General features: G+C 44.7%; 4 protein-coding genes across 6 annotated transcripts; 2 read left to right on the top strand and 2 right to left on the bottom strand.

Moving 5' to 3' along the window:
• Positions 1-42,492: 42,492 nt before the first annotated feature.
• On the bottom strand, positions 42,493-80,109 carry LOC135508387 (consortin-like). 3 transcript variants are annotated; one of them, XM_064928530.1, is made up of 12 exons: positions 79,988-80,109; positions 75,785-75,875; positions 73,053-73,382; positions 70,434-70,714; positions 65,271-65,301; positions 63,791-63,877; positions 63,452-63,554; positions 58,740-58,761; positions 58,576-58,636; positions 53,568-54,187; positions 45,596-45,746; positions 42,493-45,421 (listed from the first exon to the last, which is right to left on the bottom strand). In XM_064928530.1, exons 1-12 carry the CDS (start codon positions 80,039-80,041, stop codon positions 45,213-45,215), a joined length of 2,040 nt encoding a protein of 679 aa, XP_064784602.1. In that variant the 5' UTR covers positions 80,042-80,109; the 3' UTR covers positions 42,493-45,212. The 3 variants fall into 3 exon arrangements, with proteins under 3 accessions (XP_064784602.1, XP_064784603.1, XP_064784604.1); XM_064928531.1 differs by having other exon boundaries at positions 53,568-54,172; XM_064928532.1 differs by having other exon boundaries at positions 53,568-54,064.
• Positions 80,110-80,431: 322 nt separating this feature from the next.
• On the bottom strand, positions 80,432-88,924 carry tfb2m (transcription factor B2, mitochondrial). Its single transcript, XM_064928529.1, has 10 exons — positions 88,780-88,924; positions 87,791-88,080; positions 86,633-86,822; positions 85,864-85,955; positions 85,614-85,767; positions 83,061-83,209; positions 82,880-82,969; positions 82,620-82,679; positions 82,208-82,356; positions 80,432-82,013 (listed from the first exon to the last, which is right to left on the bottom strand). The coding sequence occupies exons 2-10, from the start codon at positions 88,043-88,045 to the stop codon at positions 81,824-81,826; spliced, it is 1,329 nt and encodes a 442-aa protein (XP_064784601.1). The 5' UTR covers positions 88,046-88,080; positions 88,780-88,924; the 3' UTR covers positions 80,432-81,823.
• A 175-nt stretch (positions 88,925-89,099) lies between these two features.
• Positions 89,100-97,781, top strand: LOC135508385 (saccharopine dehydrogenase-like oxidoreductase). The gene is made up of 12 exons (XM_064928528.1): positions 89,100-89,569; positions 91,190-91,302; positions 93,865-93,945; positions 94,208-94,337; positions 94,432-94,481; positions 94,622-94,752; positions 94,852-94,969; positions 96,002-96,121; positions 96,207-96,263; positions 96,436-96,547; positions 96,691-96,772; positions 96,857-97,781. Exons 1-12 carry the CDS (start codon positions 89,371-89,373, stop codon positions 96,945-96,947), a joined length of 1,284 nt encoding a protein of 427 aa, XP_064784600.1. The 5' UTR covers positions 89,100-89,370; the 3' UTR covers positions 96,948-97,781.
• Positions 97,782-113,342: 15,561 nt separating this feature from the next.
• Positions 113,343-143,366, top strand: LOC135508384 (protein ELYS-like). Its single transcript, XM_064928527.1, is given in 38 exon segments — positions 113,343-113,599; positions 115,699-115,824; positions 116,142-116,395; positions 116,492-116,672; positions 116,806-117,013; positions 117,103-117,219; positions 119,086-119,170; positions 119,532-119,682; positions 122,950-123,082; positions 123,258-123,394; positions 123,397-123,438; positions 123,574-123,635; positions 125,333-125,461; positions 125,604-125,694; positions 125,940-126,029; positions 126,294-126,434; positions 126,953-127,057; positions 127,257-127,353; positions 129,505-129,628; positions 129,808-129,864; positions 130,188-130,334; positions 131,463-131,653; positions 131,780-131,924; positions 132,073-132,204; positions 132,405-132,552; positions 132,665-132,815; positions 132,950-133,042; positions 133,256-133,412; positions 133,660-133,793; positions 133,795-133,873; positions 134,008-134,812; positions 135,257-135,362; positions 135,454-135,575; positions 137,068-137,336; positions 137,506-139,606; positions 139,721-139,821; positions 140,132-140,211; positions 142,320-143,366. Coding segments are annotated over 37 exon segments (7,482 nt in total). The 5' UTR covers positions 113,343-113,599; positions 115,699-115,703; the 3' UTR covers positions 142,516-143,366.
• Positions 143,367-144,179: the final 813 nt, after the last annotated feature.

The raw sequence follows: 144,179 nt of genomic DNA, 5'->3' as shown, positions 1-144,179 counted from the left end.
ATACAGACATACCCAAGACGACTCAAAGCTGATACAGACATACCCAAGACGACTCAAAGCTGATACAGACATACCCAAGACGACTCAAAGCTGATACAGACATACCCAGATGACTCAAAGCTGATACAGACATACCCAAGACGACTCAAAGCTGATACAGACATACCCAAGATGACTCAAAGCTGATACAGACATACCCAAGGCGACTCAAAGCTGATACAGACATACCCAAGATGACTCAAAGCTGTAATCGCCGCTAAAGGTGCTTCTATAAAGTATTAACTGAGGGGTGTGAATACTTATGTAAATGAGATATTTCTGTATTTCATGTTTTATAGGGTGGCAGGTAGCCTAACGGTTAAGAGTGTTGGGCCAGTAACTAAAAGGTTGTTGCTTAGAATCCCTGAGCCGACTAGGTGCAAAATCTGTCGATGTACCCTTGAGCAAGGCACATAACCCTAATTGATCCTGTTATTCACTCTGGATAAGAGAGTCTGGAAAAATGTAATCCATTTTGAATTCAGGCTGTAACAACAAAATGTGTAATAAGTCCAGGGGTATGAATACTTTCTGAGGGCACTGTAGATATGCAGTGTAGATATGCACTGTGGATATTCAGTGTAGATATTCACTTTTTCCACATTTTGTTGTGTTACAGCCTGAATTTAAAATGGATTCAATTGAGATTTTCTTGGGTCACTGGCCTACACACAAAACCCCATAATGTGAAAGCGGAATTATGTTTTTCAAAATGTTTACAAATTCATTCAAAATGAAAAGCTGAAATGTTTATAGTCAATAATAACCCCTTTGTTATGGCAAGCCTACATAAATTCAGGAGTAAAAATGTGCTTAATAAATTGCAGGGACTTACTGTGTGTGCAATACCAGTGTTTAACATGATTTTTGAATGACTACCTCATCTCTGTACCTCACACATATCTGTAAGGTCCTTCATACAGGCGTCCTTCCTAACTCAGTGGCCGGAGAGGAAGGAAACTGCTCAGGGATTTCAACACAAGGCCAATGGTGACTTTAAAACAGTTACAGAGTTTAATGGCTGTGATAGGAGAAAACCGAGAATGGGTCAACAACATTGTAGTTAGCCCACAATACTAACTTATTTGACAGAGTGAAAAGAAGGAAGCCTGTACAGAATAAAAAAATACTCCAAAACATGCATCCTGTTTGCAACACGACACTAAAGTAATACTTCAAAAAAATGTGGTAAAGCAGTTCACTTTCTAGCATATTTTCTAGCATAGTGATGGCTACATCATGTTATGGGTATGCTTGTCATCATTAAGGACAGGTAAATCCTAGAGGAAAAACTGGTTCAGTCTGCTATCCACGAGACACTGGGAGATGGATTCCCCTTTCAGCAAGGCAATAACATAAAACACAAGGCCAAATCTACAATGGAGTTGCTTACCAAGAAGACAGTGAATGTTCTTGAGTGGCCGAGTAACAGTTTTGACTTAAATCTACTTTAACATTTATGGCAAGACCTGAAAATTGTTGGCAAGCAATGATCAACAACCAATTTCACAGAGCGTGAAGAATTTTGAAAAGAATAATGGGCAAATGTTGCACAATCCAGGTGTGTCAAGCTCTTAGAGACGTACCCAGAACGAGTCACAGCTGAAATCACTGCCAAAGGGGCTACAAAGTGTTCACTCAGGGGAGTGAATGCTTATGTAAATGTGTTATTTCTGTATTTCATTTGAAATACATTTGCAAAAATGTCTAAAAGCATGTTTTCACTTTGTCATAAGGGAGTATTGTGTGTAGATGGGTGAGAAAAAAACCCATATTTAATCTATTTTGAATTCAGGCTGTAACACAACACAATGTGGAATAGGTCAAGGGGTATAAATACTGTATACATCAGGTAGAGTCCTCCACAAACCTCACATAGATATACACTACCGGTCAAAGGTTTTAAAACACCTACTCGTTCAATGGTTTTTCTTTATTTGTACTATTTTCTACATTGTAGAATAATAGTGAAGACATCAAAACTATGAAATAACACATATGGAATCATGTAGTAACCAAAAAAAGCGTGAAACAAATCGAAATATATTTTATATTTGAGATTCTTCAAATTGCCACCCTTTGCCTTGATGACAGCATTGCGTCATACCCAAGAAGACTCGAGGCTGTAACCGTTTCAACAAAGTACTGACTAAAGGGTCTGAATACTTGTGTAAATGTGATATTTCATTATTTATTTCTTTTTAACCTGTTTTTGCTTTATCATTATGGGGAATCGTGTGTAGATTGATGAGGGGGAATAAAAAATAAAAACATTTTTTAGAATAAGGCCATAACATAACAACATTTGGAGAGAGAGAGGGTGAGGAGACAGAGAGAGAGAGAGAGAGAGAGAGAGGGAGAGAAAGAGACAGAGGGAGAAGAGAGAGAGAGAGAGAGGGAGAGAGAGAAAGAGACAGAGGGAGAAGAGAGAGAGAGAGAGAGAGAGAGAGAGAGAGAGAGAGAGAGAGAGGGAATTCTCATGACCTGAGAATGAGTCATGAGGGAGAGGGTCTTTCAGCATTTGCTTAGCAACAGTCAACAAAGCTTGCCGTTTCACCTCTGCCACCTTACAGACTCACTGAACATCAAAATAGATGCTCTGACCCACCCTTCCCTCCTTCCTAACTCTCTCTCTGTCTACCTGTTCTTCCTCTCCTCTTTCCCTGGCTTACTGTTCTCCATCTGTTCTCCTTTTCTCTTCCCATTTTTCATTTCAGGGGGGGTACACTCCTCGCCCCTGACCCAGCCTCCCTAAAAGTTTTATGAGAGTCCTCGGTCTGCCAGAAGAGAAAGGGGGAGGAGAGAAGTATGAGCGATAACGTGAGAGAGAGCGAGAGAGACAGAGAAAGAGGCAGGGAGAGACAGAGATACAGTAGTGACACTGTGTCAGCGTTCTAAGAGAGGGATTGGGGAGGTTTAAGGGTATCAGGTAGTGACACTGCAGCTGAACTAGTCACAGCAAAGTCACCACCACATGCTTTCATCTTTTCATTCTACCTCTCCTCCTCAACCTCTTCTCCCTTTCATGTCCTCAGTCATTAGCACCAGTAGGTGTGTGTGTCTGTGCTCCCTCACCAACACAGAGCACCTGAGCATCATACAGTGTAGCTGTAAATAACACATTCTATACTGCCACCATACAGCACCACCATCCTATAGTATTGTATTCTCTACTGTATCGGTATACCTCCACCCATCCCTGACCCTCGACCCTTAACCTCTTCCATTGTACCCCTTAGTAGCAGACTGTCATGTTTATTGTGTACATGAGCAAGACACGCACGCACACACACACACCTCTGAGGAGTAGCCTGTCATGTTAACAACGTGAGGAAAAATACCTATTATTACACTACTAGATACGTAACAAACTCTGGTCATGTCTTCATCAACTATCTAACACTAACCACTGGTCATGTCTTCATCAGCTGTCTGACGCTAACGCTAACCGCTGGTCATGTCTTCATCAGCTGTCTGACGCTAACGCTAACCACTGGTCATGTCTTCATCAGCTATCTGATGCTAACCACTGGTCATGTCTTCATCAGCTATCTGACGCTAACCACTGGGCATGTCTTCATCAGCTGTCTGACGCTAACCACTGGTCATGTCTTCATCAGCTGTCTGACGCTAACCACTGGTCACGTCTTCATCAGCTGTCTGACGCTAACCACTGGTCACGTCTTCATCAGCTGTCTGACGCTAACCACTGGTCATGTCTTCATCAGCTATCTGACGCTAACCACTGGGCATGTCTTCATCAGCTGTCTGACAGTAACCACTGGTCATGTCTTCATCAGCTGTCTGACACTAACCGCTGGTCATGTCTTCATCAGCTGTCTGACACTAACCACTGATCATGTCTTCATCAGCTGTCTGATGCTAACGCTAACTAACAGCTGGTTGTGATTTCATCAGCAGTCTGATTCTAACGCTAACAGCTGGTTGTGACTTCATCAGCTGTCTGATGCTAACGCTAACCTCTGGCTGTGACTTCATCAGCTGTCTGATGCTAACGCTAACCGCTGGTTGTGACTTCATCAGCAGTCTGATGCTAACGCTAACCGCTGGTCGTGACTTCATCAGCAGTCTGATGCTAACGCTAACCGCTGGTCGTGTCTTCATCAGCTGTCTGATGCTAATGCTAACCGCTGGTCATGTCTTCATCAGCTGTCTGATGCTAACGCTAACCGCTGGTCGTGTCTTCATCAGCCGTCGAATGCTAACGTAAACCGCTGGTCGTGTCTTCGTCAGCTGTCTGATGCTAACGCTAACCGCTGGTCGTGTCTTCATCAGCTGTCTGATGCTAACGTTAACTGCTAACACTAAGGCTGACAACTAGAAGAGCAACAGTATTAGAAACAAGTTAGGTTAGTAAACCTCAAGATGTATCAATATTACTCGACTTCTGATTCAAACAAAAAAAAGTTTGTTTTGAGGACAAGCTTGTGAACATTAAGTAGAGTTTAGAAAAACATCCTAACATCTCAGAGAAGCAGACATCCCTGGTGTTAGTGAACTGACGAGTAGGCTACACTACACTACACACTACTCTACACTACAATACTACACATCTCTACACTACACTACTCTACACAATACTACACTACACACTATACAGCAATACCCTACACACTACAATACTCTACACTATACTACACTACACACTACACTACACTATACTACAATACTCTACACTTCACACTATACTAGATCATTTTTTTATTACATGTTTTATTTCACCTAATTTTAACCAGTAGGCTAGTTGAGAACACGTTCTCATTTACAACTGCGACCTGGCCAAGATAAAGCAAAGCAGTGCGAGACAAACAACAACACAGAGTTACACATGGAATAAACAAGCGTACAGTCAATAACACAATAGAAAAAAAATAAGACTATATACAGTGTGTGCAAATGGTGTGAGGAGGTAAGGCAATAAATAGGCCATAGTAGCGAAGTAATTACAATATAGCAAATTACCACTGGAGTAATAGATGAGCAGATGGTGATGTGCAAGTATAAATACTGGTGTGCAAAAGAGCAGAAAAGTAAATAAAAACAATATGGGAATGACGTAGGTAGATTGGGTGGGCTATGTACAAGGCTGGCTTATCAGCACAGGAGAGTTGAGCTTAGTTCAGTGTGTGTGTGTTGGAGGCAGCTTATGGTAGAGAAATGAACATTATATTCTCTGGTAACAGCTCTGGTGGACATTCCTGCAGTCAGCATGCCAACTGCATGCTCCCTTATAACTTGAGACACCTGTGGTATTGTGTTGTGTTGAAACAACCGCACATTTTAGAGTGCCCTTTTATTATCCCTAGCACAAGGTGCATCTGTGTAATGATCTTTGTAAATCTTTGTACATTTTTAGGGCCTTGTTCTGACACTGCCTGGTATAGAGGTACTGGATGTCAGGGAGCTCGGCCCCTTGTGTACTAGGCTGTACTCATTATCCTCTGTAGTGCCTTGCAGTCGAATGCCAAGCAGTTGCCGTACCAAGTGGTGATGCAGCCACTCAAGACGCTCTCAATGGTGCAGCTGTAGAACATTTTGAGGATCTGAGAGCCCATGTCAAATCTTTGGAAACGCTAATGTTGTAAATGAGATAGAGTGGGAGGAGATAGGGAAGATAGGGGGGTTGGAAATGGAGGGAGGAGAGAGGGAAGATAGAGGGGTTGGAAATGGAGGGAGGAGAGAGGAAAGATACAGGGGTTGGAAATGGAGGGAGGAGAGAGGATTTGAAATGGAAGGACGAGCGAGGGAGGGAGGGATGGTAGGCAAAGAGGAACTTTTCCCTCTTGACTATCACACACACACACGACTATCACTTCAGTTTAGCGCTAATGAGTCAGATCAAAAGGAGGGAGGACCAGGGGAGGAGAAGAGGAGGGAGAGAAGAGGGGATTTGAAAGATGAAGATAGAGGGGAAGGAGGGATGGGGCAGGAAGGTAATTGGAATAAGAAGAGTGTAAAAAAGTCTCTCAGTTTAAAAAGGCAGAGTGAACTGCAATAGATTTGACTGTCTCTAGAGGAAGAGAGGAGAGAGGGAATGAGTGAGGGGGAATGAGAGACAGAGAGGAGAGTAGACAGGGAATGAGAGAGAGAGAGAATGAGAGAGGAGAGGAGAGAGGGAATGAGTGAGGGGGAATGAGAGACAGAGAGGAGAGTAGAAAGGGAATGAGAGAGAAAGAGAGAGAATGAGAGAGGAGAGTAGAGAGGGAATGAGAGAGAGAGAGAGAGAGAGACAAGTTACTGTTTACATTTTCAGTCTCTCTATACCCAAATAAACCAAAGCCTCATTTAACAATTCCACACGTTGACCTTTACAGCTGGGCTCACGGTGTGAGTGTCTAGAGGCTCTCATAGTGGCACACAGCTTTCTATGGATGTCTTAGAGGCTGTCTGGATAACTCACACACACATACGCCCCAACTTGTGTGACATACATTAATGTGAAATGGGTCTAATTAGAACAGATTATGACAGTGCTCGAGCCAGACAGACAGATAGATGGACAGACAGACGGGCGGACAGACAGACAAACAGAGGAGAGGGAAATGAAGAGAGGGATTTGTCAGGTTTTCACAGACTTGTTTTCACTCGTGTGTGTGTGTGTGTGTGTGTGTAACCCCAAGAGATGAAAGCAGGACAGTAGAAACCCTTAATGGTGTTCTTTGGGGGTTTGAAGCCTCAAGCCTTTCTTTTACTTGTATTTGTCCTTCCCTCAGCCTGCTCCTCCCTCCCTCCGAATGGTACACGAATAGCTTGTGTTCTCTCACCTAAGAATATTTGTCCTTGACTTGGAAGGACTAAACAGCAGTTTTTTCATCTGTCTGTGTGTGTGTCTGTCATAGGAGGTTGGTGACACATTGATTGGTGAGGACTGTCTCGTGGTAATGACTGGAGCGAAATTGTAACAACTACAACACACAACTCCATCAAACGCATGGTTTCCAGATGTTTGATATAATTCCATTTGCTCTGTTCTGGCTTCAGCAGCCTCCTGCGCTGTGTGTGTGTTAGATAGATACAGAGACAGAAACACAGACACAGCCCAAAGCAGAGACTCAGCATATCACCCCTATCAATCACAGTGGCCAGAGTGCGCACGCACACACACACACACACACACACACACACACACACACACACACACACACACACACACACACACACACACACACACAGGAGGAGAGAGAGGGGGTTGTGAAGTGACCTTCAGAGAGGAAGAGAGAGAGAGAGAGAGAGAGAGAGAGAGAGAGAGAGAGAGAGAGAGAGAGAGAGAGAAGAGAGAGAGAGAGAGGAAGAGAGAGAGAGAAGAGAGAGAGAGAGAGAGAGAGAGAGAGAGAGAGAGAGGAAGAGAGAGAGAGAGAGAGAGAGAGAGAGAGAGAGAGAGAGAGAGAGAGAGAGAGAGAGAGATTGATACACACACTGCACTGACCAGGCCCTAGAGACAAGTTGTAGAGTCACGTCCCAGTGTAACTAGTCAGTGTGTAGCCACTGTTTCAAGACTATAGGATGAGCGTGATTGCCCAGAGGACTGAGTAATCTCTCTCTCTCTCACACACACACATATCCCTCCCCCTTACACTGCATCCCAAGCAGCCCCTTAACCCCTAATACAGATGAGAAAAGTGCTGACAAGAAAAGTCCAGCCTGGCTGAGGGAGAGATCAATACACACAAACACACACACACTCGATAGAGGGAAGCGTATATACCGGATAAGAGATATTCAATACAGACATATAGCCAATCCATACCACTGCTATCAGCTCTACCAATCCTACACAACCATTTCATTAATACCCCCAATTAAAGAGGGGGGAGAGTAGGAGAGAGAGAGACATTTTCCTTAAGATATGAAAAGCAAATAGAGGAAAACTGCTTCCTGAATGTCTTTGATGGACAGATCTCCAGGGAAATACTGGTGTTGGACCAATGAGAGAACAGGAAGTTGGACTGAATATCTGAACACTTCACCGGAGTGGTGGAGAGAGAGAGGAGGAGAGAGGAGGAGAGAGGAGGAAAGAGGGAGGGTTGTGAAGTGACCTTGAGAGAGAGAGAGAGAGAGAGAGAGAGAGAGAGAGAGAGAGAGAGAGAGAGAGAGACCACTCAGGATGACAAATTGTTTGAGGAAAACAGGAATTAGACATGAAGAGGAGACAAGGAGGGTTTATTCTTCTCGATATCCAGGGTCCCTCCCTGATGGAGAGAGATACTGACCACTCAGGATGACAAATTGTTTGACGCCACCGAAAACAGCGGACATGTGCAGATTCTACAACAGTACACAGGGACTGTGTGTGTGTGTGTGTGTGTGTGTGTGTGTGTGTGTGTGTGTGTGTGTGTGTGTGTGTGTGTGTGTGTGTGTGTGTGTGTGTGTGTAATTAGACATGGAGAGGAGACAAGGAAACAACACAATTACCTTCTAAATTACCAGGGTTTATTCTTCTCGCCGTTCCTGCCCTCCTCCCCATATCCAGGGTCCCTCCCTGATGGGGATCATTAAGCCTACAGCTTTGTCTGTCAGACTACCGTGTACTGTATCACTACCTTGTTACTCACAGAGATCCTGTTCAACTCTAGAGTTCTAACATGTTCACTGAGTGTACAAAACATTAAGGACACCTTCCTAATATTGAGTTCCACCCCCCCCCACACCCCTTTTTTCCCTCAGGACCACCATTGTACCGGTACCAGGGTGTTGTCCAGGATCACGCCAAGGTTCTTAGCGCTCTGGGAGGAGGACACAATGGAGACATAAGAAAGCGAAGGTAACTGAACTAAATTACTATCGCCCCGTAGCACTCACCTCTGTCATCATGAAGTGCTTTGAGAGACTATCACCTCCACCTTACGTGCCACCCTAGACCCTCTTCAATTTGCTTACCGCCCCAATAGATCCACAGACAACGCAATCACCACCACACTACACACTGCCCTGTCCCCTCTGGACAAGAGGCATACCTATGTAAGAATGCTGTTCATTGACTATAGCTCAGCATTCAACACCATAGTACCCTCTAAGCTCATCATTAAGCTGGAGGCCCGTGCTCAGCCCCCTTCTGTACAACCTGTTCACCCATGACTGCATGGTCAAGCACGCCTCCAACTCAATCATCATGTTTTCAGACGACACAACAGTAGTGGGCTTGACTACCAACAACAACGAGCCAGGCTACAGGGAGGAGGTGAGGGCTCTGGGAATGTGGTACCAGGAAAATAACCTCTCACTCAACGTCAACAAAACTAAGGAGATGATCGTGGACTTCAGGAAACAGCAGAGGGTGCACCCCCCTATCCACAGAGGGACAGCAGTGGAGAAGGTGGAAAGCTTCAAGTTTGTCTGCGTACACATCACTGACGTTCTGAAATGGTCCACCCACACAGACAGTGTGGTGAAGAAGGCGCAATAGCGCCTCTTCAACCTAAGGGGACTGAAGAAATTTGGCTTAAAACTTAAAACCCTCACAAACATTTACAGATCAACAACTGAGAGCATCCTGTCAGGCTGTATCTCCGCCCGGTACAGCAACTGCACCACCTTCAACCACAAGGCTCTCCAGAGGGGGGTGTGGTCTGCACAACGCATCACCGGGGACAATCTACCTGCCCTCCAGGACACCTACAGCATCTGATGCCAAAAAGGAAGGTTAAAAAGGTCATCAAGGACAACAACCACCAGAGCCACTGCCTGTTCACCCCAATATCATCCAGAAGGCGAGGTCAGTACAGGTGCATCAAAGCTGGGACTGAGAGCCTGAAAAACAGCTTCTATCTCAAGGCCATCAGACTGTTAAACAGCCATCACTAGCACATCAGAGGCTGCTGCTACATAGACTAGGAATCACTGGCCACTTTTAGAAATGGATCACTAGCCACTGTAATGTTCCATATCCAGCATTACTCATCTCATATGTATAAACTCCACTCCACACTATTCTACAGTGTCTTAGTCACTTTTAAATTGTGTTTACATGTCGCATCACCCATTTCATATGTATATACTGTATTGTATTCTATACTACACCACTGATTGTTAAACAGCCATCTCCAGCACATCAGAGGCTGCAGCCTATAGACAGGTTAGGAATCACTGGCCACATTAAGGAAATGAAACACTAGCCACTGTAATAATGTCTCCGTATCTTGCATCTCATATGTATGAACTGCACTCCACACTACAGTGTCTTAGTCACTTTAATTGTGTGTAAATATAGCATCACCCATCTCATGTGTACATACTGTACTCTATACTATTCCACTGTATCTTAGTCCAATGCTGCTCTGACATATGTGTTATATTCTTAATCCATTCATTACTTAGATGTATGTGTATTTTGGGTATACAGAGAGGGAAAGGGGGAAAAGGGATTTTGTACGTTTGCCCACTGACAAAGAAATGATCAGTCTATAATTGTAATGGTAGGTTTATTTGAACAATGAGAGACAGAATAACAACAAAAATTCAGAAAAACGCATGTCAAAAATGTTATAAATTGATTTGCATTTTAATGAGGGAAATAAGAATTTGACCCCCTCTCAATCACCTGTCTCCCAGGTGTCTTTAATACAGGTAACGAGCTGAGATTAGGAGCACACTCTTAAAGGGAGTGCTCCTAATCTCAGTTTGTTACCTGTATAAAAGACACCTGTCCGCAGAAGCAATCAATCAATCAGATTCCAAACTCCACCATGGCCAAGACCAAAGAGCTCTCCAAGGATGTCAGGGACAAGATTGTAGACCTACACAAGGCTGGAATGGGCTACAAGACCATCGCCAAGCAGCTTGGTGAGAAGGTGACAACAGTTGGTGTGATTATTCGCAAATGGAAGAAACACAAAAGAACTGTCATTCTCCCTCGGCCTGGGGCTCCATGCAAGATCTCACCTTGTGGAGTTGCAAAGATCATGAGAATGGTGAGGAATCAGCCCAGAACTACACCGGAGGATCTTGTCAATGATCTCAAGGCAGCTGGGACCATAGTCACCAAGAAAACAATTGGTAACACACTACGCCGTGAAGGACTGAAATCCTGCAGTGCCCGCAAGGTCCCCCTGCTCAAGAAAGCACATATACATGCCCGTCTGAAGTTTTCCAATGAACATCTGAATGATTCAGTCAAAGCTAGAAGCACAAGCTTCTAACTTAAGTCTTTGTCTTGCCCATTCACACTCTGAATAGCACACATACACAATCCATGTCTCAAGGCTTTAAAATCCTTCTTTAACCTGTCTCCCCTTCATCTACACTGATTGAAGTGGATTTACAGTTTTTCTCAATTGCTAAAACACTAAAACCCATTTGGCTGAACAAAGTTCTCAGTTGCCTGGACTCATTTAGCTAAGTATGCAGTCTGTTGTCAATACCTTAAACCATTTCACATGGTAAAACACAGTCTGTTGTCCATACCTTAAACCATTTCACATGGTAAAACACAGTCTGTTGTCAAAACCTTAAACCATTTCACATGGTAAAACACAGTCTGTTGTCAATACCTTAAACCATTTCACATGGTAAAACACAGTCTGTTGTCAATACCTTAAACCATTTCACATGGTAAAACACAGTCTGTTGTCAATACCTTAAACTATTTCACATGGTAAAACACAGTCTGTTGTCAATACCTTAAACCATTTCACATGGTAAAACACAGTCTGTTGTCAATACCTTAAACCATTTCACATGGTAAAACACAGTCTGTTGTCAATACCTTAAACCATTTCACATGATAAAACACAGTCTGTTGTCCATACCTTAAACCATTTCACATGGTAAAACACAGTCTGTTGTCCATACCTTAAACCATTTCACATGGTAAAACACAGTCTGTTGTCAATAGCTAAAACCATTTCACATGGTAAAACACAGTCTGTTGTCCATACCTTAAACCATTTCACATGATAAAACACAGTCTGTTGTCCATACCTTAAACCATTTCACATGGTAAAACACAGTCTGTTGTCAATACCTTAAACCATTTCACATGGTAAAACACAGTCTGTTGTCAATACCTTAAACCATTTCACATGGTAAAACACAGTCTGTTGTCCATACCTTAAACCATTTCACATGGTAAAACACAGTCTGTTGTCAATACCTTAAACCATTTCACATGATAAAACACAGTCTGTTGTCCATACCTTAAACCATTTCACATGGTAAAACACAGTCTGTTGTCAATACCTTAAACCATTTCACATAGTAAAACACAGTCTGTTGTCAATACCTTAAACCATTTCACATGGTAAAACACAGTCTGTTGTCAATACCTTAAACCATTTCACATGATAAAACACAGTCTGTTGTCAATACCTTAAACCATTTCACATGGTAAAACACAGTCTGTTGTCAATAGCTAAAACCATTTCACATGGTAAAACACAGTCTGTTGTCAATACCTTAAACCATTTCACATGGTAAAACACAGTCTGTTGTCAATAGCTAAAACCATTTCACATGGTAAAACACCATTTACAGATCTCAGTCAGACTTTCCAGCAAAATTCTAAACACATTCTCATTCTCAAAACACATTCTGCACTCTAATGCACATGTCATCCATACTGCTAACCGCAAGTGGCAACAATCAAATACAAATAGAGAACACATGTCATTGATTGAACACAACCACTCAAAATTGATTTAACCTGTTTCAAATGATGCGACACAACCAATATAAGCCAGTTTAGAGAGCAAACAGGTTGTTGAAGGTGGGAAGGAGAAAGTCTGAGAATGGATAGAAGAAACATGGTGAGAGGACGAGGAGGAGGGCCATAAAGAGGAAGAGGAGGACGAAGAGGAAGACAAAGAGTGGAAATATCTGATGAAATGTTCTTCTCCATGGACTGCAAGCAGTGTCCACCATAGTAAGGACACTCAGAGAAGAGAACTTCTCTGAGTGCAAGCACTTCTCTGAGTGCAACCCAATTTGAGCCGATTTTCTGTGTCCACCATAGTAAGGACACTCAGAGAAGAGAACAGGTTCAGTATACTATTGTATTTTTGTAATTGCAAATGTACTGTACTACACTATATGCAGCTGTTTCAATAGACTTTTGTAAAGTTAATCACTGTATGTATTGTACTGCATGAATATGTTTTGTAACTGCACAACTACTTTTTGTAGAATTGCAAGGCTGCCACATGCAGGTGGAAGGACCGTTATATTCACTCAGGAGCAAGAGGCCGTTATAGTTGGCATGGTCCTTCAAGATAATGCAATACGACTCAGAGAAATCCAGGAACGAGTGATACAAGACAACACACACTTCCAGGGAATCGACAGTGTGAGCATTTCCACAATTGACCGTGTCCTCCATCGTAACAGGATGCGAATGAAACAAGTATACAGAGTACATACAGAGTACCTTTTGAGTGCAACTCACCAAGGGTGAAAGAACTGCGAGCTCAGTTTGTGCAAGTAAGTGTACATTCAGAAACATTTACTGTAATCCAGATTGTCTACAGTACTAACACATACTATGTGAATGACATTACTTTTCAGTACATACAATGTATGTGAATCAGAAGCCTAATTGTACTCTACAGTATAGCACTGTCTCTGTACGACTTACAAAACCCTACATACAGTATATTGTATTTCTACACAGACCATATTTGACTTGGAATCCTTGGACAGACCCCATGAGCTCATCTTTGTTGATGAAGCAGGCTTCAATCTAACACAGAGGAGAAGGAGAAGCCGAAACATGATTGGACAGCGGGCCATTGTTGAAGTCCCTGATCAACGAGGTGGCAATGTCACAATCTGTGCTGCTATCAGCAACCATGGTGTTCTACATCACCATGTTACACTCGGGTCATATAACACTCAGAACCTTCTAAGATTTATTGCCAATCTAAGAGATATTTTATTTGAGCAGCAGGTTCAAGAGCAGCAGGGTCAAGAGCTAAATGAGAATCCCATTCCCACCTATGTGATAGTCTGGGACAATGTCAGTTTCCACCGAGCTGCTCAGGTAAGGGAATGGTTTAACATCAATGGGCAGTTTATGAACTTGTACCTCCCTCCATACTCGCCTTTCCTGAATCCGATTGAGGAGTTTTTCTCCTCTTGGAGATGGAAAGTGTATGATAGACAACCCTACACCAGAGTAAATCTGCTGCAAGCCATGGATTTAGCCTGTGGTGATATAGGTGAGGAATCATGTCAGGGCTGGACACGGCACACAAGAGGCTTCTTCCCCCGTTGCCTCAGGAGGGACAATATTGCTTGTGATGTCGACAAAGTGCTCTGGCCTGACCCAGCCCAAAGACAAGAAGAAGCACATTGATCACATGTTTACTCCTTTGATTTTTGTCCCTTTTAGTATTGTATACTGTAGTACAGTGCATTGTAGGCTGTATACTGGACAATGGACACATTGTATGGACCTGAACATTGTGCTTTCCATTTATTAACAGTACTGACTGATCAATAGATTTTGACTATTTGCAGATTCATATCAACAAAGAACAAGAATTACAGTATCACAGAGACAAAGGACAAGTTTGTGAGATGCAGGGTACAGTACTGTAAAAATAGGGGTACAAGGAGGAGGAAGAACAAAAAACAAAATTGCAAAGAGCAATTTTGAGCTACTATGATAGAATGTTTTCGTTCATCAAAAGACAATGACGGAAAAATATGAATATTTTTTTAGATTAAAAATGTACTTCTCCCTGGGAATTGTATGTTTTGAGCAATGTGTTTTCTATTTTTCTGTGTATTGTTTACTGACTGCTTGAGAGTGTATATCATTTTGATCAATTTGTTTATGATTTGAGAGCAGTGTTTGATTTTGAACACAGGTATAACTGTTTTGAGGTGAATGTTTCATTTTGCAAGAGGAGTCAGAGGTTATGTAAATAGTGCTTGAAGATGAGGTTTTGTGTTGAATGTTTTCAGGAAATGGAGCAAGGTTTCAGAAATTGTGTTTTAGCAATTGAGAAAAACTGTAACAGGTAACTTCAATAAGGGATCATAGCTTTCACCTGGTCAGTCTGTCTCAAGGGAAGAGCAGATGCTGTTAGTGTTTCGTACAGTTTGTAATTCTATAGCTACTTCTCTTTCTTCCCGGGACAGTCTTTAGGTGGCATAGTGTTTCTCTGTTCTATCTGCTATGGATCTCCTTACTAAACCATTCATCTCTCTGAGGACACACAGAGACACACAGAGAGAGAGAGAGATTTGTATCTGTGACATGATAGAGATATTTTATATGGAAAGGGAAACCTTTCAGCTTCAATACAATATATGACATTTAGCAGACACTTATTTATGCACCTTGGAGTTTGAATATCAACAGCTAAAAACATTTCTCCCAATTTCATTGGATCCTCTTTTGGTTGCCATTTGCGGAAGTTGTTCAAACTTGTCCATTGATGTAAGAAATTGTTTAAGTTTAGAAGACTTGAGAAAATCCTGCCTTGAGTCTACTAGAGGGTACTGTAGTCAGTGTAGTAGTGTGTTCCATGTGTTCTGATGTGAGGTCACGTGATGGGAAAGTCCATTAAAGTCTATAGTTTCTTTCTCCTGTCTACCCAGGTTCATTCCTCCTGTCAAACTCAGAGGTGATTGTTTTGGCCACACTCTATCCCGGTCTTCTATCCCCCTCACCTGGCATTCCCATTCCCATTCCCATCTCCGACCTCTGAGACACGGGGAAAGAGACACACATCTGTAGATTCACTCCGGGAGAAACAGGAGAGGGAGGGGAAATCCTAGAGAGGGAGGGTAGGAGAATAGGCCCTCTGTCAGCCATCAGGCCTATCTGTCTCAGACGGAAGGTTAGTCATCTGTTACCTTTCTTTAACCAGGTTTACTCAGAACAGTTACCAAGAAAACAGATTGTGAAAGTAAATGTGTTGCCAGCTCTAGACAACCGGTTGTAGCTCAGTCGGTAGGCATAGCACTTGTAATGCCAGGGTAGAGGGCCTGATTCCCACCACCAACCATACAGAAACAATGTGCACGCATGACTGGAAGTGGCTTTGGATAAGAGTGTCTGCTAAATGGCATATATTTTAATATTTTAGTATCAACAGGTATATTCGGATCCTACCCCGGAGGTCTGGAGTAGTGATGCTTTTCTGTTCTACCTAATAATTCATTGCACCCACCAGGTGTCCCAGGTCTGAATTAGTCCCGGATGAGAAGGATGAAAACCAGAAGTGTTTGTGCCCTCCAGGACCAGAGTTGGGTCGGCCTGTGCCCTCCAGGACCAGAGTTGGGTCGGCCTGTGCCCTCCAGCACCAGAGTTGGGTCTGCCTGTGCCCTCCAGGACCAGAGTTGGGTCGGCCTGTGCCCTCCAGGACCAGAGTTGGGTCGGCCTGTGCCCTCCAGGACCAGAGATCTAAAAGGAGGTTAAAGCTCCATTAAAAACATGCACACTGTGGAACTTAAAAGTACAAGCATAAACACGTAAACAGTTCACCACACAAACCAACTAGCCTTCATTAGCATTGCTGATCAGCCGTGGGTCGTTAGCGAGGCTGGTGAGAGGAAGCTCAGAAGTGTGGACGACCATATAAGGCAAGTGAACGCAGCCAGGCGCCATAGGCACCACAGCAACGAAGAAGCATTTTCTCAGTTGGCGTCTTTCCAAACGTCTGAGGAGAACGTGGCTGGCTGGCTGGCTGGCTGGCTGGCTGGCTGGCTGGCAGGCTGGCAGGCAGGCAGGCAGGCAGGCAGGCAGGCAGGCAGGCCCATAGTGGGAACGTGCCCCTCAGATTGGTCCTGTTTCAAGATTATATATTTATATATATTTTTTTTCTCTGTAATAATATAATTTAATGAAGTTGTCTTTAGCTAGCCCAGATAGGTTCCCAACCTCATAACTAGCTACCAGGAAGCCATTTTAGGCTGTCAATTAAGTTAGAGTCGCTAGCTTGTCTAACTATCTCAAGCTGGGAGTACATTATATACCATTTTGGCCACAATTTAGCTGTCCAGAACAACTTTTGAGATTGGAGACAGAATCCCAATGTCGTTGCCTTACCCTCCCCCCTGTTGCCCTCAGAACAGCCTCAATTCATCAGAGCATGGCATTTACACGGTGTGGAAAGCATTTCACAGGGATGCTGGCCCATGTTGACAATCAATGCTTCCCACAGTTGTGTCAAGTTGGCTGGATGTTCTTTTGGGTGGTGGACCATTTTTGATACACATGAGAAACTGTTGAGCATGAAAAACACAGCAGCATTGCAGTTCTTGGCACAAACTGGTGTCACCTACTACCATACCCTGTTCAAAGGCACTAAAATCCTGTGTCTTGACCATTCACCCTCTGAATGGCATACATACACAATCCATGTCTCAATTGTCTCAAGGCTTAAAAACCTTTAACCTGTCTCTTCCCCTTCATCTACACTGACTGAAGTGGATGAACCAAGCGGCATCAATAAGGGATCATAGCTTTCACCTGGATTCCCCTGGTCCGTCTATAACATGGAAAGAACAGGTGTCCTTAATGTGTTGTACACTCAGTGTAGTTTCTTTAAAAAAAGAGCCACCAGTCCGGAAGATACAGACAAGAGGCCTAGATATGCAGAAAAAATGTTTTTTAGGGGCTCCTGAGTGGCGCAGCAGTCTGCATCTCAGTGCAAGAGGCGTCACTACAGTCCCTGGTTTGATTCCTGGCTGTATCACATCCAGCCGTGATTGGGAGTCCCATAGGGCGGCGCACATTTGGCTGACTTGCCTAGTTCGATTGCAGGAAAAAAATAAATTCTCCACATACTTTGTTCCTCCTCAGATGTTGGGGGGAATGACGCCCCTGCACACACAGCACACTATACTGTTCATGTGTGAAATAAGAAATGGAGAGTAGGAGAGAGAAGATAGGATACAGAGGAGAGGGAGAAGACAGGAGAGGGAGAGTAGGAGAGAGAAGACAGGATACAGAGGAGAGGGAGAAGAGGAGAGAGAAGATAGGATACAGAGGAGAGGGAGAAGACAGGAGAGGGAGAGTAGGAGAGAGAAGACAGGATACAGAGGAGAGGGAGAAGAGGAGAGAGAAGATAGGATACAGAGGAGAGGGAGAAGACAGGAGAGGGAGAGTAGGAGAGAGAAGACAGGATACAGAGGAGAGAGAGAAGACAGGAGAGGGAGAGTAGGAGAGAGAAGACAGGATACAGAGGAGAGGGAGAAGACAGGAGAGGGAGAGGAGGAGAGAGAAGACAGGATACAGAGGAGAGAGAGAGTAGGATAGAGAAGACAGGATGGAGAGGAGAAGGGAGAAGATGTGAGACAGAGGAGAGGGAGTGTAGAAGACAAGAGACAGAGGAGAGGGAGGGTAGGAAAGATGAGGGGGAGTAGAAGAAAGGGAGAGTATGAGGGAGAGAGAAGAGTGATATGATAGAAGAGAAAAGGAAAAAGAAGAGAGGGGAGGGGAGGATAAGAAGATATAAAAGGAGGGAAGATGGTTGGTAGATAATTAATTACAATTTAACTGCCAAATTCAGCCCTCCCAGTTCACAGCAGTGTGTTGTGGGTAACAGAGCAATGATACGCTACGGCTCTAATTATCTCATTACTGAAGAGAACTGACACACACACAGAGGGAGCTAGAGATATTGACAAAGAGAGGTAGCAAAAGTAAGAGAGGCAGAAAGATAGAAGAGGTATGTCGTCCATGGGTGTGTGTGTGTGTGCGTGCGTGCGTGCGTGCGTGTGTGCGTGCGAGAGAGAGAAATGGTTCCCAAACCAGAGGGAGGTGATGCAGCATAACAATAAGGCATGCTGAGGGGAAGTTCATGGGGAAGCAGTGAAACGTTGCACGGCGAGATATAATCTGTCCCTGATTATTGCACCACTGCAGAGAGATGCATCACTCAGACACACACACACCAAATAAGGCTCTCTGCAACTGTGAGTGGAATGTTAATGGCCCATTTTACAGCCGTACCCCACTAGCCACTCATCCAAGCCTTCTACCACCAGCCAGACCTGGGAGGTAACACCAGATCCACTACAGCATTATTTGTCCAAGTCCCCAGGACATCGGGAGATCCTTCAACACCTTCAACACTGGCCTCTAGGGGCAACAGTGAGTGCTATTACCATCAAGTAGGCTTGAACTCTGGCTCTGAGGATCGTTGGTTTAATCCCAGTGCGGTTTTAACCCTATCCCAGAACTTAACCCTGACCTTAAACCAGTCAGACTTAATACCTAAGCTTAACTGTTCAAACTAAACTTACTCCCCTCCTCCCTTCTCCTCCCCTAATTCCCCCTCCCTCCAGTCCATTTATTAATCTACTCTTCCCATTCCAGCAGGAGGGACAGACAGAGAAAAGGCAAAAGAAAGGGGGAGAGAGAGGAAAAGGGAGCGAGAGAGAAAGAATATGAGAGTGAGAGAAAGTTGGGGAGAGAGAGAGAGAGAATATGAGAGTGAGAGAAAGATGGGGAGAGAGAGAGATAGGTCGAGAGAGAGATGGGTAGAGAGAGATGGGCATAGAGATGGTAGAGAGAGTGAGAGAGATGGGTAGAGAGGTGGGTAGAGATGGGTAGAGAGAGATGGGTAGAGATGGGTAGAGAGAGATGGGTAGAGAGGTGAGTAGAGAGATGGGTAGAGAGATGGTTAGAGAAAGAGATGGGTAGAGATGGGTAGAGAGATGGGTAGAGAGGTGGGCAGAGAGAGAGATGGGTAGAGAGGTGGGTAGAGAGAGAAAGATGGGTAGAGAGGTGGGTAGAGAGAGAGAGATGGGTAGAGAGAGAGATGGGTAGAGAGAGAGACGGGTAGAGATGGGTAGAGAGATGTTAGAGAGGTGGTAGAGAGAGAGATGGGTAGAGAGAGAGATGGGTAGAGAGAGAGATGGGTAGAGATGGGTAGAGAGATATTAGAGAGATGGGTAGAGAGGTGGGTAGAGAGATGGGTAGAGAGATGTTAGAGAGGTGGGTAGAGAGGTGGGTAGAGAGGTGGGTAGAGATGGGTAGAGAGATGGGTAAAGAGAGAGAGATGGGTAGAGATGGGTAGAGAGATGGGTAGAGAGAGAGATGGGTAGAGAGAGAGACGGGTAGAGATGGGTAGAGAGATGTTAGAGAGGTGGGTAGAGAGAGAGATGGGTAGAGAGAGAGATGGGTAGAGAGAGAGATGGGTAGAGATGGGTAGAGAGATATTAGAGAGATGGGTAGAGAGGTGGGTAGAGAGATGGGTAGAGAGAGAGATGGGTAGAGAGATGGTAGAGAGGTGGGTAGAGATGGGTAGAGAGATGGGTAGAGAGAGAGAGATGGGTAGAGAGATGGGTAGAGAGAGATGGGTAGAGATATGGGTAGAGATGGGTAGAGAGAGAGATGGGTAGAGAGAGAGATGGGTAGAGAGGTGGGTAGAGAGAGAGATGGGTAGAGAGAGAGATGGGTAGAGATAGAGATGGGTAGAGATGGGTAGAGAGATATTAGAGAGATGGGTAGAGAGGTGGGTAGAGAGATGGGTAGAGAGAGAGATGGGTAGAGAGATGTTAGAGAGGTGGGTAGAAATGGGTAGAGAGGTGGGTAGAGATGGGTAGAGAGATGGGTAGAGAGAGAGAGATGGGTAGAGATGGGTAGAGAGAGAGATGGGTAGAGAGAGATGGGTAGAGATGGGTAGAGATATGGGTATAGATGGGTAGAGAGAGAGATGGGTAGAGAGATGGGTAGAGAGAGAGATGGGTAAGAGAGGTGGGTAGAGAGAGATGGGTAGAGATGGTTAGAGAGATGGGTAGAGAGAGATGGGTAGAGAGAGAGATGGGTAGAGAGAGAGATGGGTAGAGAGATGGGTAGAGAGATGGGTAGAGAGAGAGGTGGGTCGAGAGAGAGATGGGTAGAGAGAGATGGGTAGAGAGAGAGAAAGATGGGTAGAGAGAGAGAAATAGAGAATATGAGAGTGAGAGAAATATGGGTAGAGAGAGATGGGTAGAGAGAGATGGGTAGAGAGAGAGATGGGTAGAGAGAGAGGTGGGTAGAGAGAGAGGTGGGTAGAGAGAGAGGTGGGTAGAGAGAGAGATGGGTAGAGAGAGATGGGTAGAGAGAGAGATGGGTAGAGAGAGAGAGATGGGTAGAGAGATGGGTAGAGAGAGAGAAAGATGGGTAGAGAGAGAGAAATAGAGAATATGAGAGTGAGAGAAAAATGGGTAGAGAGAGAGATGGGTAGAGAGATGGGTAGAGAGAGAGATGGGTAGAGAGAGAGATGGGTAGAGAGAGAGGTGGGTAGAGAGAGAGATGGGTAGAGAGAGAGAGATGGGTAGAGAGAGAGAGATGGGTAGAGAGAGATGGGTAGAGAGAGATATGGGTAGAAAGATGGGTAGAGAGATGGGTAGAGAGAGATGGGTAGAGATGGGTAGAGAGATGGGTAGAGAAGTGGGTAGAGAGAGATGGGTAGAGAGAGATGGGTAGAGATGTGGGTAGAGATGGGTAGAGAGAGATGGGCAGAGAGATGGTAGAGAGAGTGAGAGAGATGGGTAGAGAGAGAGAGGAAGATGGGTAGAGAGAGAGAAAGATGGGTAGAGAGAGAGAGAAAGAGAGAGAATATGAGAGTGAGAGAAAGAGATAGAAAGTGGGCTAATACATGAGGCCACAGTGCCCCCTCTCTGTGGTATAGAGAATGTCAGGCTGCATTACAATACGGGCACAGGATAAAGCTGTGTGAACACTCTACATCCACACTATATATACACAGCAGTATGTGGACAGCCTTTCAAATGAGGGGATTCATTTATTTCAGCCACACCCATTGCTGACAGGTGTATAAAATCGAGCACACTGCCATGCAATCTCCACAGACAAACATAGGTAGTAGAATGGCCTTACTGAAGAGCTCAGTGACTTTCAACGTGGCACCGTCATAGGATGCCACCTTTCCAACATGTCAGTTAGTTACATTTCTGCCCTGCTAGAGCTGCCCTGGTCAACTGTAAGTCGGGAGCTTCATGAAATGGGTTTCCATGGCTGATCAGCCACACACAAGCCTAAGATTACCATTGGCAATGCCAATCATCGGCTGGAGTGGTGTAAAGCTTGCTGCCATTGGTAATCCAACGTACAAATCTGGGTTTGGTGGATGCCAGGAGAACGCTAACTGCCCGAATGCATAGTGCCAACTGTATGGTCTGGGGCTTTGTTTCACGGTTCGGGCTAGGCCCCTTAGTTCCAGTGAAGCGAAACCTTAACTCTACAGCATACAATTACATTCTTGATGAGTCTGTGCTTCCAACTTTGTGGCAACAGTTTGGTGAAGGCCCTTTCCTGTTTCAGCATGACAATGCCCCCGGGCACAAAATGAGGTCCATACAGAAATGGTTTGTCGAGATCGGTGTAGAAGAACTTGACTGGCCTGCACAGAGTCCTGACCTCAACCCCATCGAACACCTTTGGGATGAATTAGAATGCAGACTGTGAGCCAGGCCTAATCGCCCAATATCAGTGCTCGACCTCACTAATGCTCTTGTGGCTGAATGGAATCAAGTCCCTGCAGCAATGCTCCAACATTTAGTGGAAAGCCTTCCCAGAAGGCTGTTGTAGCTGTAAAGGAGGGGACCAACTTCATATTAATGCCCATGATTTTGGAATGAGATGTGCAAAACTGTCATCAAGGCAAAGGGTGGCAACTTTGAAGAATCTCCAATATAACATATATTTAGATTATTTTAACACTTTTTTGGTTACTACTTGATTCCATATGTGTTATTTCATAGTTTTGATGTCTTCACTATTATTCTACAATGTAGAAAATAGCAAAAAATAAAGAAAAACCTTTGAATAAGTAGGTGTCCAAACTTTTGACTGGTAGTGTATATATGTATATATTTTGGCAGCTTTCTGACTGTGTGTCAGAGTATGTATCTGTGTCTTCCCTAGTACCCGTGGTTTCACCATGAACAAGACAGGTCGAGGGAGACAATGCTTGCGAATGGATTTAGAATTTTGACAAGTGTTAGTTGGGACATCGAGTGCGCATCGTCTCAATGCTCATTTTGGTCAAAACACTTGCAGACTAGTGTAATCACTATCGAACACAACAGCAAGTAGCCCCTGGATACATAGAACCACCATATTCTGCATTGTGAATTCACGTGACGTTTTTAGAATTGTTCTTATCGTTTTAACAGAAAAACGGAAAGAAAGGGCTTTTTAAACGTTAAGAACAATTTTCCATTTGTCACATCCCTATTTCAAACAATCTATGCAAGTGACGTCATGCCTATACTGTGTTGTTGAGTGGGAGTGATGAGTGTGTTAATACGAGGGGACAGGGTATTATGGTGTGGACGCCATTGTCTCAGATCAGATCAGCGCGACAACTGTGTGTCCCGTTAGAATGACACCATCTGATGTAAGACAATGTTGTGGGCCATGGCTCTTCACTCCTCCATCTTGTCTTACATCAATGTGACAACACATCTTTCTGTGTACGTCTGTCTGCCTTTCTCTCTCCGTCTCTGTCTCTCTCTCTCCCACTCTCCCCCTTCCCCTTTCTCTGTCCATGAATTCTGAACTAAAGTTGGACTGCTTTGCATTATGTAGATGTGGTGTACCACAGAAGTACCACAGAGCCTCTTTGTCGCTCTCTGACACACCAGTCATGAAGACTGTGTTTGCTATTAAAAAAGTGATGGTTATCAGAATAGTAGAGCAAAGAGTTATGAGATATTAGAATCCTCTTCTTTTAACCTGTATATTATGAACCTAGCCTAGTGTTAGCTTCAGCTACACGGTGACATCATAATGTGTTCATGTTATATTCAGCTACTATCCGGTTAAGTTTCCTTCCCTATACCGAAATGCTACCTAGGACCTGGGATCAAATGAAAGGAGGCCAGGGAGCCAACTTGCAGCCTGGGGGCCAGCGCTGGTCCCTAGGATGATGCTGAGCGGTCCCTCAGCTGGTCATCTGATTGGCACTGATTTAATCAGATCTACAGTGTTAGTTAAATTTAAACCAAAGAGGAAGGACCTAAGCTTGCCTGTTCCTGGCACTGAAAACACCGTGCTGGTCCCTGAGAATTATAGTGTTATTCCATGGAGCTGAAACAGTGTAGTATTCCATCCGTCACCTATCATTCCCAGGTGCTGTTTTCTTCCGCTGTCAGCTCCACGTTCCCATAATGGGATTATCAGGAATACTGCCCTAGAGAGGGATGGTGTGCGTGTGCGTGCGTGCACACGTTTGTGTGTGTCTATACCAGTATATCATTTTGGTGGTCTGCTGTATGGCCATTGACGTCTGTGACCCCAGGGGTAATATGTGATTGTTTTTACTCTGTCGGCACTGGCCCTTCCTCTGGCAGCCATATAGGTACACACACAGGCTCAACACACACACACAATATTATTCCTGAATGACCAAAGGTAATATTTAGCCTGGGGGAAGAGAGAGATGAAAAGTGAAAGAGGAAGTGAGTTATGATGAGGAGGTTCTCAGACCTGATGCCAACATATGTCACACAGCTGGTCAGAAGGGAAAAGGCCAAATTGCCAGACACCACACACTAGTCTAGGTGGTATCTCGCTCCTTTCTCTCACTCTGCATCCCTCTATTTCTCCTGGGCAAGGTGGATACAGACCTGCCCTTTTCATAGTGTCCCTCTGTCTGTCGCTTTCTCTCCTCTCTCTCCTTCCCTCTCTCCATCCATCACATATAGGGTCAGTCAGTACCAGATTTACAACATACATGGATACTCCTCCTCTGCAGTACCAGATTTACAACTTGATGGATACAGTGACAGATATTTACATTTCAGTAATTTAGCATAAGCTCTTATCCAGAGCAACTTACAGAGTGAGTACATACATTGTCTTACTGGTCCCCTGTGGGAATCAAACCCACAACCCTGTAGGATTCAAACCCTAACCCTGTAGGAATCAAACCCTAACCCTGTAGGAATCAAACCCTAACCCTGTAGGAATCAAACCCACAACCCTGTAGGAATCAAACCCTAACCCTGTAGGAATCAAACCCTAACCCTGTAGGAATCAAACCCTTACCCTGTAGGAATCCAACCTAAACCTGTAGGAATCAAACCCTAACCCTGTAGGAATCAAACCCTAACCCTGTAGGAATCAAACCCTAACCCTGTAGGAATCAAACCCTAACCCTGTAGGAATCAAACCCACAACCCTGTAGGAATCAAATCCTAACCCTGTAGGAATCAAACCCTAACCCTGTAGGAATCAAACCCTAATCCTGTAGGAATCAAACCCTAACCCTGTAGGAATCAAACCCACAACCCTGTAGGAATCAAACCCACAACCCTGTAGGAATCAAACCCTAACCCTGTAGGAATCAAACCCTAACCCTGTGGGAATCAAACCCTAACCCTGTAGGAATCAAACCCTAACCCTGTGGGAATCAAACCCTGGCATTGCAAGCTCCATACTCTACTACCTGAGCTCCATGCTCTACCACCTGAGCTCCATACTCAACCACCTGAGCTCCATGCTCTACCACCTGAGCTCCATGCTCTACCACCTGAGCTCCATGCTCTACCACCTGAGCTCCATGCTACCACCTGAGCTCCATGCTCTACCACCAGAGCTCCATGCTCTACCACCTGAGCTCCATGCTCTACCACCTGAGCTCCATGCTCTACCACCTGAGCTCCATACTCTACCACCTGAGCTCCATACTCAACCACCAGAGCTCCATGCTCTACCACCTGAGCTCCATGCACTACCACCTGAGCTCCATGCTCTACCACCTGAGGTGTGCATGTTTGTAGGTGTGCGTGTGTGTAGAGTCAGTATAAATGTATGTGCAGACCTGCCCTTTCAAACAATTGATGTGTGAGTGAGCTAATGATGAAGTGAATGTGCACATTTGATTTTTAATAAAAGTCCGTGTAGCCATTAAGTTAGCTATATAGTTAGCTTTTTAGTAGTCTTAAGGCTTGCAGATAGAAGCTGTTCAAGAGCCTGTTGGTGTCAGACTTAATGCACTGGTACTACTTGCCATGCGGGAACAGAGAGAACAGCCTATGGCTTGAGTGGCTGGAGTCAAAAAGACCTTCCAGAATAATCTATTCTAACCGTGCTCATGAATGCATGACGATAACTCTCTCACACATACAGTGCATTTGGAAAGTATTCAGACCCTTTGACTTTTTCCACGTTTTGCTACATTACAGCCTTATTCTAAAATTGATTCAATATTTTTCCCCCTCAATCTACACATAATACCCCATTATGACAAAGCAAAAACAGGTTTTTAGAAATGTTTGCAAATTATTGTTTTTTAATCACATTTACATAAATATTCAGAACCTTTATCTCAGGACTTTGTTAAAACGCCTTTGACAGTGATTACAGCCTCGAGTCTTCTTGGGTATGAAGCTACAAGCTTGAGACACCTGTATTTGGGGAGTTTCTTCCATTCCTCTGCAGATCCTCTGTCAGGTTGGATGAGGAGCGTCGCTGCACAGCTATTTTCAGTTCTCCAGAGATGTTTGATCGGGCTCTGGCTAGGCCACTCAAGGACATTCAGAGACTTGTCCCAAAGCTACTCCTGTGTTGTCGTGGCTGTGTGCTTAGGATTGTTGTCCTGTTGGAAGGTGAACCTCCACCCCAGTCTGAGGTACTGAGCGCTCTGGAGCAGGTTTTCATCAAGGATCTCTCTGGTTGTCCTTCTGGAAGGTTCTCCCAACTCGACAGAGGAACTCTGTAGCTCTGTCAGAGTGACAATCTGGTTCTTGTTCACCTCCCTGAACAAGGCCCTTCTCCCCGATTGCTCAGTTTGGCTGGGCGGGCAGCTCTAGGAAGAGTCCGTGGTTCCAAACTTCTTCCATTTCAGAATGATGGAGGCCCGTGTTCTTGGGGACCTTCAATGCTGCAGACATGTTTTGGTACCCTTCCCCAGATCTGTGCCTCGACACAATCCTGTCTCGGAGCGCTACGAACAATTCCTTCGACCTCATGGATTGGTTTTTGCTCTGACATGCACTGTCAACTGTGGGACCTTATATAGACAGGTGTGTGACTTTTCAAAACATGTCCAATCACTCAAATTTACCACAGGTGGACTCCAATCGAATTGTAGAAACATCTCAAGGATGATCAAATCAAATTGTATTGGTCACATTAACATGGTTAGCAGATGTTAATGCAAGTGTAGCGAAAAGCTTGTGCTTCTAGTTCCGACAATGCTGTAATATCTAACATGTAATATCTAACAATTTCACAACAACTACCTAATACACAAATCTAAAGGGATGGAATAAGAATATATTACATTTAAATATATGGATGATCGATGACCGAGCGGCATAGGCTAAGATGCAGTAGATAGTATAGAATATAGTATTTACATACGAGATGAGTAATGCAAGATATGTAAACATTATTAAAGTGGCATTGTTAAAGTGACTAGTGATCCATTTATTAAAGTGGCCAATGATTTCAAGTCTGTATGTAGACAGCAGCCTCTCCGTGTTGGTGATGGCTATTAAACAGTCTGATGGCCTTGAGATAGAAGCTGTTTTTCAGTCTCTCGGTCTCAGCTTTGATGCACCTGTATGGAAAACAGGATGCATCTGAGCTCAATTTCAGGTTTCATGGCAAAGGGTCTGAATACTTATGCAAATAAGGTATTTCTATTTTAGTTTTTAATACATTTGCAAACATTTCTAAATACCAGTTTTCACTTTGTCATCATAGGGTATTGGGTGTAGCTTGATGAGGGAAAAAAATACTTCCATTTCAGAATACGGCTATAACGTAACAACGTAACGTAACTGCCTCTGCCACTCCCTCTCTCCAGGGTGATAACCAATCCTCCCTCTGCCACTCCCTCTCTCCAGGGTGATAACCAATCCTCCCTCTGCCACTCCCTCTCTCCAGGGTGATAACCAATCCTCCCTCTGCCACTCCCTCTCTCCAGGGTGATAACCAATCCTCCCTCTGCCACTCCCTCTCTCCAGGGTGATAACCAATCCTCCCTCTGCCACTCCCTCTCTCCAGGGTGATAACCAATCCTCCCTCTGCCACTCCCTCTCTCCAAGTGATAACCAATCCTCCCTCTGCCACTCCCTCTCTCCAGGGTGATAACCAATCCTCCCTCTGCCACTCCCTCTCTCCAAGTGATAACCAATCCTCCCTCTGCCACTCCCTCTCTCCAGGGTGATAACCAATCCTCCCTCTGCCACTCCCTCTCTCCAAGTGATAACCAATCCTCCCTCTGCCACTCCCTCTCTCCAGGGTGATAACCAATCCTCCCTCTGCCACTCCCTCTCTCCAGGGTGATAACCAATCCTCCCTCTGCCACTCCCTCTCTCTCCAGGGTGATAACCAATCCTCCCTCTGCCACTCCCTCTCTCTCCAGGGTGATAACCAATCCTCCCTCTGCCACTCCCTCTCTCCAGGGTGATAACCAATCCTCCCTCTGCCACTCCCTCTCTCCAGGGTGATAACCAATCCTCCATCTGCCACTCCCTCTCTCCAGGGTGATAACCAATCCTCCCTCTGCCACTCCCTCTCTCCAGGGTGATAACCAATCCTCCATCTGCCACTCCCTCTCTCCAGGGTGATAACCAATCCTCCATCTGCCACTCCCTCTCTCCAGGGTGATAACCAATCCTCACTCTGCCACTCCCTCTCTCCAGGGTGATAACCAATCCTCCATCTGCCACTCCCTCTCTCCAGGGTGATAACCAATCCTCCCTCTGCCACTCCCTCTCTCCAGGGTGATAACCAATCCTCCATCTGCCACTCCCTCTCTCCAGGGTGATAACCAATCCTCACTCTGCCACTCCCTCTCTCCAGGGTGATAACCAATCCTCACTCTGCCACTCCCTCTCTCCAGGGTGATAACCAATCCTCCCTCTGCCACTCCCTCTCTCCAGGGTGATAACCAATCCTCCCTCTGCCACTCCCTCTCTCCAGGGTGATAACCAATCCTCCCTCTGCCACTCCCTCTCTCCAGGGTGATAACCAATCCTCCCTCTGCCACTCCCTCTCTCCAGGGTGATAACCAATCCTCCCTCTGCCACTCCCTCTCTCCAGGGTGATAACCAATCCTCCCTCTGCCACTCCCTCTCTCCAGGGTGATAACCAATCCTCCCTCTGCCACTCCCTCTCTCCAAGTGATAACCAATCCTCCCTCTGCCACTCCCTCTCTCCAGGGTGATAACCAATCCTCCCTCTGCCACTCCCTCTCTCCAAGTGATAACCAATCCTCCCTCTGCCACTCCCTCTCTCCAGGGTGATAACCAATCCTCCCTCTGCCACTCCCTCTCTCCAGGGTGACAACCAATCCTCCCTCTGCCACTCCCTCTCTCCAGGGTGATAACCAATCCTCCCTCTGCCACTCCCTCTCTCCAGGGTGATAACCAATCCTCCCTCTGCCACTCCCTCTCTCCAGGGTGATAACCAATCATCCCTCTGCCACTCCCTCTCTCCAGGGTGATAACCAATCCTCCATCTGCCACTCCCTCTCTCCAGGGTGATAACCAATCCTCCCTCTGCCACTCCCTCTCTCCAGGGTGATAACCAATCCTCCATCTGCCACTCCCTCTCTCCAGGGTGATAACCAATCCTCACTCTGCCACTCCCTCTCTCCAGGGTGATAACCAATCCTCCATCTGCCACTCCCTCTCTCCAGGGTGATAACCAATCCTCCCTCTGCCACTCCCTCTCTCCAGGGTGATAACCAATCCTCGCTCTGCCACTCCCTCTCTCCAGGGTGATAACCAATCCTCCATCTGCCACTCCCTCTCTCCAGGGTGATAACCAATCCTCACTCTGCCACTCCCTCTCTCCAGGGTGATAACCAATCCTCACTCTGCAACTTTAATGAAACAAGTTGATACTCCTCCCTCTCTCTCTCTCTTTCCCTCCATCAGAATGTAGCAGGTCCCATCAGATGATCTCTGTTTAAATCAGGATTTTCCTGTTTTCACATCTCCACACACACACACACACACACACACACACACACATAGCCCAGTGCATAATGCACACACACACACATAACCCAGTGCATAATGCACACACACACACATAACCCAGTGCATAATGCACACACACACACATAACCCAGTGCATAATGCGCACACACACACACATAACCCAGTGTATAATGCACACACCGCTTCCATCCCATCCTAATTGGACATTCCTCCACACCAGTCGAGGATCATTTTGGCTTAATAACGAATAAATAAATACAATTACACATCCCACTCCTCCCTAAGGAGAGCCAAGTTATCCAAGGGACTAGCTGTTTGCACTGTGTATGTGTGTTTGTGCACGAGGCAGTGTGAATCCTGTCTGATATTAAACTAATCGTTTGGGGAAGAGACTTCACAAAGTGGAGAAACAGCCCACTCACCAATTTCTAACAGAGATTGATGACAGCTTTGCACAGTCTTGGCATTCTCTCAACCAGCTTCATGAGGTAGTCACCTGGAATGCATTTCATTAAACAGGTGTGCCTTGTTAAAAGTTCATGTGTGTAATTTCTTTCCTTCTTAATGCGTTTGAGCCAATCAGTTGTGTTGTGAAAAGGTAGGGATGGTATACAGAAGCCATATTTGGAAAAAGACCACGTCCATTTTATGGCAAGAACAGCTCAAATAAACAAAGAGAAATGACAGTCCATCATTACTTTAAGACATGGTCAGTCAAATCGGGACGAAGTGGTACTCGCTAAGCAAGCAACGTGACGTCCTTTACAGTGGTACCGTGACCCGGATGTACAGTTGCGCTCAGCTCAACGCTGGGGTCGCTGTTGAGTAGGTTTGAGGGTTGAATGTAGCACATGGGGATATGTGAGAAGTACACCTCAGTCTGAAGTATTCCCACTTGAGCCAGCAAACAGCTAGTTGTTTGAGTTGCGCCCACTGGTAAGATAGTTCAGGAGGACAATCACGTGTGCTGGCAAGGCAGAGGTCCTGAGTTAGGTGTGGGCCGAATCGGGAGGAAATGGTACTCACTAAGCAAGCAGCGCCCTTTACACATGTACAGTACATGTGTATGGCTTTTTCTTTGCAACTCTGCCTAGAAGGCCAGCATCCCGGAGACGCCTCTTCACTGTTGACGTTGAGACTGGTGTTTTGCGGGTACTATTTAATGAAGCTGCCAGTTGGGACAGAGTTGGCAAGTGGCCACATAGGATCCACAGTAGTACACTGAAGGGAATAGGGCTCTGGTCTCCTGTAGTACACTAAAGGGAATAGGGCTCTGATCCACAGTAGTACACTAAAGGGAATAGGGCTCTGGTCTCCTGTAGTACACTAAAGGGAAAAGGGCTCTGGTCCACAGTAGTACACTAAAGGGAATAGGGCTCTGATCCACAGTAGTACACTAAAGGGAATAGGGTATCATTTGATCCACAGGTTTTGCTTCTAATCTGAAGAGGAATACTGGCCAGTCACTGTAGTACAGTAAAGGGAAAACATAGGCTCTGGTCTCCTGTAAACACACTAAAGGGAATAGGGCTCTGATCCACAGTAGTACACTAAAGGGAATAGGGCTCTGATCCACAGTAGTACACTAAAGGGAATAGGGCTCTGGTCTCCTGTAGTACACTAAAGGGAAAAGGGCTCTGGTCCACAGTAGTACATAAAGGGAATACAGCCTGAACAGTAGTACACTAAAGGGAATAGATGGCTCTGATCCACATTAGTACACTAAATGGAATAGGGCTCTGGTCTCCTGTAGTACACTAAAGGCACAACACAGTGCTCTGGCTCTGTAGTACACTAAGCGGAAAGAGATTGGTCTCCTGTCCATCCATTTGTCTGTGGTTAAAATACTTTCCAGGTGCTTTGGTCTCTGTAGTACATCTTTGGGAAAAGGGCTCTGGTCCACAGTAGTACACTAAAGGGAATAGGGCCTCCTGATCCACACAGTACACAAAGGGAATAGGGCTCACATCCACAGTAGTACACTAAAGGGAAAATGGCTCTGGTCTCCTGTAGTACACTAAAGGGGAAAAGTTCTGCTGGTTACAGTAAAGCTACTGAGTGGTGTCATTTGAGAGACAGGTTTTCCTTCTGAATCTGAAAGGAAAAGCAGTACCAGTACAGTTGAAGTATGCCCCCAAAACATAGGTTGATTGGCATGACTAAACAAGTCATGATTATTGGTATGATGTATCACCGATACCCAGTATACTGAGAACTGTGTGGTGTAGCATTTTCACTCACAGCCTGAACAGAGAGATGAGAATGTGACATTGATGGATGTGCTCTCAAAACAAACATTACAGTTATATGGACACAGACAGACATACATACAAACAGACACACACAGTGCTGGCAGTGGCCTGCTTCCTCTCAGCATGAAAGAGATTGAGTATTTCCTATCCATCCATTTGTCTGTGGTTAAAATACTTTCCAGGTGCTTTTGTCTCTCGTCCTCTGATCATCTTTGAGACACAGACACACACTTACACCCATTCAAACACAGACACACAGACACACAGTCAGACACAAACACACAGTCAAACACAGACACACAGACACCCCAGTCAGACACAGACACACAGTCAGACACAAACACACAATCAGACACAGACACACAACACCCCAGTCAGACACAGACATTATACTCAGACACAAACACACAGTCAGACAAAACTCTGAGTGGTGACATTAACACACAGTCAGACACAGACAAATATAACAGACAACAGTACCAGTACAGTACAAAAACACAGTCAGACACAGAACTCATAATAAGTCAGATTATTGGTAATGTACACACAGTCAGACACAGACACTGGAGACACCCCTGTCAGTCAAACACACAGCTCACACAGAGCACAGTCAGACACAAAGACACAGTCAAACACAGACACACAGTCAGACACAAACACACAGTTATACACACAGACAGACAGACACACAGACAGACCCTTTAACACAGACACACAGTCAGACACAGACACACAGTCAAAAACAGACACACAGGGAATGCTGGGATTTAAAGTCAAACCACAGACACACAGTCAGACACAAAACACAGTCAAACACAAACACACAGTCAGACACAGACACACAGACACCCCAGTCAGACACAGACACACAGTCAGACACAAACACACAGTCAAACACAGACACACAGACACCCCAGTCAGACACAGACACACAGTCAGACACAAACACACAATCAGACACAGACACACAGACACCCCAATCAGTCAAACACACACACACACAGACACCCCAGTCAGACAAACACACAGTCAAACACAGACACCCCAATCAGTCAAACACACACACACACAGACACCCCAGTCAGACACAAACACACAATCAGACACAGACACCCCAGTCAGTCAAACAAACACACAGACACACAGACACTCCAGTCAGTCAAACACATTCAAACTGTTATATTTACCCCCATCAGTCTTCAGATATTTAATTATTTTTTTCTGTGAATATCAATATTACTGTACACAGGTTGACTACTGCTGTTATTGACCTGGCCGTGCCAATGTGTAGCTAGTTATTGAGTCTATGTGATCTCTGTTCTGATCTCTCTCGGCAAATCAAGGTGAGGACACTTCAAGAAGCATCCTTCCCTCATCATTTTAAGATTGTGCCTTTTATCTACTCTGGATTTCTCCATCTTCTGAGTCTTTACCCAGAATGTGTGTCTCCTCTCATCTAAATCGCTATTTTTCTTTCCCCCACGTCTCATGACTTTCATCTCTCTCTCTCTCTCTCTCGCTCAGCTGATTGATAGGGTGATGACGTTTTTCTAGAGAGTCTGTATTCTGCCACAGTATCAATACATTCATGAATATATTGAATGGAGTTCAAACGTTTAAAATCAATATAGAATTAAAGTAGCTGCTCTCTCTTATTCCTCTCTTTCTCTGGATCTTTCATATGAATGTACATTATCATTTTAGATGGAATACTGGTACTGTACGTGCTGAATGAAAGATGGAAGTCTGCTTTGATGAAAGTGTGTGTGTGTGTGTGTGTGTGTGTGTGTGTACGCACGGTAATTCATTTCCCCAGTACGCTGTATAGTGGTGGTTCAATGTGAGGTAGAAATTGGTGGGTTCCTTTTCTCAGGGCTGCCCCGTCGTGGCTGAATGATTTTCTCATTTCCAGGCTTAGAGGCTAATACAGTTTAGCGGTGCTTTCTCCTGCTTCTGTACTCTGATCTGACAGGTCTGTCTGTCAGATTTAAGATGCTACATTCAGAAAAAAAAGGTGCTATCTAGAACTTAAAAGGGTTCTTCGGCTGTCCCCATAAGATAACCCTTTGAATAACCCTTTTGGGTTCCATAAAGGGTTCTACCTGGAACTAAAAATGGTTCTCCTATGGGAGACAGCCAAAGAACCCTTTTGGAACCATTCTTTCCAATGAAGCAATAAGACCCAAAGAGGTGGCTAATATATCACACCTAATGGCTGTTCGTATGCGCAGAGTGCTTGGATACAGCCCTTAGCGTGGTATATTTGACCATATACCACAAACCCCCGAGATGCCTTATTGCTATTATAAACTGGTTACCAATGTAATTATACTGACCACAAATATAAACGCAACATGTAAAGTGTTGCTCCCATGTTTCATGAGCTGAAATAAAAGATCCCAGAAATGTTCCATATGCACTTATTTCTCTCATATTTTGTGCACAAATTTGTTTACATCCCTGTGAGTGAGCATTTCTCCTTTGCCAACATAATCTAGCCGCCTGACAGGTGTGGCATATCAAGAAGCTGATTAAACAGCATGATCACAAGTTTTGAGGGAGCGTGCAATTGGCGTGCTGTTTACAGGTATGTCCACCAGGGCTGTTACCAGAGTATTGAATGTTCATTTCTCTACCATAAGCCTCCTCCAACGTCATTTTAGAGAATTTGGCAGTACATCCAACCAGCCTCACAACCGCAGACCACGTGTGACCACGCCAGCCAAGGATCTCCACATCCACCTTCTTCATCTGTGGGATCGTCTGAGACCAGCCACCTGGGCAGCTGATGAAACTGAGGAGTATTTCTGTCTGTAATAAAGCCCTTTTGTGGAGAAAAACTCATTTGTATTGCCATGGCTGCGCCCCTGCCCAGTCATGTGAAATCCATAGATTAGGACCTAATGAATATATTTCCAAAAAATCTAATCAAATGTTATTTGTCACATGCACCGAATAAAACAGGTAGACCTTACAGTGAAATGCTTATTTACAATGACCTATTTGCATTACTACGGCATTGATCGCACAACACACACGCACAGCTGTGTCTTACTATACTTGTGAGGACTTTTTGGGGACCAACAATTGATTTCCATTCAAAATCTTATTTTCCTTAACCCCTAACCCTTACCTTAACCTTAAACCTAACCCGAATTCTAACCTTAAACCTAACCTAGCCTAAAATAGCATTTTTACAAGTGAGGACTGGCAAAATGTCCTCACTTCCCTGCATTTTGGTTTGTTGACTTTTCTTGTGAGAACTTCTGGTACTCACAAGTATAGTAAATGTGTAAACACACTGTTCACAGAGCTGCACTCTGATCTCATCTGACCCACCAGATGCTTTAAAATCTAGATCATAAAAAATCCCCACCATTATAAGGAATCAGCTGGCTATTGAGTCCATATATGGAGTTAAAACATCCTAAAACAAACCCATTCACACAACACCATGAGCATAGCACGATAGCATGTGTGTGTGTGACAGATGTTGCCGTTACGTGTGTATCCTCACATCCAGAGGTTGAGACCCCCTGACTGCAGTAGGAGAGAGGAGGATGGAGAGGAATGCTGACTAGGCGCTCAACAATCCCTGTTCTCATCTCTGCTTTGCATTGGAGATTTTCTGTGAACATTGCATCTTTCCCCTTTTATCTAAAGTAGGCATTTGTATGCTTCATGACTGACTGCATACAGCCAGTCATTTGCTCTCTACAGGAGTAGTCTAGTAAACTTACTGTCTGTTGGCTGTGTGCAGGCTTTTGTTCTGGCCCAAACACACCTGATTAAAATACATTTACATTTACATTTAAGTCATTTAGCAGACGCTCTTATCCAGAGCGACTTACAAATTGGTGAATTCACCTTCTGACATCCAGTGGAACAGCCACTTTACAATAGTGCATCTAAAATGATCAACTAATCCATCTCTTCATCCTGGACCATGATTGGCTGAATCAGGTGTGTTAGAACATATTTACAACTAAATGTTAAATGTAACTATGATCAATATGACTCAATGTTAGAATTGAGTTCCAGAATAAACTATATATCACAGGAACGCCTCCTGGCAGAGACGATGCCTGGCCTAACAACAACAACACACACAGAAGAAGATGGCGCCGACAGACATGGTAGCTCTGCTTCTAGCTCCTAAGCAACTTTGAAGTATTTTGTTTTTTGTGTGTGTTATTTCTCACATTATCAGCCCAGAATGTTTTTTCTGTTATTACATACAGCCGGGAAGAACTTTTGGATATCAGAGCAGCGGTAACTCACCAGCTTTACAACCAGAAATACAACTTTCCCGAATTGGATCCTTTGTTCGTACCTCCAAGGGAAATTTAACTTATCCCAGTGGCTGCTCCAAGACACCGCAGGCAGAGAAGAGGTATTCGGTTGGACTTCTAGTCTGACTTGGGAGGCGTGCACACCATCCACTGCTCCCAAGTATATTACTCGCTAATGTTCAGTCCCTGACAATAATGTAGACGAGCTCAGGGCGAGGATCTCCTTCCAGAGAGACATCAAGGACGGTATCATACTCTGTTTCACGGAATCATGGCTCTCTCCACAGCCCTCAAGGAACTGCACTGTACTTTGTGCAAACTGGAAACCACGTATCCTGCTGAAGCCACATTTATTGTAGCTGGGGATTTTAACAAAGCATATTTGAGGAAAACGCTATAGAAGTTCTATCACATTGACAGTAGTACTCACGCATCAAAAACTCTTGACCATTGTTACTTCCCCTTCTGGGATCACTACAAGACCCACCCCCGCCCTCCCTTTCGGCAAATCAGATCACGACTCCATCCTGCTCCTCCCTTCCTATAGCCAGAAACTCAATCAGGAAGTACCCGTGCTAAGATCTTTTCAACACTGGTCTGACCAATCGGAATCCACACTTCAAGATAGTTTTGATCACGCGGACTGGGATATGTTCCAGGTTGCCTCTGAGAATAACATTGATGTAAACATGGACACGGTGACTGAGTTAATCAGGAAGAGTATAGGGTATGTTGTTCCCACTGTGACTATAAAAACCTAACCGTGGATAGATGGCAGCATATGCACAAAACTGAAAGTGAGTACGACCGCATTTAACCACGGCAATGTGACTGGGAATATGGTTGAATATAAAGAATGTAGTTATTCCGTCCGTAAGGCAATCAACTGGCAAAACATCAGTACAGAGACAAAGTGAAGTCGTAATTCAACGGCTCAGACACAGAACGTATGTAGCAGGGTCTACAGACAATCATGGATTACAAAGGAAAAAACAGCTTCTATCTCAAGGCTATTAGACTGTTAAAAAACCATCACTAGCTGGCTACCACCCGGTTACACAAACCTGCACCTTAGAGGCTGCTGCCCTATGTACATAGACATGGAATCACTGATCACTTTAGTAATGGAACACTAGTCACTTTAATAATGTTTACATACTGCTTCACTCATTTCATATGTAAATACCGTATTCTAGTCAAAGTTTTTATTTCATTATTATACATTTAGATGTGTGTTTGTTGTTGTGAATCGTTAGATATTACTGCACTGTTTGAGCTTGGTACACAAGCATTTCGCTACACCCGCAATAACATCTGCTAAATATGTGTATGTGACCAATAAAATGTGATTTGATACACACATGTAACCACTGATAACACACAGCTAAACACTCCCATTGAACTGTCAGACATACCAATCACTCTACGATCAAGGATAAAAATCCCTGTTTCCCACCACCTTACACAAACACTCTCTCTATCCTTCCCCCTCTTATCTATGTGACTGGAAGAACTGCGAATGGTTTGTTGACCTGTGGCTAGCAAGCCCATGCTGGGCTGGGCTGGGCTGGGCTGGGCTGGGCTGGGCTGGGCGTGTGTGTGTGTCCTCCACCCCCTAGCTCTCATTAAGAACAAACAGTGGAGAGATCACCTAGGCAGCATTTGCTTCCTGCTTTAATGTGGCTTTAAGTCCTTTGATTTGCCCCTCTAGCTAGTTCATACCCTCACACACCCCAGCGTGGGCTTGGAAGCCACAGGTCAACAAACATACATCACTGGGGCCAAGCTTCCTAACATCCAGGACCAATATACTAGACGGTGTCAATTTACTTGTGTTCATTTTCGATTTTTTATTTTATTTTTAACTTTAGTTTATTTAGTAAATATTTTCTTAACTCTATTCATTGAACTGCTCTGTTGGTTAAGGGCTTGTAAGTAAGCATTTCACTGTAAGGTCTATACCTGTTGTATTTGGCACATGTGACTAATAGCATTTGATTTTATGTAGGACAGAGGAGTGGTGGGGTCTGATGCTATGTGTAATGCACTGCAGATAGGCCTAACCTAGTCAACATAAATAATTGATAGAAAACAGCCAATGGGGAGGAAGAGCAAAGGGGGGAGAAAGAGTAGGGAGTCAAGCAGCACAGGTGTTTAATAGGAAACCCTAGGTACACGGTGCATGTAGATCTCTCTGTGTAGAAGCTTAGACAGACAGGTAGTAGGTTGAGTGTGTGCAAAGTGTGCTTTACGTTGCATTTAGAATGACATATTCAATCTGACACACAGCTGAAGTACATCTGCTGCCACACACACGCAGAGTCCCAAACAAACACACACACACACTGCCGCCTCACTACAAATAACAGCACCTATACCCAAAGCTTGCTACAAATCAGTCCACAAACATGATCGCCCGCTTACCGATAGAAGATGGGAAGAACATATCTCAGAGTCAAGCTTTTGTTTCGTTCCCAAACACTGCCACCTGTTTTCTGCTGTGTGTGTGTTATTGTGAGCACAATAACCACTGTGTTCTCAGATCAGTGGGCTCATCATTCCGGACAAACACACACACAATGGTTACAAGCAGATCTCAGAGTACACTGTGTGTGTGTAACTGAAAGCTGGGGTAAAGTCTCATACACCAGGCCCAAGACAAATGCAGTAGCGTTGTTACATTGTGGGAGATAACAAGTCTATCTAGGAAGACGAGGTAACGGCACCATGTTCTAAACAGATGAGTGTTCAGATGGATGCTGACGACACCACACATTCATAACACCACAAGCACATCAACAACAACACACACAGTCAGTCCATCTTCGCTCTCCCCTCAACCACTCTAAATCTCCCTTGGCTGGCTGTTCCTCTCCCTCTGTAGATTCAGGGTAGGCTGCCTAGAGCAAGGTGAAACAGAGGTGTTCTGTCGACACCATTCTCCTCAGCTAAACTTGTCCTGGTGTGTCACAACACAATGCCACAGATGTCTCAGGAGCGTGCAATTGGCATGCTGACTGCAGGAATGTCCACAACAGCTGTTGCTTAAAGAATTGAATGTCCATTTCTCTACCATAAACCACCTCCGTCATTTTAGAGAATTTGGCGGTATATGCAACCGTCCTCACAACCGCGGAAGTGTAATTATGTCAGCCCAGGACCTCAACATCCGGATTCTTCACCTGCGTGATCATCTGAGACCAGCCACCCAGACAGCTGATGAAACTGTGGGTTTGCATAATTGAAGAACATCTGTACAAACTGTCAGAAACCATCTCAGGGAAGCTCACCTGTGTGCTCATCGTCCTCATCCTGCATGCTCATCGTAAAGGGTCTTTACCTGACTGCAATTAGGCGTTCTAGCCGACTTCAGTGGGAAAATGTTCACCTTCGATGGCCAATGGCACGCTGGAGAAGTGTGTTCTTCATAGATGAATCCCGGTTTCAACTGTGCTGTGCAGATGGCAGTTGTGTGGGCGAATGTTTTGATGATGTCAACATTGTGAACAGAGTGCCTCATGGTGGTGGTGGGGTTATGGTATGGGCAGGCAATAGCTTTTTAATCGATGGCAATTTGAATGCACAGCGATACTGTGCCGAGATCCTGAGGCCCATTGTTGTGCCATTCATCCACCGCAATCAACTCATGTTTCAGCATGATAATACACGGCCCCATGTCGCAAGGATCTGTACACAAGTCCCAGTAGTTCCATGGCCTGCATACTCACCAGACATGTCACCATAGAGCATGTTTGGAATGATCTGGGCCAGTTCCTGCCAATATTCAGCAACTTCCCACAGCCATTGAAGAGGAGCGGGACAACATTCCACAGGCCACAATCAACATGCTGATCAACTCTATGTGAAGGTGATGTCACGCTACATGAGAGAAATGGTGGTCACATCAGATACTGATTGGTTATCAATGACCAACAGATGCATATCTGTATTCCCAGTCATGTGAAATCCATAGATTAGAACCCAATGAATTTATTTAAATTGACTTTCCTTATATGAACTGTAACAGTACAATCTTAGAAATTGTTGCATGTTGCATTTATATTTTTGTTCAGCGTTGAATACAGTCAGTTGCCCTTTGTGCCTGCTCCCATACCCTATAATTCAGAATTTCTTTGTGATTGTAATTTGTAAACAGGTAGACCGGAGAAGCAACGTCCCTGATTGGCAGATGAGTTGCAACCCTGATTTGAAGCACCTGTTGCTCATGGGTTACTCACCTTTGTTCCTTACAAATGCTGTTTTGGATGAAAAAGATTTGTACCTACACACTGAAGAAGGCTGCTAAGCCGAGACGTCTGTGATCCCTGAGGTAGTGAAAATAAAACATTGAAACATTAAGAACGCTTTATGCGACAACTTTTAATTTATCTGAATTCGCGGGTTTTGCACCAAACTTCTGGGATAGGTAGGCTTGCCCGATTTTCTAGCGCAGAAAAAAAGACAGCACACCAACTCCATCTAGCGTTCAGTTTGAGTACAGTGGTTATGTGCCAGTTTTTGAATTGTTGACTGTTGTCGATGATTCTCCACTCCGTTTCGGTGGGAAACAATCAATTGAGCAGGTACGGCTATGTTGTAGTGATCTATTCAAGCAATTAGCTATCAATTGGCTAGCTATACAAACTTACCTGATAACCTGATCAATTTGCAAGTTTAACGCAGAGGTTGCGCGTAGGCACAGGTCGGGGTTCAGTTTACCCTCTTCAAATCCTATTGTGCAAAACTGACTTTAGATCAGTGTCTAGTAGTAGCCAACGACAAGGTCAACCTCGTCCTACAACTCTTACGGTGAGAAGCAGCCGTGAGAGATTCTTTGGCGCATTTGTTGGACACGCAGCCTTCTTTGGCCTCGAATACACCGACACTAGAATTACATTAATTTCCAACGAAACGCTGCGTTAGCAGTGCGCTAAATAGCACGCAGCATCATCTGGATATGTATACAACAAAATCTCAACACACACCTTCTGCTATCATTTCTGTCAAGCCGTTTACGCATACAGTTTGACCGCATACGTTCGATAAATCCAAGGTATGCACTGCAACTGACTGCAAGGCAAACGCAGCGTTTCATTGGAAATGTATGTAATTGTGGTGCACCAAAATGCTGGAATGCTATCGGTGTGTTCGACGCGTTAGTAGGTTTGCATTTTTCTTAAACTCAGTCTTAAATTATATCAAACAATGCTTGTCAGTTCGGGGGTTTAAACTTGCAACCTTCCGGTTACTAGTCCAACGCTCTAACCACTAGGCTACCCGATCTGCTGTCGACATCAGGATACGGTTTGGGAGAGCACTAGTTGGCTCCAAGTGGTTAGTAACTTTGGCTGCATGCTGACAGTGCATTCAGACACATCCAGTGGCTATCTACACTACAACCTTCATTTTACCAGGTTCCCCTGAAGAAATTGTAATGACAGTCCACCACACACACACTTTTTTTTTTAGGATAGAAAAACAGGCAAAACCCTAGAGGAAAACTAGGTTCAGTCTGCTTTCCAGACATTGGGATGCAAATTCACCTTTCACCGGGACAATTACCTAAAATATCATGGCTGTCTAGCAATGATCAACAACCAACTTGACAGAGCTTGAATATTTTTTTTAAATTATGGGCGAATATTCTACAATCATGGTGTGCAAAGCTCTTAGAGACCCAGCTGTAATCACTACCAAAGTTGATTTTAACATGCATTAACTCAGAGGGTTGAATACTTATCGAAGCAAGATAAATTAGTGTTTATTTTCCATTAATATTGTATAATAATCTATTATAATTCCACTTTGTAAGAACAAAAAGTTAAGGGGTGTGAATTCTTTCTGAAGGCACTGTGTGAGGGAGGCTCTCCAATGTGGTTCAAGGCCCCTAGCGACCTAAAGGTATCATTCAGAAGTGTTTCTTTAAAGAGCTTCTCTTTGTATTTGGTGATAGTCTTTATCAGACTATTGTGATGAACAACTTTCTAACAATTTACAAACTTAATAGCTAGAATAACAGAGTACAATTGTGTCAGATCAGTCCCCACAGTGAGGTTTATTAACCAATCAGAGAGAAACAGGTGTTTAAAAGGTACTCACCACAGTCATCCCTCTCAATGGTGATTCGTTTTGCAAAGCCCGGTGCACTGGGTATGTAGAGATTTCACTTAAGGACCAATGGAATGGTTTAAAATTAGAAAACGCCACCCACCCGGGGCACAAGGCCATGCAAAACAAACTTGACCAATGGATGAGTTTCATTTTGCCCGGTGCCCCGGGTGGGTAGAGATTTCTTAGTGCCAATGGAATGGTTAAAATGAACAAACTACACCCATCCGGGGTACCAGGCCATGCAAAACAAACTTGCCCATTGTTTTCTTCACAGAATGCAAAGAAAGATTTGATGCTGTGTTCATAACTAAGTGGGAAGGTGGTATTCAAATCAAATCCAATTTTATTGGTCACATGCAGATGTTATGGCGGGTGTAGCAAAATGCTTACCATATACGACCTTGGCCCTCCAACTTGTAATTACTAGTGAGAAACTATCATCTCTGAGAGCCGACTTGTCCCACATGCTGAATGTCACCTACTAAGGAAATTATCTCGATAACAGCATTTTCGGCAGTTAAATGCAACAAAACATTTGTAAAAAGCAATCTATTAATATGATTTTTAAACTATAATTTGTTTACAAGCATGATAGCTATACTTTTAGTTTGTTTGACCCAGCTTGTTTGCCTTAAGCAAATCAGCGTTTCTCAACAAGTTCAAAGCAAGTGAAAGCATCAAACTCACAATTACAAATTCACAACTGGTAATTTCCACCTTCCCACTAGGTTCTGAACGCAGCATTGGCCACAATGACACACATTAGCTAATCACCTTCACATGTCATCATACACAGAGATGAAAAGTTGAAAATGGAGACTGTCCCGCTTCTGTTCTGACTTTTCCAACTGGCATTCTTTAACTGGTGAGCCTTGGAAAGAGACTCCTCTTTTTCAAAAGATAGTCTTCAAGAACAAAACAAGGGAAAATAACAACCAACGATAACCACATCAAGCCAAAACTTGAAAAACAACAGAAGGTCGTTTTTTTCTCTCCCCACGTGCAGATATGATATAAATACTTCAGATCCAAACAGTAAGACAGTCATCTAGACCAGCCAGACACGTGCAAATCATTTTAAAACCAAGGCTGCATCTCAATACTCTACTGTGGCATCCTCGCCTCGTCTCTTCTCCTTCATCTTCCCCCCTCTGAAAGAACATTGAAAGACAAAAGCAAGTTGCATATCTATTTTGTCCATTTGAAAACAGTTCTGAATATTTGCAGTTTGTTTCACCCGTCTTGTGTTTTCAGATAAGAGGAGATGAAAGAGAGGAGACAAGAAGAGGACAACACTTTAGACTGTTGGGATGCAGCCTAAGAGTCACTGCCCAGCCGACTACATCATTATTACATTATCATAGGAGCCATTGGGACACGTCTACTGAACGCCAGACGAAACTAAAACATACCGCCGACTGACACAAACAGTAAAACAGATTAAATAGACTGATAAAAAGCCTGAAATAAAAGAAATAACAATGAGCACAAAAATTATAATAAGTAAAAATCCATTGATCCATTGGATCCAAATCCATTGATCCAAATCCAAAGTCCATTGATCGCAGGAGGTAATGCACTTGGTGTAATACTGATCATGCCCATAATTATTTCACAATAAAGATAAATATACACATGCCTGAGCAAAGACGATTCTCAGCTAAACAGATATTCCTCTTCTAGTACCGACCTGACCCTTAGGGCGCTAAACATTCTTGAACACGATTACAGACGTATTGCTTTCTTGTCCATGTTGCATATATGGTCATTGAGGGCCAACGCTACAATCTGTACCCCAAAACAACCCAATAATCCCAGACACCCTCAAACAGAAGTTGGCCCTTACTACTGATACAGAGTCAGACATTTCCTCCCCCTTCTGGTTGAGGATAAGGTTAAGATTTGATCTCAGATCTGTGGTTAGGAGCAACTTCTAACTTCAGCCCAAAGAAACACCCTGACACACTCCGTAAGAATCTTCAACAGTGAGGAACATAAAGAAAAGTCTAATCTGTTTCATTAAAACAAAATGTTCATTAATATAATATTTTTTAAGACATTATTTCATGTTTCTGACCAGAGCACAATTGTTCACATTCAAAGTGCAGTTGAGATACAAAATGGAGTCCATAAACAAAGAATTGGTTTCTTAAAAAGGCTGACCGGCCGCTTCTTGTTTACATGTGAGCGGTGTTGTCCATGCCTGAAGGATCCAGACGTCTCCATATGGTAGTGAGCGGATCCGAGCTAATTGGTAATGAGTCTAGCCCAGTCTATCCCTTCCTCTGGGCTGACACAGAATCACTCTATGTCCAGTAGTGTATAGTTAAAATCTATAGGTAGTCCAGTATATTACAGGTCCTATGTCAGTCCTACTAGGCAGCGCTGCAGATGTCTTAGGCTGCTGTTAGTGTGGTTGCAGGCTACTAGTACCACATACACCTTCCATCACTCGCTCTCCCATCACACACATTAACTGGCCAGCCAGTGAAGACAGAAAGAGAGAGAGGAAAATGGGAGGACATGGAGAGAAATCCTGTCCAAGTTGGAGAAAGGAGAGTATCCACCTTGTAAAATAAGGGGTTCTCCTTCCTCTACTTCTCCCTCATCTATCTTCTCTCCTCCTTGGGGTCAACTAAAACCCAGGGGTCAGCCAGTGTCGGAGCTGATCCATTCCACGATGCAGCTGTGCGAGGTAGAAGTCCGCGTTCCGAGAAAAGTCGTTGCAGACGGTGGAGTGGGTGTTGCCCAGAGCACAGTAGAGGGCAGTGCCTCCCAGGCTGATCACCACGGTGACCAGGCAGAGCAGGAAGAGGAGCAGGCACGAGTCTCCGCCCACCTGGTCTGGAGGAGGGAAGAGCAACATGTTTAGATGTCTATTAACTGAGCTTTATTGAACCGTTTCTTGTCTGGAGAAGGGAGAAGACGGGGAGAGGGTGAAATAGTAAGAATGCAGACACACATAGACTTGATTATAGCCATTGTTGGGCATATGTACACTGACTCAAACACCCTCACCCTGGTCAAAGCCGTCATCAGGTACTTTGAAGCGGACCCTGCGCTTAGCAGGATGTTTGTGCGGGACCGAGGAGGGAGCAACACACACATTCTCCACACACACACTCCTCCTCCTCTTCAGGATGGACACCAGGCTAGGGGCAGGGGTCATCTGGAGGTCAGAGGGTCAGTGCTAGGTCAACTGGTTAGCATACACAAACACCATAAATATTCTGTACACAATAGACACATACAGCTGACATATATGGATACACACATAAAACACAATAAGTTTTGTAGTGATTCATATGTTGATGATGTAAAGAATATTTGCTGGTCTGTGGTGTGTAATGAGGAGCAAACAGACGCTGCACTTGAAGCATTTATGAAACTACTTATTCCAGTTACTAATAAGCACACATTCATTAATAAAATTACTGTAAATCCCCTTGGATTGATGAGGAATTGAACAATTGTACAGTTGAGAGGGATGAGACAAAAGGTGGCAATTAAGTCTGGCAGCCCAACTGATTGGCAAACGTACTGCAAATTAAGAAATCATGTGACTAAACTACATAAAAATAAACTACACTATGAAACAAAGATACATTTTATAAAGAATACTAGTAAAATGCATTGGGGCACCTTAAATTACATTTTGGGGAAAAAAGCCAACTCGGCTCCTTCATTCATTGAATCAGATGGCTCATTCACCACATAGCCCACTGATATTGCAAACTACTTTCATTACTTTTTCATTGGCAAGATAAGAACACTTAGGGATGACATGGCAGCAACAAATGCTGACACTACACATCCAAGTATATCAGACCAAATTATGAAGTACAAGAATTGTACTTTTTAATTCCGTAAAGTCCGTGTGAAAGAGGTGAAAAAAATGATTGTTGTCTATCAACAATGACAAGCCACCGGGGTCTGACAATCTGGATGGAAAATGACTGAAGATAATAGCAGATGATATTGCCACTCCTATTGGCCACATCTTCAATTTAAGCCTAAAAGTCATTCCACTACATAAAGTCCGCTTTACTGGCTCAAATAACCAATCAGACTGTTACCAACCCTTAGTAAACTTCTGGGGAAAATTGTGTTTGACAAGATACAATGCTATTTTACAGTAAACAAATTGACAACAAACTTTCAGCATGCTTATAGGGAAGGACACCCAACAAGCACAGCACTTACACAAATGATTGATGATTGGCTGAGAGAAAATGATGATAAAATGATTGTGGGGGCTGTTTTTACTAAGGACATGCCACTGACTGAGTAAAGCCAGAGTTTCTATGTATGTGGATGACTCAACACTAGACACGTCAGCTACTACAGCGACTGAAATGACTGCAACCCTTAAAGAGCTGCAGTTAGTTTCAGAGTGGGCGGCAAGGAATAAGTTAGCCCTAATTATATCTAAAACTAAAACACTCACTAAACCTTAACCCTCAACTAAATCTTGTAATAAATAATGTGGAAGTTGAACAAGTTGAGGTGACTAAACTGCATGGAGTGACCCTGGATTGTAAACTGTCATGGTCAAAACATACTGATACGACAGTAGCTAAGATGGGGAGAAGTCTGTCCATGATAAGGCGCTGCTCTACCTTGTTGACAGCACTATCAACAAGGCAGGTCCTACAAGCCCTAGTTTCTACCTTCTTGACAGCACTGTCAACAAGGCAGGTCCTACAGGCCCTAGTTTCTACCTTCTTGACAGCACTGTCAACAAGGCAGGCCCTAGTTTCTACCTTCTTAACAGCACTGTCAACATGGCAGGTCCTACAGGCCCTAGTTTTGTTGCACCTGGACTACTGTTCAGTCGTGTGGTCAGGTGCCACAAAAAAAAGACTTAGGAAAATTGTAATTGGCTCAGAACAGGGCAGCATGGCTGGCCCTTGGATGTACACAGAGAGCTAATATTAAAAATATGAATGTCAATCTCTCCTGGCTGAAAGTGGAGGAGAGATTGACTTCATCACTACTTGTGTTTGTGAGAGGTATTGCCATGTTGGTGTACTGGATTACTTCTCCTGTCTTATCCGGTGTCCTGTGTGAATTTAAGTATGCTCTCTGATGCTCTCTTTCTTTCTCTTTCTCGGAGGACCTGAGCCCTAGGACCATGCCTCAGGAATACCTGGCATGATGACTCCTTGCTGTCCCCAGTCCACCTGGCCGTGCTGCTGCTCCAGTTTCAACTGTTCTGCCTGCGGCTATGGAACCCTGACCTGTTCACCGGACGTGCTACCTGTCCCAGACCTGCTGTTTTCAACTCTCTAGAGACAGCAGGAGCGGTAGAGATTAGAGGTCGACCGATTAATCGGAATGGCCAATTATTTATTAGTAATTTGGGACGCCGATATATATATATATTTTTTTACATAAAAAAAAATGTATACCTTTATTTAACTAGGCAAGTCAGAACACATTCTTATTTTCAATGACGGCCTAGGAACGGTGGGTTAACTGCCTTGTTCAGGCAGAACGACAGATTTTCACCTTGTCAGCTCGGGGGACCCAATCTTGCAACCTTACAGTTAACTAGTCCAACGCAATAATGACCTGCCTCTCTCTTGTTGCACTCCACAAGGAGTCTGCCTGTTACGCGAATGCAGTAAGCCAAGGTAAGTTGCTAGCTAGCATTAAAATTATCTTATAAAAAACAATCAATCATAATCACTAGTTAACTACACATGGTTGATGATATTACTAGATATTATCTAGCGTGTCCTGCGTTGCATATAATCTGACTGAGCGGTGGTAGGCAGAAGCAGGCGCGTAAACATTCATTCAAACAGCACTTTCGTACGTTTTGCCAGCAGCTCGTCGTTGTGCGTCAAGCATTACGCTGTTTATGACTTCAAACCTATCAACTCCCGAGATGAGGCTGGTGTAACCAAAGTGAAATGGCTAGCTAGTTAGCGCGTGCTAACTAGAGGGACGGAAGCTATACTGTTTCACTGGCAATACTAAAGTGCCTATAAGAACATCCAATAGTCAAAGGTTAATGAAATACAAATGGTATAGAGGGAAATAGTCATATAATTCCTATAATAACTACAACCTAAAACGTCTTACCTGGGAATATTGAAGACTCATGTTAAAAGGAACCACCAGATTTCATATGTTCTCATGTTCTGAGCAAGGAACTGAAACATTAGCTTTCTTACATAGCACATATTGCACCTTTACTTTCTTCTCCAACACTTTGTTTTTGCATTATTTAAACCAAATTGAACATGTTTCATTATTTACTTGAGGCTAAATTTATTTTATTGATGTATTATATTAAGTTAAAATAAGTGTTCATTCAGTATTGTTGTAATTGTCATTATTACAAATAAAAGTTTTTATTTTTATTTTCTATAAATCGGTCGATTAATCGGTATCGGCTTTTTTGGTCCTCCAATAATCGGTATCGGTGTTGAAAAATCATAATCGGTCGACCTCTAGTAGAGATACTCCTAATGATCGGCTATGAAAAGCCAACTTACATTTACTCCTAAGGTGCTGACTTGCTGCACCCTCGACAACTACTGTGATTATTATTATTTGACCATGCTGGTCATTTATGAACATTTGAACATTTTGGCCATGTTCTGTTATAATCTCCACCCGGCACAGCCAGAAGAGGACTGGCCACCCCTCATAGCCTGGTTCCTCTCTAGGTTTCTTCCTAGGTTTTGGCCTTTCTAGGGAGTTTTTCCTAGCCACCGTGCTTCTACACCTGCATTGCTTGCTGTTTGTGGTTTTAGGCTGGGTTTCTGTACAGCACTTTGAGATATCAGTTGATGTAAGAAGGGCTATATAAATAAATTTGATTTAAAATTAGATTTGACTGCACCGAGCTGTTTGTCTAAACTACTGGCACACAGCTCGGACACCCATGCATACCCCACAAGACATGCCACAAGAGGTCTCTTCACAGTCCAAGTCCAGAACAGACTATGGGAGGCGCTCAGAACTACATAGAGCCATGACTACATGGAACTCTATTCAACATCAAGTAACTGACTCAAGCAGTAAAATCAAATTTAAAATAACATAAAATACACCTTATGGAACAGCGGGGACTGTGAAGCAACACAAACATTGGCACAGACACATGCATACACACCGACACACACGATAACATACACACTATACATACACATGGATTTAGTACTGTAGATATGTGGTAGTGGTGTAGTAGGGGCCTGAGGGCACACAGTGTGTTGTGAAATCTGTGAATGTATTGTAATGTTTTAAAATTGTATAAACTGCCTTAATTTTGCTGGACGCCAGGAAGAGTAATGGGGATCCATAATAAATACAAATACATACATACAGTACACACACAAGGGGGCAGTGTTGTGTATGCGTACGACAAAGAGCAGACAAGGTATCCCCACTAGGTGTCAGCGTACACTGCTGCTATGTCAACCTCTTAATTTTGACTCGGATACTCAGTCAGGCGCTGGTGACCGCTGGTTTCACCTTGTGAAGTGACATCACCTTGTGACATGACCGACCGCTGATCTACTACAGGGTCACAACATTCAGTTGATCTCATTCCCCCCTCGGATAAGATAAACCATGTAGTTCATCTGAAACATTCTTATGCTGCCTGGGATTCCTGCATAGCCCTAAAATCTGGCTGTAGTTTTGACACCGCCAGATCAACAGTCAGGGCAATAGCACACATAATACTATCATCCACACTGAACAAAAATATAAACGCAACATGTAAAGTGTTGACCCCACGATAAAATATCCCAGAAGTTCTCCAAACACACAAAAAGCTAATTTCTCAGATTTTGTGCACAAATTTGTTTACATCCCTGTTAGTGAACATTACTCCTTTGCCAAGATAATCCATCCAGCTGACAGGTGTGGCATATCAAGAAGCTGAATGAATTGCATGGTCATTACACAGGTGCACCTTGTGCTGGGGGTTGATATAAATAGTGAAGAGAACAGGTCCCCCCCCCCTCAACCCCAGTGGAACACCTTCATGAACTTCCAAGAAATTCTGACTTAACAAACCACTGTTCATTTCCCAGGACAAATTATCTAGCAAGCTCGCTCAATATCCATATGTGTTCCGACATGCCCCCAAATTAATATAGTTGGTTCACAGTTGCTTTTGATATTTTAACCTGCGTGTCCTGACCACATTTGAATATGCAAAAATCATAGAGCGCACGCGGCCGATATTGTACTGAGTGTACAAAACATTAGGAACAGGGCCTCCCGGGTGGCGCAGTGGTCTAAGGCACTGCATCACAGTGCTAGCTGTGCCACCAGAGACCCTGGGTTCGCGTCCAGGCTCTGCCATGAACCCAGTTGTGCGTGGGGCAACGCACAATTGGCCTAGCGTCGTCCGGGTTAGGGAGAGCTTGGCCTTGTCTCATCGCACACTAGCAACAACGAAATTGGGGAGAAAAGGTGGTCAAATTCAAAAAATAAACATTAGGAACACCTTCCTAATATTGAGTTGCACCCTCTTTTGCCCTCAGAACAGCCTCAAATAGTTGGGGACTCTGCAAGGTGTCCAAAGCGTTCAACAGGGATGCTGGCCCATGTTGACTTAAGTTGGCTGGATGTCCTTTGGGTGGTAGACCATTCTTGAAACACACAGGTGTGAAAAACCCAGCAGCGTTGTAGTTCTTGACACACTCAAACTGGTGCTCCTTGCACCAACTACCATACCCCGTTCAAAGACACGTAAATATTTTGTCCTGCTGGTTCACCCTCTGAATGGCACACAACACCTGTCTCAAGGCTTAAACATCTTTCTTTAACCTGTTTCCTCCCCTTCATCTACACTGATTGAAGTGTATTTAACAGGTGACATCAATAAGGGATCATAGCTTTCACCTGGATTCACCTGGTCAGTCTATGAAAGGGCAGGTGTTCCTAATGTTTTCTACACTCAGTGTATATTTTGTGCACAAAGAAAATCTATTACTGGTCAACATCGAAATATTACTCACAGCGTTGATTAAAGCTCAGAACGCCTATATTATTGACCTAATCGCACCTACCTCCATGTTACAGGCTTTGGTTTTTCCATGTATGTTTTTTCAGGTTGGACGTATAGCTCGTTAGCACATAGACGCACCAAGTGGTGTCACCTCGATAGTCAGTATGTGTTACACCTGTGCTGGTTGCCGTCTCTTTAGTCAGTATGTGTTACACCTGTGCTGGTTGCCGTCTCGTTAGTCAGTATGTGTTACACCTGTGCTGGTTGCCGTCTCGTTAGTCAGTATGTGTTACACCTGTGCTGGTTGCCATCTCGTTAGTCAGTATGTGTTACACCTGTGCTGGTTGCCGTCTCGTTAGTCAGTATGTGTTACACCTGTGCTGGTTGCCGTCTCGTTAGTCAGTATGTGTTACACCTGTGCTGGTTGCCGTCTCGTTAGTCAGTATGTGTTACACCTGTGCTGGCCCAGTGCTCCAGTTGTCTTGATAGATGCGGAGGGTTAACACCTTTAGTTGGCGCCTTAGTTTGAGTTTTAGACAAATAATCCTTTATCTGATCTTCCTGATTTCACTTAGCGAATTTTTAAAAAGTTTTCTGTCATTAAGTTTCTATTTTTTATATTTTTTAATCTTGGGCAAATGTAGTTGGTGCTCCTGGTAGGTGTGTTACGTTCCAGTTGTTGTTGTTGCTAGTCAACTTTCTGGGGACACCCCCATGAGTGTCTTTCAGAACCCCTCCTAAAACCACACTGTTTTTTTTTGGTTGTCAGTGACTGTTAGTTCTCCTTCTGTTTAAGCAACATTGCATGTTTTTTTGCTGGGCTACTTGACTCTTTTTTACAAACAAGTGGAATCGTGAACAATGGATTGTTCGTTATGTTTGCCTGCGTCTCCTGGATTTTCCTTCTGAGCAGCACATTCAAACGGTTCACTCTCACAACACAGGCTGGTGGCGACACCGTCCTGCGACTCCTGCTGTGTCTAGACATTGGTGAGGCAGGGGAAAACCAGAGGGAGGAAGCAAGCAGAGAGAAGTTAAGTGGATCCATGACAGAATCCGTACAAGTTAGGAACTGTTTCAATGTGATCATCTTCCCTGTACGCCTACATTAAAATGTCATACGTTTTCATCAATGCTACGTGTCAGTGTGAATAACTCATCATATCCCCCCCATTTCAGGGGTATAACATTACAATGGGGCGGCAGTGTAGCCTAGTGGTTAGAGCATTGGACTAGTAGCCGAAAGGTTGCAAGATCGAATCCCCCAGCTGACAAGGTACAAATCTGACGTTCTGCCCCTGAACAAGGAAGTTAACCCACTGTTCCTAGGCAGTCATTATAAATAAGAATTTGTTATTAACTGACTTACCTAGTTAAATAAAGATACAAATAAAATGGTATAGCTAATAGGATGTGTTTGAATGAACCTACAGCAGCCAAGGTGATAATGGCTGGGGTCATTTTTATTGTTCTCCAAAACGGGGTTTAATTGTATAGAAAGGCAGTAAATGAGCGTCACTCGGAGAACCTAAAACTGTCTGCGTGCTAATTACTGACTCTTACCCTCTGTCTCCTCACACAGGAAGACACCTCATCCATAACACTCTTCACTCTGATATACTACCTCACAACAGGATGGGAGAGAGAGAGAGGGGGGGGGGGGTAGCCAGATGGTCAGAAAACTCACATCTGTGTGTAAAAGTTTAAAAGTTTCTCTTAGTGTAACAGCCAGACCTGGTTTATGGACCACTCCTCTGAGTAGCCATATTTCACTCCAACACACTGCCTAGAGAAACACTCATTTCCAACAAAATGGCTATATAATGCCATTAGGCTCTGGCTGCGTAGAGAAGTGATGAGTTGGCATTAAGACAGGTCACGTCAGACTTCTCAAACACACAATCATGCACAGAACAATAAAATCCCTTTGTTCAGATAATCAGCAACAGTGTGTGTCACTGGACAACGGTCCCAGAGTCCCAGGGAGGGTTACCCAGTTTCTCTCCCACTCACCTCCACTGTGATGAGTTTGGCCAGGCCATCGAGAGACGCAGCTCCATCTCTGATAATCTCCACAACAAACATGTCTTCTTCCTGAACATACTCCTCACACAGCTCCTCAATCTGGTCCTCCTCCTGCTGCACCTCCTCCAGTGTGAGCTGCTCCTTCACTGCCAAGACTGAGATCTCCTCTAGAGCTTTAAAACACACATCACTATCCTTCTCCTCCTCTGCCACCTCTTCCTGTTCTTCCTCTCCTCTCAGCCACTCCTCAGGCTTGGATCGGCTCATGTCCCCATCCGTAGGAGGGTCAGGCCCCGCGTATCCCTCCTGAGTGGTGTGTTCCATCTCTCTCTCCGTCTGCTGTCCTGCTCCTTTGCTCCGAGAGTCTGTGAACTCAGCCCTGCCCCCCCTCTCCTCCCCTTTGGCGAGGGAGCTGTCAATAAGACGGTCTCTATGGAAACCCTCAATTCTCTCAGAGTCTCTGCTGTTCTGTGCCACGTCCAGAGCTGCAAAGTCATTAAAGCAAAGGCTATTCATCAGGGCAGCAGCTGGTTTGATTGGGTAGATGCTCTGGGAGAGGGTGGAGTCTGTTACTCTATGGTCCTCCTCCATCACTGATGCACACCCAAGTAACCGACCAATGATAGAGAGCAACATGGGAAAAGTGTTACAAGCCCCCCCAGCCCAACCTCTCCCTTTACAGTCCCCTAAACATCCACACCCTCTGCAGATTCATCTAGTCTCCAGAAGAGCCACTGTGTAACCTATATCAGTACTGAGAGGGAATCACTGGTCCACAGCATCAATACACCTCCTAAACATCTTCACAACCCCTTCCTCTTTTAGCTGCTGTTTTATAGGGTACTTGATGTCATCGGAACACATCTCATTTCCTGTCTACTCCCTCCATCTCATGTCCACTATAGAGACACACACATACAGAGACACACTTCCTCGTCCACTTCACTCAAATGGAAACAGAGCTAGGACAAGTTGTCCCTCAGATCCAAATATTTATTCAATGTGAAAATCTTTATCAGATCCGTAAAAAAGAGGGAGCCAGAGATATACTCTCCTCACTAATCCAGCCTCCGGAACACTGACATTGAGCGTTCTAACTTAAGTGTGTGTGTTTGTAGTCACGCCTGGGTTGTGGAAGTGAAACCAGGCCATGATAGAACAGGCAGGTAACACACCTGGGACTACATGTCTGTGTGTTTAGGCAGGTAACACACCTGGGACTACATGTCTGTGTGTTTAGGCAGGTAACACACCTGGGACTACATGTATGTGTGTATAGACAGGTAACACACCCGGGACTACATGTCTGTGTGTATAGACAGGTAACACACCTGGGACTACATGTCTGTGTGTATAGACAGGTAACACACCTGGGACTACATGTCTGTGTGTATAGACAGGTAACACACCTGGGACTACATGTCTGTGTCTGTGTGTACAGGCAGGTAACACACCTGGGATTACATGTCTGTGTGTATAGACAGGTAACACACCTGGGACAACATGTCTGTGTGTACAGGCAGGGAACACAACTGGGACTACATGTCTGTGTGTATAGACAGGTAACACACCTGGGACTACATGTCTGTGTCTGTGTGTACAGGCAGGTAACACACCTGGGACTACATGTCTGTGTCTGTGTGTACAGGCAGGTAACACACCAGGGACTACATGTCTGTGTGTATAGACAGGTAACACACCTGGGACTACATGTCTGTGTCTGTGTGTACAGGCAGGTAACACACCTGGGACTACATGTCTGTGTGTATAGGCAGGTAACACACCTGGGACTACATGTCTGTGCGTACAGGCAGCTAACACACCTGGGACTACATGTCTGTGTGTACAGGCAGGTAACACACCTGGGACTACATGTCTGTGTGTACAGGCAGGTAACACACCTGGGACTACATGTCTGTGTGTATAGACAGGTAACACAACTGGGACTACATGTCTGTGTGTTTAGGCAGGAAACACACCTGGGACTACATGTCTGTGTCTGTGTGTACAGGCAGGTAACACACCTGGGACTACATGTCTGTGTGTATAGGCAGGTAACACACCTGGGACTACATGTCTGTGTGTATAGACAGGTAACACACCTGGGACTACATGTCTGTGTGTATAGACAGGTAACACACCTGGGACTACATGTATGTGTGTATAGACAGGTAACACACCTGGGACTACATGTCTGTGTGTATAGACAGGTAACACACCTGGGACTACATGTCTGTGTGTATAGACAGGTAACACACCTGGGACTACATGTCTGTGTCTGTGTGTACAGGCAGGTAACACACCTGGGACTACATGTCTGTGTGTATAGACAGGTAACACACCTGGGACTACATGTCTGTGTGTATAGACAGGTAACACACCTGGGACTACATGTCTGTGTGTATAGGCAGGTAACACACCAGGGACTACATGTATGTGTGTATAGACAGGTAACACACCTGGGACTACATGTCTGTGTGTATAGGCAGGTAACACACCAGGGACTACATGTATGTGTGTATAGACAGGTAACACACCTGGGACTACATGTCTGTGTGTACAGGCAGGTAACACACCTGGGACTACATGTCTGTGTCTGTGTGTACAGGCAGGTAACACACCTGGGACTACATGTCTGTGTGTATAGACAGGTAACACACCTGGGACTACATGTCTGTGTCTGTGTGTATAGACAGGTAACACACCTGGGACTACATGTCTGTGTGTATAGACAGGTAACACACCTGGGACTACATGTCTGTGTGTATAGACAGGTAACACACCTGGGACTACATGTCTGTGTGTATAGACAGGTAACACACCTGGGACTACATGTCTGTGTGTATAGACAGGTAACACACCTGGGACTACATGTCTGTGTGTATAGACAGGTAACACACCTGGGACTACATGTCTGTGTGTATAGACAGGTAACACACCTGGGACTACATGTCTGTGTGTATAGACAGGTAACACAACTGGGACTACATGTCTGTGTGTTTAGGCAGGTAACACACCTGGGACTACATGTCTGTGTCTGTGTGTACAGGCAGGTAACACACCTGGGACTACATGTCTGTGTGTACAGGCAGGTAACACACCTGGGACTACATGTCTGTGTGTATATACAGGTAACACACCTGGGACTACATGTCTGTGTGTATAGACAGGTAACACACCTGGGACTACATGTCTGTGTGTATAGACAGGTAACACACCTGGGACTACATGTCTGTGTGTACAGGCAGGTAACACACCAGGGACTACATGTCTGTGTGTATAGACAGGTAACACAACTGGGACTACATGTCTGTGTGTATAGACAGGTAACACACCTGGGACTACATGTCTGTGTGTATAGACAGGTAACACACCTGGGACTACATGTCTGTGTGTACAGGCAGGTAACACACCAGGGACTACATGTCTGTGTGTATAGACAGGTAACACAACTGGGACTACATGTCTGTGTGTACAGACAGGTAACACACCTGGGACTACATGTCTGTGTGTATAGGCAGGTAACACACCTGGGACGACATGTCTGTGTGTATAGACAGGTAACACACCTGGGACTACATGTCTGTGTGTACAGGCAGGTAACACACCTGGGACTACATGTATGTGTGTATAGACAGGTAACACACCTGGGACTACATGTCTGTGTGTATAGACAGGTAACACACATGGGACTACATGTCTGTGTCTGTGTGTACAGGCAGGTAACACACCTGGGACTACATGTCTGTGTGTATAGACAGGTAACACACCTGGGACTACATGTCTGTGTGTATAGACAGGTAACACACCTGGGACTACATGTCTGTGTCTGTGTGTACAGGCAGGTAACACACCAGGGACTACATGTATGTGTGTATAGACAGGTAACACACCTGGGACTACATGTCTGTGTGTATAGACAGGTAACACACCTGGGACTACATGTCTGTGTGTGTGTGTACAGGCAGGTAACACACCAGGGACTACATGTCTGTGTGTATAGACAGGTAACACACCTGGGACTACATGTCTGTGTGTATAGACAGGTAACACACCTGGGACTACATGTCTGTGTCTGTGTGTACAGGCAGGTAACACACCTGGGACTACATGTCTGTGTGTATAGACAGGTAACACACCTGGGACTACATGTCTGTGTGTATAGACAGGTAACACACCTGGGACTACATGTCTGTGTGTATAGGCAGGTAACACACCTGGAACTACATGTATGTGTGTATAGACAGGTAACACACCCGGGACTACATGTCTGTGTGTACAGGCAGGTAACACACCTGGGACTACATGTCTGTGTCTGTGTGTACAGGCAGGTAACACACCTGGGACTACACACACACATGATAGAATCTATTTCAAGAGAGGGAGAGAGAGTGAGGGAGAGAAACAGAAAGAGAGAGAGACAGAGAGAGGGAGAGAAACAGAAAGAGAGACAGAGAGAGAGAGGGAGAGAAACAGAAAGAGAGACAGAGAAAGAGAAGGAGAGAAACAGAAAGAGACAGAGAGACAGAGGGAGAGAGAGAGACAGAGACAGAGGGAGAGAAACAGAAAGAGAGACAGAGACAGAGGGAGAGAAACAGAAAGAGAGAGAGAGAGAGAGAGAGAAACAGTGAGAGAGAGACAGAGAGAGGGAGAGAAACAGAAAGAGAGAGACAGAGAGAGGGAGAGAAACAGAAAGAGAGAGAAACAGAGAGAGAGAGAGCGACAGAGAGAGGGAGAGAAACAGAAAGAGAGACAGAGAGATGGAGAGAAACAGAAAGAGAGACAGAGAGAGGGAGAGAAACAGAAAGAGACAGAGAGGGAGAGAGACAGAGAGAGGGAGAGAGAGTTGAGGAAAAGGGTATAGTTGTAAATGTCCTGTTTAATAATTGACAGGTCAGCTGCCTCTTAAGAACCTCTCCGGCTTCCTCAACCAAACTTCAACGGTTCACTGACACCCAACTGGCTGATTGGACAGGTCAAACACACACACACTTACCTGAGCTGCGTGAAGGACATCTATCTTCAACACGCACAGAGACAGAGTCCATAGCCTCACACTACACACATAAACAGAGAGACAGAAGGGAAAGCAGAGTGAACCTCCATGCATACATTCACATTGCACAATGAGGAGCAACTGCTAGACAGAAGACTTCTTACCTTCTCTGTTCTAGGACTGGGTCTGTGAGAGAGAGATGGGGGGAGAGAGAGAGAGAGATGGGGGAGAGAGAGAGATGGGGGAGAGAGAGAGAGACGGGGGAGAGAGAGAGATGGGGAGAGAGAGAGAGATGGGGGAGAGAGAGAGATGGGGAGAGAGAGAGAGATATGGGGGAGAGAGAGAGAGATGGGGGAGAGAGAGAGATGGGGGAGAGAGAGAGATGGGGAGAGAGAGAGAGATGGGGAGAGAGAGAGAGATGGGGGAGAGAGAGATGGGTGAGAGAGAGAGATGAGAGAGAGATGGGGGAGAGAGAGAGATGGGGGAGAGGGAGAGAGAGAGAGATGGGGGGGGGAGAGAGATGGGGGGAGAGAGAGATGGGGGAGAGAGAGAGATGGGGAGAGAGAGAGAGATGGGGGAGAGAGAGGGAGATGGGGGAGAGAGAGGGAGATGGGGGAGAGAGAGAGATGATGGGGAGAGAGAGAGAGATGAGGGAGAGAGAGAGAGAGATGGGGGAGAGAGAGATGGGGGAGAGAGAGAGAGATGGGGAGAGGGAGATGGGGGAGAGAGAGAGATGGGGGAGAGGGACAGAGAGATGGGGGAGAGAGAGATAGAGATGGGGGAGAGAGGGAGAGAGAGATGGGGGAGAGAGGGAGAGAGAGATGGGGAGAGAGAGATGGGGGAGAGAGAGATGGGGAGAGAGAGAGAGAGATGGGGAGAGAGAGAGAGATGGGGAGAGAGAGAGAGAGATGGGGAGAGAGAGAGAGATGGGAGTGAGGAGAGAGAGAGAGATGGGGAGAGGGAGAGAGAGAGAGAGAGATGGGGAGAGAGAGAGAGAGGGGGAGAGAGAGATGGGAGAGAGAGAGAGAGATGTGGGGGAGAGAGAGAGATGGGAGAGAGAGAGAGAGATGTGGGGGAGAGAGAGAGATGGGAGAGAGAGGGGATGGGGGAGAGAGAGAGATGGGGGAGAGAGAGAGATGTGGGGGAGAGAGAGATGGGGGAGAGAGAGATGGGGGAGAGAAAGAGAGATGGGGGAGAGAGAGAGAGAGAGATGGGGGAGAGAGAGAAAGAGAGATGGGGAGAGAGAGAGAGATGGGGGAGAGAGAGAGAGAGAGATGGGGGAGAGAGAGAGAGATGGGGAGAGAGAGAGAGAGATGGGGAGAGGGAGAGATGGGGAGAGAGAGAGATGGGGGAGAGAGAGAGAGAGAGATGGGGGGAGAGAGAGAGATGGGGGGAGAGAGAGAGAGATGGGGGAGAGAGAGAGAGATGGAGAGAGAGAGAGATGGGGGGAGAGAGATGGGGGAGAGAGAGATGGGTAGAGAGAGATGGGGGAGAGAGAGAGATGGGGGAGAGAGAGATGGGGGAGAGAGAGAGAGATGGGGGAGAGAGAGAGAGATGGGGGTAGAGAGAGAGAGATGGGGGAGAGAGAGAGATGGGGGTAGAGAGAGAGGATGGGGGAGAGAGAGAGAGATGGGGGGAGAGAGAGAGAGATGGGGGAGAGAGAGAGATGGGGAGAGAGAGAGAGATGGGGGGAGAGAGAGAGAGATGGGGGAGAGAGAGAGATGGGTAGAGAGAGATGGGTAGGGAGATGGGTAGAGGGAGATGGGGGAGAGAGAGAGAGAGATGGGGGAGAGCGAGAGAGATGGGGGGAGAGAGAGAGAGATGGGGGGGAGAGAGAGATGGGTAGAGAGAGATGGGTAGAGAGAGATGGGGGAGAGAGAGAGATGGGGGAGAGAGAGAGATGGGGGAGAGAGAGAGAGATGGGGGGAGAGATGGGGGGGAGAGGGGGGGAGAGAGAGAGATGTGGGGGAGAGAGAGATGTGGGGGAGAGAGAGAGATGTGGGGGAGAGAGAGAGATGGGGGAGAGAGAGAGTGGGGGAGAGAGAGAGTGGGGGAGAGAGAGAGAGATGGGGGAGAGAGAGATGGGGGGAGAGAGAGAGAAAGAGAGATGGGGGGAGAGAGAGAGAGATGGGGGAGAGAGAGAGAGATGGGAGAGAGAGAGAGATGTGGGGGAGAGAGAGAGATGTGGGGGAGAGAGAGTGGGGGAGAGAGAGAGTGGGGGAGAGAGAGAGAGATGGGGGAGAGAGAGAGTGTGGGGGAGAGAGAGAGATGGGGGAGAGAGAGAGAGATGAGGGAGAGAGAGAGAAAGAGAGATGGGGGAGAGAGAGAGAGATGGGATGGGGGGAGAGAGAGAGAGATGGGGAGAGAGAGAGAGATGGGGAGAGAGAGAGAGAGATGGGGGAGAGAGAGAGAGATGGGGGAGAGAGAGAGAGAGAGGGGGGAGAGAGAGAGAGATGGTGGAGAGAGAGATGGGGAGAGAGAGAGAGAGATGGGGGAGAGAGAGATGGGGGAGAGAGAGATGGGGGAGAGAGATGGGGGAGAGAGATGGGTAGAGAGAGATGGGGGGAGAGAGAGATGGGGGAGAGAGAGAGAGAGATGGGGGGAGAGAGAGAGATGGGGGAGAGAGAGAGATGGGGAGAGAGAGAGAGAGATGGGGGAGAGAGAGAGATGGGGGAGAGAGAGAGATGGGGGAGAGAGAGAGATGGGGGAGAGAGAGAGATGGGGGAGAGAGAGAGATGGGTAGAGAGAGATGGGTAGAGAGAGATGGGGGGAGAGAGAGAGAGATGGGGGAGAGAGAGAGAGATGGGGGAGAGAGAGAGAGGTGGGGGAGAGAGAGAGAGATGGGGGGAGAGAGAGAGATGGGGGAGAGAGAGAGAGATGGGGGGAGAGAGAGAGAGATGGGGGAGAGAGAGAGAGATGGGGGGAGAGAGAGAGATGGGGGAGAGAGAGAGAGATGGGGGGAGAGAGAGAGAGATGGGGGGAGAGAGAGAGATGGGGAGAGAGAGAGAGAGATGGGGGGAGAGAGAGAGATGGGAGGAGAGAGAGAGAGATGGGGGAGAGAGAGAGAGAGATGGGAGGAGAGAGAGAGATGGGGGGAGAGAGAGATGGGGGAGAGAGAGAGAGAGATGGGAGGAGAGAGAGAGAGAGATGGGAGGAGAGAGAGAGAGATGGGAGGAGAGAGAGATGGGGGAGAGGGAGAGATGGGGGAGAGAGAGAGAGATGGGGGAGAGAGAGAGAGAGAGAGAGAGAGAGATGGGAGGAGAGAGAGAGATGGGAGGAGAGAGAGAGAGATGGGGGGAGAGAAAGAGAGATGTGAGGAGAGAGAGAGACGGGGGAGAGAGAGAGAGATGGGGGGGAGAGAGAGATGGGGGGAGAGAGAGATGGGGGAGAGAGAGATGGGGGGAGAGAGAGATGGGGAGAGAGAGAGAGATGGGGGAGAGAGAGAGAGATGGGGGAGAGAGAGATGGGGGAGAGAGAGATGGGGAGAGAGAGATGGGGGGAGAGAGAGATGGGGGGAGAGAGAGAGAGAGAGAGATGGGGGAGAGAGACATGGGGGAGAGAGAGATGGGGGAGAGAGACATGGGGGAGAGAGAGATGGGGGAGAGAGAGATGGGGGAGAGAGAGATGGGGGAGAGAGAGAGAGAGAGATGGGAGGAGAGAGAGAGATGGGAGGAGAGAGAGATGGGGGAGAGAGAGAGATGGGGGAGAGAGATGGGGGAGAGAGAGATGAGGGAGAGAGAGAGAGAGAGAGAGATGGGAGGAGAGAGAGAGATGGGGGGAGAGAGAGAGAGATGGGGGAGAGAAAGAGAGATGGGATGAGGAGAGAGAGAGATGGGGGAGAGAGAGAGATGGGGGAGAGAGAGATGGGGGAGAGAGAGATGGGGGGGAGAGATGGGGGGGAGAGAGAGATGGGGGGGAGAGAGAGATGGGGGAGAGAGAGATGGGGGAGAGAGAGATGGGGGGGGAGAGAGATGGGGGGAGAGAGAGAGATGGGGGGAGAGAGAGATGGGGGGAGAGAGACATGGGGGAGAGAGAGATGGGGGAGAGAGAGATGGGGGGAGAGAGAGATGGGGAGAGAGAGAGATGGGGGAGAGAGATGGGGGAGAGAGAGATGGGGGGAGAGAGAGATGGGGGGAGAGAGAGATGGGGGGAGAGAGAGATGGGGGGAGAGAGAGATGGGGGGAGAGAGAGATGGGGGGAGAGAGATGGGGGGGAGAGAGAGATGGGGGAGAGAGAGATGGGGGAGAGAGAGAGGGGGAGAGAGAGGATGGGGGAGAGAGACATGGGGGAGAGAGAGATGGGGGAGAGAGACATGGGGGGAGAGAGAGATGGGGGGAGAGAGAGATGGGGGAGAGAGAGATGGGGGGAGAGAGAGATGGGGGGGGAGAGAGATGGGGGGAGAGAGAGATGGGGGAGAGAGAGATGGGGGGAGAGAGAGATGGGGGGGAGAGAGAGAGATGGGGGGGAGAGAGAGAGATGGGGGGAGAGAGATGGGGGGGAGAGAGAGAGATGGGGGAGAGAGAGATAAAGTCAGTTAGTACTGTGACTTTCCTCCTCTATGATTGAAGAAAGGTCTCTGAGTAGCCAAGGCTACCAGGGAATGTTCATTTCCCTAGATTTTTCAGTGTGTGTCAAACTCTTAGCAGTGCTGCAACTCAAATGACTGAAGCAGCAACACCAAAGAGCCATATGTTAAACCCATCACCACGGTAACTACCTGGGAGAGCACAGGTGTGTCGATGTACATCCCTTTACCTGCTTCTCAAGGTTTCCCATTAAATATTACATGTGTACGGTGGTCTTCCTTGTTATAGGACAACATTTACCTGTACTGAGCTGTAAAGGACCACATCTAAAAGACCCACTTTACACAAACCGTTGGTGTGTTTTGCAGATGTATGCGAGTCTGTCCAGTTGCTGTGCAGCCAGGTTGGTGTTATTGTTCCTCACTCCCTGACCATCTGACCTACACCTCCTATCTGGAAGAACAAAGGTCTGAGGTTAGAGGGAGGAAGGAATCATGACACAGCATAAACACACCAAGAAAGTAAGGGGAGGGAGAGAAGGTGAGGTAATTATACATAATGAGACTTCAATTGGCTCTGTGAGTGAGTGAGTGAGTGAGTGAGTGAGTGAGTGAGTGAGTGAGTGAGTGAGTGAGTGAGTGAGTGAGTGAGTGAGTGAGTGAGTGAGTGAGTGAGTGAGTGAGTGATACCCCACTGTTCCTGCAGTGTTGTCAGGTTGTGTAGTCGTCTCTGGTGGTAGAGTCTCTCCAGCTGAACACAGCACACTGCTCGCTCATCTGGTCAACACAGGGTTAAGGAAACACACACACACACACACACACACTCAATATGACTAATCTGCCTACATAATTCAGTCATTGTTTTGTAATACAAATGAGATGATGAGTGAATGAAGAGTAGGTGTATCTTGTGTGAGGGTGGAGGGGACCTACAAAATAACAATTAGACAAACAAACCACTTGAGTCAACCACACAAACCAGAAGGCTTTTAAAACGTAGACAGGGGACCTCTACAAGGCTTTTAAACGCTAGACAGGGGACCTCTACAAGGCTTTTAAATCCATGAAGGGGTAGAGTAGATAGAGAATGTCCCCACAGAATATAAAGAGATTAGCAGTAACAAACACACAGCACTCACCAAGAACTAAGAGATATCAAGATAGGAGGCTAACAAAAATGAATCACCTTAAAATGGTAGATATACTGAGTGTACAAAACATTAGGAACACAGGGATGCTGGCACATGTTGACTCCAATGCTTTCCACAGTTGTGTCAAGTTGGCTGGATGTCCTTTGGGTGGTGGACCATTCTTGATAGACATGGGAAACTGTTGAACATGAAAAACCCAGCAGCGTTGCAGTTCTTGACACAAACTGGTGCTCCTGGCACCAACTAACATACCCCGTTCAAAGACACTTAAATATTTTGTCCTTCTGGTTCACCCTTGGAATGGCACACGCACACAACACCTGTCTCAAGGCTTAAACATCTTTCTTTAACCTGTTTCCTCCCCTTCATCTACACTGACATCAATAAGGGATCATAGCTGTGTGCGAGCTTGAATGAGTGCGTTCCCCGGTTGCACTACACTCCATGGGCTGCGTGTCGAGGAAGGGTACGGATTCCAAACTTGTAAACATATTTTCTTTCTCTCCTTCTGAACCAATAGCTTTGTATGGGTGATAGGAACATAACTATGTATGTCTACTGGGCTTTTCCCTGTGGTCCATCATGTCTCCATTTGGTTCTGAATCTGTCCTACATAGAGCAGTGTACTGAGAGCTCCATATATTACACAGGACTGGTCTCTCTCTCTGTCTGTCTCTCTCTCTAGGCACTGAGGCGCTCTGTATAAGCCCACAGCTTTGCTGTAGAAAGCCCCTGCACAGTAAACATCTAGTGTTCCTGTCTGAGCAAAAGAAAGAGCACAACGATAAGATGCTTGAACCCTGTGGTAGGTTTAAACTGGAACACAGCACAGCCTGAGAGTTGGAATGAACCAGAGAACCCTGTCATTTACTAGAGAGAGACAGAGATATGAGCTGACTGATAAGGATACACTCTTCATAGACCTAGAGGGCATAACACACGTCATACAGACACACACACACACACACACATACGCTCTCACACGTGGTCAAACAAGCACACACGCGTGATAAGGATACAATCTTCCTGGAGGACAAAGGCCTCAGCTATCTGCAGAGAGGGAGACAGAGAGGGTTAAAGGTTAACAAGTATATTAATTTAGACACTGCTTTTACATTCTAGTCACCCAGAACAACTAACAAGTGTATTCCACCCAGGAATAGACAAATACACACTGTATTACCATCAACTGTCCTATCAAGAAGCTAAACAATGTATATAGCCCGATAAGGAATAATGATTACATTTCATTTAGTATGACTTTAACCCTGAGACAAAAACACGTAAACAACCTCCCTAAGAGGCATTAAAGGCAAACACACACAAACACCGTCGGGTAAGCAAGAGAAACACTGCTAATCTCCATGGACACAGTGGAAAATGCAGGAAATAGCTGGAAAGTCTTTAAAATCCTTCTTGATCACAGTTGCATTTGTAGTTTCCAAAGTTCCCCCTATCCACCTGTAGCTAGGTGAGGCGAGCTCCACAGCCTGATAAAGCAGCAGCGATGTGTCAGACTACCTCTCTAGTGACTGTTATTGTTCTCCTGCTGACTGAAGTGGAGAGAGAGAGAGTGTGTGTGTGTGAGAAAGAGGGCATGAGCGCTCGCATTTCTAATCAAGTGAGAGGCGGTAACAACCCACTGACCTCTCTCACACTCACTCTTTCTCCCGCTTCTTTGTTGCAAGTAACAAAACATTTATATAAATATGAATTGCTCATTTTGCTTGCTTGTGGTGCGTAGGCCTACATGTGCGTGAGAGAGAGAGAGAGAGAGAGAGAGAGAGAGAGAGAAAGGGAGAGAGAGCTCAGGGGAGAGAGAGAATGAGGGAGCAGTGAGAGAGAAATAAGAGGCTTTGACAAAAAAACAAGAGAAAATACTTCCTCCTAATGTACTACATGTTTTTATAGGAAGTATAAAAGTATCAAATGTAATCTCCTTCGTAGAAAACTCCATTAAAACTCAGGGAGACATAACACAAACACTCATTCTGCCCTTACAAGGGCTGGTCAGAACTCCCTGGGTTGCTGAAAGCTGTCTGGATCTCGACCAATCAGATTAGAGACAGGGGAAGAAGGTCAGAGGTGAACAGATGTGAGTTGGTTAGAATAGGGGTGTGTTCAGAGCATTGCAGTTAGAAAATGAATAAAGCTGACGTGATTCCCTGTTCTATCCAACAGATGTCATGTCCCAATCCCAAATTGACCCCTTGACCCTACAGGGCTTCCCAAACCTTTTTGACCCAATTTTGATATCTGAAAATTCTTGCGACCCTAACCATGTGAAAATAATCTAATTAACAGCCAATGTTTACTTTTTTACTTTTTACATTTTTTAAATAGGAACTATGACAGTCAATTGCAAAATATTCTAATAGTATTTCTGGTTGTCTTGAACGCACTGAAGTCAGAGATTTCCGAGTTTGATTTCACTAACCGGAATGTCAACTGAGCAAGGATCACAGTCAAATGGATTGGAAAGTAGGTCCCAAAGTGCTCTTCCAAGCGTTGGATGTGAGCAGTCATCACTCGTGTGGGACACTTCCTGATGCTGTTTTCTGTTACAAACATGCTTTCCTCTGGATCAGTCACTCATCTGGAGAATCTCCCTGTATTTCCCCTGCATTCCCCTGCATTCCCCTGTATTTCCCCTGCATTTCCCCTGCATTTCCCCTGCATTTCCCCTGTATTTCCCCTGTATTTCGCCTGCATTCCCCTGTATTTCGCCTGCATTCCCCTGTATTTCGCCTGCATTCCCCTGTATTTCGCCTGCATTCCCCTGTATTTCGCCTGCATTCCCCTGTATTTCGCCTGCATTCCCCTGCATTTCGCCTGCATTCCCCTGCATTCCCCCTGTATTTCCCTGCATTCCCTGTATTTCCCCTGCATTCCCCTGTATTTCGCCTGCATTCCCCTGTATTTCCCCTGCATTCCCCTGTATTTCGCCTGCATTCCCCTGTATTTCGCCTGCATTCCCCTGCATTTCGCCTGCATTCCCCTGCATTCCCCTGTATTTCGCCTGCATTCCCCTGCATTCCCCTGCATTCCCCTGTATTTCGCCTGCATTCCCCTGTATTTCGCCTGCATTCCCCTGCATTTCCCCTGCATTTCCCCTGCATTTCCCCTGTATTTCGCCTGCATTCCCCTGTATTTCGCCTGCATTCCCCTGTATTTCGCCTGCATTCCCCTGTATTTCGCCTGCATTCCCCTGTATTTCGCCTGCATTCCCCTGTATTTCGCCTGCATTCCCCTGCATTTCGCCTGCATTCCCCTGCATTCCCCTGTATTTCGCCTGCATTCCCCTGTATTTCGCCTGCATTCCCCTGTATTTCGCCTGCATTCCCCTGCATTCCCCTGTATTTCGCCTGCATTCCCCTGTATTTCGCCTGCATTCCCCTGTATTTCGCCTGCATTCCCCTGTATTTCGCCTGCATTCCCCTGTATTTCCCCTGTATTTCCCCTGTATTTCCCCTGTATTTCCCCTGCATGCTTGCATTCAGTTTGCTCAGTTTCTAAAATGTGTCTGATAAATAGGCAAGGAGACTAATTTTCATTTCATTACACAGAAAGTCAACCAAGTTTTTTTTTACCTCCATTGTGAACTACAAGAGTTCCTCTCTTAATGAAAAACATTTTCCACCACTCCCCATCGATAACCACCAAGCTTCGGTGTGAAATAAAACATTGTCATGTTCTGATCCCATATCTCCACAAAGTTTTGTGAACAGGCGTGCGCAGTGGATGTGGTTTGATGTAGTCAGAGTTCTCTGCTCAGCTCGTTTGGCGCCAGTTGCTCTCGTTGTGCCATACAATGCTTCCATATGGCAGTTTGAGTCATTAAGAGTTTCCTGTTGATTGCTAGCAATAGCATGAATTCTTCATTAAACACTGTTATTTGACAATTGTATTGATGTGAGTTTCTGTGCCTCTTCCCTCCCCACACATGGCTTTCACCATATAAATTGCGGCTGGTAATATCAAAGTCTCTGCAATATTGTGTGGTTTCATAGTGTAGCGGGTCCAACCGATTCACCAGTACAGTGGAGCCTCTTTCCATGATCTGGTTGAATATTACCCTTTAGATTTGAATCATTTTCATTTAGATTTTTAAGGTTAACCACATTACAATGATTTTGAGATACAAAGACGATATTATAATATACAGTAAATAATTTGTTTTGTATTTTCTTTTTGTCAGGATTTTTGAAATTCTCCCGTGACACCATTTTCATATTAGGCACATGGGGTTGCGACCCCTAGTTTAGGAACCGCTGCCTTATGCGAATGTGAAGATCTGAGAGGATTTGATTGCCATAATCAATATGGTGAAACTTTCACCTCACCTATCAGAGGGCAAGGTGGAGCGATTACCATATTGACTGCAACGGTCAAATCCTCCCAGTCTGTGCTAGGGTCCAGGGTTCCATTTGGGCCATGTCTGTTCTCAACAATACATTTATATCTGAACATTCTGTAACGCTGAACCCACCTGAACGCGCCCCCAGGAGACAGTTGAAAGTGTTGGGAGGAGGGAGGGAGTAGACCAATGATGTATTTACATCATTGGAGTAGTCAGATGCAGAGAGGTGCAGATCAGAAATGACAGCAGTGCCCCTACTGGTGGAGGAGGGAATAGACAACATATTTTCACTTCACTTCACCCGGAGCTCTGTATGTATCATAATGACAGGGATTATACCACACTCACAAACACTGCAGTGTGTGTGTGTGTGTGTGTGTGTGTGTGTGTGTGTGTGTGTGTGTTCAGTCAGTCTGGTAAATACACTACATGACCAAAAGTATGTGGACACCTGCTTGTCAAACATCTCATTCCAACATCATGGGCATTAATATGGAGTTGGTCCCTGCTTTGCTGCTATAACAGCCTCCACTCTTTTGAGAAGGTTTTCCATTAGATGTTGGAACATTGCTGCAGGGACTTCCATTCAGTCACAAGAGCATTAGTGAGGTCGGGGCTCTGATGTTGGCCAACTGCCAGCCAGGCCTAATTAATATTGCCTGCTAACATGAATTTATTTTAACTAGGTAAATAAATGGTCACTTCTCTTGTGTTCTGTGCAACAGAGTCAGGGTATATGCAGCAGTTTGGGCCACCTGGCTCATGGCGAACTGTGAAGACTATTTCTTCCTAACAAAGACAGCCTATTTTGCCAAACGGGGGATTTTCAAAAGCGCATAATCGTTGCACGAATGTACCTAACCATAAACATCAATGCCTTTCTTAAAATCAATACACAGAAGTATATATTTTTAAACCTGCATATTTAGTTAAAAGAAATTCATGTTAGCGGGCAATATTAAACTTTGCTCGCTGCAAACTAATTTGCCAGAATTTTACGTAATTATGACATAACATTGAAGGTTGTGAAATGTAACAGGAATATTTAGACTGATGGATGCCACCCGCTAGATAAAATACGGAACGGTTCCGTATTTCACTGAAAGAATAAACGTTTTATTTTCGAAATTATAGTTTCCGGATTTGACCACATTAAATGACCTATGGCTCGTATTTCTGTGTGTTATTGTGTTATAATTAAGTCTATGATTTGATATTTGATAGAGCAGTCTGACTGAGCGGTGGTAGGCAGCAGAAGGCTCGTAAGCATTCATTCAAACAGCACTTTCGTGCTTTTGCCAGCAGCTCGGGGTGCGCGCAAATAGTTTCAAACGTCACTCGCTCTGAGACTTGGAGTTGTTGTTCCCCTTTCCCATGCAAGGGCCGCGGCTTTTGTGGAGCGATGGGTAATGAATCTTCGAGGGTGGCTGTTGTCGATGTGTTCCTGGTTCGAGCCTAGGTAGGGGCGAGGAGAGGGACGGAAGCTATACTGTTACACTGGCAATACTAAAGTGCCAATAAGAACATCCAATAGTCAAAGATATATGAAATACAAATGGTATAGAGAGAAATAGTCCTATAATAACTACAACCAAAAACTTCTTACCTGGGAATATTGAAGACTCATGTTAAAAGGAACTACCAGCTTTCATATGTTCTCATGTTCTGGGGGTGTCCACATACTTTTGCATATATAGTGAGGAATTACAGCTAACCACAGAGGGAATCACACCTACACCAGGCTGCCAGATAAATGTTGACTTGAGAACAGCGCAGGCAGGTAGAAATACAATATATAGAATGGAGAGGGACGGGCACACACCTGATGGAGGGACTGAGGAAGGTGGGAGTGATCTTTACGTTCCCCTAGCTCCTCTATGGAGGCTAGGAGGGCAGTGCTCGGCTCTGTGGTGGAGGTGGTAGGTTCTGTGGTGGAGGTAGGTCCTGTAGGCTCTGTGGTGGAGGTGGTAGTAGGTTCTGTGTTGGAGGTGTGCGTCTTCCCTTCAGGGTTACTGTAGGAGGGTTCGTCTGGACAACCTGCTACGGGGCTGATGGGACATGTAGTCTCTGGAGACACAGAAGGGTGGAGCTCTACCAAACTGCCTAAAGACAGAATGTGAGAGGGAGAGAATTCAGGATGGAGAAGATAAAGGGACAAGACAAAAAGAGAGAGAGAGAGCGAGAGTACATCGAACATCAAAGCAACCCTGTTATAAAAGTCAGACAGTGAGAGCCAGTGAAAACTGAGCAGAATCTCTACCTACTGAGCGATTACACACACTCTCGCTATGTACTTTTCTCTTTGTGACTCTGTTCTGTGGAAACCATACAGCCCGTTTGAACAATCCCAAGTCCTAACAAGCCAATAAAGCCTTTTTCTCACATGGTGGGAAATGAATTTGGTTGGTAGCGACATAACATTCATAGTATAATGCACCATTGAGCACTTAAACCGACATGCCCACACACACAACAGTGAGCCTTGTTGTTAGCCAGACTAAAGGCTAAAACAAGGGATGGACAAAGGCTAGCACAATGACACACAGAGCTCACATCACAGGCTAGCACATTTGGCTACAATGACATCACAATGGAAAAACAACACAATAGGCAACACCCAGTGGCAACTGATAGTTACTCACGTCTTGTCCAGACATTGTGTGTTATGGGACAGGCACCACAGATCCTCAGGCTCCTCTCAATCACTTTACCTCTCTACTGACTCCCTACGTCTTCCCTTCTTCTCCCTGACTTCTTTAAAATCTCCCCCTATCGATCTACCTCCTATTCTCCTTCTGTCCTGCTCCTTGCTGTACCACTCTCCTTTACCTCTCCCTGACTGTAGCTGATGTGGTTGCTCTGACATCAGTGTGACCCGGGCTGTACGCCACAAATCTGATCTGCTGACCGATTAACAGGGTTAGCGTACAGTGGCTTGCGAAAGTATTCACCCCCCTTGGCATTTCTCCTATTTTGTTGCCTAACAACCTGGAATTACAATTTATTTATTTTTTTGGGGGGGGGGGGTTGTATCATTTGATTTACACAACATGCCTACCACTTTGAAGATGCTAAATATTTTTTATTGTGAAACAAACAAGAAATAAGACAAAAAAACAGAAAACTTGAGCGTGCATAACTATTCAGCCCAACAAAGTCAAAACTTTGTTGAGACACATTTTGCAGCAATTACAGATGCAAGTGTCTTGGGGTATGTCTCTATAAGCACATCTCTATAAGCACATCTAGCCACTGGGATTGCGCCCATTCTTCAAGGCAAAACTGCTCCAGCTTCTTTAAGTTGGATGGTGTGTTCCGCTGGTGTACAGTCATACCACAGATTCTCAAATTGGATTGAGGTTTGGGCTTTGACTAAGCCATTCCAACACATTTAAATGTTTTCCCTTAAACCACTTGAGTGTTGCTTTAGCAGTATGCTTAGGGTCGTCCTGCTGGAAGTTGAACCTCCGTCCCAGTCTCAAATCTCTGAAGACAAACAGGTGTACCTCAAGAATTCCCCTGTATTTAGCGCCATCCATCATTCCTTCAATTCTGTCTAGTGTCTCAGTCCCTGAAAAACATCCCCAGAGCATGCTGCCACCACGCTTCACTGTGGGGATGGTGTTCTCGGGGTGATGTGAGGTGTTGGGTTTGCGCAAGACATAGCGTTTTCCTTGATGGACAAAAAATCTACATTTTCATCTCATCTGACCAGAGAACCTTCTTCCATATGTTTGGGGAGCCCCCCACATGCCTTTTGGCAAACACCAAACATGGTTGCTTATTTTTTCTTTAAGCAATGGCTTTTTTCTGGCCACTCTTCTGTAAAGCCCAGCTCTGTTGAGTGTACGGCTTAAAGTGGTCCTATGGACAGATACTCCAATCTCCGCTGTGGAGCTTTGCAGCTCCTTCAGGGTTATCTTTGGTCTCTTTGTTGCTTCTCTGATTAATGCCCTCCTTGCCTGGTCTGTGAGTTTTGGTGGGAGGCCTTCTCTTGGCAGGTTTGTTGTGGTGCCATACTCTTTCCATTTTTTAATAATGGAATTAATGGTGCTCCGTTTGAAACACGTTATGTTTTTAATTTCACTTCGCCAATTTGGACTATTTTGTGTATGTCCATTACATGAAATCCACGTAAAAATACATTTAAATTACACGTTGAAATGAAACAAAATAGGAAAAATGCCAGGGGGATGAATACTTTTGCAAGGCCCTGTAAGTGCACACATACAAAGACACATACGCACACAGACACACACGCACACTCGTAAGCCCAGACGATTGAGTAACCCAGACCTTCAAACATGGCCACAAACACACAGTTTACTCAATAGAATTGACTAGTCTCCGCCTCCTCCTGATCAATGGTACCCAATAAAACTGATCCAAGGTGATAGATTTCCTGTGTGTGTGTGTGTGTGTGTGTGTGTGTGTGCGTTACCTGTGTCTGAGAAGGAGGAGTCAGTCATAGGAGTGTCGGGTGCTGTCACGCTGTCCTTCTCTTCTTCCACTATCACATCATCATCATCCTCTCCCTTCATCTTTCTATCACCATCTTCCTCCTCCTCTTCATCCCTATTAGCATTTAAAGAGTCTTGTTCGATGGAGTCACATCCAACCCTTTGACCATCATCGAGTTGAGTTTGTGTCAAGTTCTGGTTTTGGTGGGCGGAGACCTGAATTGGTTCCGAGGGGTCCGATTGGTTGTAGTGGAGGTCCACTACGCCCTCCTGACCCTCTGACACCACTGGTCCCGCCCTCTCGCACTGACCTGGAAGAAGAAAAAGAGACAGGTTCTGTTGTTGTCATAACACACAGAAGGAGATTACAATCGACTCTGGAGGCACTCATGTAGATCTAATACAGGGTCTTCCACCTTTTCTTGCCCAGGCACCCGCCCAGCAAATTAGCAACCCAGAAACCCCCTCCAAACACATTTGCCAAAAGCAGCTGTTTAGCTGGTTAAACAAAAGGTCATCCATGTGTCAGCAAAAATGCATGTCCAGGTCAAGAAGGCTTTCCAACACTTTCTGCGACTGGTATTCACCGGGTGCCTTTTCAAAGACTATGTCAGACACTCCAGTGAGTGTAATTGGCTACAATGAATGTAATTAGCTACAATGAATGTAATTAGCTCCATTCAGTGTCATTATCTCAATATTAGGAGTTGAGATACAGTGCCTATAAAAACAAAATCTACACCTCCATTGATTTCTTAATTTTATTGTGTTACAAAAAGTGGGATTAAAAGGAATTTCATGTATTTTTTGTCAACAATCTACACAAAATACTCTTTTGTCAAAAAAATAAAATAAATTAAGATTCATTAAAAAGAAAACACCAATAATAATGATTCACCCCAGAGTCAATTCATGTTAGAAACGCCTTAAGACTCTAAGAGCTTTGGGTAAGACTAAGAGCTTTGGGTAAGACTCTAAGAGCTTTGGGTAAGACTCTAAGAGCTTTGGGTAAGACTCTAAGAGCTTTGGGTAAGACTCTAAGAGCTTTGGACACCTGTTTTGTGCAATATTTTGTGCAATATTTGCACATTAGTCGTAAGTTTACATACACAGTCATTAAAACTCATTTCTCAACCACTCCACAAATGACTTGATAACAAAGTTTTGTTTTGTGTTGGATTGGCCCCAAATATAAGGTTTGCTGTGTTTTTTGTAGCATTAGTTTAAGTGCCTTATTCTGTATATTTGTATTCTTCTTTTCACTCATTTTGTCCATTTTAAAGTCACTACTGGCCTGATCCCTGACCAGTTCCATTCCCATTCTGCAGCTCAGTTCAGAAGGATGACTGCATCTTTGACTTCATCCACAGAATAGTTACTAACTTGTTTTTATTTTCTTTAACTAGGCAAGTCAGTTAAGAACAAATTCTTATTTACAATGACGGCCTAGGAACAGTGGGTTAACTGCCTGTTCAGGGGCAGAACGACAGATTTTTACCTTGTCAGCTCGGGGATTCGATCTAGCAACCTTTCGGTTACTGGCCCAACGCTCTAACCACCTGCCACCCCTGTCTGATTTGCTTTTGTTACCCATCTACCAATCACTGCCCTTCTTTATGAGGCTTTCGAAAAGCTCCCTGGTCTTGGTAGCTGAATTTGTGCTTTAAATTCAATACATGACTGAGGGATCTTACAGATGTATGTATGGGGGACAGAGGAAGGGAAAGTCAAAAATCATGTTAACCTCTATGTGATTTATTAAGCCAGATTTTACTTCTCAACTAATTTAGGCTTGTCTAAACAAAGGAGGTGAAAACTTACGCAACGACTATATTTTAGTTATTCATTTGTAAAGGACAATTCAATCTATTTCAATCCCACTTGGTAAAGCAACAAAAATCTGAATAGGCCTCCCGGGTGGCGCAGTGGTTAAGGGCACTGTACTGCAGCGCCAGCTGTGACATCAGAGACTCTGGGTTCGCGCCCAGGCTCTGTCGTAACCGGCCGCGACCGGGAGGTCCATGGGGCGACGCACAATTGGCCTAGCGTCGTCCGGGTTAGGGAGGGCTTGGCCGGTAGGGATATCCTTGTCTCATCGTGCACCAGCGACTCCTGTGGCGGGCCGGGCGCAGAGCGCGCTAACCAAGGTTGCCAGGTGCACGGTGTTTCCTCCGACACATTGGTGCGGCTGGCTTCCGGGTTGGATGCGCGCTGTGTTGGGTTGTGTATCGGAAGACGCATGACTTTCAACCTTCGTCTCTCCCGAGCCCGTACGGGAGTTGTAGCGATGAGACAAGATTGTAGCTACACCCAATGCTCACACTAACCCAATGTGCACACTAACCCACACTAAATCAATGACCAGCTCTCTCTCTCTAACTCTCCCCGACCTTATCCAGAAAGCTCCTCTCTCCCCCCCTGCCTCCCGCACTCACCCATGGGCTCGGCAGGTAGCCTAGTGGTTAGATCGTTGGGCCAGTAACCGAAAGGTTGCTGGATTGAATCCCGAGCTGACAAGGTAAAAATATGTTGTTCAGCCCCTGAGCAAGGCAGTTAACCCAGTGTGCCGATGACATGAATGTCGAATAAGGGAGCCCCCCCGCACCTCTCTGATTCAGGGTTAAATGTGGAAGACTTATTTCAGTTGAAAGCATTCAGTTGTACAACTGACTAGGTCCCACCCTTCCTCTCCCTGTCACCTTCTCATCCTTACCCTCATCCATGGGGCTCCTCCTCCGTGACCTCTCAGCATGAAGGTCAGCCACTCCCCTTGCCACGCCTACAATAAGCCCCCCTCCTACTGACTAGAGAGAGAGAGAGAAAAAAAAAGTTTATTTCCCTTTTGTTTGTCTATTCCACTTGCTTTGGCAATGTAAACATGTGTTTCCAATTCCCTTTGAGAGAGGGGGGAAGAGAGAAAGAACAAGGGAGTAGTGAGAGAAAGAATAGAGGCTTTCACTGTTCCACTGCCTTGCCTGTCCTGAGATACTGGGCTGTTTATAAGCCTTCCTCTAATCAGTTCAATTCTGTTTACACATTAAAGGAGTAAAACAAGCTAAAATCCTCAAATCTGATCTTTTGACCCCTAAAACAAGAGAAAATACTTCCTCCTAATGTACTACATGTTTTTATAGGAAGTATAAAAATATAAAATGTAATCTCCTTCGTAGAAAACTCCACTAAAACTCGGGGAGACATAACACAAACACTCATTCTGCCCTTACAAGGGCTGGTCAGAACTCCCTGGGTTGCTAAGTGCTGTCTGGATCTTGACCAATCAGATTGGAGACAGGGGAAGAAGGTCTGAGGTGAACAGATGTGAGTTGGTTAGAATAGGGCTGTATTCAGAGCATTGCAGAAAGAAAATGAATAAAGCTGACATGATTCCCTGTTCTATCCAACAGATAGTAATCCCAAATGGACCCCTACACGCATATGACAATCTGAGAGGATTCGATTGGCATAATCAATATGGTTTAACTTTCACTTAGCCTATCAGAAGGCATTATTACCAGTGTAAGTAAGGGAAAAGAAAAAAGAGAGAACATGTCTTATGCAATTCCTGAGTAAACAAACACATTCTTCCAAATCTCAAAACACTGAGAATTAATTAGAGGTCGACAGATTAGGATTTTTCAGCTGCGATACCGATTAATCATTTTTATTTATTTATGTATATATATAAAATAATGACAATTACAACAATACTGAATGAACAATGAACACTTTTATTTTAACTTAATATAATACATAAATAAAATCAATTTAGTCTGAAATAATGAAACATGTTCTGTTTGATTTAAATAATTAAAAAACAAAGTGTTAGAAGTAAAAGTGCAATATGTGCCATGTAAAAAAGCTAACATTTAAGTTCCTTGCTCAGAACATGAGAACATATGAAAGCTGGTGGTTTCTTTTAACACGAGTCTTCAATATTCCCAGGTAAGAAGTTTTAGGTTGAGGTTATTATAGGAATTATAGGACTATTTTTCTCTAAACCATTTGTATTTCATAGACCTTTAACTATTAGATGTTCTTATAGGCACTATAGTATTGCCAGCCTCATCTCGGGAGTTGATAGGCTTGAAGTCATAAATAGCGCTGTGCTTCAAGCATTGCGAAGAGCTGTTGGCAAAACGCACGAAAGTGCTGTTTGAATAAATGCTTACGAGCCTGCCGCTGCCTAGCATCGCTCAGTCAGACTGTTCTATCAAATCATATACTTAATTATAACATAATAACACACAGAAACACGAGCCTTTGGCCATGAATATGGTCAAATTCGGAAACTATTATTTCGAAAACAAAACGTTTATTCTTTATTCGAACAGATGGCATCCATAAGTCTAAATATTTCTGTTATATTGCACAACCTTCAATGTTAATTCAAATTAATTACTGTCTTTGTTAGGAAGAAATGGTCTTCACACAGTTCGCAACGAGCCAGGCGGCCCAAACTGTTGCATATACCCTGACTCCTTGCAGCCACAAAGTCCTTTTGATGCTGCACTTGCATAACGGGTGGTGAGCCTGCCACGCAGTCTCCTCGTAGATTACAATGTAATCGGCGTCCAAAAAGGTCATGCCAATTAATCGGTCAACCTCTACTTAGTATACACTTCAGCATTAAAAAGGCAGTTCGGAATAGTTTGTACATATTATGTCAACATTTTGTGCCGTTTTGTTCATTTTGGACTTTGGCTGTTCGGGCACACAACCTTCGGTAGCCGAAGTCTACGCTCCCTCGTAAACGCATGTTGTCATTCTCCAAGAGACGACTCATCCTCATGCAAATTTTCTGATGTGAGAAATGCTGCACCAAAAATGTCAAAATGTATTTATTGTAATGACCCAGGGAAATCGACCCTGCCGCACGAGCATGCTTTTGCAGCACAGTCGATAGCGCCTCGGACCTCGGGCTCGAGACCTGCCCCTTGCTGTTTCATTACATTGGTGTCAGAAGTGGGATCGGACCTTGCATCCACGACAGTGCGTGTGCTTGGCCGGTGAGCGCGTTCCTGTAAAACATAGAATCGCAAGCTAGCGCAAGAACGCGCTCTTTGAAAGGAGGGAGTAGTGTAACGACCCTGGGTTTATAAACGCAGAAATCGGCCCTGCTAATTTCCTACAATTCGAAACAGTTTGCCATAAGGTGGAGAGAAAAGTTAGCATGTTTTTGTATGATATCTGAGTGAGACTAATACAATAATGCGTGATAAACCATAAGTTTAGATTGCTAAATTAGTTTAACTGTCAACTATCCACGAAAATGTAGCTGACATGGGCTAATTGACTGGCCATCAGTGACTGACAGAGAAAAACTGCTGATGCACAACCACATTTCTATATTGCACCTTGTGTATTCTACTATTCTAACTCACAAAAGTAAATTGAGACCCAATTTAGCTCCGAAAAAAATGTATCGGAGGGCATTCAAAAGGGGGGCCGCCAATTGCCCATTCATGTTCTAGAGGGTTAGGCCCGAAGAAATAGACTTCATAGAATGGACATATCCCGGGAGTATTGTATGGAACATGCAGAATAACCTGAAGAGCAAGGCAGGTGGCTTTATGCAATGCCTACCTCTGAATTAATGGTGTTATTCACAATGCATCTCTAAGGGGAGTGTGTGTGTCTCAGCAGAGCATGTTGGCGCCAGCTGAACTTGGCCACTGTTAATGTTAACCCTCCTTGCTATCTCTCGTCCTCCCTATCCATCTACCCTTCTCTGTTACTCTTGGCTCTCTGTCTACCGCTTATTCTCTCCCTCTATCACCACATCATCCTTTGTCTCTGTTCTCTTCCAGGGGGCCCATAAATAATGAAGTACACACACAGTTACACACAGGTGGAAAGTAGGTCAGCCCATCTCACGTGAGAGAAGGGTTAAAAACAATGTTTGGAACACACACAATCGATCCAAAGCCAACTCAACTGACAAAAACACCCAAGTGGGAACATGCACAGGCTAGAACTTGCAATTAATTCACACACACAGGGAGTATAATCAATATTAACTAGCCTCACCGGAGTGGATTCTATGTATCATCAACCTGAAGATACTAGGTATTACACAAAACACAGCAGCTACATAGAGGACTGTTCAGGTGACTCATCTGAATGTAATAAGACGCACTTCCATGTTCCCTCTACACAGATGCTGTATGTGTATCTGGGGGTCTACGTGGAGATCATCAGACAGTTATGTATTCCTCTCATAAAATGAACATACTCTGGTCCTCACCCAGAGGACAGTAACAAGGGTCTTCTCTCTGACACATTCAAATCACTTAGCTAATGTTGTCGTGTACTAAACTGCCAGTTGTGGATAGTGACTAACAAAATAATATCATGATGCATCATGTTTCTTGTAGTCAGAACGGTCATCAGACTGGCGCACAATGTTCTGGAGTAGACAACCTAACAGTCAGTCATAAGATTTGCTACAGTACACAACTATTGGAAAAAACCTGCTTTACGGCAAGGGCTACAATGCGGACATTTTTTCTCTCCGTGCAGACAATTGTCCTGACAATGCTAGCAAATAGGTAATGTCGTGATTAGTTATCTTCACTAGCTTGTCAACGGGTTTACTTGGCTATCTAGCATAACAAGCTAACCTTAGTTAGCCTACCTATAGCGGTCTACGTTGCTTGAAGCTAACGCTACTGTACCTACTACTATACACATTGCTAGCTATTAAGGTCCCGTGTTATTGCAAAATTCAATATGAATTAATATATAGAATACATGAGTACGTATATGTTTAACACACGGTTGAATCATGTTAGCTGTGACCTAGCTAACTTGGCTACATAAACATGTCTGGCTGTCAAGCTAGCGCTTGTCAGGTTTTTACGGTGCTTTTTGATACAAATCGTTGTCTCCTAAAACACGGCCGTAGCTAGCTACTTACAATTGAATGAATTTTGGGTCTTGTATCCAGTATGCAGGGTGCTGAACCAAACATTGACACTGATATTTGTTTTCCAGTCTATTCCATACACTTATCCGGAAGATTCACAATCTGACGCTTTCCTATCGGTGGACAGCTTTTGCAGTGGTTTGGCGCCATCAGGCGGTCATATAGCGTAGCTACAAATACGACAAGGTCAAGTGTCAGATGTAAGTGCAGGTCAAATTTCATTCCCTAATTTTTTTAGATAGTTAGGTTTTTCTAGAGGGAAACATATGCTTTATTGTGGGGATAAACAGTTTGTCAAAATTAGTGACAATACTAGTTGAATACTAAGTTTCTAAACAGCATTGTCGACCAACAATGCACACAGACTCCCACAGTCATGATTTGCAACACACCAATTATGCATACATTTTAAATAAATTACCTTTGAAACAGTCAACCAGTATTAATCAAAACATTTATTTTGATAATTACATTACCTACAATGGTTATAGCATGAAAGATGCAATATGCTTTTTGATGTACTCTAATCACAAAATCATTTATCCAGCTGGAATGCTAAGGCATATGATGTCAATCAGTAAATACAGAATGGCACTGACTGACCATGGTCAGACATTTTAGTACTTACCATTTAGAATTAGTCCTAATAGCCCCAAACTGTACATATAACTGAATGAACTGTCAATACATGTAGACATGGTATGCATGTACACTAAAAAGTTACCTTTACACAAAACAATTCAAGCGGTAGAAACCAATCACATATGATTGCCTGGAAACCTGACGTTGAATTGCATGTCGGGCAGAAACGAGCGTTTGAATCAGGAATGTTTCCTCTCACGACCTCTACAAGCCAGAATGTTGAATAAAATGTTATTTGAATGTACTTTTCTGGTTGTCCATGTGTTTGGTCCTTTTGCAGGTAGGAATGTAAGACAGTATATCCACAGGAAAGTATAATTCCATCAACTTTTCAAAGTGCTGCTATTGGGTTCAGATTTAGATCTTCTGAAGCACGCATACTTGCCAAGCTCATGCACGGCTTCACATGGTTCTGCTATTGGGTTCAGATTTAGATCATCTGAAGCATGCATACTTGCCAAGCTCATGCACGGCTTCACATGGTTCTGCGCATGCTTCAGGTGATAGAAATCTGAACGCTCTACCAGTGCTTTGAAAAGTTGATGTAATTTCACTTTAATGTGGATATATTGTCTCACATTCCTACCTCCAAAAGGACCAACCAGTAAAGTACTTTAAAATATTTTATTCAACATTCTGACTTATAGATGTCATGCGAGGAAACTTTCGTGCTTAAAAACGCTAATTTCTGCCCGATGTAGTATTCAATGCAATTCAACATCAGGGTTTCAGGAAACACATACTAGTATGACCCAGTTAGTTTCATGTGCTGTGTTAGCAAAAAGCCTATAGTATTAAAAACCCATGAATAACAGTGACAAAATGCGATTGAATGGTTTAAATACACCTTGACTCATTATAACCTTGCTTTGCCAATAAAGTAACCATTCTGCTGCTACCCGTAACCAACCGCAGAGAAAACGTCCTGTGAAGGTAGGAGCAGCAGTCTTTCACCAGTCAACTCTTCGGCTCGACTGGACAGCACTCGCATAGAGCTCAGGACAAACACTGTAGCCCCTTTTAAAAAGATCAAATACCAAACTCATTAGCTCAGGACCACCCTAAACTATGACGTTGGGAGTGGTTCAAAAGTCCAACAACTTGGGTGTTTAGGGTTATCAAGAATTGTAGTCTCGGACAGCCTGGCTGCACTACCCCTCCAATCCTAGTGGTGGCGCTGTGTGTCTATATCCATCCCTCCTTCTGGGTGTTCTCCAGTACCTCCTCATACAGCCAGCTCTGGGTGAACTCCTGGGACTTATCCACCAGTTCAAACAGCTGCTTGTACTCCTCTGGGTAGACATGGCCCGTCAGTACATCCTCCTGCATCCCCATCTCCTTCAGCAGCTTAGGACCACTGTCTGGACTCCACATACTGGGAGAGAGAATGAGGGTGAGAGGCAGAGATGGAGAAAGAGAGTAGACTAAATTATCAATGTGGCCAACAAGGATCATATTTAAGTTTGTAAAGCACTCACTTGAAACGGTCTGTGCAAGATTGTGTGTGTGTGTGTGTGTGTGTGTGTGTGTGTGTGTATATGTGTGTGTGTGCGCGCAAATTCCACTCACTTGAGCCGGTCTACTAGCCGGGCCTTCCTCTTGGCCAAACATTGTTTGACCATCATAACCAGGGTGGCTGCATTGGAGGGGGTCAGCGAGGCGGAGAACAGGTCCTTGCGAGGTGTCATTCGCACCAGACACAGGTTGTCATTAGGAAGCTGAAGGACGAAGGGGGAAAACGACAGGCTTCAGACCTTGTCTGTTTAATGGTTGTAGCTAGGTCGGTACAGCGCACTTTATAGAAGAGACAAACTCAATAGCAACGATCATAAAACGTAAAACACACAGAAGAGCAGAATTAGCTCAGAATAAGTCTCCAATATGCAGTATATAACATTGTCTTTCACTGTATATTCAAACACAGGAGGAACTGACAAAGTGAATGTTCCATTATGATGCTGGTAGAACAGTGCATCCTTACTCTGCTCTTTGGAATGGCCAGTTTGTACTTAGAAGAAGTCACAAACGATGCCCACGGCTCCTGAAAGAGAACACACAGAGAAGAGCATCTGTTAGAAGAGACACAGTCAAAGCTCTGACATCTGCTCTCACCACGTTTCATGTTCCATTCCCCCAGTTCTACCTTAACTCACACACCCCCTAATCTTCCCACCAGGTATATCAACTTCTCTCCCCCTCCTGCTTATTTCCAGTCCTCCAGTTATAGCCCTTCCCTCTCACCTTGTGTAGCAGTTCGATGTGGCATGCCATCTGCCATAAAGCGCCAAACGCTCTGTAGTTCAACATGTCCCCTGGCTTAGCCATTAGTTTCTATGGGAGAGAAAGAACAAAACCATCCACACCATTGTTAAAACACCACTGCATTTGCGCTCATTGAGTCTCTGTGTGTGTGTGCACTCACCAGGTATTCCTTCTCGCTGATGAACATGTTGAGCTCAACTCGTCCGTAACGGTAGATAGAGAGCCGATCAAACAGAACATACAGCAGCTTCCACAGCTGACTCCTCTCGATGCGCTGGGGTAATATACCAACCACCTTCACTGGAACCTCTGTGTACACACACACACACACACACACACACACACACACACACACACACACACACAGTTAACAAACACAGAAAAACAGGATAGTTTGTTCTATCTATTGTGGTCAGCACCTTTTCACCAGGATCAAATTCCTGGTATAGATGAGGGATGCAACGGTACAGTATGCAACAGTACCTCTCTCTGACAGTTCACTGTGTACTGGTAGCTACCTCTCTCTGACGGTTCACTGTGTACTGGTAGCTACCTCTCTCTGACGGTTCACTGTGTACTGGCAGCTACCTCTCTCTGACGGTTCACTGTGTACTGGCAGCTACCTCTCTCTGACGGTTCACTGTGTACTGGCAGCTACCTCTCTCTGACGGTTCACTGTGTACTGGCAGCTACCTCTCTCTGACGGTTCACTGTGTACTGGCAGCTACCTCTCTCTGACGGTTCACTGTGTACTGGCAGCTACCTCTCTCTGACGGTTCACTGTGTACTGGCAGCTACCTCTCTCTGACGGTTCACTGTGTACTGGCAGCTACCTCTCTCTGACGGTTCACTGTGTACTGGCAGCTACCTCTCTCTGACGGTTCACTGTGTACTGGCAGCTACCTCTCTCTGACGGTTCACTGTGTACTGGCAGCTACCTCTCTCTGACGGTTCACTGTGTACTGGCAGCTACCTCTCTCTGACGGTTCACTGTGTACTGGCAGCTACCTCTCTGACGGTTCACTGTGTACTGGCAGCTACCTCTCTCTGACGGTTCACTGTGTACTGGCAGCTACCTCTCTGACGGTTCACTGTGTACTGGCAGCTACCTCTCTCTGACGGTTCACTGTGTACTGGCAGCTACCTCTCTGACGGTTCACTGTGTACTGGCAGCTACCTCTCTCTGACGGTTCACTGTGTACTGGCAGCTACCTCTCTCTGACGGTTCACTGTGTACTGGCAGCTACCTCTCTATGACGGTTCACTGTGTACTGGCAGCTACCTCTCTCTGACGGTTCACTGTGTACTGGAAGCTAGCCCTCTCTGACGGTTCACTGTGTACTGGATTGGGAGATGGAGAGCTACAGGTTGTCAAAGCTAAGAAGCACCTTTAATTTGAACCTTTTCGTCCCCTTGATTTCATACAGTAGAGACAGAAACCAGGCCTCGTCAGTCATGCTGCCATTTTTCTGAATGGAATGTTTGATGTGTTTTTAGGCAAAATAAATAGTTCATTGTTTAAAGAGTGATGTGTTTGAATTTGTTTCTTAAATATAAAGATATCGAAACCGTACTGTTTCCCACAAAGCGTGATACATACCGAACCGTGGGCCCACTATACCGTTGCCCACAAAGCGTGATACATACCGAACCATGGGCCCACTATACCGTTGCCCACAAAGCGTGATACATACCGAACCATAGGCCCACTATACCGTTGCCCACAAAGCGTGATACATACCGAACCATGGGCCCACTATACCGTTGCCCACAAAGCGTGATACATACCGAACCATGGGCCCACTATACCGTTGCCCACAAAGCGTGATACATACCGAACCATGGGCCCACTATACCGTTGCCCACAAAGCGTGATACATACCGAACCGTGGCCCCCTATACCGTTGCCCACAAAGCGTGATACATACCGAACCATGGGCCCACTATACCGTTGCCCACAAAGCATGATATATACCGAACCATGGGCCCACTATACCGTTGCCCACAAAGCGTGATACATACCGAACCATGGGCCCACTATACCGTTGCCCACAAAGCGTGATACATACCGAACCGTGGGCCCACTGTACCGTTGCCCACAAAGCGTGATACATACCGAACCGTGGGCCCACTATACCGTTGCCCACAAAGCGTGATACATACCGAACCGTGGGCCCACTGTACCGTTGCCCACAAAGCGTGATACATACCGAACCGTGGGCCCACTATACCGTTGCCCACAAAGCGTGATACATACCGAACCGTGGGCCCACTGTACCGTTGCCCACAAAGCGTGATACATACCGAACCGTGGGCCCACTGTACCGTTGCCCACAAAGCGTGATACATACCGAACCGTGGGCCCACTATACCGTTGCCCACAAAGCGTGATACATACCGAACCATGGGCCCACTATACCGTTGCCCACAAAGCGTGATACATACTGAACCATGGGCCCACTATACCGTTGCCCACAAAGCGTGATACATACCGAACCGTGGGCCCACTGTACCGTTGCCCACAAAGCATGATACATACCGAACCGTGGGCCCACTGTACCGTTGCCCACAAAGCGTGATACATACCGAACCGTGGGCTCACTATACCGTTGCATCCCTAGTATAGATGTACTTGGTGAATGAAGGGGAGTCTGATAATGTGTCTTTGTATGTCTTTTTTTCTTTATGTCTTTTTCCTGCGTGTGTGTCTCACCATCGGTCCAGTTTGCTTCTGATATGCCCAGGTCAGTGAACAGTTTGTCAGTGTACATGGCCGGAGGTCTCATGCTGCCTCTGCCCATAGGGTCCAGCTTGAAGAAATCACAGTGGACCACCTCCAGCTGACCATCCAGAAGACACTCCAAAGCCTACACACACACGCCAGAATGTTGGTACAATGAAGATGTGTAGACATGAAACTCTCCTACTGAAAACGACCCTGGCCCGAGGCTGGGTAGACTCACCTGCAGGTCAGGTAGGAAGGACTTCTCTCCCTCCAGCGTCACCACTCTCTGAGCTCCAGAATTCAGCAGAGTCCTAGTCAACACCCCCGGGCCTGAGACACACACACATTCTAATGAACACTCCCAATGTTACTGACCACACACACAAACCTCTCCCATTGTTACAAACCATACTACCATTCCAGTGTTTTACTTGCTATATTGTATTTACTTCGCCACCATGGCCTTTTTTTTCTTTGCCTTTACCTCCCTTATCTCACCTCATTTGCTCACATCGTATATAGACTTGTTTCTACTGTATTATTGACTGTATGTTTGTTTTACTCCATGTGTAACTGCGTTGTTGTATGTGTCGAACTGCTTTGCTTTATCTTGGTCAGGTCGCAATTGTAAATGAGAACTTGTTCTCAACTTGCCTAACTTGTTAAATAAAGGTGAAATAAATAATATTAAAAAGTCTGCTGCTGCTGTGTTATTATCTATGCATATAGTCACTTTAATAACTCTACCTACATGTACATATTACCGCGACTAACCGGTGCCCCCGCACATGGACTCTGTACCAGTACCCCACCCCTGTATATAGCCTCGATATTATTATTTTGCTGCTGCTCTTTAATTTTGTTACTTTTAGGTATTTTTCTTAAAACTGCATTGTCGGTTAAGGGCCTATAAGTAAGCGGTTCACTGTAAGGTTGTATTCAGCGAGGTGACAACTAAAATTAGATTTTAAGTCCCAAATGACATAGAACACAGACGCAGCACGTACCTGGATTACATTCAAATATAACAGCCTTGCTGTCCTCCAGGTCAGGTCCTAGGTGGTGAGTGACCAGTTTGGCCAGGGCAGGGTCTATGATGAACCTTTTGATGGTTCTACAGAGCTGAGCCCTCTGAGTGTTTTCCTCTACCTCCCCAAGGTCCAGGAAGTCATACCTGCCCAGCGGGCGACTCTGTTCCTAAACACACACGAGACAGACACGTTAACAAACATTCTCCTTTCATCTTCCCTACTTCAATGAACACTCCCCTCTTCCTTCATCGCTCCATCCTGCCTCAACCCAGGACTGGCCACCACTGGCGTAATGCAGTTTCTCTGGACCCCGGTAAGGTTGCTGTTTGCCCCCACCCCCCAGAAATGGAACATGTCAGCCACTCACAACGTATTAACTATAGTGCTCACTGTCCGTGGTGCCCAAATTGTGACATGTCTATGTGACTGCATGTCTATTGAATTAATGATAGGCTTTCTGTGGTGCCAGGGTATGTCTAGCCTTGTTTTAGCTAACAGATAAATGTTTCTTGGTAGGCCTATTTGGTTGCCATTTTCTCAAGTTAAGCGCAACATTTCACAAATCTATACATAGGTGTCGCAATGCTGTCATTTTTTGACTGCTGGCAATAATGTATTTACTTGTGCAGTAATTAAAAAGTTGGAAATTCAAACATTGCAGATTGTTCCTGAACCTGCATGACATGAGCGGTCCTCGTGTGCTCTCCAAGCTTGGATAGAAGGCCGTTTGTAAAACCAGTCTATTAATGCCAAATAATACAGCCAGTCCACCCTCAAAACACTAGTTTACTAGGGATTGTTTTGTTATGCAGTATATCCTACCATCTATTGCGTTACACAGTATTTAGTAACGTTTCATAAAAATGTAATACCATAACCTAACGAGGGGGAAAAAAGGAGTCGGCTCATGGATTAATTCAGCGGGTCTTGAATGACTTATAGCCTACACAAATGGGCTGCAATATTCAAGATGCATTTAATTAAATCCAATTTGAGCATAACTGTTGTGCAAAACCAATAAGACATTGTTAACAAACACAAACCCAGTAGCTTTCCCACAGTTTTGGAGCAACTGGTTTGCTGTTGTTATGGATACATTGTTACTTGTCCATAAAACACCACCGGTATCTCTACCTGGACAGAGACAGCCACAGCAGACAGGTTCCTGTGGGTTGGGGCTGAAGAGGGGGATGCCCAGTCTGTCCTAGCCTGTTGGGGCTGTGGCCGGCCGGGGCCGGAGGAAAGCGAGTCCAGGCTGAAGGTCCGTCTCTGGAGCAGGACCCTGGGGCTACAGGGAGAGGCAGACTGCTTCAGGGTGGGCCTAGCCCTGGGGTGGCAACATGCAGACCGCACCGCTACCACAAACAGTTTACTTGCCTGAGTGGACATGGCGGACAGATGGCAAGAGGGATGATGCTCACAACCTGTGAATGATGAAGAAGAGGCAGAGGTTAGGAAGAGCTCTGAATAAGTGTATATGGTTAACACTACATATTATTCTGGATGCAATAGTTTGGTTAGACACTACCCAATGAGAACTTAGTTTACGAGTAGTGTCTATGGTCTACTAGAAAAATATTCATGATAGCCACAGTTGATGGGGACCAGCGTACTGTCAACAAAAACAGGTCCTTTAGATACGACACTTTACAGAATGTAACTAACGTTAACTAGTTTACACTTAAAGCCGGACACCACGTGTCTTGACATTGTTTCTCAACGTTAAATTATGTTTATATACTTGGTGATGTTGAGTGAATAATTTGACTTATCGTCGAATCGGATCGATAGCTAGTTTACTTTAGTTCCAAAGTGAAGTTACTAACGTTATATCAAAAGCTGAGGTAGCCAAGCTAGCTAACGCTAGCTAGCTATCTATATAAAATGTTAGGTACCTAGCTACATTAGATACCAATCTAAAGTTCTTCTGCCAAACAATTTTGGATATGGCTATCGGTCTGGATAGATATCTAGCTTACATGCCTTGTACTATGGAAAATGCTCTGCAACGCTACGTTTAGCAAGTAAGCTAGCTACAATGCTAGCTGGCTAACGTTAGAGATATATCTAGCAAGCTGATCATCAACCTCAAGTATGATACATTGCGTCAAAACTGGGCTTACTTTATCTCAGATATATCGTCGTTTGTCCTGATGTTGATCTTATTTTAATCTAAAGACAGCTTACATCTCCCAGAATGTTGTAAAAATGCAGTGACATTGAACATGTTGACCCTCGTTGATTTCACAACGCCCATATTACAGTGATGGTTTTACGTCACAAGCAAGCGACGAAGCAAAATAAGAGATTGACAAGACAGAGAGCCAATCTTAATCAAAAATGTGTATAACCACGCCCACTTTTTGATCTCACCGTTTCAATTGGTTATTTATTTAATTTGTATTCTAATCGTGTTTGTATTGTAATCGGATGGTTAATGAGATCAAATAACATGTTGTAACAAATACAAAAATATGTATTTAAACTAGCATAAATAAAACGCTTAGTTTGTGCATGTAGATTTGCATCACCGGTGTTTTGGTGATTAGCTCATTGCGTCGACCGAGCAGCATCTTCATCATCATCATCATCATCAGACTACGGAAGTCACAGCTTTGCTCTATGACTTGTACGAGCACGTTTCTTGTACGCTTATTCCCGGTTTCGCCCCTTGTGCTGTGTGTTTTCTTGAGTATAACTAGCTATTTGTAACTATGGCGAAGGTGGATACCTCCTCTAGCAGACCTTATCACATTGTTATTTTCGGGGCTTCGGGTTTCACCGGGCAGTTCGTGGTTGAAGAGGTGGCCAGGATCGTGTCGGAGGGCCCGAATGGGACGCTGAAATGGGCTGTGGCTGGGAGAAGCAGACAGAAACTGGACAAAGTTCTAGAGCAGGCCGCCGGAGCCCTCGGTACGTAACGTTACTGCCCTCATTGACATGTAACCTTTCAAACTAGCTAATACAGTTTGTTACACATCGAATTAGTTCAATCTGGATATATGTCAAGCCAGAGAGGATCTTTGGTCTAGTTAGATGACTGACACCATTGTGCATTGTCATTGGATTTCACAGAGGGATTCAAGGAAGTTTGCTAGCTGGGTGTCACACAGTGTGTCTACTGTGTCGTGCCAGCCAGCAAACTCACCTGATTTAACTTGGTTAAATGATACAGTGACTCCTTGTTCCAAGTGTTTTGACCAAGGATGTTCTGCACTCAGTATGCCATAGGCTTCGAAAAAATATAACTCAAGTGCACAGACAAATGTATATATTAATTCCATTACTTTACTTTAGATGTGTGTGTTGTTGTGAAATTGTTAGATATAACTGCACTGTTAGAGCTAGAAACAAGCATTTCCCTACACTCACAATAACATCTGCTAAACATGTGTATGTGACCAATACAATTTGATTTGATTTAGTCACTTATGTGTTTCAGTAGTTGTGGTAGCTGGAAAGATATGTTGTTAGACCAGATAGCGTACACTCTACAAAGTTGCTCAATGCAACACTTAATACATTAAATTTGAATTCAGTTTTTGATTAGTGAGTGGCTGGCTTTCCAGGAAAGGGATGGGTTCTAATAGGGTTGAGATTAGGAGAATGGAGCCGTTCTTGCTGCCCTCCTGGGATAGCCCTCGACAACAGCTGATGAAAAATACCCCAATCGGGATATAGTCTCAACCTTCCCACCCCTGACCTCAATGGGGACTCTGTCTCCTGCTCTATAGCTGTGGCCAGGTTGCCATTCTAGACACAGTTGTAATGGGTTATATGGCAAAATAATACTCATTTGCAGGTACTTTAGAGAGTTTGTTTGGAATATGCAACAGACCCATAGCCTAGTTTGGCATTTGTGTACATTGTGACTGCATTGTTTTATAGTCGTTCATCCATCTACTGACCCCTTGTTTTTCCTCCATCATTGAGATTTCAATCAGGCAGTATTTTCCTATCTGTTATGACTATGTCAAGTGGCACAGCATTCGGTGTGTACATAACCTACAGCAGTTCATGTTTGGTAATTACAGTAGGCTAGTAGTGTACCACATATAACCTATACTGGGGGCAAATGCAAAACTGCACAGGAAAGATAACTGATGGTGTACTGTTCATGATGCTCTTCAAAGATACTTTATTGAACCAGAATAAAAACGGCAGATGTTATTTTATTAGGTTCTCTTTCAGTTCTGACTAATTTTCCAAGAGGTGACACACTTTAGCACTTAGAAATCTATTTGAACTAGATTGAAGGAAACAGTAACACAGAGGCTTGGGGGTAAAAACAGATAGCAATTTTGTACTTTGAAGGACAGGCTACACATTCAGAATTCAATGCAGGGGTCTGCCAAACAAAGGGTCAGCCACACTGCCCCACCCAATTACTTTTTGGTCACTGAGCTATTTTTAACCAGATCATTGTTGTACAATATATTGTAGTTTGTTCAACACATAATGAAGTGTGTTGTATTTGTAAATGTGTTAATAACATAATGGTGAAATGACTGACTCCTCTGCTGTGTGTTTCAGGTAAGCCAGAGCTGAGGACTGCAGTGGAGGTCATTGTGGCTGATGTGGGAGAGCCTGATTCTCTGGCCGCCATGTGCAAACAGGCTGTTATTGTTCTCAACTGTGTGGGGCCAGTAAGTACTGACTGTGGAGATGCCACACACCACAGAACCCACACACACACAGACAGACAGACACATACTGTAAGTGCTGTAGAGACACAATGAGTGTGCTTGTCAGAAATGAAGAGGGATATCAATGCTGCCTCTTTCATTGTTAGAATTCAGATATTAGTATGGAAGAGTGTTTTGATGTCAGTCCTGATCATCACTCTGCCCTCCTGTTGTGCCATGGAGCTGCAGAATGGGGTCTGATAGCAGTGAGGGCATGACTTTGCAGAATGGGGTCTGATAGCAGTGAGGGCATGACTTTGCAGAATGGGGTCTGATAGCAGTGAGGGCATGACTTTGCAGAATGGGGTCTGATAGCAGTGAGGACATGACTTTGCAGAATGTGGTCTGATAGCAGTGAGGACATGACTTTGCAGAATGGGGTCTGATAGCAGTGAGGACATGACTTTGCAGAATGTGGTCTGATAGCAGTGAGGACATGACTTTGCAGAATGGGGTCTGATAGCAGTGAGGACATGACTTTGCAGAATGTGGTCTGATAGCAGTGAGGACATGACTTTGCAGAATGGGGTCTGATAGCAGTGAGGACATGACTTTGCAGAATGTGGTCTGATAGCAGTGAGGACATGACTTTGCAGAATGGGGTCTGATAGCAGTGGGGACATGACTTTGCAACTTGTGAAACGCCAGCAATGATGACGGTGGCTATCACCAGTGCACCTTGTACTGTATGTCAGCACGCATACACACACGATTAGCCAGTCCAGAGAAAAAGGATACCTGCGAGTGTAACATGAGGTGGCATGGTCCAGTATATATGTGTGTGTGTATACATGTATATGGAGAACAATTATTTGATACACTGCCGATTTTGCAGGTTTTCGTACTTACAAAGCATGTAGAGGTCTGTAATTTTTATTATAGGTACACTTCAACTGTGAGAGACCGAATCTCAAACAAAAATCCAGAAAATCACATTGTATGATTTTAAGTAATTGATTAGCATTTTATTTCATGACATAAGTTATTGATCACCAACCAGTAAGAATTCCGGCTCTCACAGACCTGTTAGTTTTTCTTTAAGAAGCCCTCCTGTTCTCCACTCATTGCCTTCTATTAACTGCACCTGTTTGAACTTGTTACCTGTATAAAAGACACCTGTCCACACACTCAATCAAACAGACTCCAACCTCTCCACAATGGCCAAGACCAGAGAGCTTTGTAAGGACATCAGGGATAAAATTGTAGACCTGCACAAGGCTGGGATGGGCTACAGGACAATAGGCAAGAAGCTTGGTGAGAAGGCAACAACTTTTGGCGCAATTATTAGAAAATGGAAGAAGGTCAAGATGACGGTCAATCATCCTCGGTCTGGGGCTCCATGCGAGATCTCACCTCGTGGGGCATCAATGATCATGAGGAAGGTGAGGGATCAGCCTAGAACTACTCAGGCAGGACCTGGTCAATGACCTGAAGAGAGCTGGGACCACAGTCTCAAAGAAAACCATTAGTAACACACTACGCCGTCATGGATTAAACTCCTGCAACGCATGCAAGGTCCCCCCGCTCAAGCCAGCGCATGTCCAGGCCTGTCTGAAGTTTGCCAATGACCATCTGGATGATCCAGAGGAGGACTGGGAGAAGGTCATGTGGTTTGATGAGACACAAATAGAGCTTTTTGGTCTAAACTCCACTCGCCGTGTTTGGAGGCAAAAGAAGGATGAGTACAACCCCAAGATCACCATCCCAACCGTGAAGCATAGAGGTGGAAACATCATTCTTTGGGGATGCTCTTCTGCAAAGGGGACAGGACGACTGCACCGTATTGAGGGGAGGATGGATGGGGCCATGTATCGCGAGATCTTGGCCAACGACCTCCTTCCCTCAGTAAGAGCATTGAAGATGGGTTGTGGCTGGGTCTTCCAGCATGACAACAACCCAAAACACACAGCCAGGGCAACTAAGGAGTGTCTCCGTAAGAAGCATCTCAAGGTCCTGGAGTGGCCTAGCCAGTCTCCAGACCTGAACCCAATAGAACATCTTTGGAGGGAGCTGAAAGTTCGTATTGCCCAGTGACAGCCCCGAAACCTGAAGGATCTGGAGAAGGTCTGTATGGAGGAGTGGACCAAAATCCCTGCTGCAGTGTGTGCAAACCTGGTCAAGAACTACAGGAAACGTATGATCTCTGTAATTGCAAACAAAGGTTTCTGTACCAAATATTAAGTTATGCTTTTCTGATATATCAAATACTTATGTCATGCAATAAAATGCAAATTAATTACTTAAAAATCATACAATGTGATTTTCTGGATTTTTGTTTTAGATTCCATCTCTCACAGTTGAAGTGTACCTATGATAAAAAATTTCAGACCTCTACATGCTTTGTAAGTAGGAAACACTCCCAATTTTGCAGGTTATCAAATACTTTTTCTCCCACTGTGTGTGTGTGTATGTATATATATATATATATATATATATATATATATATATTAGTTCGTTTTTGCTGTAGTAACATAAACACCTTAGTGAGGTGTCATATTTTAGATGATAATGCTGTTTGTGTAGTACAGGTTCTGGGGTGAGCCTGTGGTGAAGGCATGCGTGGAGAACAGCGCACACTGCATTGACATCTGTGGAGAACCCCAGGTAAGATGATGCAACAACAAAGTCACCAGGCCTCAACCCCTAATCAACCCTCAACACCCTATCACTCCCGTAGACCGGACAGGACTTGATAGGCAGAAGCAATATCTCACACACACCACTAAGTTAAATGGGAAGGCTGCTGGACACCATGCTGTCCTCTTAAATATTTCAGCCTTCCCTGCTTGTTTTCTCCACAACATCAATAAAATCACATGCTCTACCACCACAACAGTCCAATATGTTTGTGTGTGTGTGTGTGTAGTTCCTAGAGAGTATGCAGTTGAATTACAACAGCCAGGCAGCTGATAAGGGAGTGTACATCGTTGGGGCTTGTGGCTTTGACTCCATACCTGCAGACATGGGAGTCCTCTACACCAGGGAACAATTCAAAGGTGTGTTTGTGTCCCTGAGGTTTATCTGTTTGTTTATGTGTGTGTGTGCTCTCCATTGGGTGGTTGTGTCACATTTGTGTGTCTCTCGCTACAGGGACACTTACAGCTGTGGAGAGCTTCCTGACAGCCAGCACAGGACCTGAGGTTAGACTCCATTACCCATAAACCCTCACACTGCCCCGGCCTCATCCTTGTAATCCCTGCTTCATCCTTGTGTAACATTATTAGGTACAATCTTGATGAAAGAATGTTTGTTGATATTCGGTTGTCTCTCTCTGTCTCAGGGTGGATCTATCAATGACGGGACATGGAAGTCGGCCATCTATGGTTTTGCTGACAGCGGGAAGCTGCGGAGCCTCAGGAAGAAGTTTGGACACAAACCTCTCCCTGTGGTGGGCTCAAAGATCAAACGCAGGTACAGGGGCCTGTGTGTGTTGGTGTGTCTGCGCGCGTGTGTGTGTGTGTGTGTGTGTGTTGGATAACGTTACTTTCTATTGTTTGTTTGTGTGAATAGGAGTGCCCTGTTCTATAGTAATGAGGTTCAGCAGTATGCAGTCCCATTCATGGGAGCCGACCCCTCGGTGGTGAAGAGATCTCAACGCTTTCTACTGGAGGAACACCAGGAAACACCTGTAGGTCACACAAATACAGTACATACACGCAGACACCGATCAATGTGTATTCTCGTTGTCATGAGCCCAGTGCCATTTTGTGTTGTGGCTCTAATGTTCAAACTTAATTTTGAAATGGAATGTATCCTAATAAATGCTCTTGTGGATAGGATATGAGTAAGACCTGAATACTGTGTGCTACAAACTTTGTTACAAGGGATCATTGAGTACATTTTGTTTATGTAAGCCTTATTTATGTGTAAGATTTGTAAGGATAAGACATGGGGCCTGTTGAGGAAAAGTCCATGTTTAAGAACCTCACCTAAATACCAAATCACCCCCTTCCCCTCGCCCACCATTTGCATGTTCCTGCGAGCCTCCGTACTGTGCACACTCCCAAAGCTTAGGGAGTGAAAATTGAGGGTGTAGAGCACGTGTCAAACTCATTCCACAGAGGGCCCAGTGTCTGCGTGTTTTCTCCTCCCCTGTACTTGATTGATGAATTAAGGTCACTAATTAGTAAGGAACTCCCCTCACCTGGTTGTCTAGGTCTTAATTGAAAGGAAAAACTAAAACACACAGGCACTCGACCCTCTGTGAAATGAGTTTGACACACTTGGTGTGTAGGGGCTAATTTAACCTTCCGATAGTCACTTCAGCCAGCCATCAAGGTTGTCGTCTCAAGAGGAAAGTGCCCTGCGATATGTTTGGAGTTTGTGCAATTTAATACAAAAGAATGGAGAGGTGTGCCTAATTATTTCTCTTTTGTTTGTCTGATTTCAAGGGTTGACACAAGTAACAAATCAAATGCCTCCCAAATTAAATGTTTAACTGTTTTATATCTTGTAAAACAACAGGGAATTTCATGCTGTTTTATTTTTTAAATAAAGGATTGTGTCCAGGTGTTGGTTTATTGATCCCCTCGCCACTCTGGATGTCACCGTCTGAGTATCCTTAGCAACATGTGACAATGGAGGGCCCTTCCGAGCGAGTTGGTAGGGGCAAGTGGTTGGTTTGGGAGAGACTTCTGTTTGACCTTTTGTCTGACCCCAGGTCCAGTATGGTGCATATGCAGGAGTAGGAGGTGTGGCCAACATCGCCAAGATGCTATTTGCCGGGATGATGTTCTGGTTCCTGGTCAAATTCAACTTTGGACGAAACCTGCTGATTAAGGTGAACGAGGACACAGTGACAGACCCGTTGTTATAGACACACACAAAAGGAAAACCTAAAACCTTCCATTCTCTCCTGTATTTAGTTTCCAGAGTTTTTCTCCTTTGGTTTCTTCTCCAAGGATGGACCAACCAGAAAGCAGGTACCGTTTTATCCATCTCTTGAGAGATGTTACTCATACATTTTAACAATACACATCTACTGGTATGTTGAACTTTAATTTGTTTGTGAAATTGACATTGATTGGTGTGTTTGTCACTCAACTGGAGGCTGGTGCTCCTAGTCAGTGATGGGTGTGTTTGTGTGTCTCTCAGATGGAGGGTTCATCCTTCCAGTTTGCGTTCTATGGAGAGGGCTACACTGAGGGACAGGACCCCAGCCAGGGACGACCCAACGCTAAGATCCGCACACTAGTCCAAGGACCAGGTACTTAAACACAAATACACTAGTCCAAGGACCAGGTACATAAACACACATACACACAAACCCAAGGACTATTTATTAACAACTACTCCACCTAACCTGCGGCCGCTGCTGGGTATAACACAATGCTTCTCTCCCTGTTTCAGAGGCAGGCTACGTGGCCACGCCCATCGCCATGGTACAGGCTGCCATCACCATCCTGAACGAACCCACAGCCCTCCCCAAGAAGTGAGTCACACACACACACACACACACAGGGTAGTGTATTACATCTGATGCATTTTCTTTCCCTCCTGTTCTCTCTCTCTTTAGGGGGGGTGTGTACACCCCAGGAGCAGCTTTTTCCAGAACCACGCTGGTGGAGCGCCTCAACAAACATGGCATCCAGTTCTCTGTCATATAATGTGGGACCTCCTCTGACCCGACCCCTTACCCCGGGTCATCAGTATTGGCACTCCACTGGTGTTCTCACTAATGGTCATGCTGCAAAGAGAAAATTGGCTATATCAGCAACATCTTAATTTGGTTGAAGGTTAGATTTGTCCTTCCTTCTACCTTTGCAGCATGGCCCGATAATGACCACCCTCTGTCTGACTGGGACTGTAGAGTCTTTTAAGAGACCGTTACTTTATTGTCAAATAATGTCGCCTCGGCTTTAATAAACTCGCCAGCGGTTGTACAGTTTGTGTAGAGTAGGATACAAATGCCTCTTCTCCCCTGTGTGTGTGGTAGGTGTTCCATGCCTGTGTGTGTGGTGGGTGTTCCATGCCCGTATGCGTGTTGGTGTGTGCCTGTGTTTTTCTTTCTCAATAAAAAGCCTGACTGCATTGTTATGGATGTTCTGGTAAGTTCTATGTCCTTTCTCTGTTTAGTTTTCAAGCACATCGTCAGAAACCTTGTTTCAAGAGAATCAGCACTTATGAACGGTTTCAGAAATTTTTCATTTGTGAACCGTAATGTGCAGTATTCCAGTAATCCAACAGTTTTGCTGGATCTGTTTTTAAGGAATGTGCAGCAACATTACTTACCTGAGATTGACAAAGCAGTGCTTGCTGCTTGTAAGAAATAGGTGTTTGAGTTCAAAACACACAGAAAGATGGAGTGACGTGGCTTCTCTGTGTTTCACTGATTTATGCGTGTGTGTTGGGGCAGGTTTTGTCCTTGTTCTGTTTGCCTGTTAGGGCTATAGTTCTTCTCTACCTGAGCGAATAAAACCAAGACTACTGAAGTCAACCAACCTTGTGTCTGAGTCCTCACTTTACCAGTAAGGGTTTATTTACACACAAAATATCAGAAGGCCTGGTCTGACAACGACTCTTGTCCAGGAGGAGGGGCCGTATACCTACCTATTCTGTCTACAATATCTACAATTGTTTCAAGTCTACTGTGCATGTAGTACCTTGGCACTAAGGGCAAAATGTTGTTTTCAGACCTGTCTGTCCAGTTGTAACCTTCTCCCATGTATTATTAATTAAGCTGGTTTTCTGATGAGTCAGCCAAATAAACATGTGCTTCTTGTGCAAACTCAGACGGCTGAATGATCATCTGTTTTTCCAGATGTTTTATTGAGCCAGTCTTAACATTTAGTGAAGTTGCCTGGTTTGTCTCCCTCGTGGGCAAGTCAGAATACCCTAGCCTACAGAGTTGTGTAGGTCAGTGGTATGATTGTAGGGTTGGCCCCAAAGGCTCTTGGAGACATTTTACAAAGACCGCACACGTTAGAGAGTAAAAACAATCATTTTTGATCAAACACACTGGACAATGAATATGCAGTACTGCCATCAGGGTGCAGACTCTAAACACGGGAGTGTTTACGCCTTAACCAAGAGAGCCACTAACAGTATGGCTTTTATATGAAAATGTACTTGTGACTTATATGTATGTTGTCTATACTATGCAGTGGAGTAAAGTAACTAAGTAAAAATACTTCGAAGTAGTTTGATGGTTGTAGGTCACATGACCAGGGAACTATTGAAATTAAAAACGTTACATTTGTGTAAAACTGTGAGCTGAAAATAGACAAACTAAAGGGTGTGGAATATAGAGGGGTAGTCAGTGGACATTCTGAACCTTTTTTGAGTCCAGTACGTCACATGACCAAGGAGCTATTGAAATGTGAAAGTTTGAAAAATATGTGAAATCGTGTGAGATGAAAATGGACAAACCAGTGTGTGCAATATATAAGGCTTGTGAGTGGTTATTCTGACAGCAGTTTGAAGGTTGAAGGTCACATGACCAGAGAGCTATTGAAATTCGAAACAATTAAAAACAGAAAAATTAATGTAATATCACCTGAGATAAAAATGGACAAACCAGTGTGTGCAATATATAAGGCTTGTGAGTGGTTATTCTGACAGCAGTTTGAAGGTTGAAGGTCACATGACCAGAGAGCTATTGAAATTCGAAACAATTAAAAACAGAAAAATTAATGTAATATCACCTGAGATGAAAATGGACAAACCAGTGTGTGCAATATATAAGGCTTGTGAGTGGTTATTCTGACAGCAGTTTGAAGGTTGTAGGTCACATGACCAAGGAGCTATTGAAATTAAACATTGAAAAATAATGTGAAAGAACATGAGATGAAAATGAACAAACAAAAGTTTGTGCTACATATAAAGGCTACTCAGTGGATATTCTGAAAGTAGTTTGAGTGTAAGGGCAGATGCTGGGAGACGAGAAGCAAGTACAGGGAGTGAACATTTAATAAATAACGGGAATGAAACAAAACACAGACAGTGTTTGGACAGGGGAAACAAAACAATGTTAATGCTGACACCGGGATCAAACTGAAGAACAGACAGATATTTTGGGGGCAATCAACAAAGTGGAGGAGTCCATTTTTTACCTTTATTTAACTAGGCAAGTCAGTTAAGAACCATTACTTATTTACAATGACAGCCTACACCAGCCAAACTTGGACGACGCTGGGCCAATTGTGCACCACCCTATGGGACTCCCAATCACAGCCGGTTGTGATAGTCTTGATTTGAACCAGGTTGTCTGTAGTGACGCCTCTAGTGCTGAGATGCAATGTCTTAGACCACTGCACCACTTGGGAGTCCAAGAAGTGCTGCTGCGTTTATTGATGGGCAGCCTGGTGCCCTCGAGCGCCAGAGAGGGGGAGAGGGAGAAAGCGTGACATTGAGGGTTGTCGGTCATATGACTAAGGAGCTATTGAAATTTGAAACTTAAAAATTATTGTAAAATCTCATGAGATGCAAATTGACAAACAAAAGGGTGTGCAATGTGTAGGCCCACTGAGTGTACATTATTAACCAAGGCACTATTGAATTAAAAAAATTACAATAAATAATCAAAAACAGTGCGAGAAGTAAATCGACAAAAAGTGTGTGCAATATGTGTCTCTGCCATCGGGTTAACTAGAACCAGTTTTGAAAGTTTTAGGTGTAATGGTTGAGGAGCCATTGAAATGTAAAAAAATTTGATTTGTCACTGTTGACAGTCCCGTAAGGAAAACTACAGGCGAATATCCAACCTGAAACTGTTTTTACCTCTGTCAGGCAGAAATGAGCGATCAGAAAGGTTTCCTTTCACGACCTCTACAAGCCAGAATGCTGAATAAAATGATACTTTACCGGTTGTCCGCATGGTTGGTCCTGTTGCAGGTAAGAAGGTGAGAATATATCCACAGGAAAGTATAATCAAACTATTCAAAGCGCTAGAAGAGCATTATGATTCATATCACTGAGGTAAAATGTGTTTTATATTCGTCTTGTCAGAAGCTATTGAACCAAGCATGCTATGTAGTTGATATATTCTGAATCAGAGGTGGGTTGGAGAAGAATTCACATTTATTTTATAGTAATATTTCCAATTACAACATCTCTTACACAAAGCGTGCCATGACTATGAAAATGCCATGTTCAGAATCACAGGAGGGTGGCCAAAAATCCACAGCTTTTTATTTTTCAATATCTCTAACAAAGCGTGCCATGGTCCAGAGAATTATTACACCATCTGAACCACTGACTTGTCTAATTAAATAAAAGGTCAATTAAAATATAATTGTTTTTAATGTACAGCTTTTTAAAACTAGTGTACAAAACCAAAAGAAGCAAAAAGCAAAAACTAAAACTTAAGTTGTAATATGCCGAAATCGGTCTGAAATCTCCTGGTTGCAATCAATAGTTCTCCTAACTTCAGTTAGACAAAACAAGCGATGCATTATGTAGAGCAGTGGTTACCAAACATTTTATAGTCCCGTACCCCTTCAAACGTTCAACTTCCAGCTGCGTACCCCTCTAGCACCAGGGTCAGTGCACTCTCAAATGTTGTTTTTTGCCATCATTTTAAGCCTGCCCCACACACACTATGCAATACATTTATTAAACATAAGAATGAGTGTGAGTTTTTGTCACAACCCGACCCGTGGGAAGTGACAAAGAGCTCTTATAGGACCAGGGCACAAATAATAATATAATAATAATCAATAATTTTGCTCTTTATTTAACCATCTTTCATATAAAACCTTATTTGTTCATAGAAAATTGTGAATAACTCGCCACAGTTAATGAGAAGGGTGTGCTTGAAAGGATGCACATAACTCTGCAATGTCTCAGTCTTAAATCATTTCACACACAGTCGGTGCCTGTATTTAGTTTCATGCTGGTGAGGGCCAAGAATCCACTCTCACATAGGTACTGGTTGCAAAGGGCATCAGTGTCTTAACAGTGCAATTTGCCAAGGCAGGATACTCCGAGCGCAGCCCAATCCAGAAATCTTGCAGTGGCTTCTGATTATATTCAATTTTCACAGAACCGCTTGTTGCAATTTCGATGAGGCTCTCTTGTTCAGATATCGGTAAGTGGACTGGAGGCAGGGTATGAAAGGGATAACGAATCCAGTTGTTTATGTCATCCATTTCTGGAAAGTACCTGCATAATTGCACACCCAACTCACTCAGGTGCTTCGCTATGTCACATTTGACCTTTTTTTTTTTTTTTTACCTTTATTTAACTAGGTAAGTCAATTAAGAGCAAATTCTTATTTTCAATGACGGCCTGGGAACAGTGGGTTAACTGCCTGTTCAGGGGCAGAACGGCAGATTTGTACCTTGTCAGTTTGGGGGTTTGAACTCGCAACCTTCCGGTTACTAGTCCAACGCTCTAACCACTTGGCTACCCTGCCGCCCCATTGTCCATAAGCTTGAGTTAATTTGCACACAAATTTGCACACAAAAAAATCATACAATGATGGAAGACCTGTGTGTTATCCTTGTTAATGCAGACAGAGAAGAGCTCCAACTTCTTAATCATAGCCTCAATTTTGTCCCGCACATTGATTATAGTTGCAGAGAGTCCCTGTAATCCTAGATTCAGATCATTCAGGTGAGAAAAAACATCACCCAGATATGCCAGTCGTGTGAGAAATGCATGCAAGCGGTCAGACAAGTGAAAATTATGGTCAGTAAAGAAAACTTTAAGCTCATCTCTCAATTCAAAATAACTTGTCAATATTTTGCCCCTTGATAACCAGCGCACTTCTGTATGTTGTAAAAGCGTTACAAGGTCGCTACCCAGATCATTGCATAGTGAGGAAAATACATGAGAGTTCAGGGGCCTTTCTCTGACAAAGTTAACCATTTTCACTGTCGTGTCCAAAACGTCTTTCAAGCTGTCAGGCATTCCCTTGTCAGCAAAAGATCTCGGTGGATGCTGCAGTGTACCCAAGTGGCGTCGGGAGCAACTGCTTGCACTCGCGTGTTACCACTCCACTACGTCTCCCTGTCATGGCTTTTGCGTCATCAGAACAGATATCAACATGAGCAGCACCTACGTTTGGCTACATACCGTTAGAGACTAACGGTTGATGTGATTGGATGTTAGTTGCTTGACTAGGCTACCTGTATTTGACATTTTGTTGTTATTTTGCTGAACACTAGATGGTTTCATTTTATTTTTGGCAGTGAAACGGGGCTACTCAGGCGAGAGAAAAACCGCACCCAAATGTATAGCCCCGTTGGAAAATATAAATTGACTGTTTGAAAATGTGAATCACATTTCTATTTGCCGTACCCCCGATGGCATTGCGTGTTCCCCAGTTTGGGAATACCTGGTGTAGAGAATCATTGTACCATCTAAACTGCTATGAAATCTATTTTCAATAACAACAAATATTCTACTTTCAACTTGTTTGAAGTTGGTTTACAAAACCTAGAGTTAAGACGCAAAAACAAACTTAAGCATAGGGAAGCATAGAAATGTACATAGAACAGATCTACCGTATCTTATACTTGCTTTCAATGAGAAAGATAGACCTTTAACTACCATTGCTATGTTAATTTGGTCAGCTGCACCTGAAAAAAATAACGCACATAGAACAGATTAATGTGGTCAGGTCACCCAAAAAGTTACATCATTTTAAATCAAAATTCTGTTTGTGACGTGAAATGTACCAAACAAATGTATGGCATTAATCTCAGATGGTGAACCAGAGGTGTCATAGTCTGATTGCCTGACAATCAGCTTGGGGTGTAGTCAGTAGGCCTTGCAACGGAAACAGTTTATCAGAAAGAAACGGGGAGGGATTATCTCACATTGACTCAGCACTAGGATTAAAGACTATCATTTAATACCTACAGAGGGATCTGGTAACAAAAAAACGGTAAACAAATGTGTTTGCTTTACAGAACACATTTTTTGGCTGCAGTTTTACAGCCATTTTCTTTCACTTCTACACATTTTGCCATGACTTATGCCATGTTAATACGTTATCTGAGTGAGAGTGACTAACAAAATCAATGGGGGCCCCTTGGAGGTCAGTGCCTCTGGACATGTGGCCTGCATGCCTGGTCAGTAATTCGGCCATGATTACTACACATTTAGATAGCTGGTGTCGTAGAAATATTAGTTCAATAATATCTCTCAGATACTGGAGCTTGTGAGTTCAGTATAGACTTTATTACAAAGTAACAAGCCGAGCTGGTCCATGGAGCAACTGCCTTCCCAAGTCTCGGCACACTCATTTTATACAGTTTCATCCTCACATCATATACATAGTCACTCCTCTTTATGTAAATGATCCACACCCTTTGGTATTCAGCCACCATTACCTCTTTGTCTTGCTTCTAACTTGTTTATACCCATCTTTACTTGGTTTCCCCTCCTCTTATTGGCCCATACTTCAGTGCATAGATTATGTTGGTGGTGTAACCATAGCGACGATTAAAAAAAATATATAGACAAATACACTCCTAATGCAGGTGCATGTTTAAGAGTACTTACAGGATCATGTAATGGCTTTCCTTAAGCCTATAATGACACATACATACATGTATAATACAAATGAAAATGCATGTCTTATTAATGTGCTTCTTCTTGAGCCACTCCTTTGTTACCTTGGCTGTGTGTTTTGGGTCATTGTCATGCTGGAATACCCATCCACGACCCATAACAATGCCCTGGCTGAGGGAAGGAGGTTCTCACCCAAGATTTGACGGTACATGGCCCCGTCCATCGTCCCTTTGATGCGATGAAGTTGTCCTGTCCCCTTAGCAGAAAAACACCCCTAAAGCATAATGTTTCCACCTCCATGTTTGACGGTGGGGGTGGTGTTCTTGGGGTCATAGGCAGCATTCCTCCTCCTCCAAACACGACGAGTTGAGTTGATGCCAAAGAGCTCCATTTTGGTCTCATCTGACCACAACACTTTCACCCAGTTTGCCAATGAACATCTGAATGATTCAGAGGACAACTTCAGACGGGCATGTATATGTGCTTTCTTGAGCAGGGGGACCTTGCGGGCGCTGCATGATTTCAGTCCTTCACGGCGTAGTGTGTTACCAATTGTTATCTTGGTGACTATGGTTCCAGCTGCCTTGAGATCATTGACAAGATCCTCCCGTGTAGTTCTGGGCTGATTCCTCACCATTCTCATGATCATTGCAACTCCACGAGGTGAGATCTTGCATGGAGCCCCAGGCCGAGGGAGATTGACAGTTCTTTTGTGTTTCTTCCATTTGCGAATAATCGCACCAACTGTTGTCACCTTCTCACCAAGCTGCTTGGCAATGGTCTTGTAGCCCATTCCAGCCTTGTGTAGGTCTACAATCTTGTCCCTGACATCCTTGGAGAGCTCTTTGGTCTTGGCCATGGTGGAGAGTTTGGAATCTGATTGATTGATTGCTTCTGTGGACAGGTGTCTTTTATACAGGTAACAAACTGAGATTAGGGGCACTCCCTTTAAGAGTGTGCTCCTAATCTCAGCTCGTTACCTATATAAAAGACACCTGGGAGCCAGAATTCTTTCTGATTGAGAGGGGGTCAAATACTTATTTCCCTCATTAAAATGCAAATCAATTCATAACATTTTTGACATGCGTTTTTCTGGATTGTTGTAACGGCCGTCGTCGGTGGAATAAGGTGAGGACCAAGGTGCAGCGTGGTAAGTGTTCATGATTTTTAATATAATCAAACCTGAACACTAAACAAAATAACAACTAGGAAGAACGAACAAACAAAACAGTCCTGTCTAGTGATGACACATAAAACAGAAAATAAACACCCACGAAACACAGGTGGATGGGTGACTGTTGGTCCGAAAGCAAATCCCGATATAGCCCTTGAACAAAATTATAGCCCACTGCGGCAGTGGCGTGTATTCATGGACGCCAAGGGAGGCCAGGCTTCCCCGAAGAATTGACCAAGACAAAAACATAAAATAATGTATCTTTCGTCTCTCTGAGTCTTTATAATTTTCTCTTCAATTTGCAAGAGGCTGAATGTCTATGGGATTATAATGCTGACAGAACTAAGTGAGTTAATTTTTTATTTCGTGGTCGCACATTGAGATTGCGACCACGATTGCAAGTACGTTTCGCAAATGTGTCATTTAATTTTGCGAGCTTGTATCATGATGTGTGAAAGATTTAACAACAGTCGCAAACTTGTGACATATGAATACCTTCAATAAGATTTGCAAACATCATTTTTTTTCAGAATTATTGCAAGTCCATGTATGGCTATCAACATTCTGGTTTGAATCAAAAATACACTTGCAGATTTTGAATCTGCACACGCTCTATCACTGTCACATGCTGTAACAAGAGCCTGGATGGTGACACATCTGCTTCAAGTTGCCTTACTGAATACGTGGGCTGTCGTAGAAATATTTGTTCAATAATATTTCTCACATACCGGAACTTCAAGGTAGACTTTATTACAAAGTAACAAGCCGAGCTGGTCCATATATCAACGGTCTTCCCAGCCTCGGCACAATCCTTGTATACAGTTTTCATCCTTACATCACATACGTAGTTCCTCCTCTTTATGTTCATGATCAACTATTTTTGGCTTCGCACCACTGTTGTTTGAGGTGGACATTTTCCCGCCTCTACAAATAATTTAACTCTACAAATCATTGAACTGATTATATTGGTGGTGCAACTGTGACAGTTTGGTAAAAAAATAATAATAGGGGCCTTTACCAGGCTGCAGTCACAAGTACATTCATTATATAGATTATATCAGCACCCACCAGGCTATAGTCATATTATGTACATTCATTATATTGATTCTGACACTTCTTATCCAGGCACGCATCTGGATTACAATGTGTGTCATTTATTTTGTATATTGGTTTTTCTTATGCTATACAGGTGTGGTTTCCTTTAAAGCTTTTAATGATTTTTTTTATTACGTTAATATTTCACAATATGCTACTGAAAAAATGAAAAAAGCCATAGGCCTTCAGTGGTAGCTTCCCCTTTGTTGACAGCAAGAGTGTTCTTATCTGTCTAGTAGCCATTTAAGATGTATGTAACAACTGAAATATTAACATCGGTTATTTTTCAGAGCTGATCTGATTGGTCAAAATACCAACTCGTGAAAAAAATATCAGAATTGGGCTGCCAGTCTAAACGCAGCCTATTTGTCCTATTCCTTAGTCTTGTTTGGGATATATATATTTCACTTGGCATACCTGTGTGATGTCTTATATACATGAATACAAAAAAATTCACCCTAGGTATGAGACTGTTTTTTAATTTAATTTAACCTTTATTTTACTAGGCAAGTCAGTTAACAAATTCTTATTTTCAATGACGGCCTAGGAACAGTGGGTTAACTGCCTGTTCAGGGGAAGAACGACAGATTTGTACCTTGTCAGCTCAGGGATTTGAACTTGCAACCTTTCGGTTACTAGTCCAACGCTCTAACCACTAGGCTACCCTTACGGCTTCCCTGCTGTAACGGTTGACTTCGGTGGAAGGAGAGTAGGACCAAAAATGCAGCGTGGTACGTATCCATAATGTCTTTTAATGAGAAATGAATACAATACAAAAGAGCAAGAAAATCAAAATGAAAACCGAAAGTCCCGAATGGTGAAAACACTGAAGTGGAAAATAACCACCCACCAAAACACAGGTGGGAAAAGGCTACCTAAGTATAATTCTCAATCAGAGACAACGAACGACACCTGCCTCTGATTTAGAACCATACCAGGCCAAACACATAAACACAACATAGAAAAAGAACATAGACTACCCACCCCAACTCACGTCCTGACCATACTAAAACAAAGACAAAACAAAGATATTTTATATCAACAGCAGTCAATCATTAATTATTCTTTACCTTCTATCAGTCTCATCTGAATGTTGTAAAATTCTTGGTTATCTACACGAACTCTAGCATAAATTATGAATCAGCAATATACAAATTGCCTTAATTATGTATTTACTAACTAACTAAATAATCACAGAAATAAATCAAAACAAACAGTAGATATTGGTTACTAACAATGATGAAAAAGTCCCGAGTATGACGGCTTGGTAGACAAAGGGAAGGGGGTGTGGACTGAGAAAGAGAGGGAAAGGAAACATGGATTCACTACAAAGTTTATAATTATATTCATTGAAATGCTAATCCTTTGCACATGAACGGGCGCTCATTCGAGAATAATTGCAATGTATATATGTTTACGCCCGTATGTCGTTGTTGTCTTCTCTGTTGGAATCCTCGATCGTCCTGTAGGGTTCATCAGAGTCTCTGGTTAACTTTCATTCAAATCACAAAGTCTTTCTGGTTGTACATGGCTAGAATGTATACTTCAGAGTACCATTCAGAAATGTTCTCATAGAATAGGTGCTTTGGCGGTTGTCTGTATTCTCATCCTAGTTTTACATAATTTCCAGCTGCAAACTAGTAATTATACCTCTAAGATTGCACTTATTCTGTAGGGATCAATAGTCTCAAGAGTTTAACCATTTCCAGCCGTGTAGCCAATGTGGTGGGAGCCACAATCTACACCCTGAAAGGGCCACATCATGACACAGGTTACCAACGTAATTAGAGCAGTAAAAATGTTTTGTCATACGCCTGGTATACAGTCTGATATACCACGGCTGTCAGCTAATCAGTATTCTGGGCTCGAACTGTTGTAGAAAAATCAGCTCTTGTAGTCGACAACTGTTAAGCATTCACCCAGAGTTTATTCAATAGTGACCTGCACAGAGGAGACCTTTTCTGGACCCCCGCCTGCATTGGACTCTCTTTTAGACATTTTAGCTTATGTAGGCAAGGGACATCTGTTTCAGATCAGCTCTCTCCTCTGAGTTTTCTTGGCAAGCTTATCCATTATAAAAGACATACATATTGGCATCCAAGTGATAGCCCCCCTTCAATGTATAGGACATGTGGGATTGCCACATTTCATACTGCCCTTAAACTGGGATAATAGCTTTAAAGCACACAGTACAGTACAATTGTCATTAAGCTTAATTGTTCCTTCACAGAACCACCTGGTTTATAATATGCTATATGTCGCCTCCTGAGTGGCGCAGCGGTCTTAGGCATCACTACAGACCTGGGTTCAATCCCGGGCTGTCTCACAACCGGCCGTGATTGGGAGTCCCATAGGGCGGCGCACAATTGGCCCAGCGTCGTCTGGGTTGGGGGAGGGTTTGGCCTGGGAGGCTTTAGAAGTAGGCTGTCATTGTAAATAAGAATTTGTTCTTAACTGACTTGACTAGTTAAATAAAAATGTAATCACACAGACCGCCATAGTGAAAGTATATCAGCAGCAGTGCTTACTTTTCTGTGTTCTGGAGAAATTGCAGGTAGTTGGTCTGAAGGCTCTGGAGGTCCTTGGAATATTCTGTCTCTGTAGCACCTGTAGAGAGATGGATAAAGGTACCGAATGCTCTTGAAAGAGAAAGCAAGAGTTAACATTTACATTGTTGATTGACTAATATAAGGGTCCAATCAGACAAATGGATGCGTAAAAGACGCAGTAACTCAATGGTTTTCAATGGGGGGCTTGTGTTGTGCTGTCTATCAGAAAAGTTTCAAAGACTATCCACCAACCAATTAAAAACGTAAAACAGCTTTTTTCCTCACCAAGCAGCCTCTTTGGACATGCGTGGTTTGAAGGTAGCCTTACTCTGTGGTTCAAGTTGTAATGTATCTTCACGTCTATAACTTCGCTCTCACGCCTTATGACCCCTAATCCCTGACCTCCCATTGGCACAGGGCCTCCTGCAAAAGCTTCTAATCCAGGGTTGTCAACTAGGTTTGGCCTCGGGCCAATTTTTTTCTGAGCTAATAGTCAGCGGACCATAAATGAATTAGTATATAATATTAACACAATTAATCGTCCAACACTGTAAATTGAACATAATTTTTAACACATCAAAATCAAATCAAATCAAATGTATTTATATAGCCCTTCGTACATCAGCTGATATCTCAAAGTGCTGTACAGAAACCCAGCCTAAAACCCCAGACAGCAAGCAATGCAGGTGTAGAAGCACAGTGGCTAGGAAAAACTCCCTAGAAAGGCCAAAACCTAGGAAGAAACCTAGAGAGGAACCAGGCTATGTGGGGTGGCCAGTCCTCTTCTGGCTGTGCCGGGTGGAGATTATAACAGAACATGGCCAAGATGTTCAAATGTTCATAAATGACCAGCATGGTCCAATAATAATAAGGCAGAACAGTTGAAACTGGAGCAGCAGCACGGCCAGGTGGACTGGGGACAGCAAGGAGTCATCATGTCAGGTAGTCCTGAGGCATGGTCCGAGGGCTCAGGTCCTCAGAGAGAGAGAAAGAAAGAGAGAATTAGAGAGAGCACACTTAAATTCACACAGGACACCAAATAGGACAGGAGAAGTACTCCAGATATAACAAACTGACCCTAGCCCCCCGACACATAAACTGCTACAGCATAAATACTGGAGGCTGAGACAGGAGGGGTCAGGAGACATTGTGGCCCCATCCGAGGACACCCCCGGACAGGGCCAAACAGGAAGGATATAACCCCACCCCGTTTGCCAAAGCACAGCCCCCACACCACACAGCCCCCACACCCCACAACACATCTGATGAGTACATAATACATTCAGTGACAATAACATAATACTTTCGATCTTATTACGCTCATAAAATCACCATGTCTCTTTTCAATTATTATTTTGTCTATTTTTCTATGCGTTGATTGGTGGGGAAAAACAGGTCTACGTAGGCTACTGTAGGCTACACTACTTGTATAATGTCAACGTTTGTTCAGAACAGTTAGCTTGATAGAAAGAGTACATGTCAATCTCAAAAAGTATCAAAAGAAAGGTGGATAATGAAAACGTTTCCGGGAAGGATGTACAGAGAGATACTGTATGTGTCCTTCTTACCATCTTTTCCCAATACCAAGCCAGTGTCTTATTTGCAATGAACATGTCTCTGTTTGAAAATAATTCAATCTCAGACGTTATTATGAATCTAAGCATGGAACTTTCAAAGTGGCCTTCCGGCACCAGACATAGGCCACGCAGAAACATTGACACGTTAACTGCAAGCTACACACTGCTTTTTTGGCTGACATATTCTTTTACTTAATGGGTTAAATCTACAGTTACAATGATGAGGGAAAACAGTGGTGGACATGGTGGGAAAAACTTGAAGCTTTTACTAGGAAGCTTGAGTTGTTTGATTTGGACTTGTCATCTGGAAGGCTCCTGCACTTCAGCACACTGAAGAAACGACAGGCAGAGGGACGAGGCTGCAGCGTTGTCACAGAGGTGATGGAAGATTTCATCAAGCAGTTGAGGGACAACTTCTCCACCAGATTTGAAAACTACAGCATGCCTAATGACATCATTGCATTTGTACGTGATCCTCTCACAAATCCGCCCAGATTGAGAATTATCCTCCCTGGCTAAGAAAACAATACCCTCGATGGATGAGACCGCAATTCAAACTGTGCTGATTGAATTCCAAACATTGAGCCAAATCAAGGATGGGCTCAGGAGTACGGAATCCTTGTGTGTGTTTTGGGTGGAATGCACAATATACAGCACAATAAAGAAACTTGCATTTTATGTGTTAACAATGTTCTAATTTTCCTCTATGAACGCAATATGGACTCACGACAGGAACAGGAGTTGTGCCGAAAAGCTCCCACCAGTGTTGCCAACTCCTCAGTAAGGAAAGTAGCTATTTGTTCTAAAAGTCACTAGAAGTCGCTAAATGACTTCTTCACCTATTTTGCATAATTGGCCATGTGCATGGAATTGTGATGGACGCTAACTTCGTGGGAGAGGGAGTTAAAAACATCCTAAATATGTTTAGAACTACAAATGAACTTTCTTCTGTCTATTGTTGTTTTTTTAATGTCACAATTCCAACCCTCCTCCTTTATCTCGGCTTGGGACCGGCAAAAGTGACCCAAAAGAGACACTCTGGCGGAGTTACTTCATTTTTTAGTTTTTTTAGTTTGTTTTTTAGTTTAGTTTTCTTAATTTGGTTTGGTTTTTAACCTTTTGGTCCACTTAGGATTCTACAACAAGTCACAGTAAAACATGAACATTTTTAACCATAACATTTTTTACATTTTTTTGTATACAATCTACGTTAACAATCTAAATGGACCAAAAAGAGACAATAGAAAAAATTGTCCCCCTACCTCGGGCTTCCAGTGCGGAGACCTGAGGTCAAGCTACCCCAACCCCCCTCCCCATCTCATACTTCTGAGTGGGAGACCTTCCCAGGCTGCCTAGCTCACAAACTAGAATCAGGGCGCCAACTCCAAGGTTAATTGACCCACAGTCACATACGGTGACATTATATAATATATGTGAGGTGCAAATGAGGATAGAAAACGGATTGCTCAAATGTCACCATTACGATTATTTTTGTACTGGCGCCCTGTGCTGCCCCCGGCTGCCCATGTCGCCTATACCTTAATCTGCCACTGCCTATTTGACTGTATTTAGTAAATAATAACATTATTGTGAGTGCTTATCCAAGGATATTTAGGTCTCAAGCTGACAAGAGCAGGCTATCCTGATACAGACATTCAGACAAAGACATGACCTTTTTTTGTTTAAATTAGTGTTTTTTGAAGGATGCTGCATTTTTGGCCAGTTGCAAATGTATGTCCATGTAATGGCCATGTAAAAGAAATCCCACTTCTATTTGTCACGTCCTGATCTGTTTCACCTGTCCTTATGATTGTCTCCACCCCCTCCAAGTGTCGCTTATTCCCCATGGTGTATTTATCCCTGTGTTTCCTGTCTTTCTGTGCAAGTTCGTCGTGTCTGCTTCAAGTCAACCAGCGTGTTTTTCCCGGTCTCCTGCTTTTGCTATTCTCTCTTTTGCTAGTCCTCACGGTTTTGACCCTTGCCTGTTTTCTGGACTCTGTACCCGCCTGCCTGACCAGTCTGCCTGCCCTGACCTCGAGCCTGCCTGCCACACTGTACCTCTTGGATTCTGAACTGGTTTTGACCTTTTGCCTGTCCACGACCCTTCTCTTGCCTACCCTTTTTGAATGTAATACATGTCAAGCACTCAAACCATCTGCCTCCCGTGTCTGCATCTGGGTCTGGCCCTGAGCCCTTATGCTTTTCGGCCTTACATTTTTGTTATTGTGAAAGATGCTGTTAAGTCATAGCCTACATCAGCCAGTTAAGTTATTTTATATAGGCCTAGGCTTGGAAAGAAATATACTACAACTAAGCCCTCTTGTAAAGTCAGATTAAAATGATTGTTTAAATGAATTACTCGACTGGTGTCTATTGCTGTGCAACACTTGCATAACAAGTTAGCTATATTTTCAGCACTTCCTATTGATTGCGTTGCAGCGTTACGTTTCAGCACCACAAAATGGTCCGCTGCCTGCTTTATTAGTTGTTTTTGTTATTTTTGACGTTTTGCTTTATCTTGGCCAGGTCGCAGTTGTAAGTGAAAACTGGTTCTCAACTGGCCTACCTGGTCAAATAAAGGTTAAATAACAATAACAATAGTCCTGCATTCTCTCCTCATGACGTTAAATGTAACTTTTGCATTATTATTATCAGGGTGGGTAACTTCCTTCTTGGGACATTGCATTTGGGAGATTTTGTATATCAGTTCATAATTCCTAATTTTGGGGCTTTGGGGGCCAAATACTATTGCTGGTGGGGCATCAGTTGGGGAACCCTGCTAATCACAGTATTTCTGACAGGGAGTTACTCCAGGGGCTTCCAAATTACTAAATCCACCCATGCATTTACTGCACTACTGAAACCACAGTATGTAACCTAATCCTATGAGGATGATATGTCAAATCCACAAACAAACAAAAAATCCACAAAGAGATCAATTCAAAATGATTGAATACATCCAATACAACATAACAAAGAAAGAGAAAATAATTCATATATGTTCGAAAGAGTGTAAACTGCCTCACGCAGAAGAAAGAAAAAAAAACAGTTTACTTTCTCGCGATGTTTATTTCTGGCCCTTTGACGTTTGCGTGATTTTGTGATGCAAGTGATGCTCAGCAGCTCGTACGTTACACCTGCGCAGTGGCTAGATCTACATGGAAATGGCGCCTGCGTTGAACTCCAGCAAGTGGGCAGATATCTCGTAGCTTGTGCAACTAATTCAGTAGACACGGTCCTTTATGCTGAAACATTTGTGGGTTTTCGACAGTTGTCCTAAAAAAAACAAAAGTGTTAACAAGAAAATCGGATTATTATGACAGGGCCGAGGAAGAGTCCCAACGGAAAATATATCACATTTTATTAGCTACTAACGTCGTTGGTAGTACGACGGTCAACATCAGGTAATGTATAGTAAGCTAAGGTTATGCCGTTAGTTGCCTTTAGGTAGTTAATCTAACAATGCTACCAGTTGGAAGAATGGGCGGATTAGCTTCCGTTAAGCACACCGGAGCAGTTGTACCCAAAGTTGGCTAACTATTTAGATACGTTAGCTTGCTAGCTAGGCGGTTAATTTTAGCATAATGCTACCTCATGCGAGGTTTTGATTCACCCGCCTCACACGTTGCTATGATTTAACTATGTCTAACGACATTACGGGGTATTTACAGGATGGTAACGTAAGCATAACACCGGTTATTTACCAATATGCAGCAAGACTTGTAACTAGCGCACGGCATATAGGAGTTAGCTAGCTAACGTACCTAGTTTACTGCAGCAGCTCGTTGCTGCAGTCTAGCTAGCTAACAAGGCCGATTGTATATTAGGTAACTCAACGGATGCAGTAACTTGTAATTACTGTTCGCTACAGTCCCCAAAGTCATTGTCAACGAACTATACTAGTTAGTTAACTAAGATGTTAAGTTAGCTGGCTAGTAAGAAAACTGACATCGTGGTGTCGGAATGAACTATATGTCCGAGAGACTACTAGCTAGTTAACGTTAAGCAGCTAGTAAAGTTCGTTAGCTCAAATCAGAAGTCAAGGGTGTCATTTCCCCTTGCCTTGGTTTAGCTAGCTAGTTTAACGTTACATTGTTACATCACAAATGTTTAGATCGACAGCCATATATAACGTAAATTGCTTCATTTTAGAAGTGACATGGTTCTGCATTTCGGCATTTAGCCTAACTAGTTACTGTTAGTAGGACATTGTTTTGAACACGTTAGTGTAGGCAAGGTGTGATAGTGATACCGACACACAGGTAACCAATTACGTTTTACATTAGCTAGCTAACAATTTTTTTAAATCTCGGAGTTGCTCGTTAATCTAGGTAAGAGCATGTTAGTAGATTACATTTTATATCTACTTTGTTTTGGGGGTATTTCGATGTCAGACCTTTACTCGACTAGCTACTCCAATACTCTGCATCTAACCGTACCACGCCTTGTAAATCCGCGCGGGAGTAGTCTCGATTTCTTTTAAATTAGCTAGCTAGGCTACTTGCTTGTGAAAGTGGTGGGGATTTTGCATGATTCATTGCCGTATGCATGACACCATGGCATGTTAGGTGAAATTCTGAGGCTAGTCAATGTAATCAATTGGTGAAAGAAGTTATGATGGTAACACTATATGGTTTTTTGCTCAGTGGCACAGAAAGCTGTAGTCGTGATGTCTGCCTGACAAGTGTTCAATACTTAACGTTACCCTTTAATGTACATCTATGCAAGGCTCTCTAAGATGGTGTTATCTTGTGGACCATGCACTCTTCATTGGGAATCAAGTGGGTAAACAGTAACGCAGTTTGAACATGGTAAACACACAGAGCAACATGCCATGTCGGGGCTTTCCGATAATTCTATAACTTCTCATGATACTGTTTATTTATGTGATTGTGTCAGTTGTTTAGGCTGCTACTGGTAATATGGTAATGACCTACTAGATAATCATCTGTCAATGCTTTACACAGCAACAAGAGTAGGACATGCACACAAACACGCCTGCAGCTTTTATGCCAGCAGGCCCAGAGCCCAAACTGCTGACAACTGGGAACCATAGCACAGCATAAATACCTCTTTTGTCTCCTTTGAGTCCCCTCATAGCCCCAAAGGCAAAACCTGGTGGAGGCTTAGAGAGGAACTGTTTTCTTATGGTCTGATTTGAGCTCAGTTGCTGTGCGCGGTGCTGTCATTCTGTTACCAAACTTTGCTTCTGCACTGTTGAAGTAAATGTGTTTTTGTAACATTTTCAGTGGAAGTTAAAAGTAGTCATTGTGCATAATTGTATAGATTGTTTAACTTTAGAATCATTTGTTTTTGTTTGCCATTTTTAAAGTGAAAATCTGAGTCTCAGCAATGTTCTGTGACTATGGAATTGCCAAGCAACAAGATAACCGTGTAGGTTTTCGCATGCATATGTGCCTCAAACCTGCAGTTTGGAAGAATCACAAGTAAAGCAATGTCTGTTTTGTACATAATGCAGTTCAATGTCATGTTTTGTGTGTAGTGAACATGCGTGACCTGGCTGCCCAGGTCACCAGCAGCCTGCTGCGTTTCCCGGGGGTGACTGTAGATGCTCTGGGGGAGGATGAGATCACCCTGGACTCTGTGCTTCATGGGAAGTTCACTGTTGGTAAGTCAGTGTGTATGCACGGCGGCCATCTCTCACAAACAACCCAATGCATTTAGGTTTTTCTTTATTTTCTCATTTCAACTGTTATGGGGGGGGGCATATGTCTGCCACTATAGCCAACTGCCCATACCTTCCCAGCATATGTTGTTTGCAGGAGGGAAGCTTTGCATTCCTGCATACTTCAGTCTTAAAATAATGAAACGCATCTCAAACAATCCCTTCTCAGAGGAGAGGTTTTACAATAAACCACCATGAACTAGTAGGCCAAACTGCTCCCTTTTCCCTACCTCATGATGTGCCTCCATCCCTGGACGAAGGTCGAAGTGGGCTAGCTTGGCTCGCCTGTGGGCCCCAGCTGGAGGTGGTCCATGCGGTGACGGGTGAGCGCCTGTCCGCCTACTGCTTCTGTGGCGATGGGGAGCACCCCCCCAGCGTACTGGCAGCCAGGGACTTCTGCTGGCTGAAAAGGACCGGGCTGCTGGTGGGCCTTGAGGAGGCCCAGGGCAGCATGCTCTGTCTCTATGACCTGGGTATCTCCCGAGTGGTCAAAGCCGTAGTCATACCGGGCAGGGTGAGTGCGCTCTCACCATCTACTACTGTCGCTTGCATCAACTGGTTAATTTGATTGATTGTGATATAGACTGACTGACAAACTGATGATTGGCAGATCAGGGCCATCGAGCCCCTGGTGAGCTATGGCGGGGCCAGTGCCAGCACACAGCACCTCCACCAGAGCCTGCGCTGGTTCTTTGGTGTGGCAGCGGTGGTCACGGACCTGGGACATGTCCTCCTAATGGACCTGTGTCTGGATGACCTCTCCTGCAGCCAGAGCGAGCTGGAGGCCTCAGGTCAGCGTGTGTGTGTTTTAACCTAACACAGACTAATTTTCTGGCCCACAGTTCCTCTCAAGATTGAGAGTTTGATGAGTGTGTGTTTTCTCTCTCCCCCCCTCTAACCCACACCCTCCTCTGTCCTCTCCAGATCTGGAGGTGGTGAGTAAGTCCCTAGCTGAGATCCCCCGGCTACGTGAGCAGGAGACGCGTCAGGGGAGACATCTCTGTCTGCAGCTGAGTAGCCCCACCGGCACAGGGGCCACGGCTCTGCAGTACATCCCTCGCACCAACCAGCTGGCCGTGGGCTTCTCCGACGGATACCTGCAACTCTGGAACATGAAGACGCTGAAGAAGGAGTGAGTTGACGGCCCAGGGATGACATGGTGGCTATGGTAAACCTTCAGTTATAGCTTTCTCTGACTGTCTCTGCTGTGTTCTGCCACAGGTATCACTCCCAGCTGGAGGGCGGCAGGGTGCCAGTGTATGCCTTCACATTCCAGGAGCCAGAGAACGACCCCCGCAACTGCTGTTACTTGTGGGCCATCCAGTCTGCCCAAGACCAGTGAGTTCTCCCTCCCCACCTGTCTGCCTGCTTGAGGCACAAAGTTCAATAACTCTTGGAAGAGGTCACAGTGTGCACACCAGACCAGGATGTGATTTATTTGAAATACTTGAGGTTGTTTTGGTTTGTCCTGGACAATGGAACCAATGGAATAATTGCAGCTCCATGTGGGCTGGGATCTCTCAGCCCCAATCCCCTCTGGTATTCACGTATTGTATCTGTCAAACACACCTACTTATATAAGGGGTGGCAGCATAACCTAGTGGTTAGAGCGTTGGACTAGTAACAGAAAGGTTGCAAGATCGAATCCCCGAGCTGACAAGGTAGAAATCTGTCGTTCTGTCCCCGAACAAGGCAGTTAGCTCACTGTTCCTAGGCCGCCATTGAAAATAAGAATTTGTTCTTAACTGACTTGCCTAGTTAAATAAAAAATTCCAGGGTTTTTCTTTTGCTATTTTCTACATTGTAGAATAATAGTGAAGACATGAAATAACACATTCAATCAAAAAGTGTTAAACATGTCAAAATGTATTTTATATTTGAGTTTCTTCAAAGTAGTCACCCTTTGCCTTGATGACAGCTTTGTACACTCTTGGCATTCTCTCAACCAGCTTCATGAGGTAGTCACCTGGAATGCATTTCAATTAACAGGTGATGCCTTGTTAAATGTTAATTTGTGGAATTTATTTCCCTCTTAATGCATTTCTGTTCTGTTGTGACAAGGTAGGGTTGGTACACAGAAGATAGCCCTATTTGGTAAAAGACCAAGTCCATATTAGGGCAGGAACAGCTCAAATAAGCAAAGAGAAATGACAGTCCATTACTTTAAGACATGAAGGTCAGTCAATCGAAAAATGTCAAGAACTTTCAAAGTTTCTTCAAGTGCAGTCACAAAAACTCTCAAGCACTATGATGAAACTGGCGCTCATGAGGACTGCCACAGGAAAGGAAGACCCAGAGTTAACTCTGCTGCAGAGGATAACTGTTCATTGGATTGCAGACCAAATAAAAGCCTCACAGAGTTAAAGTAACAGACCCATCTCAACATCAACTGTTCAGAGGAGACTGCTTGAATCAGGCCTTCATGGTCGAATTGCTGTAAAGAAACAACTACTGAAGGACACTTGTAAGAAGAGACTTGCTTGGGCTAAGAAACACAAGCAATGGACATTACACCGGTGGAAATCTGTCCTTTGATGAGAGTCCCAATTGGAGATTCTTGTTTCCATCCGCCGTGTATTTGTGAGACACAGAGAAGGTGAACGGTGTGATGGTGTGGGGGTTGCTTTGCTGTTGACACTGTCGATTTATTTATAATTCAAGGCACACTTAACCAGCATGGCTGCCACAGCATTCTGCAGAGATACGCCATCCCATCTGGTTTGCGCTTAGTGGGGCTATCATTTGTTTTTCAACAGGACATTGACCCAAAACACACCTCCAGGCTGTTCTCCAAGCATTTCTCATGAAGCTAGTTGAGAGAATTCCAAGAATGTGCAACGCTGTCAAGGCAAAGGGTGGTTACTTTGCTAGAAGAATCTCAAATATTTTTTTTACTGCATGATTCCATATGTCATTTCATAGTTTTGATGTCTTCACTATTATTCTACAATTTAGAAAATAAAGAAAAACCCTTGGACTGAATCAGTGAAAACAGTATGGTGGAAGCTCCACACTTTACAGCTTGTATGCAAATGTAGCATTGGTCCAGTGAATGCACCAATGGTGCTCAGTGGTCATAGCACGTTGTTGGCCTTTATTTTGCATAAATACTCATGCAGCATTAACCACCTCATGTCAATATACATTACTTGGTGTATTTGCTGCCCTTTAACACGTCTCTCCCCCCTCTTTCTCCCTCTCCAGTGAGGGAGACGTGGTCAGTCTGCACCTGCTCCAGCTGGCCTTCAGTGAGAGGAAGTGTTTGGCCTCAGGAAAGATCCTCTATGAGGTAACCGTAATTTCAACCCATGTTTTTACCTCAAAGATTTTGTTCTGTCTCACTGAAATAAGTAGCTATTCCCGCTTCTAGCATGGATCGAGACAGGTCCAATTTCTGTTCAATGCCCCTTTTGTTTGGTCAAGACTGTACTGACTGTCAACTGGATGTTCAGGGTCAAGTGTTTGGACTGCGATTGTGGTGTTAAAGCCCAAAAGCTTGCTGGTTTCCAACAGTTCTTCTCAATGTTTATGCCCAACCATATTTATTTCTTACTTAAATGTGGTGCTTTCACTGCTTTGAGATTTAAATCTTTCCATTGGTGCTGTATTAACGTTAATCCTTTCTCCCCCTCTGTCTCCTTCTCTCCGAGGGTCTGGAGTACTGTGAGGAACGGTACAGTCAGGAGCTGAGCAGCACAGCCTTCCCCCTGAGGGCTCAGGCCACCAACACCCGCCTGCTCAGCTGCCAGACCATCGAGAAGTTCCGACACCACCCTGACAGAGACGACAGCATGAACGAAGGTACCTTTTCCTTCATCTCAAGTCATCTCAAATCAAATCTTTTCAGGATTATATTGGTGTCTAAGTGACCAGAAAACCACCACCAACAACAAAAGTTTTTTATTACCTACGTGGGTGGTATTCACTTACTAGACACCAAAAGGAGTGGGGCTACCTGAACTTGTCCAACAGGAAATGCACATTTGTTTTCCTTTGCAAAATTATTTGCCTCGGTGTGCTCTAATGAATGCGACCCTGGAGCGAAAAGGATGTACAGTTTGAAGTCGGAAGTTTACATACACCTTAGCCAACTACATTGAAACTCAGTTTTTCACAATTCCTGACATTTAATCCTAGTAAAAATTCCCTGTCTTGGGGTAGTTAGGATCACCACTTTATTTTAAGAATGTGAAATGTCAGAAAAATAGTAGTGCTTTATTTCAGCATTTCTTTCTTTCATCACATTCCCAATGGGTCAGAAGTTTTTAGACACTCAATTAGTATTTGGAGCATTGCCTTTAAATTGTTTAACTTGGGTTAAACGTTTTGGGTAGCCTTCCACAACAATTTGGGTGAATTTTGGCCCATTCCTCCTGACAGAGCTGGTGTAACTGAGTCAGGTTTGTTGACCTACTTGCTCGCACACGCTTTTCAGTTCTGCCCACAAATTTTCAATAGGATTGAGGTCAGGGCTTTGTGATGGCCATTCCAATACCTTTACTTTGTTGTCCTTAAGCCATTTTGCCACAACTTCCTGACTGATGTCTTGAGATGTTTCTTCAATGTATACACAATTTTCCTCCTTCATGATGTCTTCTATTTTGTTAAGTTCACCAGTCCCTCCTGTAGCTGAGCACCCTCACAACATGATGCTGCCACCCCATGCTTCACAGTTGGGATGGTGTTCTTCTGCAAGCCTCTCCCTTTTTCCTCCAAACCTAGCGATGGTCATTATGGCCAAACCGTTCTATTTTTGTTTAATCAGACCAGAGGACATTTCTCCAAAAAGTACGATCTTTGTTTCCATGTGCAGTTGCAAACCATAGTCTGATTTTTTTTATGGTGTTTTTGGAGCAGTGGCTTCTTCCTTGCTGAGCGGCCTTTCAGGTTTTGTTGATACAGGACTCGTTTTACTGTGGATATAGATACTTTTGTACATGTTTCCTCCAGCATCTCACAAGGTTTTTTCCTGTTGTTCTGGGCTTGATTTGCACTTTTCGCACCAAAGTACGTTCATCTCTAGGAGACAGAACGTGTCTCCTTCCTGAGCGGTATGACGGCTGCGTGGCCCCATGGTGTGTATACTTGCATACTATTATTTGTACAGATGAACGTGGTACCTTCAGGCATTTGGAAATTGCTCCCAAGATGAACCAGACTTGTGGAGGTCTACGTTGTTTTTTTCCTGATTTTACCATGAGGTCAAGCAAAGAGGCACTTAGTTCGAAGGTAGACCTTGAAATACATCCACAGGTACACCTCCAATTGACTCAAATGATGTCAATCAAATCAAATTTTATTTGTCACATACACATGGTTAGAAGATGTTAATGCGAGTGTAGCGAAATGCTTGTTCTTCTAGTTCCGACAATGCAGTAATAACCAACGAGTAATCTAACCTAACAATTCCATAACTACTACCTTATACACACAAGTGTAAAGGGATAAAGAATATGTACATAAAGATATGAATGAGGGATGGTACAGAACGGCATAGGCAAGATGCAGTAGATGGTATAGAGTACAGTATATACATATGAGATGAGTGATATAGGGTATATAAACATTATATTAAGTAGCATTGTTTAAAGTGGCTAGTGATATATTTTACATCATTTCCCATCAATTCCCATTATTAAAGTGGCTGGAGTTGAGTCAGTGTGTTGGCAGCAGCCACTCAATGTTAGTGGTGGCTGTTTAACAGTCTGATGGCCTTGAGATAGAAGCTGTTTTTCAGTCTCTCGGTCCCTGCTTTGATGCACCTTACTGACCTGCATGATAACATTTACATTTAAGTCATTTAGAGACGCTCTTATCCAGAGCGACTTCAAATGGATGACATCCAGTGGAACAGCCACTTTACAATAGTGTCTAAATCATTAAGAACAGGTATTCCTTGAAGAGGTGGGGTTTCTGTCGGAAGGTGGTGATTGACTCCGCTGTCCTGGCGTCGTGAGGGAGTTTGTTCCACCATTGGGGGGCCAGAGCAGCGAACAGTTTTGACTGGGCTGAGCGGGAACTGTACTTCCTCAATGGTAGGGAGGCGAGCAGGCCAGAGGTGGATGAACGCAGTGCCCTTGCTTGGGTGTAGGGCCTGATCAGAGCCTGGAGGTACTGCGGTGCCGTTCCCCTCACAGCTCCGTAGGCAAGCACCATGGTCTTGTAGCGGATGCGAGCTTCAACTGATAACGAGGTGAACAGGCAGTGGCTCGGGTGGTTGTTGTCCTTGAGGGCAGGTAGTTTGCCCCGGTGATGCGTTGTGCAGACCTCACTACCCTCTGGAGAGCGTTACGGTTGTGGGCGGAGCAGTTGCCGTACCAGGCGGTGATACAGCCCGACAGGGTGCTCTCGATTGTGCATCTGTAGAAGTTTGTGAGTGCTTTTGGTGACAAGCCAAATTTCTTCAGCCTCCTGAGGTTGAAGAGGCGCTGCTGCGCCTTCTTCACGATGCTATCTGTTGGACCAATTCAGTTTGTCTGTGATGTGTATGCCGAGGAACTTAAAACTTACTACCCTCTCCACTACTGTCCCATCGATGTGGATAGGGGGGTGCTCCCTCTGCTGTTTCCTGAAGTCCACAATCATCTCCTTAGTTTTGTTGACGTTGAGTGTGAGGTTATTTTCCTGACACCACACTCCGAGGGCCCTCACCTCCTCCCTGTAGGCCGTCTCGTCGTTGTTGGTAATCAAGCCTACCACTGTAGTGTCGTCCGCAAACTTGATGATTGAGTTGGATTAGCCTATCAGAAGCTTCTAAAGCCATGACATCATTTTCTGGAATTTTCCAAGCTGTGTAAAGCCACAGTCAGCTTAGTGAATGTAAACTTCTGACCCACTGGTATTGTGATACATTGAAATACTCTGTATGTAACAATTGCTTGTGTCCGAACCGACTTTCAAAAACTATAGTTTGTTCACAAGAAATTTGTGGAGTGGTTGTTATACGAGTTTTAATGACTCCAACCTAAGTGTATGTAAGCTTCCAACTTCAACTGTATGAGGTGCTTGCGCTTTCATTGTTGTGGTCACGGCTTGTACTAAGGCCTTCTCTCCTTTCTCCCCCGTCAGTTGCGTCTCCAGACACCAGCGTGTCCATTTTCAGCTGGCAGGTGAAGGCCTATGGACAGGGCAACCCCTCCACTTACATCGGCATCTTTGACATCAACAGATGGTACCATGCACAGATGCCTGACTCTCTGAGGTAACATTCTGACATAAATATCCCATCACCAGCCACCTCAATCGCATGGTGTGTCCAATTTCCCCGAATACCAGGCGTTTATCAATCATGTTATTTATTCATTAATAAATGTAGTTGGGGGGGGGGTAAGCTTTTACATGATTACATGAATATGAAACCAACGTGTGTGTGTCAGAACGGGGGAGTCTCTGCGCAGCTGTCCCTACCTGGCCGTGTGGTCTCTGGATTCGGTGGTGGAGATGACGTCACCCTGCCCCCTGTTGGACGTCCTGGTACACGAGCGCAGCCTGAGCCGCGGGCTGCCCTACACCTGCCCCCGCCAGAACAGTTCTTCAAACCCACCACATACAACTTCGGCAAGTTCTACACACAGCTCAAGCCTTTTCACACAACACCCTGAGCAAATAGAAATACATTTAGCTCTTTAAAGCCATTCGGATAAGTTTTTTAAATGTTGTCATGACTTGGTAATTTGTTTTTCCTTGGAACAGATGCAACCTGTTTGCTCAGCACTGGTATTGTGCACTTAACTTGCTCTGGGTATCAGAAAGAGGTGAGTTTATCCCTACATTTTTGGTGTATTTTCTCCATCTGTATCTTTGCAAAGATAGTTATAGTGCATGCGGAAAGTATTCAAACCCCTTGACTTTTTCCCCATTTTGTTATAGTACAGCCTTATTCTGAAATGTATTAAATTAAAGATTTTCTTCATCAATCGACACACAATACCTCAATGACAAAGCAAAAACGGGTATTTTGACATTTGCAAATTTATATTAAAAAAAGAACTGTATTTACATAAGTATTCAAACCCTTTGCTATGAGACTTATAATAATAATAATAATATCCCATTTAGCAGACGCTTTTGTCCAAAGCGACTTACAAGTCGGCTGGGGCCACTACTTTTGCATATGGGTGGCCCCAGTGGGAAACGAACCCACGACGCTTGGCGTTGCAAGCGCCATGCTCTACCGACTGAGCCACACACTTGAAATCAGATGCATTCTGTTTCCATTGATCATCCTTGATATTTTTTTCAACTTGATTGTGGAGTCCACTTGTGGTAAATTCAATTGATTGGACATGATTTTGAAAGGCACACACCTGTCTATATAAGGTCCCACAGTTGACAGTCCATGTCAGAGCAAAAACCAAGCCATGAGGTTGATGGAATTGTCCATAGAGCTCCGAGACAGGATTGTGTCGGCATTGATCTGGGGAAAGGTACCAAAAATGTCTGCTGCATTGAAGGTCCCCAAGAACACAGTGGCCTCATTCTTAAATGGAAGAAGTTTGAAACCAAAAAGACTCTTCCTAGCAAGAAACCGATGGTCACTCTGACAGAGCTCCGGAGTCCGTCTGTGGAGATGGGAGAACCTTCAAGAAGGAAAACCATCTCTGCAGCACTCCACCAATCAGTCCTTTATGGTAGAGTGACCAGAGAGAAGCCACTCCTCAGTAAAAGGCACATGACAGCCTGCTTGGAGTTTGTCAAACGGCACCTAAAGGACTCTGACCATGAAACATGATTCTCTGGTCTAATGAAACTAAGATTGAACTTTTTGCCTGAACGCCAAGCGTCACGTCTGGAGGAAACCTGGCACCATCCCTATGGTGAAGCATGGTGGTGACAGCATCATGTTGTGCGGATAGTTTTCAGTGGCAGGGACTGGGAGACTAGTGAGGATCGAGGGAAAGATGAACGGGGCCAAGTACAGAGAGATCCTTGATGAAAACCTGCTCCAGAGCGCTCAGGACCTCCGACTGGGTTGAATGTTCACCTTCCAACAGGACAGCGACCCAAAGCACACGACCAAGTCAATGTGGGTGTGGCTTCAGTACAAGTCTCTGAATGTCCTTTGGTGGCCCAGCCAGAGGCCGGACTTGAACTCGATAGAACATCTCTGGAGAGACCTGAAAATAGCTGTGCAGTAACACTCCCCATCCAACTTGACAGAGTTTGAGAGGATCTGCAGAGAAGAATGGGAGAAACTCCCCAAATACAGATGTGCCAAGCTTGTAGCTTGTTTTTTTCTATGTCATTATGGGGTATTGTGTGTAGATTGATGAGGGGGAAAAACTATTTCATAAATTTTTGAACAATGCTGTATTGTGTCTTTCTGAATGCACTGTACATGTGGCTAACATTACGACTTTCAATTAGTTGACTATTAAGCCTTTAGTCAGCCTTTGTCCATACAGCAGGATGTTATCTTGTGAATCACATGAACTATCTCTTGCTGTCTCAGACTCTGAGCTTCTTGAAGAAGGCTGCTCCCTGCTCCAGTGATGTCATCTCAAATGGCTACTCTCGCTGCCTGATGTCCGGTCTGCTGTCCTCTCGTCTGGCTGACGTGCAGCCCTCCAGCCTCTCTCAGGTACACACACAGCTTCTGAGAGGTTGACGGTTATTCCTTTTTGCTGTACAAACTTTCCAGTGTCTAAAGGTTTTTAAGGACTATTTTATATATGTGAATGCATTAGCTCAATGTGCCGGACTCACTTCCTCTCTCTGGTCAGGAAGAGCAGTTGGACGCCATCTTGTCTACAGCCATAGAGACCAGCTCCTTGGGCCTGATCACCAGCTGTATCAAGCAGTGGACCGCTGAGGGTGAGACACTGCATAACAACACTGGCAGCCTGTTATTTAGATCAACCCTGGCTTCATCTCCTCTACTACATGTACACTGGTCCGAACACACACAACAGGTGAATCACTTTCAGATATTCATATCCTCGCAGATAGAGGAAAGGAGACGAGGTGACACAGACAGTTAGGGTTATTGAGATGCACCCCTAGATTGGATTTCTCTCTAATGTAATTCTCTCTAATTTCTCTGTGTGTTTGCTTCACAGAGCAACCAGGCTCTGCGGTGAACCTGCGCTACATTCTGGAGTGGGCCTGGGACAAGGTGGTTCACACCAAGGAGCAGCTGGATGGCATATGTGAGTGTTTCCTACCACAGTGATCAGCATGACACTCTGTCAACACCTTGTTGATCTTCTGGTTTACATTAAAAAGAATACTCATGGCTGCGTATTTGGTTGGTAACTAGCAACATGCAGCTGTGTTGTCATGTGATTTCCTCAAGCATTTTTGGATTTGATATGTTTTCCTTGGGCAATAGATTTTGTTATACGTGAGGAGGTCCAGCAATCTGGACTGTGTTTTCTGATTTCTGTCTGCCCTTATTCTTTGTCTCCCACCAGGTGCTCCCCTGTTTGACAGCTCATCTAACTTCACGGACTCCCCGACCCTTCAGCTGCTGCAGCACAGCCAGAGGCTACTGGGGAACCTCAGCACCATCTTCCACTGTCTGCTCAGAGAGGCACAGGAACTCACTCAGCGAGGTAAAGCCTAATTCAGACAAGGGGCACCGTTGCAAGGAGGCTTATTTATTTTAACGTTGAAGCACTGGTCGTTGACCGAGCAGAGCGGCTTGCGGTGCTCATGCACCTGAATTGCTTCTGTAGAGAAAATGTACAGCTTCTACCCCCAAACCATAAGACTCCCGAACACCTAATCAAATGGTTACCCAGACTGTTATCTATGCATAGTCACTTTAATAACTCTACATACATATTACCTCAACTAACCGGTGCCCCCACACAAGCTCTGTTCCCGATACACCCCTATATATAGTCTTGCTATTGTTATTTTACTGCTGTTACTTTTATTTCTTATTCTTGTAGGTATTTTTGTAATCTGCATTGTTGGTTAAGGGCCTGTAAGTAAGCATTTCACTGTGACGTCTACGCCTGTTGTATTCGGTGCATGTGACTAATAAAATGTCATTTGATTTATGTGCCTCTACTGACCATGTCATGATATGTCAGAATTGGGTGTTGTAATGCAGTTATTTGTGCAGGTCTGCTGGGTCTCATCAATAAGAATCTGGTGTCCAGCCTTATCTCTCAGTACGCCCAGGTGGTCCTCTGGTTCTGTCGGACTGGACTCCTGCCCGAGGGCTCCGGTAAGACCACATACTGTGGTAGCAGTTCAAACATTTAAGTTCAGTCCATATTCCATGCCACCTTTTGGAACATAGACCACTTTCACCATGTACACCAAAAGTAGTGTACGTCATAGTAAGTAGGGTGCCATTTCAGATGCGCTGCTAGAGATGTCCACTATTATAGGTTTGCAATAGTTTTAATTCCCCTGTCAACCAGATGAGGATGCTGTGCAGATCCCCCGGCCCTTCTACAGCTACTCTGTGAACCAGAACTACTACACCATCCGCAGAGAGGAGCTGCAGCAGCTCTCCAAGTGAGTGCTGTTCATATCATCCACGAGCTGGTACAGGACTGATAGTAAAACACATCAACAAGAAGAGACAGGAAAAGTTTAACTTAGTTCCCTCGGTGTCATTCTTCTGAAGATCTGTTTTTGTGATCTTGTATACGGTATGGGTGTTTCTCAAAATGCATACCACTGTGCTCCGAGCACGGCGCGTTGTGAGTATGAGTCCAAGTCAAAGTATCAAAATGGAGCACGAAGGGTCTTATCGAATGCATACTCCGTTTGAAAGCTTCGTCGGAAATGTATGCAAAGAAATATGACGCAACCAATTTTAAAATGATGCAACATGTCTTAATGTTTCCTATTCACATCTCATATGTTGCCTGACTACAGTGTTGTATCTTGATATGTTAATAAATATATGCTGTGTTCATTTTGGCATGTTTACCTGCCTACGTACCGTAGATCGCAAGCCCATAATAAGTTGTTGTATTAGTTAATGTGACGACTGTTGTTCATCGAATGGTTAAAAGTATCTAATTGCGTGATTAACTGAATCAAGCAATTATTAACTTGGGGCACCATGGGAGAACTAGTTTTTATTTAGTTTCTATTTCCCAAATTAACTCAAAGAATATCAGAATATCAGAATATCGATTTCACAACAGCCGCTAATTAACCAGTTGCCTCTAACAATCTCGTTCTGAACGAACGTCGTATAGACCGTGAATCTGCACGGATCCAGGTCTCACCAATGAGTTTGTACCACACCAATCTTAGTTGAATATTTATTTACTAAAAAGCTAAAATGATAATATCAGATACACATAGACAAAACACATTTATAGGCTATTGATTAGAACTTAGTATAACGGGCCAACACACGCTGGAATTGGATGCTAAGGGGGTCCGGCTTGAATTCACCTGCTTAGACACATCTACTCATCCGTAGCTTGGGTAGAAAATTATTTCTTTGTCTTCAAACTTGTTGCGTTCTGAGTTCCTTGACTTTTTAGACCTTGGCTGCAGCTTGGGTCACGGAGTCTCCTCTGTAAATTCTATACTCACAGGTTTTATACCCTTGGGTCAGAAGTGGGTGTAACCCCCTTTAGGGCAATTCTCTGGGCGTACCAAGTTAATGAGGCAAGGTCTAGATTTGACTCAAATCCAATTTTAGACAACTAACTTAACATTTCATCTTTACCAAAACATTCCCTTTGATTTGGACATTTTCCACACAACGTACAATGTATAAACATCAAACAGATACTAGGAAAACTCTTCACGTTACATTGTTTTCGTAATAACGTCATCTATTAACCTTTAATAACAAAACAAAAATGACATACATTTTCATATTCCATCTATCGTCATGACCACCATTGTGGCTGACGGAAACCATTGTTCCAAAGTCCCTTTATTTCATGTTTAATGTTCTGAGGCTGGTTCTCCATAGTGACGGGACAAAGGAATTTGTCTGTGGTCTGAGATTTACCAGGGGCATGAGGGGTCATAAAACCCCCACATCTTCAGACCCCGAGATCTCTCCTCCTCTGTTGGTGTTGAGAGAGAATCTGTAGGGTTGGTGGTCTCCTGTAACCTGACCTGGTCAGGACAGTCATGACAAAGTCAATAGGCCTAACTTGCTAGCTACTACTGTTAGCTTGATAGACACAAAGAATTGGTAGCTAGCTACCTACAAGTTTTTAATCTACCTTGCATAACATTCATTTTTGGTCACTTTTTGTTGTTTAACTATCTGGCTAGCTCGATTAGTACGATTCGCACACATCTAGCTGATAATTATGAAGTAAAACATTTACTTTTTGTATGTCTTGTTTTGTCTATTGTTGCCATTGTCCTGGCTGGATAAAGGTTCAGTGACTGGGGAGGTGCAGTGTAAGGTAATACATTTGGTGTGTGGGTGCTTGTCAAAGGGAATGTTTTATGTGTTCTCCAAACTCTTGTCCTCACAAGAACGTCCTCTGAGAATGAGAGTGTGCAGTGTGGTAGTATGCATATTGAGAAACACCCTATATTTGGTATGCATGTCTCATATTAGTGTCCATTTTCCTTCATGGTCCTACTGTGAAAGACTGTTTTGGGAAACTAATGCATTTCACGTAAGACCACCTCAACCACCATCAATATTTAGAATGAACCATCTGTTCTTCTCAGGGGGAAGTGGTGTGCAGACTGCCTGATGATTGACGGCTTAGTCGCCCAATGCGGTGATCGCTTGGTTGACCTGTGGAAACGGGACGAGGGCGGGACTGGACAGTATCCGCCACCTACGCTACACGTAAGCATTTGGTACCTGTGCATTCACGCGCACACAAACACACAGAGCCAAACAAGGATCTAACTTCCTACCTTGAGCACGTACTCTGAATGATTTCCATGGAATTCCATCTAGATGTAGACATAGTATAGCAGAAGCTAAAACACACCTAGTATTGATCTTCTCTCTGCTGTCCACAGGGCCTGCTGGATATTTACCTCCTGGAGAACATAGATGAATCTGCTAAGCATGCCATCGTATCCTTGCTCTGTACTGGGTTTTCTCGCAACCATCTTACTAAGTGTTCATATCAGGGAATTGGTTTGATTTTAAATGCTGTGTCCCGACCTTACACTCCTAACCCACACAAGTGCCTAGACTCGTGAAATCCACCTAACACATACAGACCCATTCTTCTACACACACACACACACACACACACACACACACACACACACACACACACACACACACACACACACACACACACACACACACACACACACACACACACAGACTATAGTGAAACAGAACACACTTCTTCTCTCTGTGTGAGCCTTGACCCCCCCCCCCCCCCCAGGTGATCTACCTGTTGTTGGATGTGATGTATTCCTTCCCCAACAAGAGCGGTGGGTCTGTGGAGTCCTTCCCCACTGCCTTCGCCATCCCCATCGGCCTGGTCAAACTGGTGCAGGGCTTCTGGCTGCTGGACCACCACGACCACCAGGTAGACGCGTGCACATATACAGGCCAGACAATACAGGGTTATAACCAGTCACATTTTAGAAGACTATATCTGGAAGTTAGCATTTAGCAAGGATAGTGTTTGGTTTGTGATGGGGCCTTTTCACCCGTAACTCAAACCTTGCATGTGGAATTTCAAATGTGTACAGTGAGTTATTTCATAGAATGATTCGTTGGTAGACGGATTACCAGGATGTGTACTCAAAGCATGCGCTGACCAACTGGCAAGTGTCTTCACTGACATGTTCAACCTCTCCCTGACCGAGTCTGTAATACCTGCATGTTTCAAACATATCACGATAGTCCTTGTGCCCAAGGAAGCGAAGGTAACCTGTCTAAATGATTACCGCCCCGTAGCACTCACATCGGTAGACATGAAGTGCTTTGAAAGGCAGGTCATGGCTTACATCAACACCATCACTCCAGAAACCCTGGACCCACTCCAATTCAACACATCTGCCATGCTGGTCCTCAACACTGGGGCCCCTCTGGGATGTGTGCTTAGTCCCCTCCTGTACTCCCTGTTCACCCACTGCTCGGCATCTGACCGTAAAGCGCCACAGAGGGTAGTGCATACGGCCCAGTACATCACTGGGGCCAAGCTTCCTGCCATCCAGGGCCACTATACCAGGCGATGTCAGAGGAAGACCATACAAATTGTCAGACTCCAGCCACCCAAGTCATAGACTGTTCTCTCTGCTACCACATGGCAAGCGGTACCGGAGTGCCAAGTCTAAGACCAAAAGGCTCCATAAAAGCTTCTACCCCCCCCAAGCCATAAGACTGCTCAACAATTAATCAAATGGCCACCCGGAATATTTACTTTGTTTTTACACTGCTGCTACTCGCTGTCTATCTATGCATAGTCAGTGTATAAATAACCTTGACTTAACCTTGACTTGCACATTGACCCGGTATCCCCTGTATATAGCTTCGTTATTGTTATGTGATTTTCTTTATTTATATTTATACTTTTGTTTATATAGTAAATATTTTTTCTTGTAAGTAATCACATTAAGGTTGTATTCGGTGCATGTAACAAATTTGATTTCATAAAAGTAGTGATAAAATGGTTTCATCTAGTTGACACCTGATCTTTGACCCTCTCCAGAACTCCCTGGAGATGCTGCTGCACCCCACCACCTCCCCGTCCCTGTGGGGCTGGCAGCATGATCGCATCCTGCAAGCTCTCATGTGCCAGGGGAAACACGGGATCGCCCTGCGCTACCTCCACGTTATGAAGCCCCCCCTCTCTTCCACCGCTCAGGTCCAGCTCTGCCTGGCTGTGCTGCTATACAACAGGTGACTGTTATAAGTGTGTGTGTGTGTGTGTTTGCTAGCATCCGTGCTAACAGTGACAGCATTGTGCTGTTTTTTTTTCTTCTTCCTGGTACAGTTAACACGTCTGTATAACCCCTCTCCGTGTAGGTGTCTAGTGGAGGCCTGGGCTATGCTTAGGCAGCACTCCAACAGCCTGAACACGGAGGAGTTGTTAAGTTTCCTCTACCAGACCTGTCAGGAGCTTGGCCTCATGAAGGAGCTGCTCAAACTGCCCCTGGGTCTGGCTGAACAAGTAGGATACCTTGTTCCCCCAACTTTCCTTTCTACCAGGGCAAAATCACGACCCTGGCATGCTCAACAATAAAAAAAAAAATGTAATGTGACAATCCCATCCCTGAAGATTTACCTGTTAGTTTGTTTGTTTGTTTGTGTGTGTGTAGGAGTGCTTGGAGAGGTTCCTGCAGGGTACAGGGGGTCTCCAGAACAGAGAGCTACTGATGATGCACTACCTGCAGCAGGCTAACTACGTCCCCGCCCTGCAGCTCAACCACACCCTCAAGATGAACATGGTGGTACGTTCACATTGAAATAAACTCATGTTTTATTTATACACTTCACCAATACAGAACATATGCTACGAGAAATGTTGTGCAGGTTCTTAGAAATAAGTCACCCTAACGTGTATGTGTTGATATGACATGTTGCATTATTGTGTAGTGTTGCTGAATTCTGCCCTTAATGTTTCCATTCCGTTCATATATCTGTTCTCCAGAACGAGAGGGATCCCAAGCTGAAGGAGAGAACCAAAACCAGGAACTCAATCCTGGACCAGTACGGGAAAGTTCTTCCTCGTGTCCAGAGGAAGCTGGCTACGGAAAGAGCGAAGCCATACCACCACCCCTCCACCATCCTCAGAGAGGGTACGTGACCTTGTCTCTCCTAGCTTCTTATTACACTGCTCTGTACACGCTTCAAGGTTAGATTTATGTTTTCAGCGTGACCCTTGACTTCGATAACGTGTGTTCTTCTTAGTGTCGCGGCCACAGCCGCTGTCGACCATCGCCAAGCGGTCGGCCAATGAGAACGTGCTGACCAGAGCGGCGTTCATCAACAGCGTCCTGTCGAAGATCGAGGAGGTGTGGGTGGGGAAGAACCCCACGCCCCAGTCCTCCCCACTCAAGAGGTGAGACCCCAACCACCCTGTCCCCAACCACCCTATCTGACTAAGATGTAAGTAAGTGGTAAAGATGGGTCATCCACCCCTGGATTTGATCTGTTCAATTAAGTTGTTTCCCTTCCCCTCTCCACGCCACCTAGCCCCAGGGCAGCGGAGGTGTTCTCCCCCTCCCGGGATCTGCCCGAGTCCTTCGTGGGCACGCCTATCACCATGGCCTCCAAGAGGAAGTCCAGGTACGACACACACCGAACCTCAACTTGACATAATCCCACCGAACTCAGACTGTCACGTTAATCATACATCCATGTCAATGAGAGGTTTGGGTGAAAGTATGTAAGATGAGCTATAAATGACATGCCACTAGTCTTTTGTGTAAAAGGTTTGACATGTTGATTTCAATACATCTGACATGCTTTCCTAACCCTTCCTCCTGTCCCAACCCCCAGGGTGCTGGACCTAGTGGTTCACCCCTCTCAGACCACTCCTCCAGAGGGGGCACGACCCCTGCTGACACCCCCTAGGGCAGCTAGCTCCTGGAACCTCCCCAAAAGCATCAACAAGGCCCCTGAGCTCAGCCTGCTGCAGACCCCACAGGTGGTCAAGGTAAGACCCAGACAAAAGGGGAGGGTGTCGACTGTCCCCACTGTCACACATGCTCCCACATCCTAGACACTGATGCTCACTGCACGATGACTGGAAATCCCCTAGTTTTATAGTTTGGTTGGGAATGAACTCTAACTCCTACTAGAAGTCACATGGTCCTGAAAACCACTGTGTCTGAGACCTAAGCCTGCTGCAGTGGGTTGTCAACTGTGTGTTTGAAACTCCAATGGTTGTTTCTTTCCCGTAGCGAGCGCGAGCCCTGGCAGCGTCCGGCCCCTTGTTCTCGGCCTTCACCCCTCAGTCCATCCTGAGGAGCAGCCTGCGCCCCACCCCCGTGGCCACCCCCTCTGCCTCTCCCGGGCGCTCTGTCACCCCCACTGTGCCCCAAGGAGAGCCGCATCACCTTCATCGAGGAGACTGCCTCGCAGTCAGAGAAAGGCACCCTCCACTGGAGCAATGGGGTAAGACCACCTGGACCACTGGACCTTATTTAGCAACATAACAGTGGAATTGAGAGTCTTTCTTATGAACAAACAAACTTTTCAGATACTTTACCCTTGTGTACCATGTTAATGATTTGTTTTGTACTCTACAGATCGCAACCGAGAATGAGATTAGCCTGCTGACCAGAGGCTCTCCACTGTCAAAGGCTGGACCTGAGGCCTGGACCTCACACTCTGCTGACTATGATGAGGAAGAGCAGGAAGAGGTGGAGGAGGTGAAGGTGGCACATGTGAAGTTCCTGCAACCACCGGTCCGCGAGCCCTCACCAGAGAGGGGAGAGTCTGAGAGCGGCTCCTCTGTCGTGGGAACTGCATTGCCTAGCACGTTGCCAGGACGACTCAGCCTAGGCTTGGAGACGAGCCAGGCCTCTGTCCTTTCAACGGACACCACGCTGGAGTTCCATGATGCACCTCTGCCTGAAGACCTGGAGATGGAGGCGCTTCAACATCCAGCCAATGAGGTCACAGATGATGAAGTGGTGATTAACCTCAAAACTCAAGCAGTACTGGAAGCCCCACTCTCAAAGGAGGAAGTGCAGCCTGCAGCAGCCAATGAGCTGACTCTACTCCTGCCACTGGAGGAAGGGCAGAACAAGGACCCGGAAGTAAAAGAAGAGGCGGTCAGCAGAGAAGTGGAGCTGGACCAGGAAGTAGGGGAGATGGAGGTCAGCCCTGACCAAGAGCCTAAGGCTGAAAAGGAAGTTTTAGTCCAACCAAGGGTCACACAGGCAGTAGAACCAACTCCTGACACGGAGGTGGTTGAGGAATCTAACCTTCACCAGGAAGTTATTGATATTGAGGTGGAGACTGCGGAGGTGGTGGAGGAGGAGACTCCCAAAGAGGATGAATCTCAACCCACTGAACCAATGAAACCTGTGGATGCCACAGAACACACTGGTGAGGGTTCCACCCACCTGTGAGGACATCACTCAGCCAGCATCTTACAGATGCTCCAGTAGACAAATTAAATACATTACATTCATGTCCTGCTTGGTTTCAGCTCTGTGTAGATGGTGTCAAATTATTCAAACCTGTGTAGTCTGAGGCAAAGTGAACACCAAAAATGTGCGTTCAATCAAAAACGTTAATGTTTTTGAGGAACAGTTTAGATTATCCTCACTGTGCAAAGGCATGACCGTTTGAGGTGATTTACACTATGATAATGTACTGAGGACCTGTGAGGGGGAGCTCAGTGCAGGTAACTCCAACCACCGTGAGATGAAGTGACCGAGATAAACCTAACCACATTGAAATATTAAGCTTGGAAGAGTTTTACCCAGACAGGACTCATCTTGATGCAGTTGATTTTAAACCTGGTTGATTCCTCTCTTGCTCTTGTAGATCTGGATGAGTTTGTGGAGCGCCATCTGTTTGGCAACGACCTGTCTCCTCCCCTGACCCGCTCGGGCATCCACAAGGCTTCTGACAACTGGACATCCTTCAACAGGTACGTCCTGAAACGCATCCCAACAATATTGGTTGTGTATGTGCTTACAACCATTTATTGATATTAAACCTCCTCTCTCTCCCCTGGGCAGTGAGCCGGTGTGTGACGTGGTAAAGGAGGAGTCTACTCCTACAGCCGTCCCCCTGGCCCTCACCACCCAGAAGTCTCTGGTGTCCGTAGCCACCTCAGACCCCACGGGCACCGACTCCCAATGTGAGTGACCTCTCACCTCTTGCTCATGACTGTTTTATTTGTCACATACATTGACTTCTAGGTCATGCGATTAGAGATCTAACACGGGCTCACTGTACGAGCTACAACCACAAATGATTTTGTGTTTTTATTGGCTGGCAGCAGAATTGACACCTCTCTGGGCTAATACCGACCAATAATGGTCTGGAATGCTCATAATTAGAAATGCACGATATATCGGTGAACATACCGGAATCTGACGGTATCAGTTAAAAATACCAACATCGGTATCATCCGGTGTCTAGTTTAACGCCGATGTTAAAAACCGATGTCAAAGGTACCGTGCATACATGACGTAATAACGGCACGTAAAATGTTGCTCTGCATGTGCAACACATCATTCCTAACCTAGCCCACAATGTCTGCTGTGTCGATCGAAGAGGAAGAACATTTCAGCGAGACAACTCAAAGGTGAAATCCATTAAAGGCAAGATGATGGGATTCACTGCCCTTGACAATCACCCGGAGTTACACAGTAATAGCGTCACTGCTATGAGCTTCACGACAATCAAACTATGGAACGCCGTTTGGGTTTTTGCGTGTCAAAAAATATATAGTAGCACTGTCAATGCTGTAAAGTCTGCAAACAAGCAAACACCGGCCACGAACAATGTTTACAATACCGCGTTGGTAATGAAGCATCATTGGTTCAACCATAACTGGGGTAGCTAGCTTTAGCTTGGTACCTAGCTAGCACCAATACAACCAGCCTGAAAACAATGACCAGTACAAACTGTGGTCTTTTTCATTATTCTTAGCAACGATTTTGGAATCCTTGTAAGTATTAGCTTGGTTGCCACTTGTTCTCCTTTTGAAATTGAACTTCAGTTCATGAACATACATGGCTGACCAGCTACTTAACTCAGTTGCCCAATGCTAACGTTGTATGCAGCCAGCTAGCTTCATCTGGCTAATGAGGCTCGACCTGACTGTGTTATGTATTGTGAAGCTCGCCACAATAAGGATTAGGCACAATAGTGGAGTTTGCGGTTTTCCTTAAATAAAAGTATTTCATTGACAGTGATGTAAATGAATACAATAGTAGAATTGTGTGTGTGACTTATTTATCTAGGAAAGTCAGGTAAGAACAAATTCTTATTAACAATGAGGGTCCGGACAACACTGGGCCAATTGTGCGCCGCCCTATGGGACTCCCAATCCCGGCCGGATGTGATACAGCCTGGATTCAAACCAGGGACTGTAGTGACGCCTCTTGCACTGATGCAGTGCCCTAATAATGTTCCACTGATGTGAAGGTGAATTAACTATTTAACTGTACTAGAATGCTTAAATGGCCGTAAATAATGTAAATATCTTATCAGTATTGTTTTTTTTTTGGCAAGGAAATATTGGATATCGGTATCGGGCAAAAATGTCATCGGTGCATCGCTACTCATAATAGCTAATGTTACCTTTAGTGAGTGTGTTTGATGGGGCTCTTCCCTCCCTGTAGCTGTGGTGAGCCTGAACGACAGTGACGAACTTTCTAGTTCTGTGTTGGAGGATGATGAAGATGAGTCAGATGGTCCTGCTGAGCAGGACTCGGGCAGCGAGGTGGAGGTCATCGAGGAGGTGCAGGGGAACGGGAGGCAGCGAGCCACCTTGCCGCCCCCCTCTCTCTTCCTGGACCAGCTCCCGCAGCCACACCCCCAGTTCCTGCCTGCACTATCGGAGCAGGATGCAGCTGTGCTCTCATTGGTCACCACAGAGGCAGACCTAAAGGTAAAACAGTGACTGTCTTAGGATTTCATAACTCAGTCATGTAAGCAGTGTGGACCTAAATGCTGTGGGTGACGGATGTTAAAAGTTGCACTTTTTGAAAAGGGGGTGAAAGTATCTCGTCGGTTTTGCTCTATAAATGTTCTCATGCTTCTGTGTGTTTCCCCTACAGATGGTGGAGGATGACCTAGAGGGGGAGGTGGTGATGGTGAGGCTGGGGGTAGGAGGAGACGAGGCAGAGGGGGTTTGCTACACAGAGCTGAAGCCCTCCACCACCCTGCTGGTTCCTCTGGAGCTGGTGGAGGGGCATGCCCTGGCTGACGGCGCCCACCTGGGGCTCATTGAGGTGGGGGAAGGCAGCCAACCAGAGGTAGCCACCTCTGGAGCCCACAGCAGCTTCTCTCTGATTCTGGAGGATGGGGATGACGATGCAGACACGGTACCACTCGAACCCAGTAAGCATCTGACCACAGAGGATGCAGGTGGAACGTCTGAGACGCCTGTGACCTACCCAGAGGTCATCTGCCTGGGTACGGACAACCAGGACACCCCCCTGGCTGCAGCTGAGCCCCTGCAGGAGCAGAAGGCTGAGATGGACACCCTGGAGGGGATGGACACCCTGGAGGGGATCATGGATAGCTGGACGGAGGCAGAGACTGGTGGAACTGAGGCCATGTCAAAGGAGAATGTTCCTCTAGTCACGGACGTCCTGCCTGAATCCTTTGAGGCTAAACCAGCCAGATCAGCTGAAAATGTTGACACAGACCATGTAGAAGAGCCAGATGAGGTCCCTGCTGACTCTGAACCAACCAAAGCAGAAGAGGCGTCACCAGTCCTGGATGAGAGTGAGCAGCCGAACGGAGCGTTGGAGGAAACTGAAGAGATGACCATGGAAGAGGAGACTCTCTCGTGTGCTCGTCGAAAGGAGGAGATGCAGGCAGACGTTGTTGAGCTAGAAGAAGAGCGAGAGGAGCCTGTCTCTGTCCCTGCAGACCAGCCTCTGTCTCAGGTAGAAAGCAATGGATCCATCCAGTCAGACAACCATGAACCTGTCCAGGGCGAAGCCATAAGTGAGTTGGCAGCCATACTTGAAGAAGAAGCAGCTCAAACCGGAAAGCTCTCTATAGCCAGTGTGGAGGAGAGGAACCCGGACAAGACCTCCAACAGCCAGTCTAAGTCTGTGGAGGAAATCTCAGTGGGGGTCAGGAAAGCCCCGTCCACTCCGACGCGCAGGACAACCAACCAGAGGAAGATGGTGAAGTTTACCTCAGTGGAGGCGGTGAGGCCTGGGTCAGAGGACGAGAGGCCGGCGGGACAGACTGAGATAGAGACAGACGCTCAAGTTCCAATCACACCCAGACGGATCACCAGGAGCTGCCGTCACAGCCAGGACTTCGGAGTTCCCGTCACACCTCGCCGAAGCGCTCGGAAAACTGAATCCCAGCCAGAACAGGAGCCTTGGAGAGAGCAGGAGGAGAGGAAAAGGGAGGAAGAGGTCCCGGCGGCAACTGTGGTCCTCTCAAAGGCCAGCCCAACCAAGCGGCGCACTCCACAGAAGGCCACTCCAAGGACGGGAACCCGCCAGACCAGGAACACCCAGGTGGGGAGCAACAGAGAGCCAACAGCCATGGATGAAACAGCCAACCAGGTGTCAGTTCAGTCTGTTACACGCAGTGCTAGGAAGAGCACAACTGGAACCAAGACCCCAGCCGCCCATACTCAGTCGGTGTTCCCTGAGGAGGAAGAGAAGGGGAACGATGAAAGGGCCAAACAGCCCAGCAGTCCAGGCAGGGTGACCCGCAAATCGACCCGTGCGGGCGTGACCCTCGCCCTTTTCACAGAGGAAGTGGTTGCCCTGACCCCTCCCCGCAGCCGGAGGAAGACGAGGGGTGAAGACACCGCTGAGAAGACGCCCTCCGCACTCGCCCTGGATGACCCGCCCCTCAGCGTCTACCGTCGACCAACCAGGAGCCGCCTGTGGAACCACCAGGAGGAGGACCTTCCCCTGTTGGAGACGCCGCTGGAGGTGGTCTCCGGAACGCCGGTGGCCGACGCCCTCATCCAGAGACTCCGTGACGAGGAGGTCAAGAGGGAAGTGGTTGAGGCCCCGGTCATCACAGAGATGGTGAGAGTCAAGAGGAGAGTCACCAGGTCGTTGGATCAGCGGTCGCCCTCTCCACTCCCGATGGGAGACATCATGGTGCCCGAGGCCGACCAGGGAAGCCCCGTCAGGGGCTCGTTCATCTACTCACCACCTCGAAGGAGAACCAGAGGTAACTTGCTCCTAATTTGTTAGCACATTTGCCTGTCAGACTTTGGTAAGAAGAGGAAGGTTATTCTGTGTTTGTTCTGGCTTTCTTTCACACCTTTCATCTTCTGTCTGATAGGTAGGAGAGTAGAGTCTCCCGGTCAGAATGACGCGCCTGCGCCTCCTGTTACTCGTACCAGGCGACCGGCGGACACCACTGCAGCACAGCCTGATAACAAGGTCAGTTGATCACGTCCTTTAGACTGATGTTAGACAAGACGGGACTGGCCGGTTCCATTTGCCTCCATAGCCCTCCCTCAGCCACTACTTTAGTGTTCACAGGTTTAAATGGACTGTCTAGGTTTACACAATATGGTGGAGATGGTTTCTCCGACTAGCCCTCAAATACAATAACTGGTTCCTTTGGCATATTACTCACCTATCCCTATCCAGAGGCTGTGTTCACAGATACATGGTCATTTGCTACATGTCAGGTTGCTGTTAGCTAAAACCAGAGCTTAGTCTCTGACTATGTCTTTCTATTGCTCAGGAAAAGAACTCATCAGAAGACGATGTGGAGAAAGAGACGGCTGCTGCTAAAACCAAAGCACCCAAGAGGCGAACAACCAAGTAAGTTCTGTTGACATACTGCCATCGGCGTTCCTCTAGTCAAAGCCGTCTAGTGTATTTGTGCCCCAACCCGCCAGGACTTGACATTAGCTCTTGTCTGGGACAGTAAATAAATTGGCGGACAAGAAGAATATACCAGTTTTTTTAAAGTTTTTTTTATCGCACAATATCAAACAATTACACAGATCAGAATTGCACCAGAGGGGCCAACAGTGGAATAATATTACAATCTATTTTTCATGTACATAAAAAAAGCCTACAGGTCAAAGTGTAGGTGATATGCATATTGGCTACAGCCTTATGTCCAAACAGATGTTGACATGAGTGAGGCGCCAGAAAATGTAGCTGAACTTTAATGAGACGTTTAGTTAAATAAATATAGGTTAAACTGCAGTCATTTTTGACAAATATAATGAAGGATAATTAACGTCTAAGATTCTGTCGTCATACTCGAGGCTCGGTTCATTCAGATCAAATGGTCACAAAACCGGAGAGTGAAGGACAGGGCCTGTTGCGCACCGCATCACCCAACTTGAATCAGAGTGGAGGTGGTCAGCATTTCGAAAGTATTTCACCATAAACTTAATTGTTTCAAATATGGACGATTTGTCATGCAGCATATTGTTTCAAAGTAGCCTGGCCAAAATACAACAACATAAATGTTGAGGGAATTATTTAATAAACACGTAATATGCCATTTAAACCAGCATTTTTCTCTGTTCTATTGGTTTTCAAAAACATTCTTTTATTGTCCAGCAGCAAAAGGCATAATCCTAGTCATTATTAAACTGTGCTAGTTGATGATAATCCTAGTCATTAGTAAACCGTGCTAGTTGATGATAATCCTAGTCATTATTAAACCGTGCTAGTTGATGATAATCCTAGTCATTATTAAACCGTGCTAGTTGATGATAATCCTAGTCATTATTAAACCGTGCTAGTTGATGATAATCCTAGTCGTTAGTAAACTGTGCTAGTTGATAATCCTCATCATATTAGTAACCTGTGCTAGTTGATGATAATCCTAGTCATTAGTAACCCGTTCTAGTTGATGATAATCCTAGTCATTATTAAACCATGCTAGTAACCCTAGTCATTAGTAACCCGTTCCAGTTGATGATAATCCTGGTCATTATTCTAGTTGATGATAATCCTAGTCATTATTAAACCATGCTAGTTGATGATAATCCTAGTCATTATTAAACCGTGCTAGTTGATGATAATCCTAGTCATTATTAAACCGTGCTAGTTGATGATAATCCTAGTCGTTAGTAAACTGTGCTAGTTGATGATAATCCTAGTCATTAGTAACCCGTTCTAGTTGATGATAATCCTAGTCATTATTAAACCGTGCTAGTTGATGATAATCCTAGTCATATTTGTAAACCGTGCTACTTGATGCATCTTTCGGTTTCTCCTCTTAATGTCTAAAAAATATTTCAATCGGTCACATGAAGCCACTAGTCTGAGCGGTGCGTTTTTGAAAACAGTTTTTTCTGCAAATTGTATTTTAGAACATTCGTACTTAATCAACAGCCATGTGCTCATTGTTGAGCTGCTTATATGAAGAAAATACAACAGTTTAAGCTAAACGGTCTGATCGATTTCTCTCTAGTCTTTTACATTTTTCATATGTGCAGTGGTTATATCAATTTTGGATCTGTCGTCCCACAACCGTCCCAGAGTCTGTTTTCAATTGTAGACATATTTTTTTATGGGACATTCTTTATTCATTTAATTAAGATGTAAAGTATGTGGTTGTAGTGTTGCAATATTTTATAGCCTACCAAGGGTGGCCAACCATACTACAGGAGAGTCTTGTAAATGGGCAGTGTTGTGTTTTTAGACATGCTTGAATATGCAAAGAATCCAATGGGCAGTGTAGTCTACATTTTTGTTTGATTCTCTACCATATAAAAAATATAGTACGCCATTTTATTTTGTAAAGTGCTGTTACAGACCTAGAATGTTTGGGGGTGACAAATGACTGGAGATTCTGTCCTATTTGTCCAAAGCACAAATGGCAAAAAAAATTGTCGCACCCTGCTCACTCTATCAGTTTGTTCCAGAAGTCACGAGATGACCTTTTCTCTCTTACTCTCCCCCAGGCGTAATGCAGCGCCCCCTCCCCCAGCCAAGGTGGATTTCATCTCTCCTATGCCCAGCCCGGCCAAGCCCGCCCCGCGCACTACGAGGAGGCTGGTGGAGGAGAACGATGCCCCAGCCTCCCGGATGAACCTCCGACGCAAACGAGTGCTGGAGGCAATCTTCCCCAAACCAGTCACCCGCAGGAAGAAACTATGATCGGATGCCAATTTAGCCCTGAACAAACTACAGCATCAACTTGGAATCTTACAGATGGTCAGAACTCATAGGGTGAATCTCCTCGTCTCCTTTCCTTCAACTGCCCTGACAAATAGGATGGGGGAAAGTAGTATAGTGCCTGCTGGGTATTTGCTTTTCAATACACTATAACGCAGATGAAGAAAAGGAGACAGAGGAATCCATTCTAGAGATGCATCTGTGGACTGGACTCCGAACTTTACTCTGAGGAAACTATTTTATTCAGATTTTCTTTTAATGGTTACAGCCTGTTTGTTTTTTTTTGTATTTAAGACACAACCAGTGGAGAACATTTTTTTTAAATGAATTAAGCAAATTTAATTGGATATTGATAAAATAATTTTCTATAAATTATTGTTATGTTTACAGAGCGGAAGACTGGGGGACTTGAACACCAAAAAAGTGTTTTTTATTTCTGGAGAATTCTTAAATTTCTATAAATTGATGCGTATGTAAATAGTCTCTTTTGCCATGTTATGAATAAAGTTGAATACTTGTGAATGATCTGTGCTAAATTTTAGTGTTTTGAAAATGTTTGGCTCATAATCACGATGCCAATATCAGCCTTAAGACAATTATTTAACAGTTAATTGCTGTTTTTCGAGTGATTTAATTTGTAATGATTTGGATTATTTGGCTTTTTTTCCTGTACTGTATCACTAACATGTATATAACCTACACAGTAAATCCACTGGGGCTGATGAGGCTTGTTTTAAGGTCATTTGACCAGCATAACAAGCCGATGAATGTAGAACGTCTTATTTTCCACGACTGCTCTTTGACAATATGGTAAAGCTGAAGTATTTCATTGAGACTGTGTGGATTTCTTGTCTCTGTCCAATGTTCTGCTCTTACCAGTAAGCAATAAGAAGCAAGTAGTAAGACTTGATCCAGATTGGCTAGAAACCTTGATTGTGTACATTTAGTAGTGGGGCACGAGTATTTGAATTGTCCCATTTTGACTTATGACCAATTTAAGGTCAGGGTCAGATCGAGCTAGATAAGAGAATTGAAATGGGGCAATCATGGGCCCAAAATGGCAGTATAAGACTGATGGGGACTGAGGGTTCAGGAAGGTATTAATATTGGCTCATATGACAAAAGTCAACTGTGTGTATCAGTAATCTAACTTTTATAAAGTTTAGTGTGTTTAGTGTTAGATTCTAATTCTCAGAGTAAAACACTCGACGGACACTATAAACACTAACCAAGTTTAATTCTTCCCAGAGGGTCAATACAGCTGCATTAGACAGACATTTTCACACTGCTGGTATTTAACCCTTCCTCATTGGATGAGTCTCCTACACATCTGTACAAACATCATTCTTTACTGCTTGGCAGGACACTAGGTGACCTGACCTCAACCCCCCCCCCCCCCATCACTAATCCATGGCTCCCTCCCCTTATCAATTCCTGCCATGTAATCGCTTCCCTGCACTCAACATATTCCAAGCTTTGTTGCACACACTATATACCTTCCTCCTATAACCGTTAACTTCTAAACCTCAGCACTCCATCAGTGACATGAAGAGGTATATTTCATTCTCCGAACCCAACACTAGCCTTTCTCGATAAATGGCTGTGCGTGTCAGTAGCCTTCCTGAAAAACAACCTTTCTTTGATAA

This window comes from Oncorhynchus masou, chromosome 21 (assembly GCF_036934945.1).
Source record: "Oncorhynchus masou masou isolate Uvic2021 chromosome 21, UVic_Omas_1.1, whole genome shotgun sequence".
Classification (NCBI taxonomy): Eukaryota; Metazoa; Chordata; class Actinopteri; order Salmoniformes; family Salmonidae; genus Oncorhynchus; species Oncorhynchus masou.
Note: the sequence above shows the minus strand (reverse complement) of the source record. Positions and strands in the feature narration are given on the sequence as shown.

Excerpts from the sequence above, each read along its gene's own strand:
- tfb2m (XM_064928529.1), bottom strand. The coding sequence starts at position 88,045 with ATGTCCACTCAGGCAAGTAAACTGTTTGTGGTAGCGGTGCGGTCTGCA. Across the intron at positions 85,956-86,632 it reads TATATTTGAATGTAATCCAG|GCCCGGGGGTGTTGACTAGG; the intron begins GTACGTGCTGCG and ends TGTGTGTCTCAG. Across the intron at positions 82,680-82,879 it reads ACATCGAACTGCTACACAAG|GAGCCGTGGGCATCGTTTGT; the intron begins GTGAGAGGGAAG and ends GTTCTCTTTCAG.
- LOC135508387 (XM_064928530.1), bottom strand. The coding sequence starts at position 80,041 with ATGTTTGGTTCAGCACCCTGCATACTGGATACAAGACCCAAAATTCAT. Across the intron at positions 75,876-79,987 it reads GACCCAAAATTCATTCAATT|TCAGTAGGAGGGGGGCTTAT; the intron begins GTAAGTAGCTAG and ends CTCTCTCTCTAG. Across the intron at positions 65,302-70,433 it reads TTCCTCAGTCCCTCCATCAG|ATAGCTGAGGCCTTTGTCCT; the intron begins GTGTGTGCCCGT and ends CCCTCTCTGCAG.
- LOC135508385 (XM_064928528.1), top strand. The coding sequence starts at position 89,371 with ATGGCGAAGGTGGATACCTCCTCTAGCAGACCTTATCACATTGTTATT. Across the intron at positions 94,970-96,001 it reads AGGAACACCAGGAAACACCT|GTCCAGTATGGTGCATATGC; the intron begins GTAGGTCACACA and ends GTCTGACCCCAG. Across the intron at positions 96,548-96,690 it reads CACACTAGTCCAAGGACCAG|AGGCAGGCTACGTGGCCACG; the intron begins GTACTTAAACAC and ends TCCCTGTTTCAG.